Source organism: Corvus hawaiiensis, chromosome 8 (genome assembly GCF_020740725.1).
Source record: "Corvus hawaiiensis isolate bCorHaw1 chromosome 8, bCorHaw1.pri.cur, whole genome shotgun sequence".
In the NCBI taxonomy this organism is placed as follows: Eukaryota; Metazoa; Chordata; class Aves; order Passeriformes; family Corvidae; genus Corvus; species Corvus hawaiiensis.
In genome coordinates, this window is record NC_063220.1 from 29,769,077 (window position 1) to 29,892,942 (window position 123,866).

At 41.0% G+C, this 123,866-nt stretch overlaps 1 protein-coding gene across 8 annotated transcripts; it reads right to left on the reverse strand.

The window, feature by feature from the left end:
- Positions 1-4,781: 4,781 nt before the first annotated feature.
- Positions 4,782-66,512, reverse strand: CCSER2 (coiled-coil serine rich protein 2). Of its 8 annotated transcripts, none has more exons than XM_048310538.1 (13): positions 66,425-66,512; positions 65,557-65,741; positions 53,143-54,613; positions 52,037-52,236; positions 38,368-38,458; positions 35,221-35,383; positions 34,421-34,607; positions 28,991-29,074; positions 28,120-28,206; positions 26,525-26,623; positions 18,233-18,317; positions 13,726-13,765; positions 9,866-9,987 (listed from the first exon to the last, which is right to left on the reverse strand). In XM_048310538.1, the coding sequence occupies exons 3-13, from the start codon at positions 54,572-54,574 to the stop codon at positions 9,924-9,926; spliced, it is 2,532 nt and encodes an 843-aa protein (XP_048166495.1). In that variant the 5' UTR covers positions 54,575-54,613; positions 65,557-65,741; positions 66,425-66,512; the 3' UTR covers positions 9,866-9,923. The 8 variants fall into 8 exon arrangements, with proteins under 8 accessions (XP_048166492.1, XP_048166489.1, XP_048166490.1 ...); XM_048310536.1 differs by having other exon boundaries at positions 52,037-52,239; XM_048310539.1 differs by lacking the exon at positions 13,726-13,765.
- Positions 66,513-123,866: the final 57,354 nt, after the last annotated feature.

Here is a 123,866-nt window from a genome sequence, read left to right on the forward strand (position 1 = left end):
TCGCAGCGCCAGAGCCCCACCTATGCCTGGGAAGGTGTGTGACACACGGGGACAGGAGCTGGCAGGGCCGGCTGCTTGCATTGCACTGCCCTCTGCTGTCACAGGAGCCTGAGCACGAACTTCCTCAAAACACCGATTCGCTTTGAGCTGACCTACAGAGAAAGGGAATAGACCCAAGTATTTCCCCACGGGATTTTTCCCACACAAAGTGTTTCGTCTTGCTCGCTCTTACCCACCTGCCTGCTATGAATTTACAATTAAAGTAATAATCCTAATTCTTGTCTTTTCCTGTCAGTAGGGCTCCAAGTGCTTTACCAAGAAAATGTTTACGATCAGATTTTGGGTTTTACCCTTCAGACGCTGCCTAAAACATGTTTGCTAAGGCCTGGGCAATTGGTACTGAGCTTAGAGCGCTTAGCACAACACAGAGACCCACACTCCTACTCACAATAGCTGCTGAAAGGCCCTTCTATAACATTTATCATGAAGCCATCCGTGTATTTCCAACACCCACCCCTCCTCAAATTTGCTAGTTTGTTCCCGCACTAGCACATTCCAGGATGGGACACAAGAAAACATATGGAACAAATGATGATGCAGTGTTCTTTTGTGTCAGCAATATAAGGAGTGTAATGCAGCTCTGTGAAATAACTTCCATGACCCTTTTTTTCCTTTACAACAAATAAATTTTTATGATATCAGACTATATTACGTGACAGAAAAATAACTTGTGAAGGTAATCCCTTGAGAAAATGAACACTCTCAAAGCAGCTCAAAAAAGTGTAATTAGAAGCACATTTTAAAGGAAATACACATTTTTCATGCCTAAATACAAACTCCAAACATACAGTATTTTTTCAGTGCCCTGCATGTCCCAGAAATGCCACACACAGAGCTTTTAACAGCTGTTGATATAATGCTCACACACAGACCTTAACTAATTCCTTTGAAGTCGGGAATCAAATGCCGGGATAAAACGCACAGGAGCATGATTAGCAGAGAGCTTGTGCATCATTAGGCTTCTCTGCATGAGAATACCAAATCTGCAACAGCTTATCAGCATATGGTTTGAACATCAGACTTTCTAGAAACATAAGCTCAGATCCTGGCAGATCAGCTCAGCCTGACAACCTTCTGCTGTCTCTTGCTTCCCTACTCCTGCCTGATCCAGCGTCTCACATGACGGGCTGTCCCCTGTCACCGCGGGCTGCTGCCTCGCCACTGGGGGACAGGAAAACACAGCAACAACCCCAGAAACTACCTAGCAGAGAGTTATAAACCAGGGCTGAGCTCAGGGTTGCCTGTAGCAGTCTCAGTGACACACAATCACTCAGCCAAAGGTGAGTGGAATTAAAAAGGAAGGATCCCACACACAGCTGTTGGTATAAACATGATGAACACCTTAGGGATCCTCCTGGAAGGTGGGGCCACAGGTTCCTACCACCCCATGAGACTGCCAGTGCACTGTTTGGGATAGAGATTTCCATGAGGATTTCCTTACAGAGCTTCAGAGAACTCGTTCACTGTGCCATATTTAACTCACACAGAGAAACCATTCCCTCTCATTTACATGTCATGAATTCCTGCAAATAACTGCCACAGAACCCTTACAAGATGGAAATTCACTGGATCTAATAAAAGAGTCTCAACGAGGTCCACAAAACTTGCATGCAAGGAATTTAAAAAAAAAATTTTAAGACTCCTGAGCAGGCAAATGCAGGAAGATTAATATAGTGTTCAAGAAAACAAGGGAGGATTCATTTCCTCAGGGAATTTTTTCATGCTGTCAGCATAGAATCTTGCAAGCCTTGACTTTGCTAACACTGGTGCTATTCTTATTTTATTTATGAGGAAACTAAGGCAGAGAGATTAAAGGTAGCATGGGATAATTAGCACAGTTTGTCAAACTGAGTAGCAATTAAAATGGAATTGTGGGAATAGCTCGACTTTTGTATTACTAAGCACTGAAATCTATCACACCAAACGATCCAAATCCTTAAATGCTCATAGGTTTAATATGCACATGCTTCTGATACAGCTAAATTAATATATTTACCACCCCTAGACTGACCACTGTGTACACAAAAGGCACTCTGATGCTCATGCGGAAATGAGGGCTGCTTTTCAAGGGTGCCTCTAACTGTAGCACCCAAGATAACAATGTTATCAGGTCTCTTCAGAATAAAATCTAAATAATTGTTTTGATCGGAGAGGTGCTGACAACAACATGTCAGAATCTGAAGCTCCACTGAAATCTAAATGCTTCTCCCAAATTGGTGCATTTCTATGGAATTTTCGGAAAAAAACCAAACCAAACCAAACCCAAATGAAGTAACTGTTGGAATTTCCCATGTCTACAACTGGTTTTAAATGCCTCTCACCTTGGACTATTTCAGGGGCTTGCACTGTAACAGGCTTTAAAAGCCAACCTGTGTCATGAAATGCTTTCAACAACTGAAGCGATTCTCAGAGGCTGTGGGGGAGGGCAGCACTTCAAACAGCTCAGAAGTTTTCAGATTGTGCTCTCCTTTGGAATGATCGAATTCAGAATCCTTCTTAAAACAGAGCTTCTGGTCAATTACTTCTGCCTTCAGCATCTTACTAAGAACTCATACTGTATTTTCCGTGAGGACTTGGAGCAAGCATGCAGGGCAGCCCACGTATTGTACAAGACCCAAGGGCTCTTACTGCCTGTGGCTTCAGAGAAAACTCCTGGAAATCCTAACAGAAACCCACCTTTTTAGTTTTCAGATTGACTGATTAGCACTAAATATCTGAGTAACTGATTTTTAGAGCTGGAGCATTTATGTTTAGTGCCTTCTGCTACAAGCCAATTCCTGTTCGAAACAGCAGCTAATATCCATAACCCAGGCCAAGCAGCAACTGCACAAATCCAGCTGATGTTACAAATACTTCAATATTAACTTTTGTGCTTCAGCTGTATTCAGTTGTTGTTGGGGAAGATGAAACAGGAAAGCCTTATAAATATGGTTGCCTGACAAAAGATTTTGGGAATATGAAAACTACAGGCAACATCGAAATGAAAGCCACTTTTGAAATACCAAGTCTTAGTTACTGAACAACTGGAAAACAATGGTATGGCCGACTGAAGTAATCCCCTCTTGATGGAACAATACCCTCTGCTTGCAAACAGGTCCAAGGGTCAGAGCAGACCCTACTAGCTCAGCAGAAGGGGTCCAAAGAGTAGTTTTTAGAAGTTAAGATGTAACACTCTATGGTAATATAAGAACTCTTATAGGCTGTATGTAAATGCTATAGGATTTGTATCTTGTATTAGATTGGTTAGTGACAATTAGAATATTCAGTACAGAAGATGATTTATTGTATTGTAACCAGGACTTCACCATTCTATTCCATTCCATTCCATTCCACTCTCATACTCGCTCTCTCTCTCTCTCTTACCCGCTTACTCTCTTGCTCTCTTGGGCCTGCTCCGAGCTGAGTCTGGCAGCTCTGAGCAGTGCCCCTATACCCACGCCCTTTGCAATAAACCGCTTATACCAAGATCTGCTTATAGAGATCTCCCGTCCGTAACCTACAAGTTGTGCTCTTAAAACCTCCAGACATTTCTGTCAAAGGAAAGGTGCCAGGGGTGTTGATTCTGGGTTGCAAAGGAAGGGAAATGACTGAAATGTCTTACCCTGTCTATCTCACTTTCTCCCCACGTGTAACATTCTGCCCAGCAGCAATAAAGCAGCCCTGCTCCAGGCTCAGGAGACCACTGCTCTGAGTTTGGAGAGCAGAGGATTGCTCACCATGGCCAAGAAGCCTTTGCCTCTGGATGAGGAAGACAGGGAAGCTGTCAATCACAGCTTTTAGGGACACTATTTCCATAGTCATCAGCTGCACAGTGCATCAGCTGTTTAACATCTGATGATCACATTGGTAAGGATTAGACACCACGGTAACATAATCTGGTCCACCAAGTAATGAAGAGCACAATTACCCAGGAGAACTACAAGGCAGGAGGATTCATTCCCACTACCTTCCTTCCCTCTTGGGCCTCGGTTAAGGAGGTACCTAAAACGTGTTTGAGCTTGGAAACCCTGTTCAGGAGTTCTTTCCACCCTCAGAACCCATGAAAATTTCCAAAGGCCATCTTGAAGCTCAAATAAAACATTAGAGGTTAAAGATTACAAGTGCCTGCCTGCAGTATATTTAAAATGTTCTTACTTCAAACCAGGATTCTCCTCCCTTTTTGATCATAGTTTCAAACTTGAACTTCCATCTACTGAAGTAGGTCAGATTAATTAATGGAGCAGATTTCCTTTCATCTCAAGAACAGCAAACCATTCAAACTATGGGCAAAATACTGACATACAATTAGGACTTACATATTTGCACAGGTTGTATTCATTCGGACTTCTGTGGGGAAATAACCTTCTCTAAGTATCTTAAAATGATGATTTTAACTAGTTAATTGCGTAAGAGAACTAATAAATACTCTTCTCAACTGCACTACAGGTGCCATAACACACCTTTAAGAATTAGCAGTGTCAGTCCATGTTCATCTGCAATCAATACATTAAAATGTTTAGCTTTTCTAAGTCTTTTTGCCCCCTCCTTTTCTTTTTTCCTTTAATAACAGTCTCATGCTAAAAGCCTGCCATTTCTGTTGGAGAAAGATAGTTCCAAGAAAAAAATCCACTGTAAGCATAAGCCTAATCTCCCTGTCCCCCCAAATTTTCTGTCTACAGTTCTATCTACATTTTGCACAATGGCTTGAAAAAACATACAAATGAATAGTCAAGAGAAAGGGATACTTATTAGAATTATGACTTTTATTTTTATTCACTAGAGCAACATTGAGGAAAGAATTTTTACATACAGGTTTTTTAATCAACTTTACAAGCAAATTCCAATATACAGTATTTACTCTGGCCTGTGTTAAAAAACCAAAAACAACAAAGCAGATAGCAAGGGTACCTCTTGTTTTAGCTAGTACTGAATTGAAGATTTTGTTACACAGGAATTATATTGGGTTTATGGTGGTGCTTTTACAATTAAGTAGGCAGTGAGCAGCTTTACCACAACAGTGACTGAATTTCCTTGACAGCACAGTTGTAAGATGACTATACTGAGCCCTACCACCAGGGTCACATTAAATCCACTCTGCTCAGAAAAAAGCCCCTGTAACAAGATAAGGAACAGTTACGGAAGCCCAATTCAAGAACTGATTTCCATTTGTACAGCAAGGAAATGTCCATATTAGGAGGATTATGTGCTGTGCAAAACCAGAAATACTTGCCCCCCAACATGCAACCTACCCCAGTATGACACTTTAGAATGTGCATATGGCTGTGACATGCAAACAAAGGAAGTCACGCAAATGGTATTCAGTTTTCAGGCATTGTTACGACAAGTCAGCATTTTGATCAAGGATGAAATGAACTGGACTGACCTATGATGCAGTCTAGTTGTTTTGTCTACTCTCACTGCTACAAGATGGAAAGCTGAGGAACCCTTTTTTTTTGGAACTGTTTTAAAATTGTGTTGTTTTGGATTTTCAGGGCCTTCGTAATTATTTCAAGAAAGTCTGAGAGATAATATTGCACTTCTTTTCTCAAAACCATATTCTGGGACCATTATTCTTTAAGAGCTATGCTAGTCCTAGGGAAATCTTGCCATTAGCTTTGATTGGCAGTAGGAAGTTCTAGCTTCAGGGAAGGGGAAGGCAATAATGATCTGGCTGCATCATCAGTGTTAGAATTCCACAGTTAAATTAAAGTCATTGCACAACAAAAACTCAGTACACTATATGAATACTTTTAAACATGCTACAGTGCATATTGATTCTGTGAAAGTGATGTGAAAATACCTTGGAAACAGCAACACTACCGGGGAAATTTGTTTCGAACAAAAGCCACACACAGCAGGAGGCATCTAGATTATTTTAGGCACAACTCCAAGCAATAAAGCTCATTTAAAGTGCAATTCTGTTCTCTTCTTTTGTGTTTATTCACTTGTTAAAATGCGTAATTGCCTCTGTACACACATACTGAACAGTAGTTTAATACTTTTGTGAATATTGCACAAAAGAATGAGAAATCAAAACCAAAAAAAATGGCAATAAATCAGTTTTATAAACCTAAAAAAAAAACCCCTGAAGATATCAAATACTTAAATGTATGCATTTTGGATAATCTGCACCAGTACTGATGATATATCTGCACCTTTCATAAGGTAGATATGTTACCTGAAAATACTTACTTAATCCCATTTGACAAGCACTCTCAGTGCCCTCTCATCCATCACTCCCCAAACCCCATCTTTCACCGAGGTGAAGCTTCAAACCTCACTTCACCACTTCTCTCCCAGCTGCCCATCTCCTGACAGCCTTTGCCCGTACTCTGGACTTACTATACGTGCAACAGAGCCTTCCCTGGAAAAGTCTGAAGAGCCCAAACATGCAGGTGTCTTAGAGGGATGCGGGTTAGCAGCTGAACACAAACACAAGCCAGGCTAGCATCTGTCTCATCCATGATCAAATCCTGCTGGCTCCAGCTCAGTGTCTCACTAATCTGTCAGAACAAAATGGGGAAATGCTATAAAAAAGGACTATAATCTACTTATGTTCCTTTAACACATATATACATGCCCATATAAATATAACTTTTTTCTTCTGGAAAGAAAAATTAGGAACTGTCTTTTTAATGAAAACCTTGATCATCTCGATTTTCTTTGCTTAATTTGCTTTGATAATCTCCTTAATTTTCAATAAAGGTGCAGACAGATATCTATACTTTTAAATGTAAACATAAAAATTGAAACATCACTAGATCAGGCTGGCGATACCTCCAGTATAAGAAGCAGAAGATGATGGATCTCTGTCAATAACATTAGGTGAAAATCGTATTTTTACACAAAATCATATACAACTAAGAATAAAATCAGCTTCTCTTCAAGGAAAGTAAACTTAAAAAACACACCTTCCATAGAAATCTATATGGACCGGAAAATGAACCAGGAATCTGATCATTCCCTCAGCAGTCTTTAAACTCCTGAGAAACAGTTAGCTGCCAGGAGCTAGTTTTGGGGAATATAAAAAGTCACTTTTATTTTCTTATTTAAAGCAAATACGTACACTAAATGCCATCTGATCCAATGGTTTTCAAGGAAATAAATTATTCCCGGAGCATAATTGTTACTGCAATCTCAAGTTATGGTTTCTGATCCTATACCAACTATCACAATTAACATTATTTGTCTTGTTATGTCTTGCTTTCATTGTCATCGCCTCAGTTCACAGAAAGTCCTGCAGCTCCCTTATTTCAGACTGATATAAGTAGTTCTGAAAAAGAATCTCCCCCTACCCATTTTTCACCCCCAAGCTTTTCATTTTTCCACTTCATCGTCAGTTAAATAAAATTACAGTGTGAGAAATGCAAAATGATTCTAGAACATCAACTATGTACTGAAAACTCAGGTGAGACAACTCTTTTCCTTCACCCAACTGAGGCGTCCATCAGGATAGCCCCAGATAAAGGGCTTATATTATAGAAGCTGAATATTGAATTCATTTATGAAATGTCTACACCCACTCACTTTAATTCTCTCAAAGAAAATACTGTAATATGTCCATGTCCTACAGCCAGAGCCTAGAACAAACTAACACTGTGTTGCATTTTACTGACATTATGTGCTCTTCAGGAACAGATTTTGAGCCAAGTTGTTGCTGCTGATTTTAAAACCGACTCAAGAACAGGAGGAAAAAAATCCCCAACCAGTAACATCCAAGAGAGTCATGGGAAAGAAGGGAAGAATTGGAGATGGGACATAACATCAAACTTCTGGAAAGCTTCTGCTTTCTGGATACGCACACATGTAACTCACATCATTTGTGTCATGGTCCCAGAGTGCACCAAGACTACTTTCAGAAAAAAAAAACTTCTCCTAGAGAGCACAAAAAAGTTGATTTTTTTTTTTCTGCTTTATTTCCCCAAAAAGCTCCTTACCACTTATCATGCACTTCTTCAGAAATTAAAAAAAAAAAAAAAAAACAAACCCCAAAACCAAAATAACACATCTCTGAAAAACTCTTAAGAGTACCAGCTCTGGATTAGGACATAGTAGGATTGCTCAAGGCAAGTAAGTGGGTTAATTTTTTCCTTTTTTAAAAAATAGTTGCATTTTTAATATAAGTTTTATTCTGTAAAATAGTTTCAAATTCTTACACATATGGCAAAGTTTGTGCAAAATTTCAAGTCAGGTACTTCAGAGCCTTTCAATATTAAACAGAAATCAATAAATACAAGCAGAACAATAAAAGTTTAAAATATTAATTAAAATGCATGTTGTGCAACCTCAACATAGGTGTTCTGGACCCCTTATTCCCAGAGGTTCCCTACTTACCAGTTCCCAAGAGCCTGCATTGGAAGGTTTGGACAAACATCCTTAGCACTGCATTTCAAGAACCTACCCAGTAATGTGTCTATTCAACACAATAAAAACATACCACAATCGTTTAACAAACGATGATGTTTAAGCGAGAAGATTCATTTCACCCTGTGAAATCTGCCTAATGGCTGTGAACAGTGAAAACGGGATAAATAAAGAACAGAGCAACTTCAGATTACAGCAAAACAAAACAACACAACCCACCCAACCCCTCAGATTAAATAACATTAAATATGTCAGTCTTGAGAGAATGATAAATACAAGGATTTTTGCATAGGCCTCTGGAATACAGAGTCAGAATTATGGCCAATAAAACATCTGCTAGTCAGTCAAATTTTCTACCACTCTGACCTAAGGAGTACTCAGAACCAAGAAGTTAAACAGAACAGCAATTTCATTGTCTAATAACTCAAACAGAGGTAAGAAATAATTTCTGCCATCCTGAAATAGTGCAGCATTCTGGCATTTGTGGTCACCACAGGACTTCAGTATTTGCTTAATGACTAAGATTGCAATACCATCTTTATTACAGACCAACGATAAAATAAAGCATTCTCAAGAGAAACTGCACAGCTCGTAACATCAGCCTCAGAACACGGCAGGATGGAGAATGCAAGCCCTAAAACAGGTGCAATTTCGAACAGTGACTTGGGATTTGCAGGCTGCAAGTACAGCAGGCTCCAAGGCAGTCACAACACAGGAAGTGGTTTATGGCATGGCATTGTGCAGTGAGATGTGGGTACGTCCTCAGTGTGTCTTTGTTTTCGGGAGACGGGAATGCCGACCGAAGGCCGTGCTGCCCCCGGAATGCAAACCAGCGGGGTGTGTTTGCACGTTTTCCTTTCTCTGGGCTGGTGGCCTTGGGATGTTAGACTTCAGGGAGGTGTTCTGAGGCTCTGGAGGTACTGGTGTGGATTTCTGACTGCTCACTTGCTTGGATTTAACAAAGGACGTAGTTGGTGGACGAAGTTTAGACACTTTCTGACTCTGTTTACCCTTTAGGTTATCCTGCCCAGATGTTGGCTGTGTCTGAGTTGAACTACTCAGTGGTAGAAGCTCACGTTCCTTGGAAGCAGCGGAATGATCTGCAGATCGTACGAGAACGGCCATGGTAGGAGGCACTAAAGCAGTTGGGGGTTTCGCGATTCTCGAAGTCTTTGGCTGAGAAGCCTGGTTTGTGAATGAGGGTTGACCTTTCACAGATAATCCAGTCTGCACCTCTGGAGCATCAGCTCGTGTAGAGGTCTGAAAGTGGGAACGAGGTGGTAATGTACCTTTCTTATTATCAGCCACCTCTCCAGGGTCTTCAGTGTTTTTGTTTTTCAAATTGTCCAGATAGGATGCATTTTCATCTTTTGTGTTTAACTGTACACTCGTTAAAGAGTTTCCGTCATTCAGGCTATTTGGGAGAGAGACATTTGCAGCATTTGGATTCTGATCATTTCTATTGTCATGCAGATCTGGTTTAGGATATTCACTGTGGGCCTCGGTATGTGGAGTTTTTATTAGTTTTCCCTGGGCGAGGTCTGTGGAATTGGGAAGGCTGCTGGAAGGCTGTAGTACTTGAGGCTGTTGAAGAGAAAATAATACAAGAATATATTAGGCAGAGAAGACACCAGATACGCTCTGAATCCAACGTGCGCTGACTGGATGCTTGGTAAGGGCTGTATATCTGGGTCTTTAAATCAAAACTTTGACTGTGGCCAAACAGGATGGGTCATGGGATGCGCACAAATGGAACTTGTAACTGAAGTGGAAAAAAAATATACCAGCACTGAAATAAACAATAACAAACAGACCAAAAAGAAACCGATCGGCTTAAAAAAGAAACATGAAGAAGGCATGGTTGATGGTTTCACCCAAATCTGCAGGACAGCACAAGAATTAACGTCGGTGCAGATCAGTTCTAATGAAGTGCTTAACCCAACGCAACAGCTGTGTCCAGCCTACAGTTCCTACTCACTGCATACTGACCTCAACTATCCCAACCTTTTTATTGCACAGGCAGGAAAGGAGTTTGATGGACCACGTGCATTTAGAGGTTTTTCCCTGCCTTACTGAGGCCAGAAAATCTGATGGAAGTATGTGGTAATCAGGCTACAGACAAAGCTTAGGTAATCTTGAACTGATTTTAAATGGGCTGATAAAGAAGCAGAGTACATGTGAAACTAGAGATCACACACTACTACACTGATAACCACAGGATAAAGGTAACTGTAGAAGGTTTTACATTTTTTCAGAACATACAATCTAATCAGACACGCATCGGACAAGAGAATTGCCAGTACCTCTTCTGGGTAATTTCTATTCTCTTTGCTCTGTCCTGTAAAGAGACTTGAAAGATTAATGGTGTACTAGCTTCACAGTACATCCTAGACCTGCAACTTGGATACAGATCTTGGAAGCATTATTAAAAATTCTGCAATTCGTGGCAAACTCCAAAACCTAATACAATTTAAACTACAGTTTTAGCAGGTGTGGATGATTTTTCTCATTTTCTTTACAAAGGAGGGGAACTGAATTACTACAAATTAGTCATCACTCAACTACCTGGATTCTCACCAGTTGACAGATTGCATGTACACAGTAAACAGGCTTATTCTGTTTACTAGTGAAATAGAGCAAATAAAAATGAAGCAATGTTTGTGTTTGGGAGGTTTGACTAAAAGTGTCATTTTAGTCACTCTCCTGAATTATTCACAAGTTGTAAAGAGAAAACCTATTATTTGTCTGGTCTTTTTAGCTCTTCTTTGAATCAGAGGGAAGAATGCGATGATAGCTGTGTATGCCAGATTCCTGTTAAACTTTTAGGGCCATAGCCCATCTCAGGATTCTTTAGGCTTTTCATCTTTTCCCTGGCAGGATTACGACTGAAAACTGAATCCTCAAAATTCCTCATCAAGAAAAAATTTAATGGTTAATGAGAGGATAATCAAGGTTTCTCGTTCTATTTTTTTTATTTATGAGCAGTTTTCCCTTTAGAATATAACAGTTCTACATGTAAGCAAAGGGAAAATCTGGATCTGTGACATCACCTATCAGTGATAGACATGGAAGGCAAATATCCTGAACAGTCTGAATATGACTCTTTTGGAAAGAGGGAAAAGATTTTTAAAAAAGACAAAGAAGCCTCCAAAATGGTGTCAAATGAGTACCAAACTATTATTCCTTATGTGACCCAAAACTAGTTTAACTTTGTGAATCCTTCTTAACCATACAACCCTACCGGAAAGAAATGCTAAACACAAGGAATAATTCAGTACACTGAGAGGGTTACAGCTTAAATAAAATTAGTCCTCCAGATATTTTTTTCCATTTTCCAGTGTTTATATATGGGTTACAGAAGTTATTACCCTTCCAGTCTAGGAGCTGACAGGCAGATGTTAGCCAAAACGATTTACTGATTTGAGATTTCACCTGCAAAACCAAAACTGCTAATAATGAATGCAAAAACCAAAGCAGTATGTACCCGATTCCCATGCAAATACTACAACAAATAAATCATATTTTCTAATCCTACTTGAAGGAAAAAAAATTAAAACATTTATAGCACACAATATAGTGTCAAATGTGGAAAAATAGTCGTCAGAAAATATTTCCCCCTCAGCTAGGAAGGGTTTTCAAATGTCAGTCTTTGAAAACACAGATAAATATCTAATCTGATCAATAAAAATTCTAACTTAATATCAAATAATTCTAGGTCTACTAAACAACAAAATTAAAAAACTGGTAAGTCACAAAATAAACTAAATTTGTGTGGAAAATGGAGTTAAACATGAACACATCTGAAATACAACAAAGCCATCAAGGTTTCAATAATGCTATTTTGAATTCTTCTGACAAAGACTAGGTAGTATTTGAGCTTTTCCCTCTGGGTAATTTTGTATTTTACATATAAAGATAGCCAGATACATGTTTTCCTCATTATCCTTCATAACCTTAAAAAGTCTAAGCAGCTTATTACTCAGAAAGTTAGCAATTCTGAAGTAGAAAATAGCTACGTGCTCAGAATTATGAGGACACTAAAGCTCTGGTAACAGCTTTGCCCAGTTGTTTTAAGTACTGTACTGCTTTCTAATTGTGGATTTTTAGTCAAGGTCTGTCCAATTATCACAACTACAGATTTTAATCTCATCAAATTGCTACACGCATGAACATTCAAGATGACACTGAAAGCAGCAAAATGCCACTTGCAAAATATGCAAGTAACAGTTCACAAGGTACCTAACACTGACAACTGAATTATTGTCACCACATCCCATATCTTTGCCTTAAATACAAGTTTTCCTTTTACAAAGAAAGTCTTGGAAATTCTGACCATATTACAGGTAAAAACAATGAGCCAGCTGAAGGACTGAAGTACTTGTGAATTCCATCACTTGAAGGAGGAGAAATAGATAAAGAAGCCTTCTGCTTTCAAGGCATACTATTTTATTTCACACAAGTCCTTGATGAAAAAAGGGTTTCATCTACATTGTTTTGAGAGCACTTCTGGAAATATTTCTGGGCTGGGACAGACCATGACTTGGTACAAACTGCCATGCTACCCAGACTTCTATTTATGTCCCATATAGAAACGTGGTAGACAAACACCTGCACTCCTTTGGGATGCTCCTAAAACACGAAGTTGGACTCGAACAATTCAAGTGCAATGTAACTGGAGACAATTAGTTCTCCTCAAACTGGAGTACATTAGACAAAGTGCTCTGTGCACATGCTCCTGTCTGCACAAAGAAACAGATTTTTCTGTACTGGCAAGAGCTTCAAAGCCTTCCAAGTATTGATGTGCTAATCAAAATTACTCAATTCACTCCCTACCTCATTGCTTAAGAGATTTTTGTATTATTTCTCTCAAGTAACACTGGCTGTTACATCATCCAGAGAAAGATGACATCCACGACAAGGATTACTACTACTGCACAGTTATGAAACTACTGAGATTGTACTAGCTTTGTGTTGGAAAACTGAAACATCATGTTGTACTGTTAAACAAGTTAACTGTTAAAGAAGTTAAAAATGTGGTCATGACAGTGATACTCATTCAAAATCTTTAGTTGAAAATCCCCTTCAGTTTTGCTTTGGTTATCTCGATCCCCATCTGGATTCCCTATATAATACCTCCATAGAATGAAATAAGGGCATTTTCTCCCTGCAGTATGTTGAGGAAGGAGGGAAGCGATGCAATGGAAAATCTGAGAACTGCATGCACATCTCCCACAGACATGCATCATGCATAGGGCAAAGAAAAAACCCAACAGTGAAAATGCGTGAGGGGGAGACAGGAATAAATCTGAAGTTGTACTGTACCACGCTTTATCACAGAAGTAATGGACTAACTTCTCAACTCCTTGCCAATGGCATAATGGAAAGCAGAGACAAGAAAAAGACAAGGACAATGATGTCAGAGGACCAAGACAAAACAATGAGCAATTGCCATGACAGAACTGCAACTTTTCCCCATTTCAATTGCAATTACCACATCCCCCATTGGTTTTTAATCTGTCTTCAAGAACCAGAGGTAGCAACAGTGTTTAAGTAATGCAGTACAAAAATATTTATGGCAAGACCTGCATTGAATACCTTTGCTCTTACAACTTTAAGGTTTTTAACACAGTTAATCTCTTATACTCCAAATACTGCAACTAGAATTTCTGTGTATTATTACAACTGTATAAATCAAAAATCTTTGCATCCATGCTTATATACATTCAATATCTAACCACGAACAACAAGGTCATAAAAGGCACAGCATTCTATCCTTGGATCATGTTGCCTGTATTTTTAATAACTCATCTTCCTAGCAACTCATGAGTTGGAAGAGACAACTACCACAGGTTCCTTTTGGAAAGGAGTGGAAGGGAAGGGTCGGAAACCCTGCTTCATAATTCTTTCATTTCCTCATCAGTTGTGCCATCCCTCCTCTCCCTGCCTTGGCACAGGATAAGCCATCATTTCAAACCAAGGCCTGTGCAGACACAGCCCTGCTGAAAGGCTACACCAGACAGCTCTCATTTTCCACCTCTGGAAAACATCAACATTTCACACCTTAAATCTGTAGCATTTGCTAATACCTTCTTTTTGAACTTCATTTTTTTTTTCTTTCCCTTTGATCTAGCTGTATTATATCCATATTTCAACACTGAAATATAGGATTCTGCAGTAGGGAGTATGACTTCAAATAATGACAAAAAACAACCCTAATTTTTTTTAAACTACCATTCACCACCACCATGAGACTAGTAAAATAATTGGTAATGTGGCACAGCATTACTTTTTTTTCTCCATAGTCTGTACAGAAACCGCAACTTAGAAAATTTTATTTTCTCAAATAAAAATTACTTAAAGTAATAGATACCTAAATCAAGGCAGGTATTTCATCTACAAATATAGATATATGTGCAGCAAGCAGATAAATACGACGATATACAGAATTAAGTTTTGTTTGCAAACATAAATTTAGTTAGGTACAAGAGACATTTCTCTTGTAGTTGAATCTGCAACTACCCAAATTGGGAGGAAAGAATTTTTCTTAAAAGACTTTTCTTCATAAAGCTGAACATTCGTGGAGCAAAAGTAATTACATTAAAAAGACAGTAAAGTAATGATTCCAGGACATTTTTAATAATTTGTCACAGAACTTGCCAGCTAATGCTCTGGAGCAACTTGGTTCTTCTAACACAAACACTTTGTACACCCTCCAAAGAAGCTGTATTGGTCAAAAAAGCTTTGGAAACATTTCAGTGCTGAGCAACGTGCCTTTATTTAAAAGAAAATGCATGAAAAAGCATAGCCTGCATCTGATTTACACTGCATAGAGTAGCTTTCTTCCTGGTGATAATAAGCTGTGTGTCACCTGCTAGAATTGCTTAGATTATCTCTGACTATAATGCTTACATACAAAAAGTCTAAATACTTTTTCCAGGACGTGCACAGTAAGTGGAGATGTAACAACTGCAATGCTTGAATAACAAAGCAGTTTTGATCAGCACTTCTGTGTGGAGAAGCACTTGGGGTAAGGGGCCTGGAGAAGGTGGTGTAATATTCTTGTATTACAATACAAGCTCATGATTGCTTCCTTACCAATGTGTATTCTAAATGTTTGTTTCTAGAGCTGCCTCATTAAAGCTCCAGAACACAAATGGAAAGGGTTTTAATTGTATTGAACAAAGCTTGAGATGTCATCAAAATATATCCTAAAACCAAATGAAAAATAAATGACCATTACACAGGAGTTTAGTTCAAGACACGTGGGAATAACAGAACAAAATTATAAGATTTTTATTCCCAAAATGACAAAATCAATGTACTTTTATCAAAGTGTTTATGAGATGCAAAGTGCTGAATTGTTTCCAAGGCTGGTGAAGAAACATGAAATTGATAAATGTGAAAGTATTAAAAATTAATTGTCATTAAAAGTGAAAAACATACATCCAACGTTGAAGTGTGCTGCAGTGCAGTGATATGCTTGCTGACATGGTGACTGGTGCATAGAGAGAAGAACCATAAACCTACACTAGTGTAGTATTACCTAGCAGGGATATATTTCCTGTTCTGTACAGCAGGAGGGAAATTATTTTTAGTTGTTTATACACTGTAATATGAACAGTTTACAGATTTATACCCTCATAATCTACAGTGCCTGTAAGTGATCTATGTATCCATCAGCTATCAACAGCACAGTGAAGAAACCTGCAGAATTCACAAGCAGAGATTATATTTTAGCTTCAGGATCCAGAAGTTAGGAAAGAAGTGCTTGACTTCCAAGTCTATACAGAAAACACAACCAGACAAAACCTGAGACTACTTCATGTTTCCATCATCTTCTCTGTCTGTATTATTGCAAAAGAACACTGACATTAGTGTGTCAGGCTGTCCTACACTCAGGGTGATGCCCAGCTCACCACATGCCTCAAAACCCCCTAATGTGGCATTTCATACCAGCTCAAAAACCTGCACACTGAAACCACTGAACCAAGTGGGAAAGAATACTACTAGTGACCATTCCAGTAATGTTCTACTTTACAGAACTCTTCACACAGTGAAGAGGATTTCATTAAAAATGTCTAAGGAACCTCCTAAGTTATACTAGATTTTCATTCCCAGTATGGCTCTTTAGAGTAAACCTAGGACTTAAAAGCTAGTGGAACACTCCACTAGTGGAAACTTGTTTTCCTAAACAATACATTAGTTATAGTTTAGGTTAACTAGTCAAGGGCCCATTTTCATCTACTTTACTTCCTTCACTAGTACTTCATAGAATGCAATACGCAAGATGCATACTAAAAAATCCAACCTGCTTTAGCAATAAAAGTTTACTGTGGAATCCCAAGTAAGAGGCCACTGTTGTTACTGGAGGAATGAGGTGGAGGCTCAGAAAACTAGCAAGATTAGTAAAGTATTCTTCTTCAGCTAAGCAGCCACTGTGAACGATGTGACACCAGAGGCTCACACATGGCAGCTGGGACACCATCCTCCCATTCTGACTCTCCAGTCACCAAGCCCCAAAACCATAACATTTATATGATCCTCAGGTCTAAAACCGATCTCCTTGAAGTCAGTCTCTTCAATAGGACAGTGAATTACCCAGGCTGTGCTACTGCTGGGCCCTCCACTCAGCAACAGAAGGCACAATCATCAGATTCTGGGGTTCTAAGTTCATTACACACACAGAGTCCCACATCAAACACCACAGAAAAATGAAGCACATCCCTTATTGCACAGAGAAAAGCCCATGAAACAGGCTGTGCATTCCCGATGAGTTGTTTACATGAACATTGTCACAGAAACGTCAAGAGAGTATTTGAAACACAAATCACAAAATGTAAGATTTTTTCTTGTGATGATGCAAGTAAGGATCATCGCAGTGTGCAATACACGTAAGCTTAGTTTTCCAAGGTGCAGCTTACTCTTCAGATCTCCATTGGCCCTGGAAATCTTACTTTGTTTCCATAATTTTACTTTTTCCTTTATTTCTTGTCCAAATACACTCTTGAGTTTTGCTAGACAAACACTGTAATTTGCAAATTACAGTACATTTAAAAAATATAACTTTAGCGTTACAAAGTAGTTATATTTCTTCAAACACTTATCTGTTCATAATGCAATACCAAAGCACGAAATAAGACTTACCATTTCTCTATGTCTACGTAAGCATACACTTTTAAAATCAGCAATTGTCTTTTGTTTTGCAGATCGAAGCCAAGTGAACAAATGCATCCTACATCAGCCCACATTGTAGCTAGCACATAAGGAACGTTAATAAACATGCAAGTTGTGCAACAGCCACTTCAATGTAAGAGAAGCCTTTTTACAACAAATACCAAGGGGGTTGGAAAATTAGTTTGAGGGAAGCCATTCTAAAAAGTTAAAACTTTTTGTGAGAGACAACGCAAGTGACACTTTCCCACCAACACTTTTCTGTACGATGCGTTCACGTAAATACGCCCACAGACGCGCGTGCGGACGCATGAGCAAACAGAACACACACATGGACGGGAGAGTGCATCACAGCCATGGAGAACAGGGAAATGCAGCAAGCAAGACTGATGTTAAGACAAGACTGGAAACAAGGGCCTACTCGGGTTTGCCTGAAGAACTGCTGAGGTCTATTGGCATTTAATGACTGTTATAAAGCTATAAGTCGTAGCTGCTCGTACGCTGGCTGAAGGAAGCGTTTGGTTAGCCACAGACTATCGTGTATGCCTGGAGAGAGATCTGCCTGAGAAAGGAGGAGACTACGAGATGAACAGTGCGTGCAAAGGGGAAGCTTCTACTGGAACACGGTGAGGGAGATGAGTGAGAGGTACAGACTCACTCTGTCTGCGGTGCGGTGGAACACTCCGAGGGATGCCCTGGAATGAGCCCTGCCAGGGAGAGAAGGAGGGAGCAGAATACCCACCCTGTGCAGAAAGAGAGAGGGGGAGAAGTATAATAAAAAAAGAGAACAGGGAAAAACAAGACACCAAAAAGCCACACCATTCTTTTTCTTTTTCCCCCAGAAAGGTATCATTATATTTCCCAGTTGTCCTATTTTGTAAAAGCAAATGTTACACGCTACCAAATCCCAGATGTCCTAAACTACTCAGAAATCTTACAAAATACCTCCATTTTTATTCAATATATAAGCACACATTTCTGTCCAAGATAGCCTTCGGGGAAAAGTATAGAAGCTGAGCTTTTCATGATAAAAATACATGATAAAATTGTATTTATACAGCTTTCAAATGTATTTTAGAAATGCCTCACCAAGTAGTAGCTTGCTTAGTTCTAATCTACTGAAAAACCAGTCAACTTTAGCTTACAACAAAAAATTTCTAATGCATAGAAACAAATCTTCCAGCAAGTCCTGGTGCTTTAGAGGCCACTTTACTCCAATTTCAACAGTATTATTTATCGTGGTAGAGGAGAGACAACACAGAACTGTTTTCCTTGCACTTTGCTCTTGGAGCTTGAGTCTTCCATGAAAGGATCAGGGAACTGTGCAGATCCATGCTGTGCAGGGTTTGCCTGTCAGAGCTCTCAGATCACCACAAGGGTGACACATTGTGGTTGCTGTGTTCTCAAAACAAGAAAAAGTAATTTTCTTACTGCTTATCCTTTTCCCCACACCCTTACCTTTGCAAATCCAAGCTGCAACTTCCCTCTTAAAAAACACAATCTTGACTTCCTATTTCAGCAGGAGAGGCTTAAGTATTTACAATCCTTTTGCCATCTAAGCAGCTGAAAAGTGCTTTTCTAAGTCTAGGAACACTGATACTACAATAATGACTGCCCCACTCCTCCTGACCAACAGCAACTAATTGTGGCTACTCTGTCAGCCAGTAGGCTGAAGGTATCTGAACAACACCTGCCTGACAGAAAACAGGAACCCAGCTTGCCCCTCCTCTCCAGATTCTCTGCTGCAGATCATACTGCCAGGGCTGGACAAATAATAAAGTATTTGATTTCCATGCTTCTTGTAAAACAATGTTAAACATCACATTATTTCTAGAAATAAATATTCTGTGTTTGTCTTAGGAGAGTTTTAAACACTTCCCTGATCTTCCAGTTATCCTAATCTAATGAGATTTTATCCACCACTATTCCAGGTTTCAGTACTGCTAAAATGAAACTTAACACAAGGATTTAACCAAGTCTTTGAATTTGCTAGTCAGAACACTCTTAATCTAGAACAGGAAATAAAGAAAAAAGCCTGACAAGGCTGCTTTACTGTCTTCAGCAGCTGAGATAGATTTTGCTGCAATAATTGTTTTAAGGGAAAAAATGAAACAAGTTCTTCAGTCTGATTATCTCTAGATGGAGATATTGATTACCTAATGTGTTCTTACAGTCCTTCATCAGTAGTCATTAAGATCACAATTTTTAGACTGTTGAATGGAAGAACTGGAACAGTACTAGCTTCAGTCAAGCAATGGGACAAAATAATATAACATGCTGCATCAACTGAATAGGTATTAAATACATAAATATTCCTGGGAACACGATTAATCCATCAACCAATGACTGATGAGAAAATTATCAAAAGCTTTGGATTTTCATAGCATGGTACAAAAGAACACTACATTTTCCAGATTTCCTCATATTTCATCCAAAATTGAATCCAGGTAGCAAAACACCAAGAAAAACTCTCTCCCTTCTCTAAACATATCTGAATCTGCACGTAGTAAAAAGCGCATTATTACCAGGCACAAGTCTGATTTTGCAGACTTATCTGAGTTGGCAATGGGCTTTTTCCAGACTTCTTTGAAATTTTTAACACATTAAGAAGGGAGGTGAAAATTTAATATCCTCTCCCTTTTACTCTCTGAAAAGAGAGATTAAGACAAGCACAAGCCATCTGAGCTAGCTAACAGTAAAGACACTATTGTAAAGGCAATGAAATATTTGCATGTCTTGACACGTTCCAGAAATTTTTAAGCATCCATATTAGCACTTCAAAGCACAGCACTAAGTACAGTCTTCTCAATAATTCTTCATACTAGTTTCTCGTTGCTCTGACTGGAGAAGCAAATGAAGAAAGTGCAATAATTTCCTTGAATCTTTTGCCTGCTGAAGTGAACTGGTCTCCAGGCATATTTTAACCCCCTTCTCCCAAATGCTGCAGTTGACATTGCTCCATATAAGTAAGCGTCAAATAAATGTCAGGGGGTTTTTTTGTAATAAATAAATAAATTAATAATAAAAAAAAAACAAACAAGAATTGTTTAATTGTACATCAATAAGGTAATTAAAATCAACATCAATTGAAAAAGTAAGGATCAGGAGATACAGCACTGGGAATTTATTAAGATGAGTGTTATGACTTACACTGATTATACAAATTATAAAGGATGTACCAATCCCATTGATATAGCACATTATGATTTAAGTATCTGCAAATATGCCTGGCTTATGAAAAGATTAATTTTCTTTTAATAGTATTTATTGTACAAAATTCCAGCAAATTTACTAAGCTTTCTCCTTTAATCAACAACTCATATTCATCTCCTATTAGTGAAATGTGTACTGAGGTTCCCAAGAAATCCAAAGAGGAGGAAAAAAGAAACACACCAATAAACACATCTCCTCAGATGATGGTATGTACTCAAAATACACAGATAAAGTGGCAGTCTCCTACTAAAAGTAAGAAACAAGAAAAACCTGAATCACCACTTACTTATTACAATGTCTGTAAAAGTCTCAAGCAAGGAATGCTAGAATTGAAAGACGAGAACATGACTTACCTCAACTTCTATTAAAAAAACCAAACCCAAACAAAAAACATTTGATGAGATTCTTCTGGGTTCTGAAGCAACTTTTTCCACTTAGACTTTAAAATTAGACAGCAGTTGGAACAGTCCCTCCCCACAGCTATTATGTGCATCTAGCCACTACTCTTAAATCCCATTCCTCTTATTTTCAGATACTGGATTTGTGAAACAGCAAAGGCATCCCCAAAGAGAAGGGAATGAGAATTTTAAATCAACATAAGATTCAGGAGTGGAAAAATAAGAGCAGCTGAGATAAAGCAGCCTACAAACCAGAAAGACAAATGTTCTTCAAAGATCCTGATGAATTGTACTATTGCTTTATGTTGTACTAAATGCTTTATGAAGTTCTGACTAACTGCACTGGGAAAATCTGTTGGTCGTTTCTTCTTTTAAATGCTGCTATGAAGCCTAAGGCCAGACTTTTCCATTGTTAGTTATGAGCAGACCTCAACCTTAGAATAAGAAATCACATGAACAAAAGCAATTGCTTCTGCCAGAAAAGGAGAAGCAAAATATTTCTAAGCTACTGCTGCACAGTAATTTTAGCCCAACAGCCAGATATTCCAGCTCTTTTCTCAAGGATACACCAACATGCAAAACTGCTACTGCTTTAAAAAGTCTTTTCTGCTGCAGAAACAAATACAGCAAATATCCTTTTTTTAATCCGTTCAACTGAAGCCTCTGAGCACTTCAATGAAGAGAGGATTTTTGCTGCCTCTCACCAAGCACTGCCAGCTGTTTCATACACACTCAGAGCTCCACATCATGAACAAACCCAGAAGGACAGACTTCAATATTAAGGCAAACAAAATGTTTCTGCAGCAGTCTCCTGGCCTAGCACCCAGAAAGAAACCATGAATGAGCAGTTCTGACATGCAATAGTCCTTCTGAAAGTATTCAGATAAAAAACACCACCAACACAGTTTTATGTGCTGGTTTACACTAAACCAACAAGAATTGTTTGTGAAGGGTTCAAAGACCTCTCCTCTGTGTAGTCCCTACATGTCATGCACAGTCCCAGCACAAGAGACACGTGCACAACATGACCACCTGGTCCAGCTATGGTTTTGTTTCACCAAGAACGTGTATAAGAACATGAAGCAAACAGCAGACCATTGCACAATGAGAGAAACCAAGGCTGGATATGAAGGTGAACACTGATACAGTGACTGGACCTCAAAACCTGCAAGTTTAAGAGTTGTGGAGCTGACACAGACAGGATGTTTAAGGCTAAGGTGGAAGAAGATACTAAAACCAAAAGGACAACAGCACTCAAAGACAGACAGAAAGGATGACAAAGGTTCATCAAAACAATTGACATGAAAGGCTTTGGAATGACAAACTGGAACAAAATTCAAAAGGGAGGCAAAGAATATCTCAGTGCAAAAGCAGAGAAGATGGAGCAAAGAACAAGACCATGCATGTTCCCATGCAAACTGACAGGTTCTGTTATTCTACCAGAGACAAGAATGAACTTGAACACACATTTAGGCAGCAAAGCTCATTCTCATCACTGGGAGCTGTTACCAAGGGGGAATACCCAGCTTTTACTGCACACTCTATCTACTCTTGCAGGAAGAGCAACCAGGAACTCAGAAGAACTGGTCCTCACAGGCCAGAATCTTCTGCAGGTATCTTGGACCAAATTCAGGGCTTTGTAGTTTGTTTGCTTGTCATTTACTTCTCAGCATCTGCAAACAACCTTTCCAGCCCAAGAAACCAAATGATTTATCAAAAAAACTTGACTTCTAATCCTCCAAGTCCTAAAAATATCAGTATTTGCTATTACAGAAAGAATGCTGCAAAGCCTGCAAGAGAAGTGTGGCAATAGATGCTCACATTTTTCTTCCTTGTAAGCTGTCCATTAACGTTAATTTCTTCAGGTAATTTTTATCTTCTTCCAGGGTTTGCTTATTTTCTTCCATGATAGTAAAATCCTAAGACACACTAACTGGAATAAATTCTGTATGGGAGATCTGTAAGAGATCCTTTTAGAAATGTCATGGTCTACCCTGCCAGCAAATACTTGTACAAGCCTTCATCCCAAGGATAGTTAACCAAGAATGGAACACAAACAGTAAGAAGTTACCTAAGCTTTGAGCATGCTGCCAGGACGCTTACAAGAAATACCATGTCACAGACACAGTAGACAGGCAATAGGTAGCTACCTATCATTTTTTAAGAAGCCCAATTGCCAAAACATTTCTTTTCAGCCCCTAGTTTTTATTACGGGAGTACTAAGTTTCAAGGATTAACCTAAAGTTACATAGCTTCCACTTATGTACATATTTACCTTTAAATAGAAAAAAACCCCTGAAAGTACTTCGAAAAACTGTGGTCCCTGAAGAGAACACCACCAGACAAGTTTATAATCACATCAGAATGGGCCATTTTCTAGAAATATTTCATAACAAAGAAACTACGTGAACATGATTTTTAAAAAAGACTACGTTTAATGATACCCACTTTAGTGGCAGAACCATGAAATAATCAGAAATAGCAGCCAGTTAAAATGGCCAGCTGAATAGCAACAAATTGCTGCAATTCATATGGTCTTAAATTCCCAACTGAAACAGCTGATTTCCACTCTCACTGTTCCCTAGTTTATTCTCGCATCTATTCTTTATGACACACTACATTAACAATGTTTGTTAGGCACATTTCAGTAAGCATTTAAAGTATTCCTTGGAACACTAAATCACTGTGTTCCCAGACTGGTACTTACTCCTGAGGAATAAACACATTGTATCAGTTCTGATTTGTATAGAATATGTAGAATTTATAAACAGTCACATTAGTCTTGAAAATTTTGATACCTGAAGCACCTGCCTCATATCCACCATCATTTAAAATGACTGGCAGGTCAACACAAATAGGAAAAAATGAAATAGTTAAATATTCATCAAAATTGAAAACCGTTACCAAGCTGAAAGAAGCAAAAAGTTTATCTGTCTCAAAGGAGCCGTTCTGTCCTTGCCAAGACTTCAATTACAGTTTGGTTTTTAAAAAAAAACCAGCTACTCTATATAAAACCTGATAATTTCATAAACATTAACAACATTTTAGGATTTATATCACATTTAGGACCAATAAACCTGATTTCTCTCAGTCTACATTCTTAGGTCAAGACCATTAAGTTAAACTGAACAAGAATGTTAATAAAGCAAAACAGCTTCTTCAAGAGGGTTTTTGGGATTTTTTTGAGTAGTGAGAATACGTTTTACTTAGGTGTCTCCTTCTATTTATTGTACTCTTACCTCAAGAAAATAAGAGCTGACTGTGTCTCCTTTCTATTGCAAGAGACGTTTTCTGTTATTAGGTTCCTGATCAAAAATTATTTCATACATTTATACTTCTATTAAGCCATGCAAAGAATCATCCAAATGCATGTTAGCAGAGGGAGCATTAAGCCAGAAAGCTGGGGTCTGACCACTAGAACTGAAATTTGGCTGTAACAGCCAGACCATTGTCCTACTTGAAGAAATCCCACATTAAGGAGTTCCTGTTTCTGTTGGCTGACAGAAAGCCTGTAACCTACAAATACGCACGTGAAGACATTGAAAAGACCCCAAAACATTCTGCTCCAAACTTTCGAGCTATCAAAAGCTCCTGAAAAGCAGCATAGTTTCAATATTTGTCAATATTTCATGAATTTTCCTAAGTCCTTTATTAACTTCATGAGAAACTTTGCACGTGGATGAACATACTGAGATGTTTACATTGTGCATGTAGTGACCATATGTCCAGAAATGTGTGTATCATACACATATATCCACACACCCAACCATGAATACAGCAGAGGTTCCTTCATCTCTTCTTACAGATACTGTCCTTTTTAACCCAAACTTCCTCCTGACAATAAAATGTCTTTTTAACAAAACTGCAATGTAACTTAGAAGAAATATATGGGCCAACCTGACCAAAACAGACAATTGTGCTGAGTGACTCCTTGTGCTCGAGACAACAATGCAAATTTCCCATCTTCTCCAATATCTTTGTCTTGTCAATTCACACCACAAGTTGCACAAACTAAAACTTGTGTAGTTAGCAACTAACTTCCCATGATTATTAGACTGTTTCTGAAGCCATTTGAAAAGTGAGCTAGAAAAAAAGGAACATGGAAACAACAGCCACTAACCTGGAAACAGGATCAATGCACAAAGACATCAAATGAACAACACACACATGAAATTAAAACTTGGGAAAAAGAAACAATGCAAGGGCTCAGAAGCTTCAAAGCAAAAGGAGAAGAAACAAACGAGATGAACAAAGACATTACATGTACATGGGGGAGCAGAGGTGTCAAAGCAAACCAAAAGCTACTTTAGGTTATTATCTTTTGACACTGGGTTCTTTATCAGACAGAAAGAAGGAGGTTGGAAAACAGGGATAAGGCTGTTTGCCAGTAACTGGTGAACACACAGCACGGTGGTGTTTCTGCCCTAGTGCTATATATTTAAAAGAGCGATTTTAGAAGGATAACAGGGGTCATTTTTCTTTACTACAAGCTTACTCAAGTAACATCAGGTAGGATAAAAACAAAGAAACAAAAAAACTAAAACCCATTTTTAACCTTTTAATAAAATCTCCTAGGGTTTCTAGCTAGAGCAGTAGATTCAAAATCCAAACGCTATTTGCTGGTGACTAACAAAAGCCTTGTTTAGCATTCAAAGGTAATTTCTTCTTAATATATAATATCAAATATGTTTTCCCTCCCCCATCTTAAGTATTCTATTGGTGTTCCATGAAGAATGTGAATTTTACATAGTGGAAACAAATGTGATCCATGCAACAACATATGGGAATGAAGATGTCTTTTGTCAAAGTGATTTTCACACAATAATTTTTTTAAATGAGTCAAGTTATTAAAATAAATTATAAAAAAATAATAAGAAGAAACATTAAACAATATTAACTTTTGCTTTTACACTTATGCACCGAAATTTAGAATATACTGTTGCTTTTCCTCAACAAATATGAGAACATCAACAATGAAAGTTTGACCAGGAAAAAACCCAAAGAGACACCTATGACTTTGAAATCAGGATATAAGAAAATATCTTAAGTACAATTAGATATACAGTTTGGATTGACTGTAACTTAAATACTGCAAATGGTGATTATTTAAAGAGAAGGCTTCTGAAGTTTAATTATTTATTTTTAAAGAAATGTATGTAATATTTGTTTACATAATAGGGCTGCAAAAGAACGCAAGGGTTGCACAGCAGGAAGGACACTACTCACACACAGCACAGAATCTCCTGAACACGGCTGACTTGTGTGAGAGCCAAGGTTACAGAAGGGTGGAATGAAAGGCAGAAGGAGGTACCCAAGCAGGAAGGGCCCACTTTACTCACAGAACTCCTCCTCCAGGAGGTTTGTGTGAATTTATCGGCACACGCGCGCGCTGCCCCCAGAGGTTTTTGACTGTCCTTCTGGCAGTTACATCTAGTGGCCTTAATCACCCCCAAAAAGAGAAAAAGAAACAAGAATTAGTTAGAAATTAACCAGCTAAGCCTCTTGACAAGTACAGCCAAGGCCCAGTGTCCAAATACCAAGCATTACTTGACTGTAGAGCACATTATGATTAAACTGTAGAAAACTACTATTCATTTAACTGCTGCTTTTCCCAAAGGATACTGAGAAGCAATCCAGAATAAATATTGACTTTGGAAAGAGTTTTTGTTCCACTTAAATTTCTGAAGCACTATGTTCTTCAAGTCATCTTTCAATCATTACAAATACAAGTTTTACCCATCTCTACAGCAGAGTTCTTTTGCTGCACCAGTTACAGGTTACTCCAGTAATCAGGTACATGACTGAGCAGGAAAGGAGAAACTTCCTTCGAGGAATCTTTGAAGCCTGATGGTTAAGAGACTAAGTGTACCAAAAAAACAACACTTACTGCAAAATGCTAACAAACAAGGTAATTTGGTTTGGTATGCTGTGATGTGGAATTCTGCAGTTTAAACAGCACAGCAGAATGCCAGATCTTCATCTTTCAGCTCTGTTTTAAAGGGAATGTTCCCAAACCAGAGAGGAAGAGAATGAAGGCCACAGCTCAGTTTTAGCGCACACACCCACAAAAGCACATGCTAAATGTTTCATTAGAGATTATGGTCACACAGTACTGTCTCCAGCTATGATAAATATACATGGTGTGCACCTCTTGGCATCTCATCTACCCTGCCTGTAGGATCTTGTTGTGGCTTGAAATGGCTTGAAAATGTGGGGCTACCTTACAAGAACTGTCACAGCAGGTGAATTTACCAGAACCAAATGCAAAGATACACATGGCAAAATCCAAACTCAGACCAAGAGCAAAACTTTAAAAGACACACGCAATTTTTGCTTGAGGCCTTGTGTCTCCCTGAACCTAATTTACGACAAAAGTGCCCCCATAACTTCTCCTTAGTTAGAAAATTTAATCTGACTATTCGACTTGTTTTGCATTGTTTCCTAAAAAAAAAAAAACAATCCACTTAGAATATTATCTTCCTCAGCTTTAAATTTTATGGTGCAATTCTTTATTAAGCTAATGGATATTAGAGGAAAGAAGGGGGAGGAAAAAAAACTAACAAAAACTTTAAGCAGAATGATAGGCCCAATACTTGTTCATTTTTAAAATACTTTAAATGTAGCCTTATCTTTTCCTCACTGTTATTTTTGAGCAGTTTCTGTAACTTTGTGTTCAAAACTGTTTTGGAAATTAAATACATTCAACATCATTATAAACATCCTTGCTTTGTGCCACACAAAATCATGACCAGATTATGGAATTAAAGATACCAGGAGAACAACTGGGAACCCAAACCTACCTTTGTTATAGTGAAAGCGCAGGAAAAAAATTAGCTGTCTAAGCTCTCTTAAAGCCTTCATCAGTACTGCCTATTGAAGTTCTGCTCTGCAGGGCACACCTGGGATTTTGCTAAACATTTAGGATTATACTTACAAGCTGCTGCTCTAATTGGTTGATTGTTTCATCCTTTTTCTTCAGTTCATCTTTAAGCTGCCTGATCTCGTTCAGCAGATCATCCATCTGCAACAGAACAGTGGTTTTCTATAAGGACTGCACTGATCTAAATCAACATCTCTCCAGGATACATGACATTTGGCATGCCTGGAGGGCTGGGAGTGACACAGCACATGCTTTCCTCCTCCTATTCACACAGAGAGAGGGGCTGCAGGCACATAGAATAAAGAGTGAAGAAACTTCACCAAAAGTCTCTTTAAGAGAGGCCAAATTCAGCTGACCCACTAAATTTCCAGGGTAAGTAAATCAGCTGCATTTTTGAAACAGTAATTCATCTGTTGTGCAAACAAGTGACATATGTAGATGAACATGCCCAGTCAGCAAACACTACCTACAGTCCTCTTTATCAACAACAAAAATTACTGAACTCAGAACAGGCATTAGGTTTTAAGTGTTCTTCATCTTCAAGAAGTATTTATAACCTTGTTATATCTTCAGTAAGCACTGTTTCCCTCCCATAAATACAGAATTAGTGATCTTTATATCATGATTTTACAATAAGAGCCAAGCAAAGCTACAAAACCTTACCACCACAGAAAACACAACGTTACAAGTCTGTGACTATAAAAGATGATCCCATTTGGAATATCCGTTGGGGTTTGTTCTGCCTTTAATACCTGTTCTAAAACAAGAAACTTGCCACTGACTTTGTGGGGTTCACCTATGTTAGCATTTAAACAAAGAAAGAAGCAAGAAGCAGTACTTCAGTAACACACAAGCTTTGGGTGTGTTTTCTAAACATAAGCAGGTTTGTACCTCTTATTCTTTAGAGTCAATCAATGTCATTTACCTTAAAAGTTGACTCAGGTTCTTGTGGTTCTGGACTTGATGGAACTGAGAATGTGATGTCCTGGAGTGACACATTTTCATCATTCTACCAGGGGACAGAAACAAGAATACAAGCTTGAATTACTTGTTCAAACAGCATGTTTCCTTTTTCCCCCCATAGGAAAGCCTCCCTTGCTGCAGCCTGTGTACAGAGCCCAAGTAAGGGCCATGCTAGAGACACCTACACTGAATTTCCATAACTTGGATAGAACGCTACATCTCACAGATTTTTGGCACTGTTTCAGTTTGGGTTTTTTTGTTTCTTGGGCTTTTATATAAATAGACTGTTAATTTTGAGAACAGTCAAGTTTACATTGTCCAGCACCCAGCTGTATTCAGTTCTCAAGTAGCTGCTTGTCCCTTCTAGGCCCATGGCCAGCAAGTGAAAGACTGATGAAGCAGCGGTTTACACTTGACATTATGGACAAGTTCTAACAGAGTGCTTTGAAATAATTTGCACAATAATATCATAAAAACACAAACATTATTTAGTTCACAACATTTCTAAAATGCTAGAGGAAAAGTGCAGCAATGAGAATCCTAGAATTACTTACAGTTTAACAAATTATTTTTTGTATATTTATATTGTATTTTATATTTATCTTATATTCCCCAATAACAAATTTCACCAACATTTTATTTTAAGCAATGATTCAAACAAATACACACACTCAGAAGTAAAGCTACAGATGGTCACAGTTACAACTGTGAAATAGTCATCATGGGAATGGGCAAAAATACAAAACAAGACAAACTATTTCAAGCAAAAGTATCTTGCATGGCTTTTCAAAGCTCTGTACCTCCAGTATACCTTTTACTGCTATTAAAATGCAGGGAAGTGGAGCAATAAGAGATTCCACAACAGCAGATTAAGACCTAATTGCAAACAAGTTTAGTATGTCACACACTCCCTGGTGATACAAATCAGTACTCCAGGCCTGGGCTACGCCTGACTCATTCACCAGCAAAGCAGGAACAGAGGTCATCTGCAGCAATTCCCTCACCACTGTCATAATTACCTGAGTAAACATGTAGAGAACACAGGACAGCTGGAAAAGGAACAGTTCTAACATTTATCAGTAGGAACTCAAGCCTCCATTTGAACACATGCTAGGATTAATCTATGAAATGTCTTGTGCTTTTTGTTTCTTGCTCATCATATTGCTAAAATGAAACAGGGCCAATCAGCAAAATAGAGATATCCTTGTACAAAAAAGAAATTAGAATTACCAAAAAGATTATAGACTTAGCAAAGCAAATGCAACTGGTTATATGCATATGCTATTTTTGGCAGGCTAGAAATACTAAGAAGTATACCAAGATATCAAATTTTGGAAACTTGGAGAGTATATATACTTGAAAACTTTAAGTAAAGATAAAATAAACTTTATAAAGGTATCACCACATTGCATGTCACAACAAGCAATATAAAAAACTACCTCTAACATTTTTACAATAGCAGAACACATTATTTATTTTAGTATAATCACTAATTCAGAGCAGTGGCAAGTTTACCAGGGTCTACTGAATTTTTACCAAGGTCTAACCGTTGATTCTCAATTCCAAGTTTTCTGCAGTCCAAATCACTCATTTGAACAGTCTCCTTTGCTAGTGGCATTTCTATAAAGATGCAAGCAGAAGATGTGTTAACTGGCCATCAAGCAGAGGGTGCTATTCACCTGCTGACTGCTCGGCATTCTGAGTGTAGTTTCATCCCGGTCATGTCAATCTCACTGCCCACTGTCAAACACTGCCACAGTGATGGTGCAACAGTTAAACAACTGCTTAAACCCAAAATTTACCAATTTGATTTGCTATTGTATGTTCATTTCTTTTGGTTCTGTTTCTTTCAAGCAAATTTAAGTCACTGAGGTGAACTATTTTGTGGCTAAGAAAAAATAGTAGTAATTGTAGGGGCAATTCATACAATTTAATACATGACAGAAAAAAGGCTTTTTGTTTCTTAAGTCTGCTTCTTTCTCAACTTCAGGCTTCTCATAAACAAAGATGAATCTCTCTTGTGGATCTCACCAGATGCAAAAAGAAAAGAACAAAATGAGTATGTATTTCAAAGGTACCCAAGTGACTTACTGATCTAAAGCCTCAGCAAAATGTACTGATGCATTTAACAACTTTGCATTACATGGTTCACATCTTCATTCACACCTCTTCATACAAATGGGACATATCTGATAAGCTACAGTGAAGATCTGTGCTTGAAAAATAGGATTTCATTTCCATTCATGAAAGGTAAGTTGAAATGAAACATTTCTCATAAAAGCTGCCTCCCACAGAAAGAAGAGCTTCACAGATCTCACAGTTCTGTGAGCTGCTTTGTGTTTCAGTCCTCCTCGCAAGAGCAGCAAGTGCTGATCTGAGGTAAAACAGGGTGGTTGCAAGCCATTGCTGGGTTACTACAGAGAACGGTCAATCCTTGCCAAGATCAAAGGCTCCAGGGCAACAGAAATAGAACATCCTTATTTAAAATTGTATTAACACATTAGCCTCCACCCAGAGCAGCAAGTTTATGAAATTAATTGAGGAGGAGGAAGAAATTTTTAAGATCAGAAGAAAACTTATTTCTTAATAAACATGCAAATGAAGTACCTTAGTCAATGTTTAAGAGGCATTACCATTTACATGTCAATTATTACTAGAGTTAAACTTCCAAAACATTTTCCTCTTACTGGAGTTAGCACTCCAGTTAAGCATTAAAGAGAGAATGCTCACCAGCAGTACACCTCTCTGTAAATAATTGTAACTGCATTTAGCACAAGGACAATCTCCATTTTTCACTCCATACAGGTTAGTATAACAATTCTGGGAAGTCAGAGAAGGTTATACTCACTACTGTGAACATTTTTTAAAACTCTGCATGAGAGAAACTCCTATTGCTGATTGCACTGTTTGAAGGCACAAGAAGATGGCAGCGTGTGAGGAGCAAGCAGACAGCACGAGTTCTGCTGGCATTGTTATCCTGGTCACACAGAGCTCAGCCAAGGCTCTATTACTCAAATAACTATTTATTTTTCCAAGCTGAACTGGGAATGCAGCACCAACCCCACACTGCTGCAGCTATGTTGCTAGCAATACTCCAGCTAATTTATATCCAGTTATGTGAGCTACAGTCACAGCAATGAATCCAGTACAGCACATTAAGTCTCCCCAGGAACCTGCTAGGTATACATTCATTATGTGCTGTGCTCTACACTAAGTCATGCTACAGCTGATTAGATAATTGTATAAAACTGAATTTAATTACAAACTCTTCCTCTTTTACTGTAACTGTTCCTCTGAGACCTCATGCCTAAGTCCTGACTACGGCTGTGTTTCTACCTATCCAAATTAAATATTATTGCTGAACGTCGTAACTGGAGAAAGGCAACACATACACTTGAATGTGTAATATTGGTGGAGCTAATAGAAGAACTTCTGCTTCCACTACTAAAGCTGGAGTTTGAAAGCAATTGACTTTGTACCTCGATTTTTCATATTTTGCAAGAAGCTGCCTGTGATCCAGTCCTAGTTCAGAGCTCAGAACGCTGAAGTTCAACTAACTGTTTTCAAACTATATTTCTGTTCAAGAAGTAAAAAAGAATTGCAGAATTTTTACTCATTCCTGTTAGTATGAAGTTCAATGTTTACAGTAAAGGCTTAACACTTCAATGCAATGAAAAAATACGTCATACAAGTTTTGCCCTAATTGTTTAGTAAATTAAGGTAGTAAAGGTCGAAGTTTGCCCCTCTGTAGCAGGCTAATTTACTTCTACATTACTATTCATGTTCTTTGATTAAAAGACTGGATCATACACAGGAGAGTAGAATAAATATTCAGAAGTCCAGTGATGAGTTTTGGAAGTGGTGAGTCAAAACAGGGTTGGGTTAGGTCAGGAAAATACAGCCAAGTATGCCTGAAAAAGTTTGAAGGGAAGAACACCACCTGTTGTTACCAAACTCACTGTTACAGGGAAGAAGGGAAAGAGGATCAAGCATTTGTCAAGACAAGCAGAAAATTATGAAAAATTTTCAAAAAAAAAATTTTGAAAAATATTTAAGAGTAACTGCTTCATTCTGCACATTTAAGTTCTTTTAAAAAACTTAATCTGAGCTACTTGAGGCAAGGTTTTTATTCTGCAACCTGGCTGTTATAACCTAGATCAAGACTTCACATATGGTATTTTGCAGGGCCACACACTGCTTGGCTAAAATGTGCAAAACTTTACACCGTGAACCACACACACAACATCCATCAAGCTGCCAAACTGTCCTTGTGTTAAAGGCATTAAAAGCCCTGGAAAAAGGTTCCCTGCTACCTCTGTATTAATGCCTGGGGCTGTTGGGGGGGCACAGTTTATGGAGCCCACCACTCAGACATCAGGTTCTAAGAACACACCTTCCCCCTCTGACACTGCATTATTTTTTTTTAATAACTGATTTTCCCCTGACAAAATCAGGAATACATCTCAGTTAACACAGGAAGCAAATGCTCACATTTCTAAAAGGCACAACTGTACAACTGAATTAGCCTCAAGGTTGATTTGCTTTTTGTTTTGCCGTGTTTTGTTTTAGTGTCTTACTTTTTAGGCACAAACTTATTTTCATTACATTATCCTATTAGAAAAACACAGCAATGAATCTGGTATTAAAAGACAACATCACACAAACACTTTTCAATGCTAATCTGTATATGCCTCCAAAGAAAGCCTCATGGACTGTTCTTTATTATGGTAACAAAGGAATTTTTGTAGCTGAAATGCCATACTTCTGCTGAGTCATTTAGCAGTTTACCAACTCCCACAACTTGCCAAGTTTTGAGGTGCATTGAAAAAGCTCCTTAAAAGCTTTTGACAATTTCATGACATAGGAAGGATAAATTTGAACACTTCCAACAGAGATGACCCAGTATGATTTGCTAAGCTTCTTGTCAAACACACAGAAAAGATTAAAAGAATGAGGAAAACAAAGCCTTAAGAAAAAGCTATTAGCACTGACTTGCTGAATGAAGGTTTAATCCATGGGATCAATTTTAATATTTTTAGGGGTTTTCTTAACTCCCAGCTTTTTTGAATTTTATTGGATAAAAGCTGGTTTTCACATCCACTGATTTTCTTTTTTAATTCCTAATTTTAATTTTACTCAAGAGAAGTAAAATTTAATATTGAATAAATATTAAAAATTTTAGTATTTAGTATGTTTTGTAGTCAGTAAAATGCTGACAAGGCAGAAGAAGTACTCTTTGAAACAGCAATAAAAAGTATACTTACTTTCTGGAACTTTGTAATTCAATGTCTAAACGAAATGCCGATATCCTAATAAGGCCAAAGAGAGCATAAGGCCACCTTGGCCCACTCCCCAGTCTATTCTACTGCTTCAGTTCCTGTGAACAGCTCACCTGGTGCAGCAGCCTCTTGAGCTTGAGGAGCTGGGTCTTGACAGCGGTGCAGTCCTGCACCATGTGCCGCAGGGTCATCTCGTCCAGCATCACCGTGTTCTCCGCCAGCGGCCGCGCTGCCTGGGAACCGCTGCCCGCTCCGTAGCTCTCCAGGTGACCCACAGCAGACTCCAGGTAGCTTGAACCCCTACAAAAAATCCAAAACATAAAACCACAGTGATGACAAACTGGAGCTGGCCAGCATTTGGCAAAAAGGAAAGCGTTACGCAACGTGGGCTATACTTACATACTGTGGCACACAGCAGGAAATAAATAAATCAGAAAATGTCAGTGCTATCTCACTTAAATACAGAGTTTTCCTTTCCACTCCCAGAGACCTCTCTCAAACTGTAAACTACAGTACCCTAAAACCAGGTTGTTCAGCAGAATTTCTATAAGCTGTCATTCAACCCTTTAAGGACTATAGGGTTACATTTACTTTACCAACAAATTAAAAAGTAAAAAAAGCTGTCCAAACTTATAAAATGCAAATAGTAAAACATTGCAGTGGCTTTCCATGGAACACATAAGGTATTTTAATCAACATGTATAATATTGCATCAACACAAACAACAAGTACTTGGAATAAAAACAAGGAATAAGTTGTGAAAAGAAATTGTTATAACCCCCAGTGATGCTTCCACTCAGACATAAAACTATTCTGAAAATGTACTCAGTTATCACTTGAGACCCCTTTGTGCCAAAAATGAATTGCTCACTGGTGCTTCAAACATTTGTGAGGATATAGAAAAGTCCTTTACCTGTTCAAATCATTTTTACCATGGATATAATGGTCAGTATGGCCAAGATGATAGTGATCCTGTGTATTCCATCGCTGCTGAGGTGCTCTTTTCCAGAATCCCTCCTGATGTTGTCTCACATTTCTGTCTTGTCTGTCATAGCGGCTCATATTTTCACATTCTTCTACAGAGAGCATAACGTTAAAAAAAATTTTAAGACTTGTTTCCAGGATCTTGCAAATAAAATATTAACTATGTGCTAGTAACAGATGCAGTGTAAAGTCTGTGGGGTTCGTTGTTTTTTTTCTTTTTACCTGATCCAAAACAGTATGCATTTTAGAAGTGTCAAGCAGACTTCTGTAACAATGTCACATTTTTATTAAAATATAAACTTGTTACAAGAATTAGAGCAGCCTGTAGCAGACACTAAAGAACCCAGCTTTAACAGTATTTCCAGTTTAAGTAGAAAGTCATTTGGAGGAGGTAGAGATTATGGAACAAAATAAATTTAAAAGTAACAGTTTCCTGGCTTTCTTACTGATGGTATCTCCAGGCCTTTAACAAGCTCTAACAACACACAAACACAGAAAGACAACATTGTAAAAAGACGCCAGTATTGCACTGCAAAAGAAAACAGTTTCGTTACTTAAAATACAGATATAGCTCATCCTATTCATCTTGTTTGGTTTTCAGATTCAGAGCCATTTAATCTGTATTTACCTGGACAACCAGCATGACTTAAAAAAAGGAAAGCAAATATCTCTTTAAAACATCAACTTCTACAAAGCCACAGGAATTCCACAAACATCTTCAGGGAACAAACGCTAAATTTGGCAACAGCCTGGAAACAACTGAGAGAAAGCCAAAACAACTTCTACTCGGGCAGCCAGACGCAGCAAAACGAGTCCTAAACTGCTATTCTGCCGCCACACTTTGTCCTTCACTTACCCAAGAAGTTTCCCTCACATTGTCAGTCCTTTTCCAGCAGCAGCTCCACACAAGGGAGCAGTGTTTCCGCGCTGCCCCTCAGCCCCGCACAAGGCTCCCCTACAGGCCTTCCTTCCTGCTGGGTTCCCAGCCTGCGTGGGCTGGGAGCGAGCCCAGCTTCACCCTGTGATTTAAGCGGCCCTCCTCACTCCCTGCATACTTGTTGAGCTAGAACTGTTTCTATAAATAGTGGCCAAGCGGCATCCCAGGCTCCAAAGTGAAACCAGGAGTTTCTGAGGACCTGGAAAGTCTTAAGAGGCTGACGTCAGTGAAGGCGTACATAATTATGGGAAAAGTGTTGGCAAGAAGTGCTGTTAAACATTATTAGAACAAGTACTCATACCTACAATTCAGTTTTTATCACCTAGGAAATAACCAAAAAATTGCATAATAAAATAAACTTATTCACCTAAACTAACAGAAGATTTATTTTCCTTTAGCAGCATCTTTCTACAGCTCATAACACATGAAAATTCACAACAAAATAAGCCCTCAGTAAGTTTATAAGCAATTATGATTTTCAGCTTTGGAAAAGTAAACTGAGTAAAGACACGTGGAGATTAAACAAGAACAAGTTTTGCTTTTTCAGGTGGTCATGTTTACGTAAGGGAAAACCTGGAGGTGGCTTTTGAATTCTTCTTTTCAGAACCTCTTTGCTGAAAATACAGTGATTCCAAGCTAAGAAGCAGAGATACCCAGCTTATGCCAGATTAATTTTATAAGGAAACCCAACCTCTAAAAAAATGCCAAAAGTAACAGTAATTAGCTTTTAATATTTTTGTGGCAAACATTCACCTTTAAAAACATGCCCTTCTAGCAGATTTTAAATTAATAATTTGTAATGGAATTACTGATGCAAATGCAGTGCATGTTTCACATATACAAGGAAATTTATGAGAAATTGATCTACCCTTTAAAATTGTTTCTTAGTTTTCCCCAACAGAATTAAATTACCCTTATTGAAAGAATATGCCCTAGGCTTGCATTGTTACCCATTCTGAAAAATTAACTGACTAAAAAAGTAGAAGATTCATACCTGTCAGGGCTGAAAAGTTGCATACTTTTAATGTTCTCAATCAATTCACACAAGTACTTTGAAAAACTCATTCTGGTATTTAAAAGATTACGTTCAGCACTTCGTTATGTGCACAGTGCTAAAACACGATGTGCCATCATCGTGGTAGATGGAAAACTGTGCTTTATTTACTGTAAATCTGGCTTCATATCTAACATACGTGGAGGAGTCTTCATCCAAAAACTCAGAGGTGCTCTCAAAAACCCCTGAATATCCCCATACTTCAGCAAGCAGATGAAAGTTACACAAAATAAGTGAAGCCTTCTTCCTTTCAGTGCCTCTTTGCACTGGGTAGGGCCTGACAGTGCTCCACATTCAGTGTTTCTGTTCACTCAAACATAGATTGGCCTCCACTGAATTTGGAAGTAAAACTAGGACCCATATTCACATAACAATAGCTCATAACAATAACAATACTCATAATTCCTATGAGTAGGTCAGGAATAACAAAAGCAAATGCCTCAAACCTTTCCAGTCTGACATTTGAGAAAGTGCAGCCGTAATTTCCTTTACCATGTTCATTCTATTCTAAATTTATATTATTGTGCTACCTTCTCTGTCAAAATTCTGCCAGCACTCTCACTGAAAGCAAGAGCGCATAAAAGACATTTTGAAAACACATATCTTAAATTTTACACCTTCTGCTACCCTGAATTATATGTATATATATTAGATATTGTCATTTTGTAGAATAAGTAATTATCTCAAAGAATGATGCTGTCATTCACCAAAACTAAAAAAAAAAAATACTGTCCCAGCATTTCCAAATACAGCTGAAACATGAGACAGAAAGACTAACTTAAAACTTTGAAATTGATGCTATAGAAATAATTTTAAAAAAACACAGTGTGAAACAAGGTTGCACTTTTATTCAAGGCAGTACACTTCTATATTGAGAATTTTTCAAATATAAGGATTGTACTTGGGAAAACAGAAATATCTCTCTTCCTGTATTTCAGAAAAGAAAGAGCTGTTACTTTAAAAAAAACACCACAATTTGAAGAGTGCATTGACTTATTAAGTCAAGAGTCAGAAGAAAGCAACTCAGAAGTCTCTTAAGCGCATGAAGCAGTTTCACAGTGAGATTGCTTGGCTGCCTTACTAACCTTTGTCACGAGGTGGGTCCTCAGGCAGGTCCACATCAAGCATGAGATCATCATCTTCAAGATCACATGAATCGAGATTATTCAAGATATCCTACAAGAAAGGAAAAGTGAGATACAGCTGCTTCCATGATATTTCATTTACCCTGCCTTCATAAAAAGTTTTGTTACGTTTTTATTGTGCACACATCCAATGTTAGCAGCAGCTCCTCTCCTCACAGATGAAGATTGGCCCTATTTGAGACCATCTATACAAAACAACAATCATCACACCTCTGCTAATATGACACAGTAACAGTGCTAGATGAAACAAAGATGGATTAAAACATTGTTCTGCCTGATGCCTATGGAATACTCCACAGACTTTTTTATTCATTAATATCTGGCCTTCTCTGCAGTTGCAAGCATCTTGAAACTCAATTACTTTGTTTACTTAGGATTCAAAAACAGCTTTGTGACGAGATGATGCTAAATCCCCTTATTTCGTTATTACAAAATCATTGAAAGAAAGTGGGGAAAACCTATGTTATCTTGACCTTTTAGGAAAACAAAGCTTCAAACATGCTATTATGAGCACTAAATTCTGCTTCTTTTTGTCTTTCAGACTGTGGTTCATATAAAGCTGTCCCTAAAGGGACTAACAAACAATCACGTTGCATGGGTGTGCTAACGGCCCAAGAAAAATGTAATGAAGTGTTAGTGCTAAATGAATTATACATATTAAATATTGTCAGGTATATTAAAGGACTGCAATGAGGGCAAGCCCAATCAGTGTTAAAAAGACAGACACTGACCTCTCTTGCTTGAAGAATACTGAAAGAAAGAGAAACTGAGGAGGTCAAGGGTGTGGAACACCCAGCTCACAGCGCAGTCAGACACTGCCAGCGCTGAACAGCCCCAACAGCCTGGGCAGAGAACCCAGACACTCTTTCACTTCATTACTCCAAGAAAACTATAGTCACTTGGTGTTAATGAGTTTAACACGAAGCAGGTCTGAGGAAGTGCTGTGGATATCCAGCTGCAGCTCTTGAGCTCCCAGTAAAAGTCAGGCCTTTAAGGCCCAAGACCAGACTCAGGCACTTCACATCGGCCTCTTTCCTAATAGCAGAAACACAGATTTTTCTTAGCTTTATCGGCTACCCCTAAAGGTGATGCCTGGCACCAATACTGAAAAATTTACCAAATGATAAGTCAAATAAGTGTTTTATAACTATTTCTCATAATAATATGATCATTAAATATTTAAGTGAATACTTGCATACAGGTTATGAACACACTGCAAAACAATATTCCCTTGGAAAGCCACCCCTTTGCTGGCTATCATTTCTTAGATTTGCTTTGTCACAGGTGAAAAGGAAGAACATTAACAGGCACTTGTCAGAAATGTTGCTCCAGCTGTTCTTCAGCAGCCTTCCTACAGTGCTCACAAAGCACTACTGTATTTGATTATAAATGGTAGCAAGAGCTAAGTATATTTTGAGATTCTTTGGGGGGGTGAGGGGGGGGTTGGGTTGTGACACAGAACATTAAACATTTTGCATTTCTGCAGGGCAAGTTATTGACTTAGGAGGGAGAGTATGAGATGAAAATAGTTAATACTCACTTTGTAAAACATGAGTAATAAAAAGGAAAGATGGAATACTTGAGACAAAACCACCTGTTTTTATCATATTTCAAAGTCCCATCTGAAATGCTTTGTTCACAAATAGCATTCTGTGCATTTACAGGAAAAAACAGGAAAACTTACACAGCAAGGCACTGGGAATAATAAAAAATCCGACTATGGAAAAACTTCACAAAAAAATGGAAGTCATTTAAATGAAACATGGATTTAATATTTGGGACAACAAAATGCCTGTATATTTTTGCTACTTTTGCTTCTATTTCTTTACATTTTTACAGGAACCAGAAGTTTTTTAACTAATGCGTATTTTTTTAAACAATTCTGCAAAACACAGGCATGCTTGAGAGGCAGTTTTAGTTTGTTAGTTGATGAATTGTTTCTGTGCCATGCTTTCATCTTCCAAATTAGTGTGAACAAGCATTATTTTCTTCTACTGCAATAACTTCAGTGAGCATGACAAATAAAATGGGAACAGTGGCCACAAACACAAAAGAAAGTGGAAAAGCTTTGCCACTGCCGTGCAAATGCATTTAAAAACGCACAATATAAAAACACACTATGCCACAGAGTTTACTAATAAACCTAGATAAGCCACCTTACTACTTTGAATCAGAACTTCAGAAGCCTAATGGTGTCAGAGAAGGTCAGTATTTGAGATTCCAAACATACTTTCCTGTCAACAGCACATTTCATTATGCTTCCCTAATTATATATTCTTCACCACACTGAGGAAACGCCAGGAAAGGAAACTCCATGCTACAAAAAGACCCCACAACTGCAAATACCAAGACTGTGTAATCACTGAGCCATGTGTGAATGCACTTTGAGCACTTCCCCCTGCGAGCTACTTGGGAAACACAATATACAAGCAGATGTCAGCAATGTCCTCCTGAAATAGCTGTAAGATAAAGTACAAGTTTCATCAGCACATTAGTGCGTTAAAAAAAATAAAATTTACATGCTGCCACTGATACTCTTTCTACTGCATAAGGAACTGCAGTTAATTACATGGGAATAACACAGTTAATAATGTGTGCTTAACAGCAATTAGCATCATGAGCTCAAATAGAACAGGAAATAGAAAAATTCTTTCAAAGTGCATCAGCTCCAACCCTAGAAACTATTACATGTTTCAGCAATTATTACAAGGTACAGAAAAAGAAGAATTCCATTCTATTTGTATAGGTGAAAAGAATAATGTATATTAAAAGGGGTATGTTTTTTACAAGGCTGATTCAGCACTAGATTTTCAAGCTGGTACAACCCAGGAAGAGTTTGAGTTTGGGACTGTGAAATCCCAGGTCAAACTGCAATGCTGTCCCCAGGCTCTCTCTCCACAAAGCTCTTCCACTGGACACAGGCAGTGGTGTTTTGTTTGCTCCTGCAGTAGAACAGGGAAAGCATTAGGTGAGACAGATGACCTGTGCGTCCTGGTGTAAGAACTGAGTAACTTGAGCACCCCCACAGTAGGGAACCCTCATAATTCCTAAGGAGAGGCTAAAAAGGCTAGAAGAGGCAAGGGCAAGGCATACCACCAGTGTGTAATTACACCACATTCAGCAGGTTCACTTCATTGTCCTGCAAATCCTTTCTGGAGTGATTGTCCTTAGGTGCTGTGTTTTACCCCGGGTTCACCAAGCACACACCAACAGCTCACCTGCAACAGCTTGGGATTTAACCCAATTTGTTGGATGCATGGAGCTCAGCACCTCTTTCTGGAGAGGCATAACAACATCAAGTTGCTTTGATGCATCAAGTTGCTTCAACTGCTTTGAAGATTGGGGAACTCTATGCAGAAGTGCTTTTGCTGAAGTAAAACTTCAGATTTCATTGTAAATTCATGTTCCCCATAATGAACTGGAGTGCAAAATATTCTTTTCAAAAAGTTCAGTTTCTAAAAATTCCTCATGCAACATGTATCATAAGCTTTTTCTTCCACTGAAGAGCACTATTTTTCAGTCCACCAACCAATATGAGTTCAATTTAGCTTAACAGCTGGACCTAGGCAAGAGGCCTGATTCTCAGCTTTCCAATTTTTTGAGCTGAGTATTGTAAGGTTATAACGCAACCAGAGTAAAGCATAAAGCACCTGAAATAGAAGACAGATAGATACTTGCATTTTCTCCCTACTAAACATAAATATGTTGACCAGTGGAAGTTTATAACACAATGTATATTACAGTGGAATTAAAAGACAAAGGAAGAAGGCAGGCATTGAGGTTAGTGCAAAAATACAAAGCAATTCCAGATAAACAGCCCTCGAACAATTAATTTCAGAGAGTGTTACCAGAATTGAGAAGAGTCTGAGCTCAAACTATCAATGCCAAGTTAGGATATTTTGCTGGAAAAGCAATTGCTTTGAGGGAGTCATGAACTGATGGTGGTGAGTACTAGGAACAACTCACAACCTCAGACCTCACTCATTTGTTCCACCTCTAGGAAGCAGACAGCTAAAGGAAAATAATTGTTTTTATTACTGATTTAGTGACTTAGGTCCTGCTTCTGATGAGGATGAGAAAAGACCACAGTAGAAGGTAAGTGTGAGTGAAGGGAGAGAACTACAGGACTGTGAACCTGGCCATAAAACTCAGGCAAAGCATTTGAGAGTAGCACAGAAACTAACAAACCATCATTTCAGGTGCTCGAGGAATGAAAAAAGGAAGTGGCTTTTAAAAATAAACACAAAACAGACTGGGTAAATCAGTCATCTGAAGGGCAGCAAAAGGATAACTGCCTAAGTCAAACACAATTCAAGGCTGACAGAAGAAAAGAGGGAAACCTCCAGTGTCTTTTTCAATGCTATTTTCAGCATTTGACAACATCTGAGATAGGGATAAATAAAGAAATAGGAAGTCTCCAGAAAGGCAACTTTATTTAGGAACTGAACAGAACTCTCAAGTGAAGGCAGAAAACACAGAGAGGAAAAGCACATAGTGTACTACAGGGATGAAGAGAAAAGCCCACTGTAAATGAAGTCCTTAAAACAGAGAAAACCACCCAGGGAAGAGGTGGGATAGAACTCTGCAGGTTACCAAAGACAGGACAGGAAAGGAGTACACTCTGCAAGTCACATTAAAGATAATTAAGCCAAACAGCCAAACAAGTATTTTGTAATTTTGCCCATGCTCCGTAACTGAAGGTTGCTGTGACAACAAATGTAACAAGAACTTGGTTTTGAAAATCCAAAACATTTTTTGTTTAACTGTTAAATCAAACGGTCTTAAATAAAGATTTACTATTCCTGAAAACATTTTTACAGAGGCACTGCATGTTCTACCTAGATCTACTGACGGTATAGAGGAATTCATTATTAGCTTAAGTTACTACATGCTGTATCTGAAGGATCTATACTTGCTCTTTTTAAAAATTTTTTTTTAATATAAAATCAGACATCAGACTGTAAAAAAACTGAAATTCGGTAACACAATGACAAAAGAAAACCAGAAATATTAGCCATTCTGTTGAGACTTCACCAATTCATAAGCAACAGCACTTTCAAACACACAGCACCTCAAGCAGCATTCTTTGACTGCCATCTAGCCTCCACCAATGAGGAAAGCTGAATGGGGGGAAGCTGCAGAACCACCCTTCTACAGAATTACAGCAAAATTTAAGATTTCCTATTTTTTTTTTTTAAATGGGCTGGTGCTTTTAAGTAGAGAGTTTCCTGTTTACTTTTAAGCACAATCACAGAACATGGTCAGCAGTGATCATAAATAGTGACAGAGGAGGAGGAGAAGCAGTCCTTCCTACTCACTGCTTCCAGTCTCTTTGCACAAGAAGGCTACCAATACCAGAGGTCCAGCACTGCTTTTATAGTTTACTTAACCAACAATGGGGCATTTTACACTATTAAGCAATATGTAATTGCTATAGCTACTCTTAACAGGTAGAAATAATTGTGAATGATTCTCACTCCACTGACTTGCACTTGTATTAAACATGCAATGTTTGGTTTAAGGAAAATATGGAGGCTTCCAGTAATTCCCAGCTGAGAAAGGAACCAAACAATAACCTCAGAGGAACAGCACGGGCATGGCTGTACCAGGAGCTCAGTTGTTTCCTCTGTGCAAGAGTTTTAATTCTACCTAGAGAGACTTTTGAAGTAACCTGAATATGACACATTATCCAGCATTAACGTGTTCTACTCTTACACAGCCAGCTTAATACACTTGTTTCTAATTAAAACCAAAACAATCCTCAAATACCTCCAAACTACTTTGAGGTGATTCTATTTTGACCAATCTCTACATGAGCTGCTAACAACAGGGGAAGGATTCCCTCACTTACTGCACTGCTGCAGAAATGTATTTATGCCACATTACCCTGATACATTTTAACAGCATGAACCAAGAGCATAAAACCTCAAAACCAGCTCACACATGGATATGCAGTTACCAGCTCATACAGAAAACGTCCCTCACAGCCTATGAAATAAACCAAGTGCTAAGTTCCACCAGTGTTTGCTCTCATATTTCACACACACCACAGCAGCTGCTGCACTCCCTCCCTCTCTTCACCACACAAATCCAAAGGCACAATTAATGGATGCCATAAACAGAACACGTAAGCACAAGTGAAGTTGCCCTACTTGGTTTTACCAGCCAAAACAGCATGAGAAGATTTACTGTGTCAGGTCTGAAGGAAGCAGCTCTCAAAGGCATATAAGCTTTCCCATCCCACAGGAAAAAAGGTAATTTGCCATGAAAGGTTGTTCACAAAATGTCATGCCTCTCAAACCAGCATCACAAGAGGTTTGTGAACTGTAATACAGTCATATAACCTCTTAATGTTTGACAACAGGGACAACTACATCAGACAGGACAGACAGAAGGGCCATCTCATTCAGTAATTCAGTTTCTCACCCCCTTGCCTTGCTATTATAGCTAAACTCTGAAGTTGAAGACTGGAGCAGAGGTGGGACAGTAGATGGTGGCTACTTTCACTCTAAAATCAGTCTCTAATTTCATGACATTTCCTTTCTCTGCCATGAGCAGAAAACTGCCTGCCAGCAAACTCCACCAAAGGAATGGCTGAGGAGCTGACAGAACACACTGAAATGAGTTTGTGCTCTTAGTTCTGTATTGACAAGCAACAATATAGACTGAATTTTTCACAGCAGTTGGAGTTTTTTACTACAAATTCTGGACATATTAATCAAGGATGTTCTCCCATTACTTTAGTCATGTTTAGTGTGTTCACAAATATTATCTGTTCATAATGAAGATTAAAGGCAAAAAGGTGACACTGACTTTTGAGGATTTGAAATCAGAACCAAGCAGTCTAGTGGTTTTCCAAACATAACTTTTTAGGCATTGGCTTCTTAGAAATTAAGAAGATGAAAAACAAATGCCACAGATGTTTATACTTGTATTATTGGAAAAATGAAAATTATGAAGCTAGAATAGTACAATTTAAGTAAATCAGAATAATTTTCGTCAGATTCTGGAACATGACATGGACATGTTGGGACAAAAGAGCTTGGAACTTGGACATGAACTTAGGAGCTTAAATGGAAGTTACCAACTACAGCAACTTCCAATAAGCAGCTTCCAATGAAAAAGAGCTGCCAAGGCTGACACATGTATTCGATTCCAATCCCAGAATCACTATATATACCTGAGCAGGAAGTTTGACCACAGAAATGGCAGCTTCCCAGATCATGTATTTCCAAGGAATCCTTCTGTATCCCAAGTAAAAATTCACACATTGTTTGCCATTTCCTAGAATGCATCAGTAAAAGCTAAAATCTCAGAGAAGACTTCCTGTGCTAATGTGGTATCTCTTGCCAAGAGAAATACTGACCTAACCCAGAAGTCAGACTTTCAGGTAAAGGAGTGTGAAGGACCAATGAATTATTCAATTTGTCCTACAGGACAGAATTTCTCTGGTGATGAAGGCAAATAATGAAAATTCTCTGAGCAGAAGCAGAAAACAGAACTCCATGCTGCCATTCCTCATTAGTGATGCTGTGTGCTCTCTATCCATAAGAAGTGCTCTCCACTATGTTGGGCATGAAGGGAAATGTTGAAGGAGGGACAACACAAATTGAAAAGTATCTGACACTCTCTGGGTTTGCTCTCAGTCACTCCCAGGAGGTTCACAGACACTTTGTACACTGCATCCACACCCAGTGAGGAGTATCTGCCACTAAGGATTTCCAGCACTGCCCATACACATCTCCACCCGGTGATTTCTGAAGTGCATTTACCTTGGTTTGTTTGAATACCTCCTGAGCAGATAAAATTACCTCCTCCTCCACTGGCACTACAGTCTTGTGCACATTTTCAGAGTCTCATCCCTCTGCCACACCAATGAATCGTGGTATCCACTCACACATCCACAGGGAGAGGTTACCCAGTTTCCTCCTCCATGGTCCTGTTCTTCACAACAGTGCCCAGATGAACTTGGCAGCTGCAGGAAAGACTAAAATCTCCAAAGCTTTATAGGCTTGGTAGGCTGCAAACAGGCAACAGCTACTTCAAAAATCCAAATTACCCCAATATAGGTATATAAAAAGATTCCCCAAGACTAGGACAATTATACTTTCTTAATTAATTATGCCACAAGAATAATGTCTTCTCTCCTTTCAATCTCGCACCCTCACTAGGTACTGGGCATCTAGTAGTGTCACCAGTTCTCACTGTACCACATTCACTAGCAAAAGAAATAAATAAAAAAATCTCTAACCACAAACAAAATTTTAAATCTGTATTTATTAATGTCATAATGAATTCTAGTCAAAATGGCACTGACTAAGGTGAAATAATCCTTTGCTCTCAGGCACAGAACAAACTCAGACCTTACTTCAAGAAATGCTCAACTGAAGTACACAAATTACTTCTATGAAGCATCATGGGAGCACAAAATGCAATTAATTCTCTGTATTAACTTCACCTTTTGTATTCTAAGAAAGGAGGAAATGCAGTAAGTCAACACTGTTCATCTGAGTACAGCCTCTCAATAAGTGTGTCTTATAATGCTGTTCACTGCTTTGAGAAAGGACTTCATTGTTCTTTGCAAGATGAAAAGAAAAAAAGAACTAAATTTCAACTGGCTCATTAGATGAAAGACTTTTAATATGTGCTTCTTGTAACTAGCTTTCATCTGAAGGGCTCATCTCATGACTACTCTTCTAGAAAATTATAGCAAAAAAAGAAGTTTGAGAAAAGATTACATACTTTTACATTACTTGCACTTCTATTTTCATTACAGCTGTAACCAAATGTCCCAAAATTTAAAAAGCCCGGCTTCTCATAGAACAAGAGGCAGTGTTTTGGCATTAACATACCGAAAAGAAAGTTCAGCCAAAGAAAGGAAGATGGGTAGAAGACAACACCAAGAACACTTCACTCTAAGAAAACAAATGTATTAGAACTACACATATTACAAGTCTGAATTCACATTAATAAATTACTCATTTGAGAAATCAAACTGGCAATTTAAACCTTACTATAAAGTCATTCTGAGAAGTGAATTATCAAAAAAATTTAAGGTAATTAACTCTAAATTACTTGTAAATAACTAAATTACTGAAAGACATTAATGACTGAATTAAACAGTTCTATTTCAGCAAGTTTGTTTTTCTCTAAGAAGTAGAGCATATTTCACTGAGTACCAATGCTTCAGGACCCAGAAGCATTCTGACCAGTCTCAAAAACTAATTCAGACCTGCCCTTTCTCAAGTTCCAGTCACAAAGGGGAAAACTATAACGAAGAACAACAACAAAAAATCTTACAAGATTTCACAAATTGCCTGGAAGAAGAGAAAAACGTAAGTGTTTCATACTCAGGCTAAAATTCTGGCCATGTGTCAAATTCATTCATTCCAATGAGATCCAGATTTCATCCCAAGAGCAATTAAATTCTCAGCAAAGCTGTTAAAACCCATCTGTCTCTTCAAGCCAGATTTCAATTATTATTCCATAATCCCATGCCCTTATAATTACATTGATGCTCACTCTGCATATACCCAAAAATACTGGTTTTATTTACTCCAGGAAAAATTAACACAGCAGAAAGATTCACATTGCTACTGGAGCCTACAGGAAAAAGGGGTAGAGAACTTGATCTGACAGTACAGGGAACACTCTGAAAGCTTCCTGTCCAAACCTCTTGACCCAAATGAAATTGTTTTAAAAGAAACGAAAAAAACCCAAATCACACCACAACAACTTGTTGTCTTGAGAATATTACAGAAGGAAGCTGAAATTACTGGAATGTTTTCAGTTTAAAGTTTTACTTCTTGCAGACTTTGAGCACTAGAATATTGTAGCACCTTTAAAAACAAGCAGATACCTCAGAACAATAACAGCTGTGCTATCTACCCTTCTCAGTGTAAACAAGGACTTGGACTTAACAAAAATATTCAAAACTTCACTCTGAACAAACACATATTAGAACTTCTGTTTCTCAAGTGTCTATTTAATGCACTGGAGAGAACACCTCAAACCTTGCTACAAGAAGAGAGGGCAAGCAAAGGAGCCATGAGACTGCAGTCAGGACGCCTGAGGCTACACTGCTTACACGTATGGTGAACAATATTTTCAGACAAAAATTAATGAAAACAAAAATCTAGCAAGGCTGATATACTAAACTACAACCATGAATTGTACCTCACACTGCTGAGCAGCTTTCTGCCATGAAACAGTAAAGGAACTGGGCATCATGGTCAGCAGCTGAAACGCAGGGCAGGAGCAAACAGCACAGCTAAAATCAAGTGAGAGCACCTATAGATAAATATTGCTCTTGTTGCTAATTTACAGAGCCATCAGCTGCTCTGCTAAGCATCAGCCAGCTCACACAGAGCTGAGCAGAAACAGCACCAGTGGCTTGGTGCTCAGCAGCAAAGATCAGCTGTTGAAAAGAGTATAAAGAACCCCAACAAAATCAGTGCTTAGAAATTTGAAAGGAGTTCAGCACTTAGAAAGTGACCCAAGTGATTTGTTGACTTCAAAGCTGGAAATGGAACAACAACAGGGATAGTGAAATAAGGTATTTTGTGTTATGCAATTAGACAAAAAAAATATTTTCATCCTTACAAAACCCCACACATTTCCTACCAAGTTCTAAGTCCCTGTCATGATTTGATGCCAGTTAAGCGCCAGGCACCACAAAAAACTATTCACTTATTTCCACCTTTCAGGCAGCTCTTCTTTTTTTCCTTTTTTTTTTTCCTCTGCCTATAAACACCAGGTTTTGTTAAACCACCACAGTCCCCCTTATGATATTATATAGATTTGTACAACTCTTAAAACCCCAGCACTGGATTGCACATTTTCTCTATAGCTGTTCACTTAGTTAGTGAAGAACAACAGAAGAACTATATTAAAAGAGGCCAAATTTATTTTATTCTTTGCCCTCATGTCTTTGTTATAAAGATGTACTGAGAATAGCAAAGATACTGGCTTTTCTGCTCCCCAAAAAGGAACAGCAAGCTTCAGGGGCCAACAAGTTCCTTCTGTTGCCTTCCTGTGCTGGTTCTCATTTTAGAAGCCCAGTTAAAATCCCCCTTTCAAAGATGGTCCAAACACTCCTAATCTAAGATTACACAACGAGAGCTGCACTGCCATCTATGGAAAAGCTTAGGAAAAGCATTTAGCATTTAGTATTTGTTGATACTAAGAAGGATACAGCTTAGAACACTAACAAAACAACAGCAGGATGGAAATGAGGAAGAAGAAGGCGAATTGTGCACTAAACATGACCAGTTACTCACCACACAGTTCCCTGAATTGCTACTCAGCTGCATTGCTTCTACTCACCCCAGCCTGATGCCACGGGAACTCCAGAACTACAGCTTTGGTGACTGGCCTGGAAATACTAAATCCAAGAGGCAGGCAGGCTGGCATTAGCCCAAGCACTCCAAATTCTTAAATCTGACTCTCATCAATTGGATTTTGACACACAGATAGGAACTGCTTTTAACTCACCACACTAGAGGATAGAAACTGCATAATTTGATCACGTATCTCCCAGCAATCAAAACATCTGACGTGTTGACTAATCACAATAATTATTCTCAATGCCTTCACTTTTTTGTCTTTATACTCCTTGCTTGCAGAGAAAAGGAAAAACATGGAACAAAAGCTTACAGTAACCTGCTCAAGAGCACAATTTTTCAGAAATAATGAAAAACTGCATCAGAAATTCTTCTGCATCTTCAGATTACAAAAGATCAGTGTTTAATCTTTAGGCTAAAGAAATCAAATATGTCATAGTTTCTACCAAAACCAACAAGTACAGGAAAAAAACCAAAACAAATCCCACTACGAAGAGGCAGTTCAACACTTCAGAGCTACATTTCCCCCTTAAAACCCAAGCTACTGAAAATACATTTCTGCCTTGAAAAAATAAAATGTGCTATTGATGCTTTTCTCATTCAGATAAAAGTCACAGTAGAGTAAGCACTGAAATTCTGGAAAAGCATTAACAGGATAAAAATCAAAATGGGTGGAAGCAACACAATTTTCTAGATTCAACATCAAGTCTTACAATCTCCTCCTTTCTCCACTTCCCCAAAAACTAGTAGTACGTTCTTCCATTTTTAACCCCTCTCTAAAGGCTATTTACTTTCAATAAAGAAAGAAATAAACCAAAATAGTGAACAAGAATATCAAAGACTTCTAAAGTACCTCTGCTTCACATGGCTTGCAACAGCTTCTGTCAATCAGCACATTGATTCAGTATCAACTCATACACATGCACAAATTAATTCACAGGGGCTACATGTATCAAAACCCAGATACACAGTCCAAAAGCACGGTAAAAGAAGTGTCTTCCCTTTGTTTGTTACATTTCAGAGTATGTATCAAGATATATTTAAAACTTACCAAGGACAAAGCTTAAAAACTTCCCTCTTTTCCTGGCATGTGCATGCATGTGTCTGGGGACAAGAATGTTTGTTTCTGTAGTGGCCTACATTAAACTTGGGCTTTTCCCCATAAACATCAATAAAGCTACAAAACTCATACTACAAAAATCTCTAACAGCTTTTCCAAGCTGGCCACGATTGCCACAAAAAGTTAATAACCACTGCTAAACTCTTTCATGCACTATATCCCAACATTATAATTTAAGACAGAGAGCAAACAATACCACAAGCAGCTGAAAATAGATCCAGAGTTCATATTTAGTTACACACAAAGAATATAATTATGTATCTGTGCCCAAGTCTGAAAGTGGTATCTACATACTAAATTGGCAGTGGTGACACAGTACCTAACACACCTTAAACACACGAAGCATTACAATTGATTAAACCAAATTAGTTCTGTTAGATGTTCTGGTTGTTAACATCATGCTAATAAAAAAGTTGTTTAATTCAGAAGTCTGTGCAGATAAAGGAATATGAACAGGATAGACATAATTTTTTTCAGGCCCACTGAAATCCCAAGGTTGGCTCCCTGATCTCAGATGGAGGATCACAGCATGGCAACAACTCTCCATCCACTCCTCACACTGAATGATGTTTCTTGCAGATCAGTTTGAGTTTAGCAGCAAGAAAAAGGCTGTGCTGCATCTTGTGAATCCCACAGAAGATGTATGAAGAGCCCTGCTAGTGAGCTACAGCCAGCTCTCTACCTCAAAGATTCTATGCTTGAACAAACTGAGAAACCAAAAATCAGCTCCAGCTCACGAGGGCCCTATGAGCACAAAGCACAGAAACAAGAAAGGCAAGAAGCCACACAGGCAACAGCTATCTTCTGGCTTTTCACTCCTATGTTTAGAGGTTAGTAGGAGGTATTGAACTTATCCTTTGCAAAAATCAAATCCCTTTATTCTTTGTGAGCACTTCTATGAGACTGTGTAAGGAAGGATCTGTTCTGTCCTGGCTTCAGAATAAGGAAAGAAAAAAAATGTGTGCAAACAGCCTAATCAAGGTCACCTGTCCCGAAACAGGAGTTCCTAAACAAGAAGTTTCACAAAGCCATCAACAACAGAGGAAAGAATTATCAAATAAAAAAAAAGGCACTAATATTTAAAAAATATACTTAATAAGCCATACACTCCACACTAATTATGCAGGTTATGCACAGAAATACATACTATGCTGTTCATTTCTGAAGAGTCGTAACTTCCACACGGATGGACACTTCCTATAGGTTCCAGCCCCTCTTCATCCCACATGTATGTGCCGTCAGAGCTGTCAGACGGAGAAAGCTCAAAGGAGGAGCCAGCTCTGTAGTTCATCTCTGAAGAGATGACATTCTCAGTAGTGTGTTTTGTGCTTTCACTGTTGTCATCCACTGCTTAAAGAAAACAGCAACGGTTAAGATTCCAAAACCAATCCAATATTCCACAAATAAAAACTGAAATGCCTGCTACTGGTGTGCTAACTTTCTGTTACAGTACAGCTCCAGCAAAGACCTGAAAGCCTTCTACAGTACTGCTCCCTCATCCCAGAAGGGGGAAAAGCTCAAGGTGGTTTGGCAGCTACAACTAAGGAATCTTCCAACCTACATCTTTGCTAACCTTTTACACTGCCCTAATTCACCCACCGTGGAAGCTACTTTCTAGAAATCTGCATCTCTTTAACATATTAGAAGGTGGGTCCAAAAATATATCCTTTGGATCTCATCTTTCAATTGCAACATCTCTCAAACAAGCTTTTGTCACGAGAAGCCCATCAAAGACTTGAAAATGTGGCTTTCAAAAGCATCTTCTTGTGTCTTCAACTAATGTTTAAAGAATCAATATGCATCAGAAAAAAACCAAAAAAACCCAGTAACAATCCTGTTTATAATTGAACTCATTTAATTACACATCCTACACTTATTTCCACTACTTAGAAGCAGTTACAGCTGTTCTCTGCCTACAGAGGTGGAGGGAGCACGAGGTGAAATTTTCTTAAAATATCACCAACCCAGAAAATGAATGGCAAAGAAAGGATATGAGAAATCCCACAACCACACCACAAATGTGTTTAAAGGAGGTCACCTTCATTTTTATCACAAAGAGCTCTTCAAAGTAATGCTTGGGAAAAAACTATTATGCAGAAAAGGCATAAGCAAACAAATACACCAGCATAGAGCCAAGTTCCATTCTGAAAAAATGCACAAGCAATGGGCAATTACATTCAGTAACTTAATTAGTGTCATAGAATTTTGATTTAGCACCTAAAATTTCAAACAGAACAGAAGAAAGGTATTTACCAGACACATTTATATCAAGCCAGTCATCAGCATTACAGCAAGATCCTCCACCTTCCTTGAGAGACGTGAACGGCTCGATGGACGTTCTGCTCCCATGCTCTAATTCCTGAAGGCAGCTCTCCTTCTGCTGGATTTGTACAGGTCTGTTTGCATCTTCTATATCTATGAAATCATCACTGAAGTCTTCACTCAGATCGTTTTTCTCCGAGGATGACAAAGAAGATATAGATATCTCATCTCCATCATCGCTCATACACATGACTTTTGACCCATGTTTTCCCAGACTTTCATACAGGCCCTCACCAGGTTCTGTTCTTTGAGCACTGCTCTCTAGAATACTGTTTTTATCCACGGCTCTATTGATGTTTGCTGAAATATCCACGTTCTCCACGACGCGCGTGTCCAGAGCCGCGCTTTTGCTGCCATCCACACCAGTATTCCCAGCAAACCGCTGCCTGGTAGGCTTCAGCAGAGAGGGCCGACTAAATCTGTATCCATAGGAAGGTGCTGACCCAGATCCATTTGACAGCGGGGGTTTCTTGGAACAAGGAGCTGACATAGCCGAGTACGGTCTGGTAAATCCATACTTCATCGGTTCATTGCCATTGGGTACATCCAACTGACATGCATTTCTTGACAGCAGAGTAGACCTCTGCGACGTCCTGGCAGCGAGATTTTGACTATAAGGCCTTGTAAGATCCACAGCTTTATTAAAGGAATGTGACCTGGTTAGAGATGCAGTGGGAAGGAAAGAATTCTGAATGGAATGTGAAAAACTTTGTGATCTTACCATTTTGTCACAGGAGAAAGCCTTGCTGTTGTCTGTGGATTGTGCCAGGCTTTCTCCTGAACTTGTCCTTGTGGTACTGGAATTAGCTCTAGGTCTCTGCAAACCTACCACCGGCCGATTTCCATAAAATCCATTCAGATTTGATCTTGGAGCATTGAGTCCAGAGTATGTCCTTCCTGACAGGGTACCTTTGGTGAATTTAGCTGAACTAGAGAGTCCAGGTATAGACTTTGGGTTCAATTCCTCAGTAGAAGATACAAACATATTGGTTTGCTTTGCTGCTTTTGAGACAACTGAAGCAGTCCTGTTCAAACCCACCCTGAGCTCATCATTGCCCAATGCTCCTTGAGATTGAAAATGTTTCTCAGAATCAATTAATTTTTCATTACAGTTGCGTTTGGAGTTGGCCTCCCTCCCAGTCTGATCGTTAAGCTGATATTTATTTGATTTTTTCCAGTTGAAAGCAAAGGAAGACATTCCAACAGTGCCATTGTGCTTGCCAAAATTTTTGCCACCATTACTCCCTGCTAAGTTCACAGCTGTCCCGTTTGGCATAGGTTGCAAAACACTCCCTAAAGTTTTCGTTCCATATTTCGGTAGCCTGGAAACCAAGGATGTCCTGGTTTGATTTTTTTCTTCCATGAGCTATTGGGTACATTGGTCCTTAAAGGGTGCTTGAATCTAAGAAAGAAAAATAAAATAAAACAACATTAAACCTGAATCAACCACACATTGAACTATATATTTTTCTATACATTTGCAGCTATAGGCTTCCTGCATGTCTGTGCCTAACTCCACTATGCTGATAAAAAGTAACCCAGACACATTTTGGGAACTCCAGAGTCACAGCAGTTATTTGGCAGTAATATGCTTCAGATCACAGCTCCATCCCCCAGCTTTCATTCTCTACATAAACCACCTTGGTTTTGTTTTCCTTTCGTAATCTATAAAATAAACTTGAAAAGGGGTTGGATGATTTTTTTTTTTCCATTTACCCATTTTGAGTAACAAACTGAACCTTTCAACTGCGTTACAATTATTAACCAATAAATGTAAGATTTAATATTTTTAAAAAAGCCATAAATATGACATAGCACAAACCTGTGGTCAGCAACGTAAACCTGCAGAAACTATAATGTAACATCTGATTAAAAGCTCATTTTTGGAGATTTTTTTCAGTTTCCCTAATGCGTAAAATGTAGGAAATAACCACATATCGTGCATCTCACCACAACATTTTTTGTTCCCAGACCTAATTGACATCCCCAAATCAAGATTCACATTCCTAGTCACTGTTTCTTCTTTTTATAGACACTGTAGTCTATTTTGGACATCATCTTATTCATGTACAAGACCTGAAGTACAGTGCAACAGTTGCATAAGGTCAGTGTCAGTAAGTGAATTTAAAAGTTCTACTTACTCAAAGTACAGAAAATATCTTGTGTAACCACACCAAGCATTACCCTAAAGTGAGTCACTCCCCAAGCTGCAAGACCTCACTAAGGAACGCTTAGTTTAAAAACACTTAGATAAAACTGAAGGTAAAGTCAAAGATAAAATCGAAGTGGCATTAAATTCATGCAAATTGAAATACCCTTAGGATTTGTCAGTGAATAGGATGTCCCAGAGCAGTATCTTCTGGAAGCAGATCTACATTACAAAGACAGAAAGAGAAAGGTACTGAAGACAGGGCTTTTAGGGGCTCCTAACTTGTGAAAACATCAGAATCCACATTCTGCAACTGGTGTGTGCATGTCCATTTTGAAATACACAAATCCCGACTTTTCAAATACTCAGTGAATTCTTGTGCACCAGAGGCACAACCCTCACCCCAGGTGTGCAAAGAAGGACACAACTGTTTCCCCCTGGGACCAGCAGAACATTTCATTCACTACATATGACACCCGCCTGCATGTGGATTGAAGTGTCTCAGGTCAGACTTCTTGCCCACAGTGCACCTGCATACCTTGCACAGGAAAATAACATCAAGCTTTAATAGCAACATCAAAGTTGCTATTTACTTCGTGTCAACTACATACAATAAAGCACACCTTTTTTTTTTAATAACTCCATTAATAAAAAATGGCCTTTACCATGCTGATGAATTCATTCCCAGCAAGCATCATACTGCAGATCCCTCAGAAGATAACACAACTCTAAAGAAAAGGCAAGTCTTGTGAAGAAATCATCCAAACTGAAAAAGTTAAATTAGAAAGCTGCTAATTTAACTTGCATGCTTTATGGATAATTCCCTTTTCGCATCTGTCTACCATCTCTTAGGTAACTGCAAAATTTAAACGAGGCCATTAATTAGATTACTTTAATCCTCCACCAAGTGCTGCAAATTAAACATGGAAAGGAGACCTTTCAGTTCTCAGTAGGAAGGGCTCTTGCTCATTTATCCTTTTGACAACACATTATCTTCAAGAAAACTATGCTGATAGCTTAGGACACTTCAGATAATTAAATTAAAAGACAAACAATACTTGTCTGTATTTTATTAGCCACTTAACTGTAACTACTGTGCCATCTTCTCAAGTCCAGGTTACATTTGTTTCATCGAAATACAATGTCATCAAAAAAACCACTAAAACTTAACAGCATTGTGTCTGGCAGATGTTTCCCAGAAAATGGGGAATTTTCTTATTAAGTTCTCTAAAACATTCTTAATCTTTACATATGTATACTAGGAAAGATTATACTAGCCTAACAATGAAACTCCCTTATCAAGCAGCACTGTACCTACAAGTTAGAGTATGATTTCTGCATCCCAGAAGATTCAGGTTCAATACAATTTAAATTGTAGCCTGCTGTACTATAAAGAAATTCAAAGTATTTTTAGACAAGCAATCTATGGAATTTTTAAAAACTGACATTTGGGCAAACAAGTTTTATATTCTTTGCCTTGGGAAATTCATTATCTAGTGCACACAAGCCTAATCGGGAATTAAGCTAATTATAAAGAGCCTAGCCTTACATAATGATCCAGGGAAAAGGAGTTAAAATCCACAGACCCTCTCTGAAGTATAATCTGAATTAACTGAAAAGCTGCTACATCCTTACCTTCAAGGATATTCAAGATCCTGGTGATAAGCAAAAGGATATTCATTCTTGCCCTCCTTGGTACTTTCTCTACAGGATTATTTACATCTAGACAAAATGCTGCACTGTTAGTGGCAAGCACAACATTCACTCTTATTTCATTCACTGCTTTTTTCAGCTCCACCAGGAAGGCAGTTTCCTATACATTAGCTTCTCAGCAAAGTCTAGCTTTGCATCTGAGACTCTGTCCTACAGAAGAAGACAGGTTAAAGATTCATCCATTTGAAAGTTTAAGCACCTGAAAATACTGCCATCCCTATAATCCCTGCCACCAGGAAGATAACAGCATTTTCCAGTTCCAGATTCCTGAATGGGACCAAGTTCCCCTCCTATTGTCACAGCAGTGCAGAATACCCAGCTGATGGATGAAACACATCTGACAGACTGGTGCCAGGCCAGAGCAATTCCCCTCTGCAGATCTATCGCCAGGCCAACAGTTTCAGATCTGTGCTTCATTCACAGGAATGAAAGTGCACGTGTATTTCAGCTCTGTCCTGTGCACAGCTTATAAATCACCTCTTACACCTCTGGGTTTTAACACTGCAGCTGCTGGTTATTTATTTGTTTTTCAGGACAAATATTATGCAGATCTTTTCACCACTGATTTGTGGTGAAACAAACACAACTTAAGATCTATTTTTCTTAAAGATGTAATTAAAAATGCATTAGAGCAGTTACGTGAAAATAGCTTATTTTCACCAACGTAGGGAGGCATTGAATGTCACCAGGGAATAATCTGGGAGGTCCCTGCAACAGAAGCAGCAAAAGACTTCTTTAGCACGCACTTAAGAACATTGCAAGATGGGCAGCACGGCTGCAAGTCAATTTTCAGCTTTAAGAGGACCATGGGAGCTTAACAGAATACAAGAAACACGCAAGAGATCCAGCTGGCAAACACCTGCTCTGAGCATGACAAGCCCTGGGGAATTAAAGACCACGAATCCTGAAGAAACTGTGCGTGCTGTATGAACTCAAATGAATCAGAATGCAACCAGAAATTCTGATGGCTTCAAGACTGAACCTTGAGTATTTACAAGTTTTTGTGTTGTTTCCTCTGCACAGACTGGTTTCAGTTTAGCCAAAAGCGCCTTCTCTCCCTCCACTCCAAGATCCAGTAAGATTTATCAGCTCTGCAGTAAATTCCTCCGAGCCTGCCTTCCTTCTCCTGTCTTCAGTTTCTCCAAGACACCTGTTCTTGAATCAATTCCCAATGCTTTATGAAGGCATCCATGAATTTCAGCCTCTCTCCCTTTCCTGTGTCCAAACTGCTCTGATTAACACCAGCTGCCCTCACACTGCCTTGTGAAGCAACATAGTCAGGAAGTATAGCGGGCAATTCCAAGATGGTGAATGCTTATTGTTCTATTTTTCTGAAATCACCTTGCTTTTCTGTGTCCCAAGTTGTGGGATTCTGTTTTCAGATCTCAAGACAGCTTAGAGATATGTCCTTTTCTATTTTTCCTCCTTCACATTTACGAGGTTCTAGCCACTTTTAAGGGTTGATCTATCAAACACCAAGCAAACCAATTATCCAAGCTGCTCTTGTGCTCAATTTTACGGTCAAAACATACTAGGTCAAAGAATATCAGCAGAACATAACAATGAATAGAGATAAAGGGAGAAGGAAGCAAGAAATACATCATAAAGAGATTCGAGTTTCTGGATTTTTAACACTGAGCAATATCTTTAGTCAATACAGCAGAAAATATGACATCCCATGCCATCTCTAAAAGCATTCTTGTGATTCATCAGAATCCTTAATGTTTGATAAGACAAGAGGACATAAGCACTTACTGGAGAAAAAGAAATAGGGAAATGCAGCTCTATTTTGTAGAAGAAAGCTACCACAATGCTTCCAGAATCAAAAACTCCCTTTGCATCCCTCAGGGCCACACTGGCAATTCACTCTGCCATTAATGCTGTTCCACAGAGCATCAGGCACCTCAAGGAAGCAAAAAAGGGCTAAGTGCTATCTGCCCAGACATGGATGCTTTGTAATTGTTGCCCAGTTGTGTATTTCATATTAGTAAAACAGAAACTATACATTTTTCAACTCCAAATTTTTACACCAAACCTTACCAAAACATTGAAACAAAACAGGGTATGGGTTATCACAAGCCCCTTTAGATTTTATTGAAAAAAAAGTAATGCATATTTTACCTACAAGAAAGACCTTTGCTAAACACCTGTTTCTCAAACAAGTAAAGTTGCCCTGATTTTTGGCATTCTTACACAACTAACAAGGTGGAAAGCAGCCAAGGTCCAGATGTTTAGCCAGCTGCAGCAAGGAGCAGCTTTAGCACAAAAAAAAGAAGATGGAAGAGGGTAACTGGGGGATAGATAAATTATTCTCAGTGAAAGAGAGTATCAGGGTCTGTGAAAAGGAAGGAAGACTTGCCAGTGCAATTTCATGTTCCTCTTAAGTGTTAATGCAGGTTATTATGGGTTGTTCATAAATGAGACATGAAATGCAATGACAGTTACTCTTTCCTGCATTATGGTGACAGCCTAACTGTTGTCAGGGACAGAGGTCAGCTAGAAATTGGAATAAAGCCCTGGAGATGCACGACTCCTCTCTGAAGCTGCTATTCATCTGATGCATCCTCTTAGAAGAAGTCATCAATTCCTTTCTTCAGCAGATCCTGTTAAACCTGAGCAAGCAGTGCCCAGTCTGCACCTGCAGCAGATATGAACAACAGTCTAGTCTATGCTAGTCTGCATACTCCAAACTCCAACTCCAAAACACAAGAACCAGAACACAGTGGAGTTCACTGGACATCCAAACAACACAAGGCCCTGATGATAAAAGCACTACAAGTGCTGACCCCAAGAACACTGCAAGAGGTGGGAGGGATATATTGCCATGTATCAGAAACAATTAACATAATCAGGAGCAATACATCTGGCTCCAGAGCAGAAACACCCCTGCTAGAAGGAATTCAATTATGTGGATTACTTCACTTATTATGTTACACAAGGAACAGGCTCCTGTGAACTGAACCAACCCAAGAGATTCGCCCCCAGTGAGCAAGTCAAGCTTCTTCACTAGGGTTGCTTAATAGGTCTTAAACTGCAAAAGATGCATTGTTTTCAACATCTTTGTTGGAGAAACAAAGAGCCTTTACTTGCTCCTCTCTTTGATGATACTTAAAACTGTTACCAAATTTGCAGGTATAACAAACAGAAAGGAGGAAAACTGAAGTAAGAAAAGACAGACACTGTCTGCCTGCCTTACAGTTCTCTTGCCCTGCAGCCTGAAGACAAAGTCACACAGCTGCAAAGAAGCCAAAAGCTGTTAATTATTCACCAGCACCGCCTCCCAAAAACAACCCCAAACTAAGGTACTGTGACTATAAAGCACGTTTATATCTAGGTTCCTATGTTGCCTTAACATTTCCTTGCATTTAGCAAGATTTCTGTCCTGGAAGATAAGCCATAAGTGCGCATATGCTTGTGTGCAATAGATGTTGGGGATTCTCCCACCAGAGTCTTTTTTCCAAGGTTTCTCAAACAGGTAATTTTTTGGCATTCTTACATGACTAATAAGGCAGCAGATAACCAGAAACCTGCCTTTCTGAAGAGTTTTAAAAGTAGCATCACTGTTTACATCATAAAGGCAAATTAAATTTTATGCTGTGTCTAAGATTGACCGAAAAATCCCAAACATCAGTTGCAGTCTAGAATTAAAGCTTTCTACCAGTGAAATGTCAGATCTCGATCTCTCCTTAAAAAAATTTGTGATTATGTCAGCATCAAAGCAACTGACAGCAGAAACAGGCCCCTGCTTGTGCTGATGCTATTAGTCCTTCAGCAACAGCATTTCACATTGGTAACTTAATCTGTCTGTAAGAATAAATCCAGAAAGATTGCATCTGTCTCAAAAGCAATGTCCTACTGCAAACCAGTAGGAATTACCTGCTGTTCTCCGGCAAATATTTCACTTAAAACCAGAGGAATAACCCTTTTTGCTCAGCACTATCCACTGTCACCAAGTGATTCAAACACACCATTCCCATCTCTAACTGTTCTAGGAAAGATTTACTTCACCATTGACTCAGTAACAAAGAGCTGGTTACCAGTTACTGTTTTCTACTTCTTACATAGTAATGCATGTTAGCTGGAGCAGGATTTTCTTGCTGATAAGAACAGGCAGGCTGAAAGCTAAGTGAAACGTGGTATACAACTAATTATAACTGGAAATATCCCTTTTTAGACTGCCATGCTGTCCATCCTACTCCTCTTGTTTGCTTATTCAACTGATGCATGTTCTCCATGTAAAAACACTGAGCTGTCTTGAGCTAGAGCCCTCTTACAGTGGTATAAATGTATTTTTCAGTACGTATTTTGCAATGATTACATAATGACTAATAACAGAACCAATACTTCCTGTCTGAACTGCTGATGAACAGTTTATCTATGTGAGTATTTTAAGATTAAGAATTTCCAAGGGTTTAAATCTTCAATGAGGCTGTGCTTCCAACCAATATGGAAGTTGCTTTTTTCCCCCCTCCAGCCACATACACTCATTCTTTCTTTTTTTCTTTCTCCTGCTGCCCGAGTAAGAATTCTAGTTATAGGTTAAGCTGAATGGCAAGCAGAGATAATAGGAAGAGATGGCATTTGATTCATAGACTCGCTGCTACTGGGATATCTTCAATAAGCCTGAAGAGGTTCACACGTGATAACTGAGCAAGATTAGACAAGCTGAAGCAGAAGAAAGGTAGAAAAAAGTAGTTCTGAGATTTTCTTTTACATATATTGCCAGTGCTGTTTCAATATAGTTCAGTTTTTCACAGATCGTGATCTTGAGACAAGAACATGTCAGCACATTGCTATGCACCTTAAAAAAAAAATCACATTGTTAAGTCAGCCACTGCTGGATTGAAAGAAAATACTAGAAAAAGGACTGACAAAGAAAATCCTTAACACTGCTATCATCAGAGACAGACAGTGAATCCTGGATAAGCTGGAAATATTATGTAAATCATGGCATTTCACTGTGTGTGGATCGTGGCACTTCACTGCCCAAATTCAATTCTCCATATAGGTCCGCCAGTCAATTTTATTTTAGAGGTAAAGAATACAAAAATCCCATTATCTCCTGTGGCTGCCTTAAAATAACAATGCACCAGGGAAGGGATGATCAGGGCAAACACAGAATGTGACTTCCTCAACCTTCAACTGCTTTCAATTCACAGAATTTCTTAAATCTGATGCAGTTTGTTTAGGAACCCTCCACAGATCTCTTATCCACTATTTTGCGTCACCTATCCTTGAGCCCCCAAACTTTTTGCATCCCTGACTGCCTTAAGCAAGGAGTTCCAGAGCCCCAGTAACAATTCTCTCAAGGTTATTTCATTGTCTTGCACAGATTCCCAGGGAAAACTACTAAAACTACCTCTAAACTCCCTACATTGCCAGAAGAGGCTACTGACACCTTCTCTCCTTGCTACCAAACACACCAGTTTGTTTCATATCTATGTGCTTTCAAGGAGATACTGTATTATTTGAAGTTTGACTTCTCTTTAACATCCACCCTTGATCAAAAATACTGCAGCCATACACCGGTGTATTACAGCTTTCAGCTAATCTTTTTTATTTGTAAACCACATCTTCAAAGTATCACTTTCTGGCTACTGAGTTTCATTTCATTAGCGCTGGACTCAACGCAGCTTCTGTCTACAATTCCACAGCTATGTATCAGTTCCCAGTCTCAAAACCAAACTCTCTAAAAATGTTTGAGTACCAAACAACTTTGCAGGTTTGCCACAGCATAACAAATGCCAACATGTTTTTGACAACAGACTGGCAACCTCCGGTATTTTAACGCATGTTTTGTGTTTTCCTACCAGCTTTCTGACACACCCACAGCTATATCGGAATGTACTTATCAAGGTCAGTTTCCTACAACGTGGAAGACACAGATATTTGTTATATCCTGAGAGGTTTGCAACTGAAGGGGAAAAAAAAAACCAAGATTCTCCAAGAAACTGAGATGCAATTTTCAGTTACCAGTGACAGTTTGTCACATGATCATTTTCAGACTCAGTCATCTATGTTGTATTTTATTCAAACTTACAGGAAGGAGATATGTATCATTTGTTTTGCTTAATTGGGATCTCAATGTAGTCATAGTAAAGTTATACTTACACAAATTACCGTTTCAGAAAGCTTTCATGATTAAATGATTTACAGAGAAAGATTTTTTTCTGTTTTTATCTCTGTTTACTGATAGACAAGGCTACGCAGGTTGACAGATTGTGCTCCTCTCCTCAAGGCTCCTGCTACCGACAGCAGCAGCCTGGGCCTTGCCAAGTTTCTACCTGTGTAAGTCTGTCTTACTGAGATGAAGGTTACTCAAAAGCCACAGCATCCCTGAACTCATCAAAAATATGTATCAATGTGGCTGTGTAATGACTTTAACATATGAAACCAGAAAAAAAATCCATTTAAGTAAAGCCTATCTTTAATACAATTTACAAAAAGAATGTGTATTGAAGTATCATCCAAACCCACACTGTAGTGATAAACTCTGCATCTATCTAGAAGAGATTTTTGAATCTCCAGCCTAAAGTAGACATATTATTGAGTAAAGAGAAGCTGGGACATTCAGTTCTCCTGGGATGCTTCCCTTGTGCTGTGTGTGTCACAAGCCATCTGCGCTGATTAGCCTAAAAGCACAGAATTTCTTTGGCTTCAGGGAATAAATACAGAAATTATTTGCAATTTAAGGGTTATTCCTGATCCGTAAGTTGTTCAGTCACCTCATCAATGTAAATCCTTATCATCCATTCCCTCTGGCTAAGAAGCCAAGCCTCCTTGCAGCGAGGACATTGCCAGCATTGCCAGTACTTCTTCAATAAAGGCCATTAAAATGCACTCTGCAGAGCAGGACCTCAACTCAGAGCAGACTAAGTGCTCATGAAAAACCCAACACTCTGCAGTGAAAACAGCATTTTAGCAAGAACTTGCGACACCAGTGCCCCATGTGACCAGGGATAAGCAAAAACCCCCACCCTGAGGAGACTTTCTTCAATTCCTATAGGATATTGTCAGCAGAACTGCCACAGCTGAATCCTCCTTTGAGAACAGAGAATGGCTACTGAGCAAAGTCCACATCTCTGCAAATCAAATTACTTTTGATAAGGAGAAAACAACATTCTCAGAATGTCTTCCAAAACGCACCTACTTGGTAGCAGTTTAAGAGTGAGCTGGGGTGTGTGTCCCAGAGCTATGAAGAAATGCAAAGACCTTTCCTGACTAGCCAAACTTCAACTTTGGGACAATTATTCAGTGCTGTTGGGATTTTACTGTAACATACATGCGTGCAGGTATCCAGAGATTTACGTAATCTGTTTTTATTGCTCCAACGGAAACACAATACAGGATTTTAAACCTAATTATCAAAAGCACCATTAGTATTTTGATCTCCTTAGCATCCCTGTTGGCATGGAACTTAACCCTGCCTAAAAGCTTCTAATTAAGAAGATGGTGCTGCTGTTTACAGCGAATGGTGGCTAAAAGAGAACACCAAAACCACTGTTGATATATTTTATCATATTACTTTCTGTAATCTTATATTCCTTCATCTCTTTTCCATTTTGAGAGATCCACACTTTCTAAAGATTGCAGGCGAGCAATGTTCATCTCAACATTGATGGCATGATGGCTTTTTATCTAAAGAGCCCATGCCAACAGTTCCTACTAACTGGTTTATTCCAAATAACCAATCCCTCTTAAAGGATGATCAGGTCCAAAAGTAATGGATTTTACTCCACTGAGCTTTTACACGAACAGGTCCATTAAACAGGATTACTCATTAGTATAACAATACATTGAGATCATTATGTTAATTGAGACTACTTCTACAGTTTCAACAGCTTTACAATTAAAAGACAATACTGGGCAGTTTTTAGAGCCCAAACAGTGATATTTCTATAATGAAAAGTACTATCCATGAGCAGAAATTAAACCTCAACTCCAAAAACAACTTTTCTAGTCTAAGTTGTATATTCACATAGATCCTTGGCTGACATTTAGGTAGCTGGTTTTTACTCATGTTCCATTTGTTAGGCCATCACCTCTTCAGCTTGGAGGCATGTATTTCAAAATGGCCCCAGAGAACTTCAAGTTATGTGATCATTACATACATGAGAAAAAACTCTTGCCGATTTCATTCATTATCAGCAAACAGTGTAAATATTTACTTCCTCCAGCTAACCCAAGACTTTTGTATATTTCTCCAGAAGAAATTTACTAAAGTCTCAGTGAATATGTGAAGTGGCTCTCAATTGAAAAACATACAACAATGAGAACTTAGATCCAACTTCACTTCACTTTTAATACCTTCATAACAAAAAATTCTATTCCACACCAAATCAAGGCTCGAAGCCCACAGACACCAAGAACAAACCTGTTATGAACACAGAGTTCTAACCCTTCATGTTGCACCGATTCCCCTGAAAAGTGCTTTACATCTTTACACAGCATACCAGATGGAGTACCAGATCGACAATCCTTACCTTAATTTGTTGTCTGGCCTGGACACTAACGCTCTGCTACAGCATAAAGTTCCCATGCAGTTTTGCTTTCTTAAACTGAAGATAAACAGCTCGACCTCCTCCAGCTCAAAGTTAAAGGCTGAGGTTGCCTACGTTTCATTGTGTGCCAAAGTACATTTGACAGAACGTGAAGTGAACAGCAGGCTCTGGGTGACGAAAGCAAAGTCTCAGTGTCATTAAAGTGAAATCACCACAACGTACAGAACATCCCCTTGGTATGAATCTCAACAGATCACTGCTAAAATAGAAATGCCACCATTATAATTCTTTTCCACCGTTACTATTCTTTTTTTTAAACTGTTGTCTTTGAACAAACACACACTGGGTGCTTTTGCTTCTTCCCCTTTCCGGAGATTAAAACCTTCGAGATACGAAACCTCACGCTACAAGACCTCTGCGACCGGGGCTCGCAGCAGCTGCTCCCAACGCACCTGCAGGTGCGTCTCCCCGAACATCGAATTAAAGGACGCGCAAACCACCGCAGAGCCGGCACCGGGGCGCTCTCGGCGCCGGGCCCGCCGTGCCAGGCTGCCGCCGAGCCCGTGGCACCGCGGGCGGCTCGCCCGTGACATTCAGCCGGCCCGGAGGTGAGCGCTGCGCCCGCCGGGGACGCGCAGGAGGCCGCCCCGCCCCGCCCGCCCTTCCCCGGTCTCCCGCGGCCCGCGCGGCCGCCGCTGCCGCAGCATCCCCGGCCGAGCGGCGACCCCCGCCCCGGCGCAGGGCGGCGGCGCAGGGAGGAGGGCAGCGGCCGCTCCCCGCCGGCAAAGAGCCCCCGATGAGGGGGCGGGGGGGCAGCGCGGGGGTGGCGGCACGGCCGCCCCGCACTCACCGCCGGACAGCGCGGGCCGCTGTCGCCTCCTCGGGCAGGGCCGCTCCGCACCCTCGGGTCCCGCCGCCCGCCCCGCCCGGCCCGGCCCGGCCCGCGCAGAGAGGGGCGGAGGGCGGGAACACGCAGCCGCGCCGCGCCCCTCGGCCCGCCCTGACGTCAGCGCGGCCGCCCCGCCCTGCCCATGGCGGCGGCGCGGCCGGGGCGCGTCGCTCGCGGCTCTCATCGGCCCCAGGGCCCCCTCCGCCGTGCCCCGGGAGCCACCGCAGCTCGGCCCTGTCACGCTGCCACGCCGGGCGGGCAGGGCCCGCGGCCGCCTCTGCCAGCCCGCCCCAGCCATCGTCGAGCCCGCTGGCAGAACCAAGGGCAAATGAGAGTTGTTAAAAGCATTGCAGGAATGGGCCTGGGGGTGTCCCGGCCCTGCGGCATGGGAGGATAGAATCGTATCATCGTCAAGGGCGGAAGAGACCTTTAAGATCACCCAGAGCAACCCGGCACTGCCACTGCAACCCCTGAACCATCAGCCAGCGCCGGATCCCAATGACTCGTAAACACCTCCAGGGACGGTGGCTATACCACCCCTCTGGGCAATCTATTCCAATGCCCAACCACCCAAACAGTGAAAAAATCGTCTTCTAGTATCTAATCTGAATCTCCCCTGTCTAAGTCCCTTTCCTCCTGTCCACTCTCTGCAGACACGGCAGAAGAGACTGGCCCCAGCTCAGTACAACCTGCTTTCAGCGAGTTGCAGAGAGCAATGAGGCCCCTCCAAGCCTCCTCAAGACTAAACAACCCCAGCTCCCTCAGCTGTTCCTCACAAGACATGTTTTCTAAACCTTCCACAAGCCTTGTTGGCCCTCTCAGGACACACTCCAGCTCCTCAATGTCCATTGTACAGTGGGGGCCCAGAACTGAAGGCAGCACTCGAGGTGCGGCCTCAGCAGTGCCCAGCACGGGGATTGGGATGATCCCTGCCCCGGTCCTGCTGCCCACACCACACCAGAGAGCGCTCACTGGGGAAAGGCCTCACAGGTGACCGAGCTGTACGAAAAGCCTGAAGGACTCCTGCAGCCAACTGCAGGAGACCAGGTGCATGCTGGTGCTCACAGAATAAATTGAGTTTAATTTCCTCAAATTTTCTGCCTGTGCGAGGAATTAGAAGGCACTGACAGAAGGTTCAGGAAGTTCCTTGCCAGTGAGGTGGATCACTGAGTCACTATTTACATCTCAACGCTCTGCCTTAGGGCTTGTGTTTCTGCATCTCCTGTGGTTTGGGGCCTTCGTGTTTGTGTTGTCACAGCATTTCAGCAACTCTGTTGCTGTGCTTCAACATCAAATGTTCAAAGTTTCTTTTCTCTCAAAAGTTTTGGTGGCCAATTTTTCTAAGCTTTTGCCTGCCTGCTTCGCTAGGCCTCCCAGAGGGAAGAAGCCATGCAGTCGCCTCAGGCTATGTTTGTGTAGGAATAAAACCAACACCCTGCAATTGATAAGCCTTGTTCACCTCTTGACTGGAAGCTGGGCGTGCCCAGATGTCAGCCCATCTGCAAGTGCCTCCTCATCTTTCTAGACACAGGGCATGAAGACTTTGGTACATTTGCCCCATAAGCAGCAGAAAGGCCTTTTTTAAAAAAGAAGAAACAAGAACTGAAGCATTTATATGTTTTGGTTTTTTTTTGCTTAAACTTAAATGTACCGGCCACATTAATGCATTTATTCTTAGAACAATCTGAAATATAATGACTCCCCTGTGGTACAGGAAGGGGGGAAAAAAAAGGCAAGCAGAGAGATTAAATCTCTTGTTTAAAGCTGAAGAGATAGCAAAGCCAGGAAATGAACTCAGATTTCCTCAGTCAGGCATCAGTGCTTTAACCACACAATCATCCTTTCTTGCAGTCATTCTCAGCTTCTGAGCAGCAACTGCATTAACATAGATTTGATTTTTCCCTACTTTGTTCATCAAAACAACTTCACCATTCCCACTGAAATTTCTTCCAAATAACTTTCTTCTCCATTTCCTTCCCCAAAATAAAAGAAATTATATTACAGACCCACTGGGGGAGTTATATTTCCCACTGCCCTTCTGCAGGCACTGGCGGGTGTTTCTTCAACACCAGTGCTTGAAGTCCTCTCTCACAAAGCGATTGTGGAGCTCCCCTGGTGCATCTCTGAGGCACAGTGGGCGAGATCAAGGAATAAAGATCAGACAACCAGGAACACTTGTAACCAGCAAAAAGGAGGCACATAAGCTGTGTGTGCTGACCTGGAAGTGGTGGTATAACCACATTTTTTAACTCCAGCTCATGCTTTTATAATCTGGAAGTAATTATGAAACAGAGCTCTGAAAGAAAACTGCATATATAAAAGAAGAAAGCAACCTCGAGATATTTTAGGACAGATTTGAGAACCTCCACTATCTGTTTAGGCATTTAACAGATTTTCATATGCTTATATAGGCTAAAGATTAAGATCCAGTCTTGAAGCAGAATTCACAGTTTTTGAAAAAGGAAGCATTACATCCAGCACTCCAGCTTCTGTCTGCTTATCTCAGAAAATGGTGTTAACCCTCCTAGCGACAGAGTGCAGACTGACGTCCAGCTATGATCAACTGCAGTATCTTTCCTACCAGTTTATTATCAGATGTTTTCAGCTTGAGGTCTTCACCTTGAGGTCTTCACCTTGAATTGATTTTCTATTAAATTGATTTAAATGGACATTACATTACACTGGGAGATGGACTAAAAGCTTGTTATTATCCCCTTTGCTCACTGACCTGGCAGTATGCTGCCTCCAAAACCAGAGACACAGCAGTGGGTGACACAACCACCCAGAGAAGAGCTGGGTACGCAGCTGGTAATATTCACACAAATATTCTCCCAGCCCCAAGAGTTCACAGGCCAGGGATGCCACTCAAGTGGAAAAGGAAAGAAGGATTTCTCGAATTTGACCATGTAACAGAGCCTTACACACTACAAAATCTGAACTGGATATTCCTAATTCTCTGCATTACAATGAAGCTGAGTTAGTCTGCTTGAGTTAAAATTATCCTCAAAGCAGGGACAGTCTGCTTCCTATATCACTTCATAAAAATTGTCTTTACCATGATGGTCTTAAAAAGAATCCTTGCTAGGTAGCTCATATTCTGTGACTGCTGCAAACTAATCTGTTCACAATAATTTCACTTCTACTTTGTGCATCCACTTTCTGTTACTGCATTCAAACATGTTCTGCTTGTACTCAGATTTTATGCTGATTGATGAGCTGTATTTTCTTTGTTTGCATTCTTTCTAGTTCAAAAGGGCTAAGCACCCAGGTGCCACTGTTTTTTCCCCCCACATACAAGTAATAATTTATTAATTGTGGGCATTTTACTTTTACAAAATACTGCAGCATGGACTCTCACTAACTCACCAACATTCAAGAAAAGGAAAACAGACATTAGAATTAGAGGCCATATGCTTCTTGGGGGTCTAGGTGGACTTTTGATTAAAAGGATGACAGTGCATGCAGTTGGATGGTTAAGGGTTGAAGTTGTTCATTTCAAAATATCTCATGATTCTGTAAAATTTATTCATCAACAGGTATAAAAAATGAACTTTCAGCTGTCTTCTTAATCTGTGTCTCTACAAATAATGTTTTTCATTAAGGAATAAATACCCTTATATTTTGCAAGTTTTACTTTGACCTGACGGAGTCACTGCCTCCAGAATTATTTACTTTTCAACTTCTTGTACTTTTTAAGCTTTACAGGTATTTTCATTTTTCTACTACCTTAAAAATATGGACTAAAATGAATCTTTCAAGTTTATGAACTTGTTTGCTGAGATAATAAGGAAAGCAATGGGCTAATGTCACATAAATAAATACTTAACATAAGTGTGCTCATGTATTATTAATATTATATATTATTATTATTATACACTTGTATATGTATTATTTTCATGTATAGTATCCACAACTAATTAAACTTTGTGCCATTCTGCAATAAATAATTGTATAAGAATAAAAGGATTCAGTTTGGTGCAAATTGAGGTCTTTATAGTGGGTCCCCATCACTGCATCTTCTTCCCTTTTTACTTAAGGGAAAACACAGACCTGAGCTCAAACTCATTCTGCTGCAATACATGTTTACCTTGTCACATTTAAGACTAAGTCCTTTGTTTTTCTTATCTTTGAAAAATAATCCAAATTAAGTACTTGAATATTTGATATCTTTTCAGGCCTTAGTGCTATCTACCACTTTCTTAATAACATTCAGTTAATAGGGCAATCATTTCAAAAATGAAGACCTGTTCATTGCCAGTTAACAGCTGCTTCATTATTTAAATTCATTGTCTCAGATGCCTACCTTGCAAAGACACTGTTGCTGTATTTATGGGTTCGGTGAGCCTTCTTATCCTTCTTCTAGAAAAGTTTTTTTTGGCCAAACACTTCTTCTGAACATTGCTTAAAGAATACTCAAATATCAGTCCAGGATGTGCTTTTAAAACTCTGTGGTGTGTTATTCTGTGGCCAGCCCTGCTGATGTTCAGAGATGCTCAGGATGCATGACACTGTCGGTTCATGCAGGAAAAACAGTGATTTTACATAGGCCTAAACTGCTCTTATTTTTCAGTGGTGCTGGAGTAGAAGTAGCCTGGACCAGTTCAGTAAAATCTGCCATTGAAACCTACCTCAGGAATCTTTACAGCTTGCTGCTGCTGTGCTCTTTCTTCTAAGGCTGTCCATGCATGATGTTTCAAAACACTACATTAGTCTAAATAATTTAGACCTACTTATATCTAAATTATTTAAACAGACTAGTTAAACAATTTAAGAAGCCTAGTTAAAGCTGCTTTTAAAATACAGTCTTTGTTTTCTGCACTGTCTTCAGCAGCCGCATTCCAGCCATCCACACATCCACACCACTTTTACAAACACAGGGAAGCATTTCTAGGCAGTCAGTAAAATGGTGCAGCACATTTCTAAAATCCAAGTGTGCTGTCTTCCATTTCTTCTTAAAGAAGATACTGCTTCTCAGTGTCTGACTGCTAAAACACATTAGCGTATAATATATTTCATTTAAGTCTGATACCGTTTCTTCCTTATTTTTCATTGCAACTTAATTTGTATTCATGTAGGCTGAAGGGCAAAAGGAATATGAATGCCTACTGCTTCCATTATTCAGTGGGATTTTGGAGGATTCTGGAACATAAGTAGAACTCCTTATTTCAGCTTGATGTACAGCTATGGAAATTATTACCTTTATATAATTTTTTTTTTTCTAAATTGGGACAGATTAATGTTTTTCTTGCATTTTATAACTGAAAGGTTGACTGATAATCTCAGATCTCAAAAAATAGCCTTTTTCTAGTGACATTGTTAAGGGACTTTATCTCCTATGTTTGGGATTCTTTCTTTATCTATGAAGTCTTTCAGTTACACAACAGGAAAGACAGCAGTCATGTTTCTAATAATGGCCTTCAAATTTAACAGAATGAGAAAAGTTGACTGGAATTCAATGAAATCTCAGTAGAAATCAGTAATAAAGATGAAAATGTATTTGCAATTTTATGGCTTATCATTATGTAAACACTGTTAAAAAGGAGCCTGCTTTAAATTAATGCTAATCCTGAATTGATTAATGTGGATAATTTGTGGTTTTGCTAATTTTGTTATTTAATAACATTTTAAATCCTACAATCCTTACAATGTTTAATGAATATGAAATGATGGCTTTTTTGTTTGTATAGGCAGTGTCCTCCATTTTACAATATCATGACAGTTTTTAATCCTGAGATTTGCAGAAGTAGTAATCTACTTATAATCAGCACACAACACAGTGCATAATGGACCAACAGAGCTGTACATATTAAGAAATAAAATGTAAGGGAAAATAAAGCCTCTGAGAGAAGAATACAGCAAGAGCATCATATTTATGTATTTTCATTTGACTGCTCAAAGAACAGCATTCCTGTTAACACGCACCAACGGGGAAGAGTCACAGCTGGAAGTGAAGAACTAAACATGATCCTTTTGGTTCTTGTTCAAAGCAGGTTTAGAAAGGCCAAGACACCTGGGTGGAACACCCAGTTCCTACGTGCTGCTGGCACACCATTAAATGTGATACACAGAGAGCAGTTTGAGTCTTGGCACACTCAGTGTCCCCCTCTCTTCTAGGACTGCCAACTCACCAACCCTAACAATAGTTTGATTAAATGATGTTCTCTCAAACCTTTTTTAAAATAAGATACCTGCATAATCTCCTTATCTGTTTCATTGTAACATTTGCTATTTTGTTTCAGAGGTTTAAGGAGTGCCCAGAATTACCTTTATGTGTCTAATTTTGTTTCTTTAGATACTGTTTTTACCAGTGACAGATACTTTGTAATCGGTCAGAGACTACATAAGAGTGATAGAGTGACATCACAGAATGGTTTGGGTGGGAAGAGATCCTAGAGTAAAGAACTCACAGTAAAGAATTTATGTCTAGTCTAAACCTGCCCTTTTTCAGTTTAAGAATCCGAAAACAGAAGGATTTATAGATTAATCCCACCTTCCTTTCTTAGGGGAAATTCCTACTCACTGATTAGGGACTTATGAGAAAAGCATTACATGAGACACTTTTGCATATTATAAGGAGGCACTAATGATTAAAATACGTCCCTGATCAATTTAATCATCTACTTCTCAGTGCAGATAGATGAGATCACAGGAAAGAAAACAGACCCTGCACTGTAGCTGTACTTCACATGGATTCTGGCCACAGCAACCTGAAATGATGAGGCTACAAATCCTCCTGGAAAGGCAAAGTCACAGCTCAGTCTCTGGTTTGATAGATGCAGAGCATATTGCACCTCCCTGAGCTTGGCTCATCTGGATCCCACGGAGGAGCCCCTGCTGCCTGTGCAGCACAGGCCAGTCCTTGGCTGAGCAGTTGGTTTATGAGCAGCCATGCCCTGTGCAGAATTCCAACTTACCAGAAGCTGGCACAGGGAATACTTCCTGCCTGCTCAGATGAAACAGGAAGATGTTTCAAGAAGATTCATATATTTTTCAAGTCTTGATACATAGCTGAATCAGACTGCAGAAAGGAATTGACTCAAAGTGATGTTGTTTCCACTTCAATCATGCTAGTTTTTCATATGCAATTAAATCATTTCAATTATCTTAAAGAAAAATACAAGCAGACTGTTCCAGTAGCACACAGAGGTTTCAAAATACAGGTCAGGACTTTAAAAATAGTTTTATTCCATGTATGTATTTGACCCTAATCTTTCTTGTCTGAACATGTCAAAGCATCAGAAGATAAAAAATGAAAGCTGAAATTCCATTACATTTGCAGTATTAAATGGCAACGAAAACCAAAGATCAGATTAAAAGATGCAATTGGTTTTTCTCTGGGCACATGGCAGTAACATGTGCACTGAGAACCGAGCTGACCTTTTCCCAAATTATGTGTGACCAAGAAGTAATTAACCGAATAACAATGTTTCAGAGCTCCATGGGAACATCAAGGACAGTCACACTATATGCCCAAAATCATAGCAGCTTGGAAAAATCAGGAGATATTATATCACAAAATGTTTTATAAGAATCCTCTTCTTCTTTGATGCTTACACTATCCCTCCTATTTTGTTAACTCTGGTTACTCAGGAAAGCAGTGCTTATATATGGGCATGTATACAAATAAAAACATATTGCTATAAAATGTAACTTTTACATATACCTTCATTTACATGTATGTGTATATGTGTGCATATATGTACATATATGTGTGTACTTATGTAGAGATACAAAAATATAAAAATTATTCTTTTGGGAATCATCTGGAGAATGGTAGTGGATGTTTAGATGGTTGCTAAATACCGACACTAGGCAGTTGGAGATAGAATTTCCTGGATCATTAGTGACTGTTCCTCCACGTGGGGTTGGGTAGCCCAGCTCAGCATGGGCCAGAGGATGAGCCCTCAGTCTGTCTCCAGGGTCCTTCCTTAACACTGAATCTTTCTGGATACTGTTCTCAAAGTCTGACATAGTTCAGTTGTAATGAGTGGCAAGTCCTTGCTTTCCTGTCAAGAGACCTGGATTCTCACAAAGACAACACAGACATTTTATTATTACACCTGCCTCTTATACATGGATTTCTGAAGGCGTTTATCCCAAGAGATTCCGAGTTTCCTGAAATACTGACACCAGAGAATCAATCACTACTCTGTCCAGGAAGGCACATAGCAAGGTTCTGCTGTGCTTTTAAATCACAAGGTGTGGAAGGTGTTTTTCTCTGAGTTGATAATTTCTAACTGGTGGTAGTGGCAAGTTGGAAAGAGACTGAACTATTTTAGAAATGCATGCAATAAATAATAATGCTTTCCATGGCTGTCACAAGGCTCAAGGACAAATACTAAACAGCATGACTCTGGCATTTTATGGCCAAAAATATGTTTTCAATCTATGCTGGGAAATAGAAGATGCTGGCAGATGAAAAGTTACATGCAAAATCATGAGAAAAGCTGCTGCTCTTTCAGGCTCACTATCAAGGCAGTTGTGAGAAATATTTTGCACTTGATCTTTTGAAATCAAGGAACTCCTGGCGCACTATAAACTTGAATGTACCCTCAGAATTTGCTTTGACAGAGTTAGGGCTACTTCTAGTTAATTGTAAATAAAGTGAGGAACAGAAAGGTGCCAGGATCAAGCTGGCAAGCTCGTGGCAGAGACAGAGCTGTAATCCACCATTCCTCCCTGCCAGATCCATACGTTTAGGACTGAACCATGCAGACCCTGTATGGATCCATCCCATACCAAACTGGTGTAGAGAAAGAAAATAAAACCTGATACACTGAGTGTAAGAAAGCTTGACCTGTAACAACTGTGAGTAAATAGGAGAAATATTTTTGGATATCTGCCTATATGTTGATGGTTAAATCCAAGGTTCCAGAAGTCCCAGAGGTGCTCCCAGAAGGAGAGGCCAATGCAAAGAAGCTGGAGGTTATCTCCTTACTGAGAGGGCAGTTGAAGTACAGAACTAACTCAGACTGCAATGATGGACATATTGAAAGTATTATTAGATAAGCGCGTAGGAAATTAAAAACCTACACAGAATGCCCAGATAAGTGGATAAACTTCTAGAGAATGGCTGGCTTTCTTCCATTTAATCTAATTCTAAGGTGTTTATTTGATTGCAAACATGTTTTATATGTCTGTTGGGGTTTTTTTATACTACATTTCTATAATCCATCACCATCCTTTTTCAAGACCAGGATGGTACTCTGGTAACCTGACTCTAAGTTGCAAGAAAAAGTGAGGGCAAATATTTTAGAGAATGAAATCAGTAATACAATGACAGCTGCTGGGTTTGAATACAGTATCTATAGGGAAAGAAGGATCTTGGTGAAAAGGGAATGTTTTTCTGCATGATTCACTTATCCCAGTGAGAATGGAACTACCTGAATTAAGGTTTTCCCAGTGCATGCAATGACACACATCACTGGATGTTTAGAGCATTTAATTTCTGCTGAGACCCGTGATTTCGCTGCTGTGTGAGTGACACACAGTGTTACACACCTTAGCATGGAATATAATCCTCTTGTGCTCATCAGAAAGCACTTTAGGGAAAAAACTCTTTTTGGAGCCAGAATGTCTAACCATAATTAGCTCGAGATGCACTGTGGTGTCCAGAGGGAAAAGGGATTTGGAGCCATTTTCATTATAAAAGAGGTACCTTATTAGTCCTGTGAAAATCTGCCAAGATGACAACCCTCACTGATGTGAAAATTGAGCAACTAAAGTTCTCCTACTGATTCCAAAATATGTCACAAGAGAGAAATGAAATGGGGAAAAAAAGGTTTATGTTAATTTTCCTTAGGAAAGAACTCTTTACAGGTATAATCTCCTAAATAAGTAACTGCACCCTTCATCCTGGCAGATACAGTGTGACAATGTGTGTTTAAAGTGACTATTTCCTAAATATATTTAAATATTAAGGAAATAGTAACCTGTGCTGCTGATGCACCTGAATCATGAGCAGTATTGCAGGCTCTAGCTAAGAGAAATGAGCCTTAGCTTTCCCTGGAGCTGTGTTTCTCCTACAGTCCCAGTGAAAGAATTTTGCTTTGGAAAGCATCGAAGCAGCTGCAGATAGTAACATGAAGTATCATTTCTCTAGATGCAGATGCCCCAGAGTGGTCCAAAGATGGGAGAAGACAGAGGGAAATAAGAGATTAGGAAGAAGGGGAATCAGAAAATTACAAAATTAGACACTTAACAGTTTTTCCAATCAGAAGGAGAAGACGACCTTGTTAGTAAAAGAAGATCAGGTCTCATGAAATATTGAAGAGAGAAGTGAAAAAAAATAGTTCTGTCATGTTTCCCTGGAGTGGTGGAAGCCCCTACTCGGCACTTGGTCCATGTTGCTTTGAATTCCTGATGCTCCTGCGGGGGCATCCCCTAATGAGAGAGATACACAGGGGTGTCACTGGGGAGCCACAAGTACAATCTGTAAAATTTTACACCTGAGGCCAATTTTTAGTACTTAGCTAAATATACACTTTGCATATTTAGTGAGTGAATTAAAATGTAAGTGTGTGATGGAAAAATGATCATCCTTAGACCTCCTTTCTAAATCAGTGTTTCTGTGACTCTCCCTTTGTCACTGAATGAATGAATAGATGCCATTTCATGAGTCCTGGAAGGCCATTGTAGTTCTAAATGCAGAAATGCTTACCTGGCAATGTTGGTATGTCAGTAACCAAGGTTACTGGCTTTTAAAAAAAGCTTAAGCAAGAATCTGCAGTTCTCTGACACTTCTAGTTCTGTCCTGTTCCTCTGGGTACAAATTGTAGATTCAATATCAGCTTGGGTAGTATTTTATTACAAATATTTTGTTTTCAAATGTTATTTAAAGGAATTCATTCCAAACACATATTTCCTGTAGGTGCATGATGGATGCGTAAACATTTCCTCGTAAGATTTTTGGCGTAGGCATGATGAACATATAGAATTATTGCTTAAAATAACATACCCTCATAAATAAGTTTTCAACACTAGGATTCTAGTTAAGGGTATATTGGAAGACATAATCATTTTTTCTGCATCCTTAACAGATCTTTATTTAAAAAAAAAAAAAAAAACTATATATATATATATATATATATATATATATACCTAATCCCTCTCTGCTGTTAGGCATCATGAAAATCACGGAGCTGCCTGCTTTCTTCCCCAAGATATTGCCCCAAAATTATGTTGATTCCAGCTTACTATCACCAAGACTTACTACAGGGGTCCACAGCTGATGACTCTTAAAGTAAAAGTTAATTTGGAAGAAAAGCAACCCGCAGATATGTTGATGGATCTTTTCAGATATTTCCATGATTAATAATTCAACAGAGGATGATTTGAGCTTCTTACAAATTTAGAAAGCTATGATGATAAACGTACCAGATTAAGGAGCTGGGAAACCATAATCCTTTATTTCTGCATGACTTTGAAACAGCTTTAGGGAATATATATTCCACTGCCAACATATCTCTCTTTGGAGCTCGAAAGTCCTCTTCAGAGGAAAAGACACTTCAGGATCCATGTCTAATTAGTCTGTGGCCTTTTTGCCAAAATACATAACCTTCAACCTTCAAGAACGAAGAGCACGTAGTCACAAGACTGAAATGCTGGTAACCACTGGGAAAACCATCCTTCAGTGGTGCTTTGATCTCTGAGGACTAGCCTAGGACTCAAACTTACTCTGTTGCTCTTTTAATAGCCATCAGACCATATTGTCTGTCAGAAATAATACACTGCCTGCACTGAGATGTGACCCAGCTGGTGACAGCAAATTAAATCTCACTATGTTCCCTTTACAGCTCCTTTGAGATAAAGATCTTATTATCCATTACCTCTGTCTTTGTAGAGCATGTAATTTCATATGAAATTTACTCATTTAAAGGCTAAGAATAAGTTTAATGCTCTGTATTAGATGGTCTTTGGTCACTGCCAAGAGGGAATGAAGCTGGCACTGAAAGTTCATCCATGTGGACAGTAAACAGAAAGAGTAAAACCCAATTGGTCAGAATGGGGTTTATATTTGCTCTGCAACACTGAATTCTGTAAAATAATATATACGAGTGAGAATACATTTCCATATCAAAATGCAGTCAATAGTAGGAGACTGTATTTTAAATAGCATAGTAAATTCTGTATTGTTTCGTTTACAGATAAACTGGGGGGAAGGAGGAGAAGGAAGGAATATACTGGAGACCTTCTGTCTACAAAGGTGTTTCTTTTCTTACTGAAGGGGCAAAAATCATCATGACAGATCTGGTGCTTCCTTGTTTGTACTTAAGGATGAAAGCTACATCCATATTTTTGTTTTCTGCTTGTTTTTATCATTCATTTTCCTATCTCCATTTTTTACATCTATTTATATCTGTAAGAATATACATCATATATATGTATCTATATGATAGCCTTGGCAGCTTCTTCTTGGAGGAATGAACTCAAGCACTCAGTCCCATTGGCTACTCAGAGACTTGGCAAAGGGACACCACTGCTGAGCCATTTCAGGCATTGCTCTGAGATGCTTCTCAGGCCAGCAGCTCATGGAAATACTGAGACAGAGTCTCTCATGTCTTGCTAATGCCTAGTTTTTTAAAAGAGCTGGGAGAAGTAAAATAAGGCAGAGGAAGAAAGAAGAGGTCGTCCCAGATTTTGTTTGCTGGTGGAGATGAGAGCGCGATCTCAGCATTCCTTATCTCTGCCTTATCTAATCGATATGCATCCCTGGATCAGGCCCAATAATGATGCAGTTTTGAGGAGGGTGTGGGGGAAGCAGGTGTGCTTCTCCAAATCCCAGGGATACTGAAGATGGCAGAGATGACAGCAAAATTCCTTCCATCCTCCCAGCCTTTCTCCATAGCCACTTCCCACACTTTCTAATCACTCCAGAAAACCTAAGGAGCAGAGTCACCCCCCCCACTGCCCTGCCTGCCAATTAGTTCTAATTGCCAGCACATCAATTACGATCCATTAATTTCTGGTTCCATTCCTCCCTTGTTTACCAGACATTATGTCAACCCAGTGCTGAGGTTGTATCAGTAGCTGTTTTTGTTTTCTTGCCTTCAGCAAGCACCCTCTCCACCCTCTCTCAGAGACCATTGTTATAGGCAAATGGGACATTCTATGAAATGTCTCTCATGTAAAAATCCAGCTTACAGTCTGGTTCTAGTATGAGAGTGCCTCCTATGAATCGACCATCTTTATTTAAATGTTAAAGCTAATGCCATTACAAAGTCAAATTAGTCTGCCCTCTAGACCTGTAATAACATTTATGTAGGAAAAGTATTATGCTCTGTGTTCACTCGGTCAACTGTGTCACTCCTGAGTGCCCCTGGTACCAAGAGTATTTCCACAGGGGCGGGATTGGTTTCATTCACCCACTATGTGCAGCATGACAAGTCATTCTTTTCACGTTTTGCACTAATTAAAAAATAAACATGTAGTATGACAAGTTAGGTTCAAAAATCTCTGAAGGACAGACCTGCATACAGCTGATACTTTGTGCCCTCAGCTATGACTTATCCCTATTCTCTTAAATTACATTCAACTGGCTGCTCAGTTCATAAAGTAAATGGACAGCTGCAGCAGAGAGCAGACATTTTAATAGCATAGTGCTGTAGACATGGCTGCCTGCCAAAGAACACATTGTTAAAGCAAGCAGCATAAAATGAAAAATTAAGATATTGGCATCACGACCTACTGGTAAGAGCTGAGGGTCAGTAAAGGACACAGCTATAATCTAAAAGATTTCTTCCACTACATTAAATTTAGGACAGGCAAAGCATCCTTGCTTTGGAGAAGTGTTCTGCAGTGCTGGGAACTGAGGCAAGTCTCCAAACAAACATAGAAGCCGCTGTTGCTGTCCTGGCCACCTCAGCTTCTCTGCTTGGCAACAGGCAATTTGGTACAATCTCTCTTTATAGCACAGCTGTCGCAGCTGGACATAGCAGCACTCAGATCAGCTCTGAAATGTGCATTCTTGTAATCAATACTTATTTTAAAGTATGTGCTTCATTTAATACTCTGCTTTGGCTATTGTTTATTTATTTGAAAAAACATCAATGACTTCTTGAAATTGCCTTTTGCCTAAAACAAATGCAGAATAACAGCAGCAAGGGAAAAGAATATATTCGGATACTCCTTCCTCAGTGTTTGCCAGTGTTATCACCAGTTAACAAACACTGCATGAAAAAAAAAATTGTTTGGAAAAATTCTCTAGTTAAATGGTTCAGCATTCATTATTCAGGAGCTCCAAGCATAGGAGTGCACATCCCTTCCTCTGGGTGCAGGCTCTGTGCTCCAGTCTTTGCTTACTTATCATCATGTGCTGTTAACAGAGCCGTGATTTTTTTCTTGCTGTCCTATACAATGACTATGGTATAGGCTGTGATGTGTCTTTATTCCCCTCAGTTAATTCTTCTGTCACTGTGACCTACTGCCTCTTCTTTGACTCTGATTTCTTTGCAGAAGTTGTGTTTTACTCCACAGACATGTTTAAATAGCTTGTCAGCATCTGTATGCCATCCCATTTATTTCTGTGCCTGAGAGTACTCTTTCCTTTGGAGCAATTTGGAGCTGACCAATTAAGCAAACAGCTAAAATTGAGATGATGAGACTCTTCAACAATATCTTATAGGACCTGTGACAATATTACAGTATAAATTGAAATATGTTTTTGCTTGTTTGTTTATATGGAGTCTGTCTAGGAGTATTCCCAGTGATCCCTGGAGAGCACAGGTAAGAACTGGAAGTCTTCTCAACCTGTGGCTGTTCACAAGCAACAGGCAACAGTATCTACAATTTTCATTATTTGCAATCACTTAGCCTAAACCAAAGGTATGAAATACAGCCTGTATGTGTGTGCCAGGAAATCTTGTCAGCTCAGTGCAGCGAGATTTTCTTCCACAAGGCAGAACAGCTCAGAAATTTCTAAGGTGAATCATCAAGAGTGTCCTTTGGTGAATTTTTATAATAAAGCAGGAGCATTACTAAAGCTTTCAATGATTTACAAGGTGTGTAGGAACTGAGCCTGAACATCTCCAGCACAGTATTCATTATTCATCCGCGTTAGTCAAGCAGAGCTCAGCCTTCCCTGTGCTGCACTGGGCAAGCAAGCAGTGTGTGATTATCCAGAAAGCCAGAGCCAGCCTTGCCACGTGAGGTGATGAGAGCAGGGAGAGAGAAGGGCAGCTCTGCTCAGCCACGGGATGCCAAACACGTCCCAGGACGTGGGGGTTCCTGTGCCACATCCCGCTGTGCTCACACGGGAGCGCAGGAGGTTTTACCTCCCCTGCGATTTTTTCTTCCCTCTTCACCCCACCCAAGTCCAGCACATTTACCTGCGGGTTCAGACCATCTCATTACAATTCCTACACTTTCAGGCTAGGATTTTAATGTGAGGTGTTTCTCTGACCTTGCTCCAGTTTATTTTTACACACCAGGAATGAATTACTGTTATGAATAATGGTGCTTTCAGATATTTTGGGTTAGGAAGGTATACAGAAGAGCTTGGGAAACCAACTTCTTTTCAGTGGTTTAATAGAAGCAGATGGAAATAGGAAAAAAATAGTCTTTTTCACATTATACATTTTAACAGGAAAGCACATGGTGTTTGTACCACTATCTAAACTTTCTTATACAAATCATCTCAACAGGGCATGAAATGAACAGCCATAGTTTCATTCTCCTAAGCTTCCTCCATGAAAGTTTCAGCTTGGATAACCCAGTGTCTCACACCCTAATCAAAAGGTGTTTAAAAATGCAAGTGCCTAACATACATAATCAGATATAGATGTTTTATAACTGCATCCATAGAGATTTTTTGGGCTTATCCACACTGGCCCTAATTGATTGTGACTATCCCCTCACTTTATTTCAGAGCAGTCAGAGAGGCTGGGTCAATTTCTTGCGAGAAAATGGAATTAAATTTGCATTATGTTAACACAGGATGATGAAACAGGCTGGGTATAAGGGAAGGTTAAAATCAGGCACAGAACAATCAGTCTGACCCTGCTTACTCACAACTTCCTTGTCCTGGGCTGTACCAGTCAGGGCTACTACAAACACAGATATTAAGCTTCCTTCCATTTTAAGCAGCATTATTAAGAAGGCCTGGAAAAGTGGGACAACTGAGCAGCTTAGTATCTCTCTCACACAATGTGGAGACTAATCTCTCCTGTCTTTACTCAGGACGCTCCTTCTCTGGGCTCTCAGTTGACACCTTTCCCTCAGCCCTGTCTGGGCGACGGAAGATCTGGGTCCTGCAGTGATTGAGGTCACTGGGGCAGCAAAACAACCACGAGGCTGCAAACCGCGGGCACCTGAGCCTGCTGCAGCCCAGTCACAGCCACTGGCTGACCCACATGGGGACAGGGCAGCCACACAGGCTCCCAGCTGAGCCACACATCCCCACGGATGCCCCAAGGCCACAGAGCTTCTCACTGATCCTCAGCTCTGTGAGAGCAGGAGGCTTTTAAGCATCATTTCTCACTAGGATCTCTGAACAGGGAAGCGCCTCTACCCGTAGTTAAGTGGCTACATTAAATAGGCTACAACAACACTTTCCTCTCTGAGGGCTGTATGGAACAGGATAAGTCTAATCAGGGACTGAAGATTGAAGATTAATATGAATAATCTTTATCCCAATGTCTCCTACATGCATTTTTGCTGATAAAGTTGAGCTAGAAATATGAAAGGCAATTTTAAGGAGAAAAACTTAAAACACAGTTATAAATTAGTGAAGCTAGAGTCAAATGTAACAGTAATGAGTGCAATAAAAAAAGTCAATTTGTTGCATCTTCAGGAGATGAGACTCTGAGAGTAATAAAAGTAACGTACATGCTTAAGTATGAGCAAAGTTAAAGTGACACCAAGGCTCACTTATTTCAGTTCCTCTGCCTTCTGAAATCCTCTCTTAAATCTTAAGGCTTCAGTGACATCTGCTGTTGAAGACCTATTTAATTAATTAGCAGTAATTCAACAGATATTCCCTCTAAGTGAATTCTTCTTCCACGGATTTTCTACTATCCAGCTATATTTGCAAAGATTCCTACCACAACTTTTTAATCTGATCAAAAAACCTCTGAAACCCAGCTCTTTTCTTTTGTTGTCATGTTCATCCAACAAGGTGTTAAATCACTCTTACCTTTTTAAAGCAACAGAATTTTTCTCCCTGCCTTGCTCCTGCCTTTCCCTTCCAATTTTAATACACGGAAATTGCATGAGCACGTATTTAACTGCCAATAAATATATTCCCAATGTGTTCAAATCCATTGGTGGAATACCAACATGGATTTTATGATCAAAAAGCAGCCGTGACAAGAGGAAACATGATCCTAAAGCTTTGTAAGTTAATGCTTCTGTGCTCTCACAGGAGCCTTCAAGAAGCAGGAAACAGGAATTAATCTGTGGTTCCCTTTCATGTGTGACTTTAATGCTTCCAAGAGCAGAACAGAAAGCCTTTAGTCCAAGCAGTCCAAGAAATGCTTAAAGTAAGGCTAAAAGTCTGATTGTTCACCTCAGGGCAGAGACAGAATTATTCAGAACTAAACTCCCTGCACTGCAGGTCACACCTCCAGATATGTGATATGGTGATTTCTATCCTGGATAAAAGGTGTTGTGTCAACATAATACTCCAATAACAAAATATGGCCTAGCAGCAGACAGGATGCTGCTGTTTAGTTGCATTTTTTTCTTGTCATTCTGACAAAGAGCCCTCTGTCACATTAAATTAATGGCCTGTGGTGCACTGGAGTTAAAGCCACAGAGCTGGGGGTCCAGAATTTTGCATCCTGCTATAAAATTTGCGGCATGAACTTGAGTAAGGCACAAAGCCAAATCTTCAGAAGTGTGCAACATTTCTGGATGTTACACTTCAGACAGCAGATTTGTCTTGCAGAAGAGTCCCCAGAGCAGCAACAGGAGTGACTGGAACATGGGAGTGGTTTGTGCCCAGGAAGCTCTTTAGACCCAGGTCTGCCAAGCTGCTCACCCAGAAATGGGAGTGCTCAGCATTAAAGCACCCCTTGGAAATACAAATCTCCTGTCCCCTTTCACAGAGGTGGTGTGCTTGATACAGGAATTCCCCACTGGTTAGGCCCTGTTTGTTGGTTTGTTGGTATTGAGCTGTCAATAATAAAAAATAAAGTGTGAGGTAAAACCTGAACTACCACAGCCCAAAGCAGAAAGGGACTTTTTAATTTGATTTCATCAAAGTGTTCCACAGGTTAGAAGTGACACTCGAAGGAGTGAAGGAAAGCAGCCAAGGGGAAATCTGCCCCACCAGACTTTCAGTCCTCCACGTCACTGTAAGCCAGTGGAATTTAAACAGTTACTAAGCATAGGATTGTATTATTTATTTCTAATCTCTTTTAAACTGTGGCTGTGACTGAAACATCCTCTCTCTTGAGCATTTTGACCTTGGATACAGCTGTAGTAAACAGAACTAGTTCAATTTAATGTTTTTCCTCACTGGAGGGGATCCAGGTCCAACTTTAGCACGATTTGGAGATGCTTAAGGGTTCCTGTACAGCTGCCTAGGCAGAGCCGGGTCCAAGGGTATGAAAAATAATTGACTGAGGAGGAGAGACCTCTCTACCAAAGAGGTAAGCATTAGCAATCCATACATTTAAAGAACTGAACTAAGTGGGGCAGGGAATCTAAACTCCACTTTAGCTAATCCTTTTAGGAAAAAATTGATGAACAGTGCGGAATTACATAGAAAAAAATAAAAGGGTAAAAAAAAAGAAACAAACAAACAAAAAAAGAAGTTTATCTTCCCAAACTGTTTTTACAATGTACTTTAGAGTTGGCTACCTTACACATTGCTATATCTTATTTCATTTAAAAGCTGTGTTTTTCATAACACTTTTTGCCGGTATGTATCAACTGAAAAAAGCTGCTTTAATATGGAAAGCTTACTCCAAGGTTATTTCCCTATTTTTGGAATCAAAACCACATAAATGTTGTACCAGTGAGAGGTTTCTCTTGCACAGAATAAGCAAATACTGCTCAGTTTATATTTTGGACTTTGACACTTCTTTAATGAAGTGTTGATTGCATTTTTACTTATTTGTATTTCTGTTAGGTTTCTTAAGCCATAAATTACAAAAAATTACAAAGTTATATTTCAAAAAAACGTATCTCTTGTTCTCTAATTAAACTTTTATTCTTATTCTCAATTAAATATTATATTCTAACATATAAGGTCTAATTAGTAACATTCTATTAGCATTATTTAACATTATGCTAAGCCATACAATACATTACCCAAGAAATTTTCTTCCGCATTTGGACTGTATGAAAAAGTCTTCCTTAACTGATTTATTTTTCCTTTTCGACAGAAGTGGGATTTGGGTAATAATATACTCCTCTTCTAAAATTCCTGATACTCCAAAATAACATATAGATCCCAAAAAAACCCCTTATTTCAGTTTATATGGCAGTAGATTTTCATTATCAAATAATTTACAGTGAGTTTAAATCAGGCTTTTCAATATATGTTCTTCTTTCTATAACTTCCACTAGCAATTAAAGACTCCACCCATGAGCGGAATACTTAAACACAAAGTCTCTGATTATCACCAAGACCTTGACTGCTAATTGCACATTTTCACAAAAGTGAAACATTCTGAGTTTGACTTGCAAAAGCCACTGCAAGACTGTAACACTTCCTTGCTTCCAATTTTTCAGGACCCCATGAGACTCCAGCTGGGAGTCCCTGGAGACAGTTCTGCATCACATCCCTGATTTCATGTCCCCCCACAGCCAGGCACAAAGGAACCCAGGCTGCTTTAGCCCTTGCTAAGAGGTCAGAGTGCAATAGGACGCTGTCCCCTGAAAGCTGGGAAGGGGCTGAATACAGAGGTGGGTAAAACTTGAAATACCCTGTTTTCTCAGATTTGTCGTGAACCCTTTCACTTATTTATCCAGCTGGTTTAGACATCCTTCCCCCTTTCTGCATCTGCTGTAGTTGATGTGAAAAGCCTCCATTCACTTTTCCATTCCCTTGAAGTTATGCCCCAAAGTTATCATCTCTTTTGAAATTATTTAAACACTCTTTTTTCAGTCCTTTGACTCGCAAAAATGACCGGAAATATGAGATCAGAGGGGAAGCTACTATGCCAATACCTGTTGAAGTCCAAGACCACCCAAACCAATACATGAGTTTGCGTAATGAAGCATTCATCTGAGTGAACTGTTAGTTCTATTACTTGCAAGTGAATATGAAAGAATACTTAGCTAAAGACTCCAGCTAACACATTTATGACAATTCTGAGTGAAAATTTACCCAAACATTACAATGACCTAAAGGAGAACTAAAATGATTGCCCTGCAGAAGCCCAGCTCACTCCCATTTGTGTGATAGACTGAAGTTTGAAACACCACAGTCCTAGAAACACCCTTGAGCATACTTCTTGAAAAGGCTGGAAGGAACAGATGGCTTTTGAACCCTGATGCTATTGGTGCTGTCGGCATGATGGAGCACTGTACCCTCATTTGTACTGATTGGGGTCAAATCAGCTCTAGCCTGTAATTTACCCTAACCACTAAGTCCTTTTTTCTAATTAGAATATCTGTCATTACCTATTCCTACAGTAATGATAACCTACTGAACTCTAATGAATCAATCCCATCTGCCTTGCTGTGCATATCCTTGGCCATTCCGCTGCTCAGAACCAAAAGAATTCACCGTGGCACACAAGCCAGCAATCACAAGTGCTGCTCCTTGTATTGGGATGTAAATGGAGCAGTTATCCTGGGCTGGGCTGTGATTTTCTGCAGGATTTTATTACTGAAGGGTTTGCAAGGTCATTCCCATGAGAACCTTTGGCAGCCTGCACAGCTAAACACTACATACAAAGGCACAGGCGCTGTTCTTCAGCCAAGAATTGATGGTCTTGTGTGAAGGAGAGAGGTGAAGGGCACCCAACAGCTGCAGTCCATCCAAACCCCAAACTTTAAACTCCAGACAGTTCATCCATTACAGACTGAATTCTCCCAGCTTTGACACCTGGGTTAGATCAGAGGCATCTGAGCATCACCCCAACAGGTAACAGATGTGATCCTGGCAGCTCTTACAGAGTGATGTTCAGAGCCCTCACAGTGCAATTATGTCCTGGAACGCTGCTGGAATAGTTCATTTGATCCTACCAAAGATGCCTTCCAGGCAGGAGCGCTGTGGAAGGCCCACGTGCCATGTGTTAAGCTCAAAAACAATTTGGAAACTGCTGCTTATTTAAAGAGGATTTAACTACTGATTCCAGCTCATTCTGCCATGGACAGGAGCGTTTTGCAGGATAAAGAGGACAACAGCAGTTAGATTACTAACATTTCATCCGGTTTAAAAACAGTTTTCACAGGTCTACATTTGGTGGGAGAAGAGATTTGCTATATTTTTCCCCCCCATAACTGTGCATATTCAATATAGTTTATTGACTTCTATTTTTTCCCTTCACGCTTTTTTTCTTGCTTTCATGCACAAATTGCTGTTTCTTTAGTTGTGTTGAAAAAAGCTCAGGAATTAACTGAATGGATTCAAAATTTCTAGAAACAGTTGTGTATTTGATCCAGCACTGACTACAGTGCAGGAGGCTGCATTTTTCTGGAGGAGGTCTGCTCATCCCCATGAGCATGTGTTGGAATAGAACACTATCAGCAGCCACAACGTGAGAGTTTTAGGGAATCTGGAGACCATGGCCATGTTTCTTGAACCCAAGCCACTGGCCACACATTTGCCTCCTGAAAGGATGGCAAAGAAAGCACACACACCCTTCTAAATGATGCTTTTAAATTTTTGCCCATAAGTAAAATTTTACTGTAAAACTGGACAGCAGCTGTAGTGATACAGGGAGACAACTTGAACTAGGAAAATGATAGCTAGATTGGGAAAATTTAGAAATAACCCTTATCCTTTACATTATCCTTCAACTCAGAAAAAAATCCTTTCCCATTAACTCAGAGCAGATCCCAGGTGTCTGAATGAGTTACAACAGCGCAGCAGAGCTGCACAGAGGTTGCTTACTTGTGCATATCAGCAGTGGCAGAAAAAATCTGCTTTGATCAGCCCCACAAGACCTTTACGGGAATATTCTCTTTCCTCATGAGGGTATTCTGTGACACACAGCCTAGTTATGCTGGCAGGAAGATTTGAAGTCTCAAGACTGGCTGCTCTGGGTTGGCCTGCAATTGTACTGGTGGCTGAGAGGGAGGATTGATTAAATTGTTACATTCTTTTGGCTAAAACACAGTTGGGCTGACTTCATGTGCAGCTCAAGAGTGAAAAGAGATGCTTCTAGCTTTTCAAGCTCCTCATAATTCACCCTAAATTAATCACCTCTATCATTTCCCAAAGGAAAGGCTTAGGAGCATTTGGCACATGAAACATTTTCCAACCAACTCTGCATTGCTAGGTCTTGGCAAAAAACTCATATATAATTTCCAGGTCCAGATATTTGCTTCTGGAGCATGAAGAACAAAAGGCTTGTTTCTGGATTTCTCCACTGGATCTGTGTTCTGTGGATCTGTGGATCTCAGTGATCTGCCAATAAAACACAGATGCAGCAACAACCCCCAGATATTTTGTCAGGATCAGACTGATGAACAACTGGAATTCTGTAGTGAGAGATTCCATACCAAGTTCTCCGGAAGGGATGCACCAGGGATGAATTTTTATAGGACAGGATATTAGATCAGTGTTGTCCAGCTGGCCTGAGGCTCTCTTGGGTCCCACAAGCCCAATGGCAGCAGGAACACCAGTGTCCCATCAGTATTAATTATGAAAAGAACAAGTTGCTTTCTAACAGCTTGATATACTATTTTCTTTCCAATCTTTCTAATCTGGAGTTAGCAAAGGAATAGATGGCAACTGCCAGCTCCGACACAACCTCAGGGCAGGATCTGGTGATGGCTTCTTACACAACTGCACCAACCAGGCAGAGTTCAGGACGTGTTGGACAATGCCCTAAGGCACAGGGTGTGACTCTTGGGGTTGTCCTGTGCAGGGCCAGGAATTGGACTTGATGGTCCTTGTGGGTCCCTTCCAGCTCAGGATATTCTGTGATTCTAGGAACTGAACAGCAGGCTTTGCCTGGGACTTGAACACTGTGTTACACTTTTTCATTTCTTGGCTTCTCTGAGATTTTAAAATTCAAAAGCTGTGCTTAACTATTACCTGTAATAGAATCCAGCTCTATTAACTGTACTGTAAGGAAATACATTCATGTTCACAGAATAATTATCATATAACTTAAAATAAAACTTGACCTATACTTAATTACTCGTATAATGGAAATCTCATTGTACTTGTACATCGTCTATTTATACTTCTCAAACTTCTACATAAAATCAGTATTTTATGTAGGTCTGAACTATTTTACCTAATGACTATTTGATACCATAACTGGGACTAATTCAGACAGAGAATTACCACACTGTACCCTCTAAAACAAACAAAAATCCAACATAAAAAAAACCTAACAAAAAAAACAAAAAACAAACAAACAAAAAAAAACCACCAATAAAAAAACAAGATCTGGCTTTCTCTGGTAGGTTGACCCAGGCTGGATATGAGGTGCCCACCAAAGCCCTTATTTGAAAAATATTAATGAGTTATTTTGCCATAACTGTTATGGCTATAATTACACATGTTATTCTCCCTTGTCTATCAATGATAACTCACCTATACTTAAATATTTCTGCTTCATCCTGACAGATACATAGATACTAACTTAATCTTTTTGCATTACCTTACTAATGTAGAGCTTGTAATCACTGAACACTTTTTAGTCAATGTGGTGCTATACAGCAGTGCCAGATAGAACGCTCAGAGCCAATCACTCTGCAGGAAAAGCTTCAGATGGCTCTTGGCAATATTCTGGCACCAGTGACGAAAAAGGGCAAATGCAGTGCAGTCTGGAGGTACAGATTTGCATAATATACTGCTTCAAGCTGCCCAAGCAGAACTGGAATAGCTTTCAGGGTCTGTCTTCATGGTGTTAGAATGGCAATAACAGGGGTTGCTCTAATGTTTTATCTAAAGCCACAGAGCTACAGTTTTCAGAGGAGCCTATGAAAACAAAGCACAGTGGAACATACCCATGGACACTTGCTGAAATCCCTTGCAAAACCAAAGCTTTGGATAACAAGTAAGTTCAGGAAAACCTTCCTGCAAAAGTAAGAGACCCTCCCAGTTCTTCCCCCACTAATTTCCAGACAGTTTGATGTATAACCTTAGAAAGGAAGCACTATTAGCATACTGTGGAGCTGCAAGTGTTAGCAATTACTTCCAGCATGAGCATGGACAAACATTTTGCCAGCAAACCCAAGGGCACACTTATACTGCAAAAGCTTTTAGGTCCCATCAGCTTCAGGAATACTCCTGATGTTTCCCACAATGTCAATTCCAGCAAGACTTTGCTTTCACACTTTTCAATTACCACAGCTGCATATTAAAGTGCAGAGCACAAACTTTTCCTTCTAGGCCACGGCAGTGAATGTTTACGGAAGGTCTAAACTATTATTTACAGCAGTATTTGCTTACGAATGTGCAAACAGAGTTTAAGTACACCAAGTCAAGCTCTGCAGTGCTGCCTGTGTGTTGTTCACCATTGGTACATTCTGTCCTTAGCAGGGAGCTCCTCTTGTACCACCAGAAGAGCCAGAAAAGCTTCTCCACGTGCTAAGGAAGCACCAGGTATCAGAGCCACATGGGTTAATGGAATGGGCCAGGGAATTGATTTGTCTGCAGCGATACAGCAGAACGATGCACCACAGGATGACACTGCAGAATGAGGGAGTTGCACCCCAAGGGATCCAAGAGGAATTTTCCTGGTATCTGAGCACTCTATATAGCTATCTAAAATAGATTTTAATGTGCTTACGAGACTGAAAAGGACCTCTATAAGGGCATCCAGCAAATTCTGCATCAATAAAATGTTTGCCACACAGAAGTTTAACTTGCAAATGCTACAGAATTTTCCTTATATTTAATACAAGGGACAACAGCTACAGGACAGTGATAGAAAATTAACCAAAGCTCCCCCCCCTCCCCCCCCCCCAGTCTGTAACAGCACTACTGGCTGCAAGCTGGAATGCATTCAGCTCAAACACTGCTTGATCCAATTTCATAAACCAGCTTCTCCTTTTTTCTCTTTTGTCCATTGTATGTAAATAGCTTGAAAATTCGAGAAGCTGCCTCAAATTGGATCAATGGGCTAATCTCTTGGGCTTTTGGCTCCTACCATCATCATAATTATGGCAGTAATAACAACATTCAGAACAGTAATAGCAGTCATTTCTGCAAAGCCTTTACCCTGTGGCATCCTAAAATCTCCATGGTCTGAAACGGGAGCTCTCACAAGGCCGGCTGTGGGAAGGCAAGGACACAGCCATCTTCCAGGGACCTGGCCAGCTGCACAAGGGTCATTTATTTACTCTTTTGTCTTAGTCATTTGTTATCAGTCTGGCAGCTTCTGAGCCAGCAGAGAAGCAGGCTGCTTGTGCTAGAAGCCTGACCCTATCCACTCCAGAACATAATGTGTTACTTTCTTCATCTGGCTGTGGGGGCTGTCCTTTCTGAGACACCATGTTCAGGAACAACACAGTGGGTGCTGAAGTTTCCTCCTGACCATCCAAAGAAAGAGCAAGGAGGGCAGTTTCTGCCCGGTAGCCTTGGGAGCTGTGTGGATATTGAGCATATTGTTACCCTGTGAAGGGGCTCAGCCTCCCAAAGGTCACTGTGCAGCTCTGGAGGAGAGCAGAGCATTAGGGCTGCTTCACCCTAGGCCACAAAGCAGATTAAAGCTCCCTCTATTTCCCCAAAGCACCCGTGATAAGTTTAAGCCTGGCTACACACAGTATGAGGAATACATTGCAGGGTTAACTCTGCCAAGTGTATGAGCTCATGGGAGCTGTTTGAAAGTACCCAAACACCAAATCCAGCCTAAACAAAAGGGAAGAGAAAATTCGAGGCGAAGAGGACAAAAGTTTCAGCAGTTAGCACATGAACAGGGCATGCTGTGCAACTGCTCTTGAGTTACTGCAATGACATATGTAGCTAAATTGCCAGATCTAAATGGTGATGCAGTAATTAGAGTTTAGGAGCTTTTTCTATTCAGAATAGCCACTTTCTGCCTTTTATAACTGTCTCAAGCTGTACAATAGCCTGAAGAAGATCATGTAAGTTCTATCCCAGAAACACTGAATGAACAGCACAGCCATTTTTAATTAGGTGAGCAAAAAAAGTTTAATTTTTAAGTACCCCTTGCCTTGTGCTCCTGTTGGTACATCCATCTACCTAAGCCAGCTCTGCCTCTTCCCAGCCCATAGGCCTGCTCATGGCAGCACCTAGGGATGGGAGATTAACACTTCTCACTGCATCCAAGGCCTTTTCCCTTGCACACAGGGAGTCTTTAATGACCATCCTGATCACAAACAGCAGGAATCAGTGTAGGACATTTTTATAGACTGCCCTGCAAACACGGTGGGATGGGTACTGCTGGGATGTGCAGGTTTTGGAGATTTCTGGATGAGTCACTTCTTTCTCTGTGACTTTCCAATCACAAGTGCTTCAAGGACAGAGATATTTTCCTCAACTAACAGATAAGCTACATCAATAGCTGGTGCTGTGATGGGGTTTATGTACAGAGGGATGCCAGGATGTATAAATCCTTGGCACTCAGAGACATTAGAGTACCAAAGAGCTCCCATAATCTGCATATCCTGAGACAGAGACTGCACCTGCAGCAGCAGGGACACAGCCTGGGCTACACTTTCTGGACACTTCCCACTGAGGGCAGTTTTGCCCCACAGGAGCTGGGGAAGCCCTGGGGTGAGGCCAATTGGCCCCAGAACAGCTCAGTGCCTGCCAGGTCCCTGCTCAATCTGACCCTACCCTTACAGTATTCAGGCCTGTAGTTTATACCTGCTGGTGTACAGGCTTCCAGTCAATCTCCTTCCAGCCCGGGTGATTAACCCCAATTCCTTGTGCTGGAATCTGCTGTGGGACCCAGTGGAGAGCCAAGCCCAGCTGCCCTTGTGCTGGGAGACTTGAGGAGCTGGGGCTGCACAGAGAGAGTGACAGCTGGAGCCCATTCCCACATCACCTTCAGGAAATCTACTCACTGATGTACTCCTTCACTGCTTGGCTTTTTCAGTCCTTCCTTCCTTCCTGCTCTGCTACAAGCAAAGCCCTACCCAGACCTCTTGAAGTCAATGGAAGATTCCCATTGAAACAGTAACTTTGAAGGGTTTTTTTCTCATAGTCAATTTATAGTTGAATTAACACTACAAATTTTCTACTGTATTAATTCAAGCATTTAAGTCCTTCTATGCAGTTCAGTAATTAATTTCAATTCTCAATAAGGGCTTTCATTAAAGTATTTGCACTGTTGAAACCTTATTTCTACAAAAGAATGGGGTGTTCTCTGGAAAGATATTTAAATGGTTCCTCAATTTTAGATAAAGTTACAGTGTGATTGCAATTACTCACTCTATACTATTCCATTTAAGTTTTATGATGTTTCCTGGCCCATATCTAAAATTAAAATGAAGGCTGGCTTCTTTCACAAGCTCATACAGGAACTGCTTTGTTGCTAGCTCCTTAGTAGGCAGTTGTTTGGATTTGAATTCACATTGCACACAGATATCTATAACAAAATAATTTAACAAACTGGTATGCTCTACTTAATAATTTCACATTTTAAAATAAAGTACAGGTGACTGCCAACATTTTATTTTTTAATATTGCCTCAGCAGCATGGGATTTAATTATTCTATTGAGTTTTATAGATAATTGAAATCTTTTTTGTTCTCTTTTTCTCACTTGCTATGAGGCACTGACCAGCACTACAGCATTTTATGCACATGTATCAAAGGCTGTGAAAAACCAGCCTGCAAGATCCCAACTCTCCAGGCTCTACACAGGGAAAGGAGCAGGGAAAAGAGGTTGCCCTGTAAAACCTTTGTGCTTTGAAGTTGTTTTTACAAACCTGGTCTTAATCCAGAATCTGCACAGTCAGTACAAACTGGAACCAGCTTGGGGCCTCTCAGCATCTACTGTGCTCCCTATGTGCTCTGAGGGGGTGAAGAACAGCAGGAGTTCAATGTGCTGACTTTCCACCCTCCCTCCTGTATCTTCCACCCTGCCTGCCCAAGGCTGGGCTCAGAGATGCTCACTCAGTGCCCTAATTGCAGCTCCAGGCTTTCTCTGTTCTTCCCAAAATCCTCTACTACCTCCTATGAGATCAGTGGGAGGGAGCCATTAAAAAAAAGAAGAAAGCAAGCAAAAACAAAGCAACAACTCTACCCTAAGGTATGGGATGGGGGAAAGGGGTCCATTCCTAAGGGGCAGTGCTGACCTGAGCTGCAGCACCCTCTCATGGGCCTGCTCTCGCTGCTGGCTCTGCCAAGCACCCTCGGAGCCCAGGGCTGGGTGATGTTGGGGTTCTGGATGGCATTGGGGAAGCAGTAAGTGTGATGTGGGGAGCTGTGGGAAGTGATGCAGTGTCTGAGTACGCGCTCCCTACCCTGAAGGCAAAGAACAGGGCTTGACCTCTCCCTACACAAATGGTAGTTGCTCTGTCCAGGCTCTGGAAAACTGGGATAAGTCTTCATGCTTATTATTTAACTTCCCGTGTTGCTTTTCAGAAGCAAGCAATTTTCTTCTTCCTAGAGAAAGAGTGGAACAGGTATTTATTCTGTAAGAACACACATGATTTTTTTGTCTGTGTTTTAAGAAGGAATAAAAGGGCAGCAGTAAACAGCAAAGCTTCAGATTCAAGAAGCTACTTAAAGCAGCTGTGCTGCTGCCTCCAGCCAGCAGTGCACTCATTTCAGCAGCTGCATGGCATAAACAGAAGCTGCTCCCTCTTATCTCCCAGCTAAATCCCAGCCTATGGGGTTTAACCCCATAAAAAAGCTGTACTGTGCCTTCTGGGGAAAGTGATTGTTTCCTCCCTGAAATGCCTCAAGCCACATAAACAAGACGCTAAATCACCAGAACTCGCACAGCTTCTTCTTCTGTACATACTGAGAGTGCCCAGGGTCTCTGCTGGGGGCTGGAAGAGGAGAGCCTGACCTGCCAGCTGATCCCAGTGTGTGATCCCTCGGCAGGGAGCTGGGGGCCACAGGGTGAGGAATCAAAGAATGCCTGCAAGGCAGAACAGGGCTTTCTCTGCAGAAGCCTCACATCAACAGTACCAGATTTAGGGTCTGATGGAAAAGGACCATGGCCTGATACTACAGAAGAACTAAAACTCCAGCATAAGTTATTTTACAAAGTCTTTAGCATTACACCAACAAAATAAAATGCAAAATGTTACTTCTAACACTCGCTAATTAAAAGAAATAAGCAAAATATTCCAGCTGCTAAACAAAAAGTGTCCAGAACAATTTGCATTCCTTCATGCTAAATAAAATGTTTTCAGACATAAGAAAAGCATTTTCTAGATATAATTTACACAGTCATCTCCCTTAAATTGCTTTCCAGGTTTTGTTAAATGAGATAGTTTATTGGATACCCAAATCTGTATGAATTGTTTCTGAGAGTTTCCTAGGGAGGTATACAGAAAAGAAATGAAATGAATGAAATGTAGAAGTGACTGTTGTGGAGTCAGTGCAATTTCTTCCCAATGAAGGGAGCTGTTTAACAGCTTGCACTCTGGTGGGGCTTTATTGCCTGTATGAACAGAGGACAGAGTCTGCAGGGCACCTGACACCACATCCCCAACACAGGAATAAGGCCACCCTAATAATACAAAAAATACTTTTTAAGGTGAGGAATTTTACATGAGAGAAATGAAAATACAGTTGGAGGGGCTTTCTTTCTCCTATCTGCTGATACTTCAGTGTATTGAGTAATGCCTTGCAATCAAAAGTTGAAGCATAAACTGTGAAAGCTTCTTTTAATAGCAAAATCCCAAGGGACTGTTCACACATTCTCTTCTCTGTGCTACAATCTACTGCTTTAAAATCTGACAGTGTTTTTTTCAAATTGGGAAATCATAGCAAAAATAGAGGTTAGAAGTATTTCCAGATGCAGCCCTGCAATTAGCATCAACAGCTACTTAGAGCTTTTTTGCTAATTATGTCACCCAAATACATGCAAATAATATGAAAAATGGTGGGGGGGACACATTTTTAGCCTGCTTTTACAGCACAAGGAGATTATCCAATTAGACTAAGAGATGCCTCTGGGCTAATCCCTGCCTGGATGCTCAAGACAGCCAGGCATTTTAGAAACATTACTGATTGTCTGGAACTGTAATTTAACTGTGAGGCCGCATGGATTTTAAGGCCAGGGATGAGGAGAACTCCCCAACTAGCCAGGATGTGAAGGTAGCTGCTACAGAAAAAGCTTTCCAGTACGGAGAGCTGGTGAAACAGGAGCTTCAGGGGATTTGTAACAGGATACCAAGCTTTTTACCTTTATGTCACTGGGGTTCAAACCTGTCCAGATGGGAATTGAAAGTAAGCAGAGGCTCTGACAGCTGGCTAAATGGGTTTGTATTCTCAGACCAGTGTTAATGGATGAAGCCTCTCCTCCAGACTCCAGGCACTACTGCAGGCGTGAGCACCTGCTCAGAGCAGGAGTTCCTCCTGGGTGCACTGCAGTGACGAGGTATTAGTTGCTCCAATTACCAGTGCAAAGCCCTTTAAGAGACTGAAAAGTGTTTTGCAGTGCCTGGCATGGCTGCTCTATGAACCTCACCACAGTAAGCAGCTCCATTTGCTTTTCTTCGCACGAGCTCAGGATCCGAAATCACAACTGAGGCAAGCTCACTAATTGTTGTCTTGGCCACCATTCTGTTTGATTTTAACGTCAGCAGGACAGGGCTGCTTCACATTTCAGCTCCTCCTCAGACAGCAGACTAGCTGTAAAGCCCAGCCCAAACTGAAAGAACAAGCCTGGGGCAGCAGTATCAGTTACAGGGCTCTCTGTGATTATGTGGCACTGTACAACATGATTCCCTTCTCCTCCTGTGCTCCTGGCACATGAAAGCTCCCAGTGTTGGGAGCTGAACTTTGCTGACCTACCAGGCACACACCAGGGCCCTGGGAGGGGTTCACAATGAATCTTTCTTTCCTGTGTAGCTGTGTTAGACTGCACACGAGAATAAATGGCACAGCTGTCGGGATTTATGGCAGACTGCAGGCACAGCTTCATGGTGCTGTGTCCTGGATGCACAGACACACAAGCAATTGCTGTCACAGCGTAAGGAGGAGTTGTTTTTGCCAGCCTTATTAATCCTGAATAAATAATGATGATAATCACTCACTGAAAGCTTAGTTTATAGTTTAATTAACTTACAGCTGTTCCCAAGAATCAAAGGCAGAAAAATACTGTTGAAGTATTAAATAATAGCTACAGTTACTCTTTCAGGGCAATTACACAGAACTGAAGACATACAGCTCGTACTGATTTTAGAATTGTGTGGCTTAAATGCTATGTAAGGCTTTGAAAAAAACTAGGAATTAGAAAAATCCATCTGACTTGCTCAGCACACTGGGCATCCAAGAGCAGTAGTGAACACTTAGCGCAAATAACTGAGGGAAAACAGGTTTAAAAATCACTGAAATTCCTAAACTGCACTTAAAAGTTTGAGCTGTATAGAGATCTCCAGACAAACCTCTGAAAGAAGCAACTAAAGTTAGGAAATTCAAGAATTAGTCTAGCATTACAAGGAGGTAGTATCAGTAAGGATTATGTCACAGTTTAATGTGTAATACAGCAGTACTATTAAGTGATACCTAAACACCCCTCAGTGACTCAAGGCCCCACCTCTGGAAGTGAGTTTGTGCACCAGCTGAGCACCTGATCTCAGAGTCACAACGTGGCATCGTGGGGCTGTTCTCTGAAGCAAGCACTCCACTTTTACTTTTCACGTTGCTAAGCACCTTTCAAACACAGGAGGGCTGTTCTATCCCAGGCAGTGGAGATAGTCTTCCCAACTCACACCTTGATGGAGTCTCTCCAGGGAGATTATGCTGCAAACAAAGGCAGTTCTAGCAATACAGGTTTATACGGTAAACTTCTCTAGTTTTTGTTTAGATGCTCACTTTAGAAATAGTAGTGGGGCTCATTTTGTCCACTACTCTTGTGTTTTCTATCAGTTAGGAGGAGGTATAACACAGAGAGAAAACATGAAGCCTTTCTGTCTGCCAGAGGCCCATATCTAGTACAGAACAAGACAGGAGTGGCAGAGGAAAGCACAGGAGTTCAAACCCAGTAAAACAGCACCGACTGCTGCCTGTCATGATAATCCCAGCACACCATCAGCATTGTCTGACTCATAAACCTCTCCATTTGTAGTTGAGACACAGGACAGTTTGGAAAAGATTCAGATGTAAATTCACACAGTTTTTTTCAGTAGAATTTTTGCTGATATTTATTATGGAAAACCCAGAGAAATTTAATAAATTGGTTGTACTGAAATCAAACATAACAAGAACTTTGCCAAGGGGCAAAGCCAAAGGGCTGGTGAAAGTTGTTGTGGGCCAGTCAGAAGGGAGGTTTGACATCTCACTGCCCAGGGGTCAGAGGCACTAGACTGTGAAAACAGCCAAATGAGAGGTCAATAGCATCCCACATGCTAGAACAGAGCAGGGGGAAAGACAGGAAACTCAAACCAGAGTTAAATCAAGACCAAGTCCTTGCCTCAGCATGCCATGAGTGTGCAGGAAGGTTGGCTAAAGATGGAGGGGAGCATGGTACACTAACAAAGATGTGAAGGGGCTACAGTCTGGTCCAGTCCTTCCCTTCCACATGCACTAAACCTCCCTTTAACAGCTTTCAGTCAAGGTCAGCTTGTGAAATGAAGACCCCTTTTGTACATAAGAATATCTAGAGATGTCTACACAATATCCACACAACAGATACCACCCTGAGTCACAGCAGGACGTGGTGGTGCCCACAGCAGTCAGAAAGGAACAGCTCAAAAGCTGTGCTAAGGTGCACACTGAGATGGTGCCAGCAGGACTGGCCACGGGAAGGGATTGCAGAGGAGAAGGGTGCTGAAGTGTACACACACAAGGCAGTGGTTACCTGGGGCTTTGCAGGCAAGATTTCCTGCAGCCAAGCTGCAGAGGAGGAAGAAAATGGGATCAAAACTCGTGTGATCTTGCCAGCAGCCTCTGAGACCATTCCAGAAGAACTTTCCAGCAGACTTTGCTGCAGGGCTAGACAATGACAGGACCACAGAGGGCAAAGGACAGATTTGCAGAGGAAGAGCGTAGGGAGGGATGTGGAAGGCAGCTGACTGGCCCAGCAGGTTGAAGAGGATGTGCTTGATATGAGCTCTGTGGTGTTCAAAAGGCTTTGGCAGCATAGGGAGAATCACTAGAGAAAAAACAAAGCCAGGACCAGGCTGGGAGCAAAGGGACCCCAGCCAGCAGCCACATCACAGCACCAAAGGGGGGAGCAGGCAGAAACTGGAGAAGCAGGCAGAGGTCTTGGGAAGGTTTCTGAACATTCTTTCCCGGTTTATTTTACCAGCTAGCAGACACATGCTTCCCATTGTCCAGGTCGAGTTCCAGCTTCCATTCTAACACCCCTTTCCCACCCTTTCACTCTCTGAAACAAAATCCTTAAAGATTGCAGCTTTCCACCTTTGGTTGCAGCTTAGGGGGTGAAAGGTGCAGAGTGCTGAGACTCAGCAAAGGACTGTGGTTGTTCCACCCCACCGTGCTGCATTCCTGAGGATGCCTCCACACATCCATGGTTTACCATGCTGCATATGCTGCTGGCAGGATTTGTTTGACAATTAACACCCAATAGGGAGGTGGTGTCACAAGTCAGATCAGAAGTGACAGGATCCACCTGGGATTCGAACCTCAGTTCTCCATTTCAATCCCATCTGATTTCAATCTTAAATTGCATTTCCTGATAAATATTTGGTTGTCACTTTTACTATTCATATTATTACACATACAAAATAGGAAGACGTAAGGATAAACACATTTATATATAAAATAGACCTAAAAATTACTACTCTAATGCTAGAGAAAAGAATTTCCCAGATGTAATATAAACTTGTATTAGAATTCAAGCTGAAAAAGGCCACCATTATTTCTTTATAGCCTGTTTTTCTAACAATGTACTCTGAAAACCCTATTTTTTTCTGGCAAATATTATATTCCATTCTTCCACATGTGGATACTCCCAGATGGGAATACAAGGTTAGACTGGAAAAGTTAAGAAAACGACAATAACACATTAAAAAAAAAAATTAATCCAGGTCACAACTTTGCAGTGGAATATGACAGTATTAACCTTTGTTTTGCAGAGGCGGGGGGCAGGGGGAACTAAAACCCATGGAGCTGCCACAGAATGAGCTAAAGCAGGGAGGCTTGTTACCTGCATCCCTGTGTCCAGCCCCCACTGCCACCACGTTCCATATGCCAGCCAGGCTGGGGCTGCATTGGCCGAGGGGACACAGAGGGGACACAGAGGGGACACAGAGGGGACACAGAGGGGACACAGAGCATCCTCCCATGGGTTCAGCAGCTCCGGTCTGCATTCCTCCCAGCCAGAAGGAAGCTGCACATCAGAACAGGGACTGAGACAGGGTGAGGCCACGCCTGGGGCTCCCAGAAATGGGCAGCAATGGCAGGGAGAGGCAGAGACTGATCTTGCTTCGAGCTTGTGCAAAAAGCCTGGCTGGAAAGAGGCAGAGTAGGGGGCTCTAATGCCCCTCCCAGTGCAGGACAGGCAACATCTGGCAATGAGAGATGGATTACACCAGCTCTGACATAAGAGGAAGTGAAGTGGCAAGAGGATAAAAAAAGCGAGTGAAAATTCCATGTTAATCTTACAGGATAAACACTCCAGATTGATGCTTTCAAACACTCGCTTGAAATCTGCATTCTTTAAAGGAAATTCTTTTTTTTTTTCCCCTAACAAAATCACTTCATGACTGCTTTTATAGCTTCATTTTTACAAAAAGCCTTATTATTATCATTAATTAATTTCTACAAAAGATGTCATCAAGGACATGAAACAACATACACTGCTAATTGAATACTGAATAAAACCAGCAGTCATTTACATGACTGGCAATTTTTAAATTCAAATGTTTTAATCATAAACCAAAACAAATTTGCATAGAAAGGCAGTCTGAGGATATCAGCATTTCTAACTCGGTTTTGTCTGTTAGAGGCCTCTCCATTATCAGAAGTATTCTAAACTTTGAGCCCAGCCCGACAGCATGAGAAAACTTTTTCCTATATTAACCTTTCATTTAGTACCCTCTGCTGGCCAAAACAAGCACAGGCAGGGAAGCCAAAACCTCGACCTCCAGCAATGAAAAAGATGCTGGAAAACCATGGGTGACCTTCAGCAGGGATGACCTAATCTGTCACAGGGGAGAAAGCTCACAGGCACACTCAACCCGAAGGAGAAAAGTCAATACAACGCAATGCATCTCCCACAGCCTAAGCAGATTTTCGCTGTGCAGGAAGTGACACAGGAGCTCTCAGATGTACCTTCAGCTCTGTTCACCTGCCTAGCATTGGCTTTTGTTAAAATTGCTGCTTAGTCACCTGGAAAGAATGGTGAAAGCCTGAGGCCTTTGTCTGCTCCTTCCTCCTCCTTGCCACCGTAACCTCATCTTCCCTTCTCCTCCCTTTCTACAGCAAAACCTTTTAAGTGAGAAATTTTTCAGCAGCTATTGTGTATGCAGATTTCTTGCCCCGAGCTGTACTGCCTGGAGCAGGAGCCCAGAAGATGAGTGAGCAGGCAGGGAGCACCTCCCTGCCCCTGCAGGCTCTGCCTTCAGGTGACAGGGACGGTCCCCTCTATCCACACTGAGTGTGAGCAGACCCCAGGGTCAGCCCTAATCCAGCAGCCTTTGATGTATCACTAATGTATGAGCAAGGTAAAGCCCAAGCAACTGCCCTCTATCCTAGACTTTACCTGTCCCTTCAAGCTGTCAGGACAGCTGGCTTGACTGCTGAGAGAGTCACCAGCCAAGCAGAGCAAAACATTTATATCAGGCTCAGCTCCTCATGCAGGGCTCCAGTGCAACCTCTGTTCTGACCTGTCACACAGTTTGCTGAGCAATGCACAGCAGCATTCAAGCCTTTTCCTAAGCTTTTCACCAATCAGTTAACAACTTTTCAGTGCTCAGGGTTTAAATTAATTCATTCTTTCCGTTGGCATTATATAGCATTTATTGATTCTGTGTTTAATGTGCCATTGGAAAGCACTGAGATCTGAAAGCTCCTTGGAGTTCCTATCATGTCCACCTCCCATGACCTCAAAAAAAAAAAAGGTTCCTGGCATGTTGTGCAATTTTACAGGAGTCCTAAAATCTTGGCTATGTCATAGTTAATGCAGCTTTGTGATGAAATTTAACTAAAAAGCTTTTCATCACTTTGTTTTTTAACCTGTATGTAAACCAGGACACTGTCTTAATCCGTAATGGCTTAGTACTTTGATAAGCTCTTAAAAGTGGTTTTGGAAACAGATTTTCTGGGGATCACAAAGTATGCCTTTGTCCACTGTTTCAACGGTGTACTTGAAGTTCAGCAAATTAGGGGAACGTAATTTCCTTTGAAGAAGCCATTATTTAACCAAGTTTGTAAAATCACAGAATAAGCAGAGCTTGAAAGGACCTTCAAGGATCACCAAGTCCAACTCCTGGCCCTGTCCAGGACAATGCCAAGAGTCACACCTTGTGCCTGAGAGCATTGTCCAAACGCTTCTTGAACTCAGCCAGCCTTGGAGCTGTGACCACTGCCCTGGGAGCCTGTTCCAGTGCCTGACCACCCTCTGGGTGAAGAACCTTTTCCTGATATCCAGCCTCAACCTCCCCTGGCACAGCTCCAGGCCATTCCCTCAGCTCCTGTCACTGTCACCACAGAGCAGAGATCAGTGCCTGCCCCTCCTCTTCCCCTCACGAGGAAGTTGTGACTGCAGTGAGGTCTCCCCTCAGTCTCCTCTTCTCCAGGCTGAACAGACCAAGCGACCTCAGCTGCTCCTCATGCAGCTTCCCCTCAAGGCCCTTCACCATCTTCATTGTCCTCCTTTGAACACCCTCTAGTAGCTTTATTATCTTTCTTATATTGTTGTGCCCAAAACTGCCACCAGCACTCAATGTGGGGCCACCCAAGAGCAGAGCAGTGGCACAATCCCCTCCTTTGACCAGCTGGTGGTGCCTGATGCCCCCCAGGATATGGTTAAAAAAACTATTCAACTACTCCTTCAGCCAAAACAAATGGTGGTTGAAGTCAGACTGACAGCTCTGAATCTCTATATCGCTCTTGCTTTCTCACATTCTTAAAAATACACAGAGTATCCCTGAACTGCCACTACTACCGCTTTGATTGTCTAAGTTTATTCCTTTCTTCCCTTTTGGAAATACTACAGTGGAGAGTCCACACCTCAGAGCAGAAGAGAAACCACACATGTGGCCAGCAAGAGCTCAAAAAGCTTCATTATTGACACCTGCCCCTGGCACAGCATGCTGAAGCACTTTTCCACTAAACCTCACAGTGAAAATCCCCTCCTGTTAAATAACAAACACATCATTTCTAGAAATTGGGCTGGCAGAAAGTTCTGTTTCCTTTTCCAGATGTGCTTCTCTCCTCTTAAAATGCAATGCATTTCATTTCCAGGTGCATTACCTGAGGCCCAGGGGATGAGAAGTCACCTCCTGTAGGTGAAATCTCTGGAGATCTCCCCCATGCTTCTCTCAGAAGGACTGAAGTCTGACAGAAAGAGCTGCTGTGCTGAGTGCTTAGCAGGCAGCAGCACCTCCTGGAGCTCCAAGCTGGACTGAAAGTACAACAGCAGGGACCTTTCAGCTACACATTTACTCCCTAAAGGCTTTTACACAGCCACCCAGTGAGACGCACAGTGCTGGGGGACTGGATTCTGGTTACAGCTATTCCAAACAAAAAAAAAAAAAAAAAAAGTCTCATGTTTAGCACCAATTACCTCCCTTTTCACCCTGTCAAGTAAAATTCATGAACTCTAATACCAACTATTCTCTAGCAGCAGAAGAGCCAGTATTTTCTTGGCCAATTTTCCGTGCTTTTAATCTATTTTAGTAACACAAATTCCAACCTAGAACAGGAATGCCTTAAACTCTAATCTCTTCTATGCATTTCTGCAGATAAAAAGCAGGAACAAATGTTTTCTATCAAATATTTGAACCTAAGCAGGTAAGAAGCAGAAAAGGAGAGCAGAGGAAGGAGTGGAAAAATAATCAAGGAAACACATGAAAAAAATACCAACTGAAACATATAAGTGACATAAGAATATTGTGATTTTTTTCCTCCTCCCATCTGTTTCTCCTCTATCACTTATTTCCCTTCCAAACACCATTTTGGTTACTTTCTGCTTCATTATTGGCACTGGGAGCCCTAAGGATTCCTAAATTGAAAGCCATGCCCTCAGAATTGCTTGACTGACTTACAGATCATAGAGACCTTGAAAACAGCCCCACTGCCCTGTGCCTGCAGAGTTTAACTCTTCACACAGAGCATGTGGCCACAAGGATCTCGAAGTGACAGCTGAAACAGTAAATACTATTAGGGAGGACAGAGAACTCCTTGGTAGCTCTCACAGGTCCTGATAGACCAGGCCAAGGCCAAATCTCCAAACCACAGTGTTCTAGAGACCTTTGCATTTTAACTCAGACCTTAAAAGACAGGCCTGCTTACCTATGCTAAACCCTTTACTCTGCTTTCTGACTTTCCAGTTATTAGGATTTGCTCAGATCATATTTCTCTGCAGCCATATGGATTTTTTGTTTTTTTTTTTTACACAGAAGCTGTAAATAAAACTCATGAGAATTCCAAATAAAGCCAGACTTAGCGATCCTCTGGCTTTCAAAAGTAAACTTCCTTTAATTGATATTTAGCTCAGAGGCATGTTGCAAACACTCAGGGCATTGCAGTGTTCCCACAATTCTTCAAAGAAAGCAAGTCTGTTATTTTCCTGTTGATTTTCATCCTCTGAGTCCTGTGACACAGGTGGGAACAAGAAGGTTAACTGAGATGAGTGGATCAGCTGCTCGGTGGATGGCTCGGAAACCTGGTAGGAGGATTTCGCATCAGCAGCAAATCCCCCAAAATGTTCTGTTCACAGGGGAATCAAAGAAATAACCCCAGCTGGGACCCCTGGGTCAACCAAGCACATCATTGGAGTTTCAGTCTACAGGGTAGATTTGTTATACACATATTTAATTAGCTCACAGCCAGAAGGTGACAACATTACCTGGCTGATGAGCTATTTAAAACACCTAGCAGTTCAGGGGCTCCCAGAAACCAGCCATTCTAAGTGCCAGCAGCACAAAGACAAACCACAGGGAACAAAAGAGTTATTGAGTAGCCAGGAAACAAGATGGTTATTAAACATGTGAAGGAGACCTTTAATTACTTGCAGCAGTTGTGGGAAACATTACCAGTTGCATCTCTATCACAGACTTGAATTTTACAAGTCATCACTGGAAGGCTGTAGACAATCTTGAATTTGTTTTGCAAGCCAGTTCAAAGAAAAGTTTAAATATGGAAACAAATACTGTGTCTTTTCTATGGAAAGAAGAGAATATTTTTTATTTCTGCCAGCTTCACGCTTCCATCAGATTATCTTTAAAAAACAAAGCTTTTAAAATACAGCTGCAATCATCAGGCTTGAGAGGTATTACAAAATACCGAACCATGCAAAGGGATTAATTCCTAATATCATCCAGCTGAACAGCATGAGCTCATCTGGGCTTAACCTTCTGAATCCATTCCATTTGTAGGACCCCAGCAAAAGTAGTAAGCCACAGCTAACAAGCAGGCAGCTCTTGTTTCAAACATTGAGAAGCTTGGAGGACTTCCCTTGCATCTCCATTAAGGAGCCCAATTTTTACTGGAGAGGGCATATTTATTCATTCATGGCTGCTGTGCTCCCATTAGTGCCAGGCTCAAGGGATTCATGAGGGATCCTCTGGTGCAGCACATCCCTTGGAGCTCCCAGATTGACCATGAGCACGCCACATTTCTCTCCAGCTCATCGGTGAGCACAGGGCTGGCCGGTGACGTGCGTGGCCCTTTAGCACATGGATCTGGGGACACAGGTCCCTGCCTGGCCCCAGTGACACCCAGCTGCAGCAAATGACTTACAGCATATGGTGGAGAATGAGCCCCATCTCACACTGGTACCTTGGCCTTTTTGTTCACAGATACATTGTTGGAGCTGAAATCCCCATGGAGACCTGCTCCAGACAGACCTGCTCACAGAAGGGATGGGGACAGCCAGGAGCCCCAAACAGGGAAGAAGAGGGCCCCACAGAAATTAATCTGTGTGGATGAGCTGCCAGTGCAGGGAGACTGGAATACTCTGGCAATGCCAGAGGCTCAGGTATGAGTTTCCTCAGTGAACCACTGACTAGAAAATCCAAAGAATTCAAAAAGACCCGAACTGTTCTCCTTACTCTGCTTGCAACCAAGCTGATAAAGTGAATTAAAAATAAAATTGGGACATCTGGGCTTAGGAGAGCTTTGTGTTTGGTAGAGAAACAGGATGATACCAGTGGAACATCTAAAAAAGCTCTTTGCTGTTTTCCTGTAACTGCTGGCCCTGCCCAGTGCCTGTAACATCTCAGTCCTTCATGTCCAACTGGAGTTAAGTGGAAGCTTCAGAGAAGCGAGACCCGGGATTCCAGTGAAGCTGTTCATGCCAATGCTCATTTCTGTGCACTGTGGGGCAGCCTTTGGCTATCCCATCCCCTGAAGGAGCTGCACTGCCACCCCATGGGGAGGGCACAGAGGGAGACACTTCAAAGTGCTTTGGTGACCATCCATCCTGCAGGAAGGGGTAACACAGGACTGACCCAGCAAAATGGATCTCTCCCTGCCCCTTCCCCAAATCCCCCGTCTCCTCATCGAGAGCAGCCTTCCCACGCTCAAGTGCCCTCCAGCACTCCCTGCCCATCCAAGCTCAGTAGTAAAAGCAAGCCCAGCCCCTGGCTCCCTGTGCTGCTGCTCAAACCCCTGGCACCAGCCCCGGCTGCCCAAGTGCCTGTGCAAGACCTGGGAGGGCTGGGAGAGAGCAGGTACCTGCCTGAGCCCTCTGGCACCTCTTGGCCCTAAAAAGCTTCTAGGAAATGGGCATAATGCTGTCACTGGGGAAAGGGAATTAGTGCTCAGAGCTAAGGGCAGACTTAGTGCACCACTTCATGGCTCTCAGGAGTGGAGAGCCAGCTGGCTGCCAGGCTCTGAAGGAACAAGACTACAAGGCTTTCCTTTTAATCCCCTTTTCCCTTTCAACAGGCCGGGTCTAGAAAAATTAGTGTCCAGCACAGTGGGACACTGAGTGGAGGGAAGGCTGCCAGACAGACAGGATGCACACCAGAGGCACCAAACCAGACACTGGACCAAGTGTGTGGCTAGGACTGTACAGTCTGAACTGCCCTGGCAGCTCTCTGCTCACCTCTAGCTGTGAACAGGACTCACTGCTTAAAAAACAGGCAGGGAGACTTTCAACTTGAGTTTCTGAGCTCCCCCAGCACGTTCTACTGCTGCACATTGAGGAAGGCTGTAGGGGAAGGGCCAGGCAGGGCGGCCTCACTCCACATCCACCTTCCAAGTTTATCTGGGGGAAGGCTACAGCATGGCTGCTTTGTGGCATAATTACCTAACCCTCCCTTGATGATTTTCTTGGCCCATCCTGAGTTACACTTCTTTTAGCACCTTTATGCATCCCACCTGAACTTTGTTTTGAGATGCAGGCTCCCTCAGGAGGCACCATGGCATAGCTGCCCGTACAGATCCAACCCGGGCCATCCAGGACAAACCCAGGCCAAGTGGTAACACTTGAAGCTAATTAATCATTTACATCACACCTGACTTGCTGCAGAAGGCAATTAAAAGGAAGCAAAATTCTGAGTGTGATGCACAGCATGGCATAGTAAATAAAACATTCCTAGTTTCAGCAGTCTGCTCCCACCTCCATACAGTGGCTCAGGCTGCATCAGGGAGTCCATCCCCTTCAGCATTCCTCACCACAGGCTTCACGGGAGCTTCTTTCAAGCATTTATCCTTAATTATAAACCACACTGAATAATTATGCAATTTTTTACTGATTAAGCCAATTTGATTGTTTGGGATGATTCAAACAGCCCACATGACATTAGATCTCATGAGAGATGATTGCACAAAGACTTTTAATGTGAATATATCCATCCCTGTGGCATTTAGACTACAGATATTCAAGTGTGACTGACATGTTCTGGTAAAAAAAAAAAAAAAATCTAGAAAGAACAACTACAAGCTTATAGAAGAAATCCTGGACCAGTCTGAACAAGCCTAAAAGTAAGGAGAAATTAACTTTAGAACCTGGTCCCCATTCAGAGGTGTTATTGCAATCACAGCTGATATGGGGCAGTATTTTCCACCCTTCCAAACAATACTGAATAGCTCCATGCAGGAACACTATCCCACTTGGAGAAAATTTCAAAGGCAACAACCAAAATCTGTCTCCAGTTTAGAGGCAGGACTCTGGCCCTTCACTCCCAATTACAAAGTACATACCCCAAATAAGAAGCATACAACCAACAGAGTAAGGCAATTTAGGAATAAGATTCCCCAAACATAAAAGGCAGACAGAGACTTGCTGAGCACTTATCAAGCAATTCAAGTTCACCTCCAGGACCACTGCCTGCTGAGTTTGTGCACAGTTGCTGCAAAATTACTTTCAGCTGAGGTAATTTGGCAAGTTGAATATCAAATTTAACTGCTCCTTTGCTCTGACCGTGGCAGTGCATCTGCTCATGGAACTCCTCCTCACTGTTAGTTTTCCCTGTTGATCCCACTGGAAATGGTGAATGTCTAAGAGCAGAGGCTGGCCCCAGGCCTTTTGGGAAAACAGCCTGCCAAGGTCACTGCCCCTGTCTGCATCCCTTCTGCCTGTTATTTGTGTCCTGTGACAGCCTGACAGGAAACAGTGACACACAAAGGGCGAGCAGCAGACTCCAGAGTGGTTCTCACTGCCTGCTCTCTGTGTCTGCCAAGTTTTGGTGGCAGAGGAAACAAGCAGCATTCACACACCTGCTGGGCTGGCTCACAGGCATAGGCAGGGATGCTGACAAACAGAAAGACTTTCAGGAACTAGCTGTAAAGACAGATTCCCAATAGGTGTCTCCAACTGCTTCCACACGGATACATTTTCCATGTCTCTGCTGAAAGGGAGCCCAGCACAGCTGTCATCATGATGGCTGATCTACACATTTGATTTTTGTTTTCTTGCTTCATTTAAAGAATGGTTCAATTCCTCTATCTTTCCTCAGCTGTCAAACTGGGACCCAGCAGTCTGCCAGATAACATGCAGCCAGCAACGAGAAGCTGTGAATCCACAGAAGCACAACCCATTTCCTCTCCACCTGTAAGGAGTCAGACCAAAAGTGGACCACAGCTGCTGAGACCTGTGGGTACACTGAGTACATTACAGAGCCTCATCTTTCCAGGCTCCATGTCAACAGCTCTCCAAAGTGGTGTGCAGTACTCCTGGACAGTGCCTGGCTGACTGCAAACACAAAGGATGCTGCATTTGCAAACCTGGTTCTGCTCTATGAGTACTCCTGGCACCACTGAGACATGGCAGAGCAAAACTCACCCTGTGGAGTGCAGAAACCCAAACATCCAGGCACAAGCATGACGGGATCAGAGACCAGCATTTCTGCACCACAGCTCTGGCCAGAACTGCTGGCCCAAGGTGAGCCTAAATAGAGCACCTGGGCTGTGGCAGAGGCTGTGGGTGAGCCCCGCTGAGGCTCATCAGGGTCATTATTGCTTATCAGTGGGACTGGTAAGGACCAGTTTCCTTACAAAATGCAGCAGTTTGGCATCCAGCAGAAAGACAAGTGAACTCTCCAGAGACTTTGTGTGTGAGTCTCAGAGCAACATGGATAGAGGTAACAGCAAAACACACCAAGCTAGCTCACTGACTTGTCCTTATCTTCTGGGGCAGTGTGATTGCTCTTTAGCCTAAAAATTAAGTGGATATCAATGAAAGTTATTGATTGGCAGCTCTGCAGATAGATATCCCATGTCCATGCACAGAGCAGACACTGCAGAGAAAGACATGACAAATACAATGGCATCGGATGCAGCAAGACCGTGACCATCCTCCTCCTGGGCTGTCAGCAGGAGACTGCACTGTGGAGTGGCTTCACCTCCACACAGAGTGCAAGCAGTGTGCTTGCTTAGGCTTTAGTCACTCAATGCAATGAGATTGCATAGCCGCACTGCCTAAAAATTACCTTCAAAACTATTTAAACTGTTTATACAAGGTGATCCTTTCAGATTTCTCAGGGTACATCCATCCAGCTTGCAATAGCCTCCTTGTGCCCTTTTCCCATGTGGCAGCAGGTTCTGCACAGCCTCAGGCTGTGCTGATGGGGCATTTGTTGCTATCCTTATCAAAAGTACCAAAACCTGACTGGAGTGAGAGGTGTTTTGGGAGGAGAACAGAGATACAGAGATCTCTCACCCAGGGAGGTGAAGAAAGAAGTGAATGAGAGGGAAGTGTTGGGACCCCCAGGCCTGAATTTAAGGCTTTGCAGTGCGATGTACACTCAGGCATGTCCAAAATAGAAAGTTGAGGTGTGATCAAGTTGCTTACCTGATGCCACAAAAAAGATCTAAGAGCTGAGGACCTGTTTGGAAACACAGCACAGAAATTTAGGACTTCAGTGGAGGTCAGGAAATTGAGGAACTATTTTTTGTTTTTAGGGCACTACCTGACTTCTGAGAAGCAGCAGTGTGGTGTAACAGTGAATCAATAAAGAGAATAAATGATGAAAATCTAATGGACTCTCAACATCAAGCTGTGCTGTACAAATCTGCCCACCAGGCCATCTCAGATAACACTGCATCTCAGATAACACTGATAAATGTCCTGAGACAGACCATAGGCAGCAGCAGATTAAGTGATTATCATTCATTTCAGAATGCATCCATCTACCTGTAAATGAAAGTCTTAACAAAGCAGTCTCACCTCTTACTTAATCTTCTCTCTTCTGAGGAGCAGATCAGTGACTCAACTTTTCCCAGCTATGCCTCCCCACAGAAGAGCTCAGTTCACAGTGTCTGGGTCCCAGCTGGATCCCCACCCCACCCTGCTCCAGGAGAAAGGACAAACAGGTCACAACCTGCCAACAAGAGCTGACTGCAATGCAGGAGGAGCTGCACAGTCACATACTTAAAGCCTCGAGCCTAATGAATGAGGGACACAGGCAACCTGAGCTCTTATTTATGTCTGCTCTGTGACACAAGTGACCTCACTAAGTGTACAAGTTCTCATTCCTGTCTAAAGAGTGGAATATTTTTTCCTCAGTGTAGTAAAGAGAATGCTTCCCAAAGGCTCTGGGGTTGGAGACACAATTATGAGGAATTCCTCCCCAAACTCCTTAGTACAGAATTAGATGTTACATAGATGCATTCTCTTAGGGCTGGCTGGATGGGGCTGGGGTCCCTGGTTAAACTGGAAGTATTATTATTTCATTTACTAAATTTATTCTTGTAGCATCATCCCTAGCCATCTCCTTTACAGCATTATAAATAAGCCTGTTCATCAGTCTGCAAAATCACGTATGACAAACTAAATTTCCATTATTAAAGGTTCCCTCTTGCCTCATACCTATGACAGAGGAGACAAGAGTCATGCTGGCTGGTATTTTGTCCTTTGGATAGCCACAGCTCTGCAAAGAAGGAATCCCTTTTTGCTAAAATACAGAGACACAGCAGGTGAGGCAAGAATCCAGGCTAAAATCTTTTGAATGACAGGCTAGTGGGGAAAGTACCAGACTTGTCACCAAGTAGCACTGCCAGTGTTCAAAGAGCCTAAATGCTCTTCTATTTTAGCATAAAAAGCTGCTGTAGTTCAAAGAGTTTACAAAGATTTCCCGCACAGCAAGGGTCACCCCCCTGTCTCACAGGGACTTCTCATGAGGAGTATCTCCCTGTCTGGTGCAACTCTGGCTTGAGAAGAAGTCTTGCATCTGACATTGCCCCCGTGCATGTCCCACTCCTACACACAGAACATGTTTGCAAAGCTGTGCTGGGAGCTAAGGGAATGATCCAGCTGCAAATAATCCCACTGGGAGTGTTCACACTGGAAACAGCTCAGTCCACGGGAGAGGGGAAAGGGTTGTGCATGAAGAAACATGCATGGCACAGAGTAACAAAAGCCATTCAAGCTGATAGTGAGCAGATCTGATCACAGTCTTTATTTGATGATGCAGTTCTCTAAATGCATGTGAAGTACAAAGGCAAGCTCCCCAGAAAATATGGAAGGTCTATTTTGTGGGCTCACCCTACAGAGCACCCAGAGCTTGGGCCTTGTCCCAAAACCCCTTGTGCTGCTTCAGGCCAGTGTCACACCCAGGGCTTGTCCCTCTGTCATTTAAGCCCTTATCACTGCCTGTCTTCAAACCCCATCAGGGTGATGCCAAGAGTTAAAGCCAAGCCTGACTGTGTCACCTCCTGCCAAGAGCAGCAGGGAAACCTGCTGTCTCAGGGATCTCAAGGGCAAAGGCAGAGACCTAATCCAGGCTGAAGCAACTATATACATTACAATGCAATTATATACCACCTCTCACATGCTCTCCATTACTGACACAGAAATAGAGGTACTGTCACCACACAGGGCATCATCAATTAGCTTTTTAAAATATGCTTGATGGCAAAAATTTCAAGGGCAGCACAAACTGTCAAACTGCAGCCTAACCTCTCTACATATGATTCAGAAGATGGTATTTTAATACAGGCAAAATATAAGCAGCTTCAGTCATGCTATTATTATTATAAGTTAACTGTGAAGCTATTGCTATTATTTCCAGATGGTTATTTAGTGGTTTTAATTTCTGGCACCTAGAGCAGTTTGTGGTTTTTCCAGGGTTTGTAAATATTTCTTAAATCTTCCTGACACAGGGTTCAGTAAGTAGGTAAAAGTGTTGTATTTTCCACTGAACAGAACGGGCAGACCAAAGACAAAAACCAGCCCAGAATTATAAACTGCCTGAATAGTGGGGACAAAATTAGGAATAGAAGGAAAATAAAATGAGATTAACTGAGCTGCGAACACGTAGAGAAAACAGGAAAGTGGAAAAGTAAGAGACAGGGCTCAAAGGAAATGTAACCAAAGTACTTGTCTTCCTCATTTTGGCCAGCTAATATGATACCATCCCTGTTTTCATAGCCTGTTGCCCATGGAAAGAAAAGCCTAAGGAAGGCATCTAGGAGAAAGGAGGCTCTCTCTCTTTTTATCAAACAAAACAGCATCAGCAACCAGATTTCAATTAGCCAGAAGACCTCTGTAAGAGGACTTTAAAACCATGCACAGCTTGAAGGCCTTTGCATCTGCATATGTAAATGCTGATATACACTGATGCTTGTGTAATAAAATGAGTGCACATCCCTCACAAAGTGCTTGGACTACACCAGGTAAAAGACCCTGACAGAAATTGAGCTCTGAGCCCACAGCAGCTCAGTGGGAGTTGGTGACTTTACAGAGCACCTCCAGGAGGAAGGAGGGCTTTATCCTCTGCTTTCAAAGAAGACTCTTATAGTCTTGCAAGCCACATTTGACATCCAGCTTGTCCTACAAGCAAAGAGCAGCTTCTGACTCTCTTTCCTTGCAGCTTCCAGTCTTTTTCCTCCCTGTTAAGCTGGAGGGAGTAAGGACATGTCAGTGGAGTGCAGGCTGTTTGCTAACAGGAACAGTCAGGGAGAGAAGTCAAAACTACTGAGGCACTCTTTATCCCCAAAAAAGCTCTTTGCTGTGGGGGAACTGAGAGGGAGCAGGTTTTTCACGGAGGTATCAAAGCCATCTCTTTCCCTGAGCATTAATATAATCTGCACCTGTGCTCTCTCCTCATAGCAGTACAGACTTACCTCCCCCTCAGGCTTTCCAAATAATGAAGGTAGCTGCAGTCCTGGGTCCTCCTGTGGGGACTGCCAACGTGGGAAAGGGTTTTTGGAGAAGTGGAAAATCTCAGGGAAATCTCTTATGTGGAAAGTTAATAGGTAGATACTCTCGAGGCAGCTTGGAGAAATGGTCACACACGTTTCATTTTCATAAGTGGAAAATATGTGGTCAGACTGCCAGATTTCTCAGCCCCTTTTGTGCATTAGGCAGCTACATAGAGATGATGAAAATGTGTGTGTTGGGGGGTTCTGCCTCAAAGATGAGGGGCCCACCTCTGGTTAGGCTGTGCTGCTTGTGGCACTAATCATTTCTTAATTGGCTTTGTAAAATGTGCAATTACGAGCACATTCTTAGCACCTTTCTAAGGCAGAATGGGTTCCCTGGGCCAAAGGCTCAGCTCCATAACCACTCACCCTGTGCATAATTTCCCTGGCAGGAGAAGCCTTGTCAATAATTCATGAGCAGCACTTGCAGATTGAGGCCCTCGAGCACTTTTACTGTTGTTGGGAAGAAAGGAAAATGGGGTCGCTCTGTAAAGGTGTGATGTTTATATAAAAAAAAAAAGCCAACATCACTTTCAAAATACTTTGTTGGATTGTTCATAAGGGCACAATGGAGCTAACCTGATCATCTGCTCCAAAGTTCAGAGAGCTCATGTGTGGGCTTCTGAAAGGCAGGAACAAAGCCAGCTTGGCCCAAACAACAGCTCATTTGTCTTGCCCATTTAGACTGCTGACTTTCCTCAGCTGCCTGTTAGTTTTCATGTCTTCATATGGCTGCAGCATGCATTCCCTGGCTTTGCTTCCATCTACGGCTGCATCAGATTGGCATGCTGGAGTGTGAAGGCAAATTTCATTTCCTTGTGGTCTTGTACTTGAAATATGATGGCAGAGAGACATTATCCCTTGAATGCATTTCACTGACAACCTACTTTGTATTTCCAAGTAGATCCTTTGAGAAAAATCCGTTTTTATTTCCCCACCTTTCTACTCCAACTTCCTTTCAGCATTTTTCTCTGAGCCAAGATGCATTATCAGATTTTTTTTTTCCCCTCCATCAGATAAATAAGTCAGGCGCATACAGAAGTGAAAAAAGGTTGTTAATCAATTAGCAGAAGTTCCCTGCTGACAGCAGTGCAATCGCTCAGCTAATATGATAAAGATGCTCATCAGAGATGATTATGAAGAAATTATTTCCTCAGGAATTAGCTGTAGCTTCCCTGACAATACTGCTAGGAGCAGTTTTGGTCAGAGATGTTTTCTCCCAGAGTGCACATTGATCACTGGTTTCCCTAGCAGTTGCTAGTTCTACTTCTCTGATTCTTCCTCTATTCCCCTGTGAAAAGGGGATTTATTACCATAAATGAGAACTATAAATCTGGGATACCATACGTCAGACAAGCTCGCCCCAGAAGCCAGGTGAGAGGGGACACATTTGTATTCTTTGGCTTTGTAATGCCAGGTTGTGAAAACAACAGGACAGACCACACATCCATGCATGCTGTGCCAGCCAAGAGTCTGACTGTCAAAATGCTCCCCCCCGGCCTTTGGAGGCAGTGACCTGGAGCTGAAATGGTGTGGCTGTTCCCACTCCCTCCTCTGCCTGACCTCCTGGCCCCCTATTCCTCCCCTCATCCCTTTGCCCCTCAGAGAGCAGCCCCTCTCCATGTCACAGGGAGTGCTGCCCCTGCCATCTGGAGCAGCATCCCTATTGCTCCAAGCCTAATTGAATTTGAAGGGAAGTAGGGAGCTGGTCCTGGGGAGAGACATTTCCTGACCCTGCCTTATGACCCTGACTCCTCCCAGTGCAATGTCTGCTTGGAAAATTAAACACCTCCTGAAGCTCTGTTCCTTTTTCCCTCTCAAGCTCAGGGGTTGCCTGCTATTTACCCTGTGGCCCAGCACATCCTGGAATGATGCCTTTCTTCTCCAGCTGACTTCTGCATTAGCTACCACAGAGGAGCCCCTTCTGTGACAGGAACCTCCCACCATCGGCCTGCTCCCAGTCCTGTGCCTCCAGAGCAATGAAATCTGTTTTTTCCCCATGTGGAAGAGTCAGACACAGCCCCCAGCTCCCCTCTCACTCTGAGCTGTAACATAAAAATAAGATCCCAACAGCATGGAGGAGAAACAGCACCCAAACACCAACAGCTCTCCACATGAAAGATGCAGGGAATGTCAGGAACTAATGGGTTTCCTTCCTATGGCACAGGCTGAGCCATGCTTATGGACAATCTGTTTTATGGCTGCTGAAATCCAGCAACAAGAAATTTCTAATCATTGCTCAAAGAAAATACAAATGGATGTCAATTAACACATAATCCAGATGTGCTTACAGGTGCCAAGGTTCTGGCACCATCACAACGTTAGGTATCTTATTCTTAGTATCCATCCTAATATTAGACAGACATAAATTAGAATCAAGTCTGACCCAAGCCAAGAACAATTCCATGTAGGAAAGGAACAAGGCACTAAATTATGTTCACAGACAGAGAAGGAAAGCTCAAGGATTTCCGACGATCACTCCTCTTTGACAACACGTTCACCAAGCCTTTGAGAAAACTTCCACCTGAAATGGTTTGGCCTTACATTACCTGAACTCCCAGGAGGAAACTGGGCTTGGGAGCAAGAAGCCAAGGGGCTGGCAGTGCAGGACATCACTGGGACAGGCTTCTCAAGCCTCTCTGTGCTGAGGCAGTCACAGACTCACAGGATGTCCTGAGTTGGAAGAGACCCACAAGGATCATGGAATCCAGCTCCCGAGTCCTACTCCGAGCAGCTCCCTGGAAAGCTGTACACTCATAGGGAGCACTAACAAGGTGGTGAAAATTTAATTTCACACTGAAATCTAAAGACAAGACTCAGCAAGAAATGGCCACTGGCCAAGTGGTAAGATAAATGGGGCCACTTTTAGGAATAAATCTGAAAAGCTGGACACCACACCAGAGCTACCCCAATGTCAGGAACAATTTGTTAACACAGACAGAGTCTGACACACGAGTAGCTGTGTCAGCAAAGGGAGAACACTGAATTAGTCCCCCCGAGCTTGTGGCTGCACTTTCCCTGCACACACATCTCTGCTTCAGTGCAAACCCAGTCCCAGTAAGCATCATGTGAAGGGTGGGGGTTCCCCAAATCCTCTGTGGTCCCGCCTTTGCAGTGGCATCACTGCTGCTTCTCCTGTCAGAGGACACTCCAGATGCCCATCTGTGAGTGCAGGAACTTGGCCATGGAGACTGGGGGTCACCTGAATTCAGCAGAGGCACAGAAAGGGCCATCTCTCTTATCCCTGCCCCAGACAGTTCAGTATGTGCTACTGGAGACACCTTAGTTCTCCCTTTGAGCTGCAGAAACCTCGTGGAGTGATTTAGTGGAGTCTTTCCTTGGGGATGGAGACAAATGGTTCTGGAGTCAGGACAGAGTCACAATTGCTATCCAGGCCATGCTGGGACTCTAATGGATAACCTGCAGTCTGCCACAGGAAAGAGGGAGCACAAGGAAAATGCACAGGAAACCCCTTCCACCAAAGGGCTGAGCTGTGCTCAGTCACTGCTGCTAAAAAACTGCCTGGAAGCATAAATGTTAATGTTATGCCAGATCTGGCACAGAGGCAGAGATTCATTCCATTTCATTATGAAATGATACAAGCACCATAAAGTGTCAGCTTTCAAGTTCATAATTTATAAATTAAGTGTAAATAGCATATTCTGACCTCCTCCCCAGCCACTCATTTATCCTTCCCCCATGAAAAATTAATGAGTCTATAAAATAGCTTGTAAATTTAGAGCAGTTTGGTTTTGTTGTTTTTTTTTTTAAATCAACAGAGTGATTTTCACAGAGGCCCTGAAGCATTAGCTGGCTGCAGCCACTGATGTTAATCACTGGTCTTAGGTGTGCTCCTATGCCCCAGGAAAGGTCTTGCACCTCCTGCTAATATTTCTGATACAGAACAGTGTCAGGGACAAGCTCTCTGAGGTTTTTAGGCTGTCCTAGTAGAGCAATCCCTGCTTTCCACAGCCTGGCAGGCTGCTTCCTTCAGGGGGTGCTTGAGGACTTAACATCTTATCCAAGACATCAGGAAAAGAATTAGCAAGACAATTCTTAAAATAAAATTTTCTAAGTGGAAAATTCACCCCAGGCAAAACTTCTGGTCTGTGGGAAGGGAACCGAGCACAACCAGACCAGCTAGCTCCCTATTTCCACTATGAGGATTCCCTGTGGGGCTCTTCTGCTATGTGGTGACCTTTTAAGCTTTCCTTTGCACAAAAAGCTGCACTGGTCGTTTTGCAAGGCCCTCTACAACTTTGGGAGGGTAATTTGGGGTATTCCTGCCCCTTGGTGCATGCATTTACCAATCCCATGCAAAGATCGGAAAAAAAACCAGATGACAATCAGGGAGGAACAGGAGACAGGTAAGCTGAGGAACAGATGGGGGCAGGCACAGCATTCCAAGGTGTTGGAATCATGGAGGACCACAATGGATGAGTGCAAAGAACAGGAAACAAACTGGCCTGGAGGTGCCCACGTGGGTGTGAAAGGGCTTTCCACACAGCTGAGGCCATTGCTCAATAAAAATTGTTTCACCGAAATAAACTCTTATTGCTAAGGTCTGTCATGAAATATCCATCATCTCTTTTCAAATGAGCAGAAAAAAAGCCCATACACTGGAGTAAACAAGGCAGAAAAAACAAAGCATGGAGAGTACATTTCCTCTCCTATAGCCAAGTATGACCACGCTGAGCATCCTTTCTTCTCTGCAGCCTATCACGAACAGAAAGTTACTGTGACAATTTATGACAAAAGGGGCAGATTTTATTAATCAGATTCCTACAATCAAACATTAAAATCAATACTATTCCTCTGGGGACAAGATGGAGAGACAAACATCATGACTTTATCTATGCTACATGTAAAATATTTGTAATTGAGCAAAAAGCCTGATCTCAAATGCTTAAAAATATATGGCTGGGGCAGCAAATGTGATTGGATTTCTTATAATCGAATCATTTTAGTCCATATGTGGCCCCCAATCTGTTTAGGATTGTTAAAATTCCTGGATATTGTAGTGCCTTCCCCAGAGAACGCCGGGAAGAGCTCTGGCCAGCCTGGACCAGATGGGATGCCAGTGATTCCAGCCAGCAAAGGCAGAAAGGAGGACAGTGGTTAACTCCTCCTGTGCCAGCCACTGCAGAGGAGGGCTGGACAGGGAGATAAATGCAGGCTGCTTTCCAATGCTGCAAGAGGCAGTTTTTATTACAAAGCTCTCAGGAGCAAACCGGTGTAGCCCACAGGGACAAGCAAAGCAAGGACCAATTATCACATCCGTCTGAAAAACTGTTCAGTGATGGAGGTGGAAAGTGGGGGTGTTTGCAAACTCCCATGGAAGGAGGGGTCCCAGCAGTCCAGGAGGAAAGTGAAATGCTGTAAATGAAACCAGCACCCAGAAGATGAAAGGCCTCTTGGTCAGGCTGAAGGTGTTTCTAAAAATCTTATGGAGCTGCACAGGATTAGAGAGCATTGAAAGATGCATGAAAGCCAGCGGGGCCCTGCTCAATTTAAGAACAGCCTGGCTGCTCAGCCTTCCCTGCCCCTCTCTAACCTGACACTGAAAGGAGTGACCCAACACTTCAGAACGTCCGCCACAGGAAACACTTGAATGCTCCTTGTCCACCAGGCTGGATTAGTTCTATTTATACAAATTTAATCCTTTGTCATGTAAAACAAACAACACCATAGCTAAAAACAAAATACAGGATTACCCTATTAAAACTGTGTCGTGATTATGGACAACACCACTTCATTCTGCTTCTGACTTTCTTAACTGAGATAACCAGCAGTTTTCAGCTAAGCTGGAAACCTCACCTCATTTTTCCACACCTGCCCAAACTGTTATGCTGCTTTGATGACTTCAAGGGAATTCTGTAGGTGTTTTCCAAGGAATTATTTAACAGGACTTTAGGTAAAGTCCTGGAAGCCTAGGGGCTACGGTAAAAGGAAAAGGAAATGAAAGCAGCAGCTCAGGACTTTCAATATGTTTTCCTCTAATTCATAGAGGAGCTGTCAGTGTAATACTGACTCCTAGCTGAGTACTTGAAGATCTTTATTTTACACTGAATTTACACTTGTGGAAGAACAGATTTACCCTAAAAATAAGGAATATTCCCATCTCACATCCTACAAGATCAGCTTTGCACAGGAGATAGCCCCAACATTGTATCTATCATTTCTTGACAGACTCGTCTGAGCAATTACAATCATTCTTAAAAATATGGAATGTAAGAACTGTGAGGAGCAATCAGGTGTCTGTAATATTTATTTTGTTGGTCACTAAAAGATCTTCAAGATTCTCTTTAGTTTCAAAAGCAACAAAAACGATCATTTTCAAATGCCAGCATCTTATCCTGGAGAGGAACTGCTAAGGAAAAACTCAAGTAATGTTAGTGGGTATAAATTATCACTGTGTAATTACCTGGAGAACTTCTCAATATAGACGTGCCATAATGGGAGCTACAGGTCCAAAATGTAGGTCAGTGGCTACAAACCCACTATGTACTGCCAGGACAACCCACCAGCGCCCTAAACAACCTATCCCTGTATTCTCACCTGGATACAGGCTGCATGAAAAGTTCAAGTCTGCTTTTGACTTAAAAGGAATTCCCTGTGTCTCCTGCTTATTAATGGCTCTGAATAGGAACAGACTTAGTGCTTTTCTCATTTGACAGTTCTTTGCATTGCCAGGATTTGACAAAACCTGGAAGAAATAAAAGCAGCTGCCCCACTAAAGTACCCTCAGTAGTTTTAAGTGCCAGACTTTTGCTTAGGATTGACTTTCACAGCTTCAAAGAAAAGTGTGATTCTTGCTGGAGCCCAGCTGTGTGTCTAGAATTATTTTTTTTTTTGAGCAATACTAACCAGAAGTACATTAACTCATCAAGGACATACTGGCTCCAGTAACTATCAAGCAATGATTTGGACAACCCCTCCACTTGGGAGGGGATTTTTACAGAAATTTGCATCCCCCTTTCCATAGCCATAAGGGCAAGTTAGATTCTTTTGCTAAGAAGAATAGATTGCAATTTGAAGCAGCTGAAAATGCAGAATGTGTTTGGACGCTATCATTCCCCCCTTAGACATCCATAGCTACCTCTGCTCAGGACTATGAAGGTAGTTTATACATGAAGATTAATTCAGAAGGCATTTTGCAGGCAGACAAGTAGCTGGGAGCCAAAGACTAACAATTCTACCTCAGTTGTTGTTCATAGAATACATATGTGCATGTGTAAAAGACAGAAAGGGAGAATACTGCTTGTCTCATAACTCAAAGATTAGATTTCTCATTCCCCATACATTTTTAATTTGCTTACAGAGTTTCATGAAACAGAACTCCCTAGGCTGGGCTGGGGGCATAGGGAAATAGTCTGTGCTTGGGAGTTGCCAGAACTAACAGCCAGGGGCTGATCCAGCTGGGTGGGTGATGGATGGGAAGACAGTGCAGCCCTGTTCCTACTCTCCCCTGTATCACACTGACAGGGAGGACTGGAGCTCTCCTGGCCCTTCCCACAGACAGTTTCCTAATGAAGGTGACCCAACCTGCTCGAAGAGGGGTTGCCAGGGCATGGAAATTGCTTCATCAGAAATACCCATGGTCCATTTTTTGCATCTCCTTGCCAAGTACAAAGCAGCATGATACAATTCCCACAGTTGTGCTCTGTGGGGTGAGCCAGGGTGAGCCTCCAAGCATCCCTGTGCAAGGCATACCATGAAACAGCAACCAAATGCTGCAGGCAGGGCCTGCTGAGGGACAGTGCTGCCAAGACTGCAGGACACTCCCCTGGCTTGCAGAATCCCTCACCTGAATACAGAGATTTGGACTGCAGTTCCAGAAAATGAACATCTGAATCGTCTTTGAGAGCTTCAAGCTAAATCCCCGAGTCTGGCTTTTTGCTCCCATTTCAAAGCAGGTGCTTTGTTTTAGCATTACTGATCTTTTAGCAGAGCCACTACATAACTGAGTATAAATCAAGCGTCTGGTGTCAAAGGTGGTCCATCTCTCACATTTATGAAAGGCGTGGATGGGCAGCAGGGTTGGAACAGAAGTAGGATCTCTGAACAGCCCTCTTGAAGTCACTGACTCAGCTCTGAGGGGAGCAGAGCCTGCTCATTACAGACTCTGTCAAATGAAAAGGCCATTGTACCAATTTTTTGCCAAATCAAGGACTGATTTATCCCTATTGTAACTTCACTGAATTCACTCAAGCTATATGAGTCATGAATTTTGCTCTTAACTTTCTCCATAGAGAATACTTTTTTCCCCCTTTGATAGTGCTTCAGTGAACCTCTGAAAATTTATGTGCACGGATTCTGCTCCAGCAAAGCATGTAAGCACACATAGGAAGTACGTGAGAAATTGTCCAGAGAGGAACTGGATTATATCCATACTTAAACCACCACCAGCCTCTTTCACCTGACATCCTTGCTCATGTTTTGTTCAGTGGGAGACAGAGGGCTCCTTCAAGCATTTGCCTTCCAGTGCTGAAACGATGACCACAAGAAAGACTCCCATTGCCTTCCCTGGAACCTGATTTTTCTGTGAGTAATGGTTTGTTTTGATGGCAGTGAGGAGCTTTGGGGAGGACAAGACAGGGAGTCCATCCCATCTACGACATGTCCACTCTGTCCAGATTTAGGGGTTTTACCAGACATTAGTGACATCTGTTTCTGAGATTTGCCCAGAGGTATCCCTACTTAGCACTGGTTGCTGGCCTACAGTTCTCCCTGCTGACTTCCACCCATGAGTCCCTCCAAATTCCCAGCAAAAACAGACTGTAGTGCCTGCACCTACATTGTGACCAATATTTTTTCTGTGAAAATAAGTTTATGTCCTGCTTTCAGGGCACATTTTTGATGCACCTCATCTGACCTACATTACCCTCTTCCAGGCCTGCTCTAGGACCTTAATGGACTTTGCAGCAGCACCTTTCCCTCCTGTTCCTCTTCCATCAGAGAAACAGTTTGGTTCTGGCTAGGTGCTCACATTTTCATTAGTTGCCAGATCTGTTACACAGACTTTACCTGTGCTGGATTTCATACAGAATGATGGTTTGTCTAACAGACCCTGTGCCTGTATCAAGGCTCCCACATGCTGTCCTTTTAAAAAAGCCCAGTTGCTGAGCCAAACTTTTCGCCAAACAATTCATGAACACCTTAATTATTCCTGCCATCTTCTGCAGTGAGAATAAATGCACTGTAAATATTTCTCTTACATTGGCTGATGAGCAAATTTACATTTTCAGAAGGATCTGCTATGCAAAATCTGTTGAAACCTCTTTCTACTTCTCCCTTATCTGCTCCCCTCTTCTTAGCAAACTTTTAGTATTGGGAAGGCTTAAACAACCTAGCTCCGAATCCAGGGAGACAGTGGCACAGAGTTACTGCAAGTCGCTCTCCAAACACTGGACAAGAGACTTTATTTAAAAATAAAGCCTCCCTACAATATTCTGTC

Excerpts from the sequence above, each read along its gene's own strand:
- CCSER2 (XM_048310533.1), bottom strand. The coding sequence starts at position 54,574 with ATGGAAGAAAAAAATCAAACCAGGACATCCTTGGTTTCCAGGCTACCG. Across the intron at positions 34,608-35,220 it reads GGTAAAAATGATTTGAACAG|GGGTTCAAGCTACCTGGAGT; the intron begins GTAAAGGACTTT and ends GATTTTTTGTAG. Across the intron at positions 26,624-28,119 it reads ACCAATTAGAGCAGCAGCTT|GCCACTAGATGTAACTGCCA; the intron begins GTAAGTATAATC and ends GGGGTGATTAAG.